Raw genomic sequence first — 144,179 nt, 5'->3', positions numbered from 1 at the left:
ATTTAAAATAAAATTATTTCCTACAGTTTTCTTTATTTTCATTTGAAATACTCACATTTCCATAAATTTAGTATGTTTCCACATTATCCACGCTGTTTTGAAAAATTAAAGAAATGTAGTACAAAGATAAAATATATTTTAATTTTCTTACACGCGTAGTTTATATGTTTAATAGTGTTATATTCGCCTCCAAAACATTGCCGATTATCTTTCGGTAGTTTCCCAAGCAGGAACAGCAGTAAGCAGTTCTCTTATACAACAAAAACGAACAACATTTCCTCGTTACACTCCTCTCCTTAATTACGATATATTGTTCTCGATATTTCTGGTTTCAAGAATTACCTTGTCTTACGCTCAAGAAAAGGAAAAATTAGAGACGAATGCGAATATAAGTGCGAACTGGGGCTCTAAATACGGAATTACGTAATAAATTTTATTTTGTCGTGAATTGTAACCAGATTAAATGCTTTTTGTTGTGATAGTTTCAAACAGTCTAATTTTCTACATATAAATACCTACAAAGATATTCATTTTCCGATACAATATCTGTAATTCTGTAATTTGGAAAGAATAGAAATACCAACGCACTGGTATGCAATTGTACTAACAGTGAGGGATGCTGCGTCAACTATGGGATGGGAGAAAGATATTTCACAACAAAGATAAATGATACGTATGGAATGTAGATCAAAGGTATGGGACCTGAAACCTACCAAGGAAGGTCATACATGTAACAGTTCAGCTTCATTCTTCTCTTATTACTTTAATGGTTGTACATACCAGCAAATTAAGTTATACAAACTATATGAGATTTGGTGCCATTCAAATTTATTTGCACACAATAATTTACGTTTTGTATGTGTTTCCCCTGTCTTCTTACAGTACCTCCTTGAATTTCAGATGCAGTAGTGCGGACTGCTATGATTACCTTCAGTGTATGTGATTATTAAGGACACTTCAACTTTATCTTCTGTTGAGAAGGAAGGTATGAAAAAAATTATTCATGCAGTAGAGATAAATTACCGTCAATACTCAGGGCGAATCATTTAAATCCTGTAATATTTTTATTTTACAAAAATGTTGCTAATTGTTTACTTCTGAAATTCATGTCTAATTTCAAAAATTGATGATCTTTGTAATTAGACTTGTGAAAGATAAATACATTGCTGCAAAGTATAGTTATCAAGTGAGTTGTCAGAGGTACGGTCTCTTGCTGAAAGCATTGATATTGTTACAGTAACAAATTCCATGAGAAGTTATTTTAATTGTCAGTATGAACTATGTTTCAGTATTTGTTGCCTTACTGTCCATAACATGACATAGGTAAAGCTATTTCTGATTATTTTTGTCACTCTATCTAAGAAGTTGGTAATATAACGTTGACAATGTTATCAATAATTCATTGCTTTTCAGGGGCACACAGCTGAAAATATCTAGCAGTGTTCTGAAAAAAAAATTACAAAAGAATCCTCCACTGATAAAAAAAGTAAATATTTGCACTGACAATGGTAGGAACATGGTAGCTGTTGTAAAGCTATTATTGGGGGAGAATAAAGGAATTCCCTGTGTTGCTCATCTCATTAATTTGATCAGTGATGGTGTTATGTAAAATAATTCAACTTTTTCAAATCTGGTTGACCAATTAAAAATAACTTTGTTTTATTTTAAGTACCAGGCCAAGCAGACACATGCAATTGTTTTTACTATCTGCATACATAGTTAAGTTTGTATGGAACTCTCATAGTATGACACTCCTCTCATTTGTCCCGTTTTTTAACTTGAAAAGTTTCTTTTCTAAGAAAACAAATTTTATTATCAGCAAATGACACAGAGGAACTTACATTGCCCTTCGTCTGCTGCTGTGGAAAGGCGTACGTGCTCTTCAAGGACACCAGCTGCGTAACTTCACAATTCTCCACCTCAAGTTGGTGATGTGAAGAATAAGTGACTAAGGGAGAAAACTGTTTTATCTGTGTAGCTCATGATGCTGTTACATAATGGTGTTACACATTGACTCTATACAAACTACCCTACGCTCTTCTGCAAAAATATCAAATTAAAAATTGTGTCCTCGTTGAATGAGGACAGTGAGAATTGGCACTAAAATCTTGAAGAGGCGCTCGGCTTTGTCGACTACGATCAAACAACGGATAAGTGACTCCCTTAAAAGCAATTACGCGACCGCGGGCCGCCGAACGGAGGCCGTAAATAAGTGCCATCAGGGTTTATTCTCGGTAATAATATCAGCCGTATTACACTTTATGGCCTCCAGTGGGCTTCCTGGAGACAGGTCGGCCGCCGGGCTTGGTGGAGGTGGCGCGGGGTCGGGGGGCCGCTCGCAATATCCGCAGGCAGAGAGCGTTTTTTAACGGCCGGCGCCGGCGCAGCAGTTTTTATACCCGGGACCGCGGCGCGACCCAGATTTCCGTCCTGCCTACCCCCGGGCGCAGGGCTCCGCCTTAACGGCGTTCGCTGGCTCAATCGTCGCAACTCGATAGGCTGCGCCGGTAGCCGCAAGCTATCTGGGCGGCGGGACTTCTGGTCGCCCGAAGTTCACGCTGTCAGGCCGCGTCGCCCTCGGGAAGTAGCCAGTACTCAGAGTCGGCACCGAGCTGCAGTAGTTCTGGCACTTGCTGTCGCGCGTCCATCGTGTTTTCACATTTTTCACGGTTGTGCTGTACCAAAGCATACGACAGCCTTTGCAGCAATTTTCGTAAGTAGCGGAGTGTACACAAATATTTATGACGTCATGATTTTATTACCGGCGCATGGAGACAATATTGTTACACGTACGATATTGCAGCGTCTGTGTCATTCGGAATTATGACATAATGCGGGAGGAACATTGCATCGTAATTGTGAATAACACAGGCACTACAGTATCGTATTTATTAGCCGACAACGGGCAAGTGACTTTCAAATCAAATGTCTCCCCTTTAAAGAATATACATAAAGGATGTACCAGTACTGGTTACGGGCACATGGTTCACGACGTATGGGGTTCGGGTCTGACCGAGAGTAGTGCTTGGACAGCCAAGTAGTTAGTGGACCGCTCGCGATAAGCTGGAAATTAAGGCTCGAGTTGCCGTGCGGCAAAAATTTTCATTGTCATCTTTCCGTTATGCAGCTAATGGAAGCCCATATTTGAAAACATGATGTGGTGTAGGTATGTGGATATACAGGGTGTTTCAAAAAGGACTTCACGACTATAAAGCTTCATATAACTTAACTCATAGTACCTACAAAGGTGATTATAGTGTAGATTTTTATGGAAATGCATCAAATTTTGTCCTTAATAGTTCGCTAATGCTGAATCGCTCGGTAAGGTGCACTAGTGGCAGTTTCGTTAAAGATGGCTGCCTTCAATGGACCCGAGCGTTTAGCTACGTCTCCTGATTTGAAGAAGCGAAGTCGGTGACAATAGTTCAGCATAATTTCGATACCAAGAGCACTATAGATCGTACTACTAGGCCTACAATTTACGAGTGAGATAAATGTTTTGTAGAAACAGGGTATTCCGTACGACATGGGACATCATCAGGTCGTTGAGGCACATCTGACGAGCAAATTCCACATACGACTGCTTTGTGTGTGTTGAGAAACCGTTTGCACGTGAAACCCGAAGCCATACAGATTGACGATCTTTCAAGCAATAAAAGACACTGATGAAATACCTAGCAAGAACTTCTGTGCGGGTATGTTGAATTGGTTACATGAGGATAAATATTTTCTTGGACAGAGTCATCTTTTCTAACGAGTCGACTTTTCACTTCAGTGGCAAGGTTAACACACATAACTGTAGGTTTTGGGGCAGTGAAAATCCACATCAAACATAGCTACATGTTCTTGATAGCCCTAACTGAACGTTTTTTGTGGACTGGGCAAGAACAAAGTGTGCAGCCCTTTCTTTCTGCGAGAGAATTATCAACTGGATAAAGCCGGCTGTATATCTTCTTTCAATAAGTTAATATGAATTTTTGAGGTTGTAAAGTCCGTTTTGAAACACCCTCTCCTATTACTGTATAAAGTCTCCAAGGAGAAAATCTGTTATTTCGGTGCGGAGTTGAATACCCAGCTGACCATACCAAATACCGGGGGGGGGGGGGGGGCAGTTGTTTACGTTATTTGGAACTAAATATTTCCGTCCAAGGGAATTCGATATTTTCAGAGAATCATACACCCTCTAGCATATAAGATGGCGGCTTTCCGATTTGTGCTGCATACATACATCCCACAGTGAGGCTTTTTCGGTAGGCTCTATCAGATTATCCATCACGATGCACTTATAAATGATTACAACAAGAACTTCGGAAATAACATTAATAAGGGTGTATTACGGAAAAAAGCGAGGTTTGACGAGTGGCGGGGATCTGGAAGTGATAATATTACGTTACAGAAGATGGAGGAAAGGAAAAAAAGAAAAATTAGAATGTGAGATTGGTAGTCAAAGAAGACAGGATTCGGTGACGATTGTGGACGGGACCGTAATTAGTTATTATTGGTTCTCTTTTGCAATTACACACATTTATTTTAAACAGAAATTCCAGACTCAGCAATAAGATATAGCAGGTTATTAATGAAGGAATAAACAACAGTGTAATTAATAGTGCTTTTAGTGCGGTACAATTTCCCAAATGAACATAAAATAAAGACACAGCAAATAATGTTTTAAAAAACAAGCCAATGTGATCCTAATTAGAATTTTAAGGCAAGTAAGAACAGTCATGGCTGAAGGCCTTTAACGCAAGAATGACAATTACTGAAGATTTAACAAACATACTGTGAAACAACAATGCAATAGCAAAGGTTAATTTAAAAAGACAGGTATGTGATCATCAAACGAGTGAGACAAAATAATGATAAACTTGGTAGCACAACCATTTAAACCTGCTGTAACGCCAAGAATGGAAATTATATAAAAAATTTAGAAACATACAATAAAACAGCAAATACAATAATAAAACACAAGGGCCAGTCACAGACGGCGCACCAGGAATCGGCCTCTGAGTAGGTCCGGCAAACATCACTTTCGCGAGCGATGAGCTAGGCAGCCAAGAGTTGCATTCACTTCACAAGATGGTAACTCAGGCTAGTGCAGTCTAACGAATGACTAATGATAATCTTGCTGAGGCTACGTGAAGTCCAACAAATCAAATGCAAAGATGTAAAAATATGCCAAAGCCGGAACCGGTGGTCTAGACTCCACCCGCAGAATACAGTGTTTAGAGCGCCCGGAACGAGGAAGGAGTCGATACCAACAGAGTAGCAGAACCGCCAACCAACCTACAATCAAGAAAGCTGTCAAAAGTACACACCTCACCAGACAGCAGCGGCAAGGTGAGGAAACGCACACTGCCATTAGATACACTTGGGGGGAGGGGGGGGGCACCCGGGACGAGAAAGGACTCACTACCACCAGAGTAGAGGAACCGCCAACCAACCTAGAAGCAACAAAGCTGTCAAAACTACACGCCTCAGCAGACAGCAACGGCAAGGCGAGGCGAGGAAACGTACACTGCCGTTACATACACTAACCCCCAGAGCAAGTAACTGGGGCATGAAAACAACTGCTGGTTGAACTTCACAAATTGTAACAAACTGAACGCAATAACTAGTAATTAGTAGTCCAGGAAAGCTAATGAGTCCGCCTTCCCTAAGCATACCACTCGCTGTTCTTCGCCTCGGCAACACTACGAGCAGTACCACGAGTCCAAGTCACTAGAGAATCTCAAGATCTCGCAGTGGTGGGGGTTTCTCTACTTGAATCCAAATGCACTCAACTTAAAGCTTGCAGGATCCGGCTTACGACGAGGTCGTGCACCCTCGTGACCATAGGCCTTCGATCCGGCAGTCCATGTGTGCCGCCAGCGGTCACAGCGTGTACTGGCACTGCGCGGATCTGGCTCCTCCTGGGTCTCCAACGGAACTGCACACTGACACGACCCAGAAGAACAACGAAGTCACCCCAAAGATAGGGCCATAGTTGCTACATATCGATAACAGCCGCTGCTGCCACTAGCGGACAGGCAACGCTTGTGAAACCAAGCGGCGCCAGTCAACACGAGAAAAATACAAACAACCGCAACCATGTCAGCTAAACGATACGGTCTGGCCTCCAACAAAGGACGGAAACCTACAAACAGCACCAAAGCGAGCTGCAGCACGACTCACAGTGGTTATAACGGTGTTCCGCGTTGTGGTAGAGGACTTTCCGCTTTCATCTCTGGGAAGTTGGATGAAAGAGTTAGCCATAGAGAGGAGGCTTGTCAGAAATACTGCGCCACAAGTCTGTACAACATCTGTTGGGATGATTGCCCTGCACAATATGTGGATTATAATGATCGTGGTTTCGATATAAGGCTTAGAGAACATTTTAATTTAATCATTTGTAGGTCCTTATGAAGTGCTCATTTACGTGATCAAGGCTATTTAGCCGGATTGCACAATACCTTAAAAATTTTGCTTTTGGAAGGGAAGGGACAAAACCTCAGCTTGTTAGAAGAAGTGGAATTTAAGTGCAGTATGAAGTTTTATCCGAAGAACACACTTAATAGTCAGATTAACTTGTAACATCGTAGTATTGTGTCTAATTTTGATGTTCTTTCAAGTGCTTGATTCCATTAGCACCGTGCTCCTCATACACTTTTGTTTTGTTCCGCCCGTTTCATGCATGTTGGAAATATGTTTAGATTACCTACAGTGATAAAGGGCAGAGAGGGTGGAGAATGTATATTTCCCTGGGCTAGCTTCTGTGCTCCTGCGTCCTGTATGCTTGTGTGATACGTAATGTCTTGTGCTGTAGTTGTATTAACCGTTACTGCTTGGTTGTAACAGAGGACCCCCAGCCTTATCGAACTGCGTATAAGCACTCGGGATGTATGTAATCTAGTGCTCCTGCCACCTCACGATGGCCATCTCAACGAGCAACCGCTATGCTCTGAGTACGAATGCTTTGTTGCGCGCTGAGTGTAGGTCAGTGTTGTTGCTGTTCGCGGGACTGCCACGAGTATGCGCTGTATAATCTGCAGGTATTCGCACTGCTGGTTGGGCACGGGCTGTTGTATGGGGTCGTTCTTTCGTATATTCTTTATGTTATTGATTGTAGGTTCTTCCTTCCTCTTATGGAAGATGGTCGACACACCATTTGGTCGCTTTTCTGACTGTCTGGATACGGTTGATACTGCCAATTTACCAATGAAGATTGTTGCTTCAAATAGCTCTGAGCACTATGGGACTCAACTGCTGTGGTCATCAGTCCCCTAGAACTTAGAACTACTTAAACCTAACTAACGTAAGGACATCACACACACCCATGCCCGAGGCAGGATTCGAACCTGCGACCGTAGCAGCAGCGCGGTTCCGGACTGGAGCGCCTAGAACCGCACGACCACCGCGGCCGGCTATGAAGATTGTTTCCCTTCATTCGTACTTCTTTGTTTTTAATTACTTGAAGTATAGTGAGTATGTTCAGTGATTGTCGTTATTAGTGTTTGTGTCTGTAATGTTATGATGTGGGTCAGATGGACCACTGGATCGTCATTCAGATTTTTTGTTCAGATATACACCTAAGGATGGCGCTATAGGGGAAGAAACCGCTAATGTCTCATCGAAGACAATCACAGAGATGTACGCAGTGTTCTTTTTCAAGATGTACAGATGGAACTGTAATTTTGTTACAAGCCGAGTGATAAAATGTGCTTATTTTGCACAAGCCTCGTAAAAATATAAGCTACTTTCATGTTAAAATTATTATAGTTCTCCAACATCAACAGTGACTAATGTGATGCACAAGATATTATATATATTCACAACATCCTATGGAACAGTAAGCTGAAATTCCAAGAGATCAACTGGTTTATCGAAAATCAGTTACAGAGAGAAGGCAGAGGCATTGGACTAAAATTCAGGGTGAAAGAATACCAGTGATATTCTGGCGATATCACTAACATTTATGAATTCTGTGAAAACTTTTGAATGCAATGAGCGCGCTAGTATGAATACGAGGGAACTTAGAAAAAATAAGTTACACATCATTATGGCAGGCCAAGTAACTTTTACTGAATGCTGCGCTAAACCTGAAACTGCTTCGTATACAAGAACTAATTTTCAACATAACCAACAAGACTTTGTAAAGAACGGTCTGAAAGTTTTAACAATAGTCCAGTTCCTCGAAGATAAAAATTTACTGCTTGCTCATGAAGCCATCCATCTGTTGTCACTGTTTTGTTACGGCTGGTCGTGACATTGCGTTCGGTCGATACATCGCCAGAGTGTCACAGTGGAATTGACTGTAATTAATCCACCATTTGCCCACAAACATCGAACTGTCCAGCATACTTCAACTTTGGGGTACGTTTCCAGTTCTCCCGCGATATCAGTACCGCACTGTGATGAAACGTTTAGCCGTAGTACTTCAGCAGAGCTGTGTCTGCAGGAAACTCAAACAAGTCTCCCTGTAACGATGAACCAGTTCTTGCGCAACGATAGTAGCGTGAGACGTGATGTGTAGCTTTTTGAAGTCCACTCGTAGTATATTGATTGAGACTAAACTAGAACAAGACAACTACCAAGGAACACCACAAATGAATAAGTGATAATCTAAAAATGGAAACTGATGGCTGTGTATTCGCCTAATTTAAGCAGTTCTGCCTACTTGGAGGGAACAAACACAAGACGGACGAAACAAGCGTTACATAAGAAGAAGTAATTTGCAAAGAGACCAATTCGTGTCAACTAAAGTCTGCTAGTATAGAACAAGAGATAGGACAATCAGTATTACAATCAGAATTTAAAGGGGTTTGAAGGACTTAAGATCAAATAAGGCAGAAGCGATAGTTAAAATTTCATCAGAATTTCTAAAATCATTCGGGGAATTTGCAACAAAACGACGATTCACGTTGGTGTGTAGAACGTATGTGTCTGGTCATATACCATCTGACTTTCGGAAAAATATGATTCACACAATTCCGAAGACTGCAAGAGCTGCCAGGTGCGAGAATTATCGCACAATCAGCTTCACGGCTCATGTATCCAAATTACTGAAAAGAGTAATATACAGGATAATGGAAAAGAAACTTGGGTATGTGTTAAATGACGATCAGTTTAGCTTTAGAAAAGATAAAGGCACCAGAGAGGCATTTAGGACTTAGCAGTTGATAATGGAAGTAAGACTAAAGACAAATCAAGACAATTTTAATTGATTTGTCAACCTGGAAGAAGCGTTCGACAATGTAATATGGTGCAAGATGTTCGAAATTCTGAGAAAAATAAGGGTAAGTCATAAGGAGAGACGGATGACATATAATATGTACAAGAACCAAGAGGGAATAATAATAGTGGACGACCAAGAACGAACTGCTGGGATAAAAAGGGCATAAAACATGGATGCAGTCGTTCGCCCCTATTGATCAATCTGTACACCGAAGATGGAATGATGGAAATAAAAGAAAGGTTCAGCAGTGGAACTAAAATTGAAGGTGAAAGGTTATCAACGATACGATTCACTGATGACATTGCTATCCTGAGTGAAAGTGACGAAGAATTATGTCATCTGCTCAGTGGAATGAGCACAGAATAACGATTAAGAGCAAATCGAAGAAAGACAAAATAATGAGTTTTAGCAGAAACGAGAACCAGCAGAAAATTAGCGTTACGACTGATGGTTACAAAGTTGAGGAATTATACTACCTAGGCAACAAAACAAACAATGACAGACAGAGCGAGGACATCAAAATAGGACTAGCAATGGCAAAAAGGGCATTTTTGACCACGAGGAGTGTACTAGTATCAAACATAGTCCATCTGAGGAAGAAATTTCTTATAATGTACGTTTGGAACACAGCAGTGACACATGGACTGTAGGAAAACCGGAACAGAAGAGAATCGAAGCATTTGAGATGTGATGCCATAGATGAATGTTGAAAATCCTGTGTACTGATAAGGTAAGAAATGAGGAGGTTCTGTGCATCATCGGAGTGGAAAGGAAAATGTGGAAAACACTAGCAAGAAGAAGGGGCAGAATCATAGGACATCCGCTAAGATATCAAGGAATAATTTCCGTGGTACTAGAGGGAGGACGTAGGTTGCAAGTGCTACGCTGAGATGAAGAGGTTGGCACAGGAGAGGAATTCATGGCGGGCCGCATCAGAGCAGTCAGCAGACAGATGACTTAAAAATAATATAAAGCATTAGCCTTCACTTCAGAAAGAAATTTATGGGAATACGTCCGAAACATTGACTTGTATCCAAGTGAATCATGGACTGTGAAGAAAAGGAATTACAGAAGGATACTGAGAAAGAATTGAACTGATAAAGGCGAGCTTCTGTACAGATTCGGCAAGGTGAAGAATATATGGAAAACACCAATTACAAGATGGGCTTCAATGGTAGAAAATTTATTAACGGATCAGGAAACAATTTGAATGGTACTAGAGGTCTCCACGGACGGTAGAAATTATGACTGCAGAGAGATGTTTGAGTGTATACTACAAATAATTAAAGGTGTTGGGTGTAAGTGCTAGTCTGAGGTGAAGAGAAGGCAGCAACAAAGCAAAAATATGACGACCTGAGAAAAGAAAGGTTGCTCAATGCCAAATGAATTCCGCACCTATATCCGTCTACAAGGACCACCGATGAGCTCCCAGATGGCAGTCTTGTTGCAATGGATAGCGTCTGAACGGCCTCATCCTCGGTACGGCAGCCACTGTGCGTCATGTATTCAGTTGCGTAGGCATTAGACTCTGGAGAGACATTCTGTGGTGCGACACACGCAAGATTACTGGCAGCCATGACCACTTTTAATTTACGTTTGGTATCAAATTTCCTGGATTACCCATCACAACATTTTCAGACCTTCTGTAGCGAACACACTGTAGCTGCAAATCATCGTGTTCCGCAGATCGAGAAGTCTTTAACTTATGGACGTGGGTCTGCTTCTGAAGTGACCGTAAGTTATTTGCCATACTAGTCTACTAGGTGATCGTGAAATTTTGCGCAGTTAATTAATTTCAATAAATTTCGCAAATTAATCATTTTAGACAGTCTCTAAAAGGGCTCGTATCAAAATTCGAATGCACTAAGTTAGAAATAACACGACTTGCTTTACCACCAGCAACCATCACCAGGTTGATTAACTAAAAGCTTGAGTTACTGTTTTTACTTTCGCTGCAGTCGTACATTTTTTATTATTCATTTACTTCAAGCTATCGTGATTTTGGCTTTATATCCATTATCAAGTGCAATGTGAGGAAAAAAATCATTAAATATCCGACAGGTCTGAGTGTCACTCAGATCTTATAGTGCGACGATAGGTATATATGAAGACATGTGTGTTGTAAGTGCGAATAGTGCGAAATAAATGACGAATAAAAAACTTAGTCAACTGGTCGCAGTTCCATTCAAACTGGCTTCAGTGTATACTTGCACTCATATTCTAACAAAGTACTGTTCAGCTTAAACAAACAGCATAGTGTATTAAAGTAAACGGAGAATGGATTTTATGTTGCAATATCTACATTTTCAAACAACAGTAGGTATTGAGAAATGTGAGAGCGAGTGAAGCAGAGCTAAAACTTTAATATGGAAACCACTATTCCGTGTGTTACCAACACTATATTACTGGTATGGAACACTCAATAAATACGGTATAGATCACGAGGGATCTAAAAGCGAGAGCCCCTAGGAAAATGTTGAAAAAGAATTTAACTTACAACCAGATTTCGGAGCATTCTGGAAGCGGCAGACCATATATTTCAATGGTACTTTAAACACGTAAATCTAGCCAATTTAAGCCTGGATTAAAACGTATTTTGCGATTATCGAGTACAAGTGTAACGCACCAAGACCTCTACACTTTCAAATACTTTTTAGTTGAATTATTGAAACAAGTTTAAGAAAGTGAAAATAATCCGCCAACAGAAACGATGTATTTCGTAGTTGAAAGTACAGACCAGTGCTTTTAAAAGGTAGAAAACACTGGAAACCTGTTACTTCACAACGATCCCCTCAAAAATGTCACATTACATAGTATGCTTTTACTTATTAAAGCGGGCGAATCTGTGACGGGTAAATTTCTGGATTATTATAAACTTTTTGTAGGGATGAATGAAGGAAAAGTATTATATATAGACCATAATAGGCTATTTTCTATACTTATATCAGTTTAAGGAAAGTTGATAAATTCCTGTGAGACTGGTGTTCTACTACAATTAATAGTAAATTTGAGTAAACTGGAATAATTTTGACATAAATATGTGCGTACAGGTACCACTATTACTTTTCCTTCTAAAAAGAAGACAATACTAATGATATTCCTTGACTTATCTTCACACATGCACTGACTAAAACTTCCTTACCAACTTTATTTTTAATACCGGATTGTAACAGTCTGTCACATGACGTTTGATTGTTAGCCGTCTGTTCCTTGGCTACATCTCCTTCAAACCTACTGATAATTAAGGCAGTTTCCTCCTTATACACCCATCCTGTCATCACTCGTGGTTATACCAATACAACTCAATACAGATTGGAATATTCTCTTCTAAGCCAGTAAAATAAATGGATCTGATTTACTGGCGCCTTAGCAAATTCTGTAAACCACTAATTCCTACCGCACAAGAGCTTTTAGTTTCTGTAATTAGTTAAGCTTGGATATATTCCTTCAGCGGCGTCATTTTTCGACAACTATGACTAAAAAAATTAAAACTGCTTTTCAAGAAATATTGGACGAAGTGGAAGGGGGGAGGGGCATGGTACGTCCCCACCCCATTGGTTGTGACGGCTATGAACACAAGCACGAAACAGTATTCCTTCTAAACAAAAGCTCATGTGGGTACAGAAGTCTTAATTAAAAACTACTATATTTCTTAATTTTATTCAGTCACAATCTGGGTTTCTTTGAATCGATTTTAAAGGTGGAAGTAGCACGCCAATTTTGACAACCGAATAAACATTAGAATCATGGTGAGCGCTTAGAACAAAATCGGGAACACTAACAGTGAGTCGTTGCAGAGTTTCGGGTTGCTTGTAGCTGACTCTTCAGGCGTAAGTACCACGACGACAGATTTCAGTGCACTACAGGATGTAAACCGTAACTGTTTACAACGTACCACAGTCGCGTAGCGCATTCGAGACGAACAGTTTGATGCAAGACATTGCAGGTTTATCAAGCCAGTAAGCAACCTCCGATTGCCTACAAAAACCGCTTAAGCTACGGCGTACATGCGCTGAGTGATATTTTGAATATGTTGTCACCTTCTTATGCAATCGGGTTTCGTTAATATTAGTAAGTTAATATTTCCTATAAGGGTAATGAAAGACAAAGACTTCTGAACGAGTTATGCAAAATCCAAATCACGTTTCAAGTTCGATCTGAATCCTCACAAACACCATTGTCTTGTAGTAAGAAAGCCAGAGAAACAAAACGATGTTATTGATAATTTTATGCTTTTAAAATTCACAAAACATTCTGATAAAATTTACGTAAACGTCAGTTTTACATTTAGTTCCTGCAACAAAAATGGGTTTTTAAAATTCTGGTACAGTTTTAGCCAAAATGTCGCTGTAGCTTAAACGGCTCCCTTAGACCAATTTTATTCAGTTTTTTCGGCTCGAGAGACCACAACAGCTATGTCGACTTGTTCGTCTCGGCTCCCGCTATACCACAGTAGTACGTTATAAGCGACTGTCGTATATACTCCGTATAGGCTAAATGACCTGGATCCTCATTGCCGCTCGTTTGAAAGCCTGCAACCTAACTGTAGGGTCTTATGTCGCTAGTGTTACGTCAATTAATTTTCGAGTAATACGTTGGCGAGAGATCAGAATGAAATCGGAATACGATTCTGAATAATCTGACCCATGGCGAGTGTGAAGTGAACGAGTGCGTCATGATATTTGCCGTGAATTCACAATATCGGATTTTTATTTTTTATGAAATGGCCACGGTGAGATCAGACTACGCTTTTGAATGAATTATTGCAGCAAATCCACGAGATTTCTTTTCCCCCTATATCACGTTGACCTTACTTTAAGATCTCCCATGATAAAACAGAGAGGGGCTACAGCTTTGAAACAGTACAGCAGGTTTATGGAATTGTCTAAAACTTACGTTCCAAAAAACCAATCCGGGACGATCGCTCGTTACATATCCCCAAAAATTGTTTTTCAGTCTCATAGCTCACTGAGTTAAATAGCGTTCACAAACATCCATACAGACCAGTTTCCGAGTCGTCACATAACCAAGCTTTTATCTTATTATTACACAGCCACATGATGGCAGTGTTTGTGCCTCTCTAAACATGTCGCTCGGCAGTTCTCCAGTTATGTACCTTCTGCACATTAGCGTGACATCGAGAAATAATCCATGTCGTACTATCATTGCATCAGCGTTGCAACGAAACACCAGTAGTAATTAGCATGGCCATCTATTAGTTTGAACAGAACGCTTTGTTCACAGTCCCTGTCAGTTAATTTATCAGGTGTTCCCAAGTAATGAATGGGTTTAGACCTTCTTTCACGCTTACATTTCATAACGGTATCGCTAAAATTAATCCAGGATGCATACAGTTATGTCTCCCACTCCGTCTCTCAGAGCATGATCCCCTTCATACATTAATTCATACTGTTCGCCTGTTATATTCACCAATTGTGCCTGCTCGTAGATATTTTGGAATAAAGAAAATCGCACACAGCGCATTCTGCTGCTTTCCCTGAGTGCTCTGATCAAGCGATGTACGCGTTTGAAATCTGTAATACAACTGAATGGATCGAGCAGTTTGAAATATGAGCGTACGGGATGCCAAATAGTGTTAAAGCTGCGACGACAAATACATGAAGTTGCTAAACAGTAAAATTGTGACATGTACAAAACATAAATCGTGGACTGTAGTTAAACACACATTTCTGAAACAGATCCAACATGTGTCCAAAATCCAACCGAATAATTGTTTCAGAAATAAAATAGAATTCTGTAACGAGATATTAGTGAGAATAAACATTGTTTTCGTTAATTGATTAAGGAATGAACTTGTATTTGTAAGGTCCAAATATTTAGTTAGTTCTTTCGAAATTATTTTACTGAAATATAAAATATAAGTGAGGCAATACACTTACAACTTTCAGTAAAAAAAATTAATGCAAAAAAACCAAGAACAACTCTTGTAAAAGAAATTTACATAATGAATTGAACAGAACTGTTTCAGAAAATAGTGACCTGTTTGGTACGTGAGTCATAGTATTTTCGACAGATGAAGTTCTCTCTACAGCTCTGTATTTTATTAATTTTGTTTTGGAGTCATCATTGTCAGGTGCTGCTCTGTACAGTTCAGATCTACGTGAGAACTCCTGCCATGTAGCCCCAAAACTGTAAAACTTTTTCTGCAGAGTTCGGAGAGGGCACATCCGAATAATTGTTTCAATTAAGGATATTAAATTCTTGAATCACAGGATGTTGCAATGATTAATTTGTGACCGAAAAGTGGAAAATATTATATGCGGAACACTAAAAAAAGTTAAATTTTTGTTTACTGTAATGAAATCCTCTTTCTTTTTTCTTTTTTTTTTTTTTTTCAAGTTTTGGACCTTTCGCGATAGTGAACAAGGTGAACAATAGTCAACTGTCTTTTTCTCAGAGTGACTTCGAATAAAACTCCTTTATTAGTAATGACGCACCTGTTTCATTCAGTTTCAACATTAATTTAAAGAATACTGCTGAAGAAATCCTATCAGTTGTGACGTATTTGGTATATGAGAAAAGTAATGAACCCAATTTTTTATCAACCAAAGTTTTAGTTTTTTCAGACATCAATATTGTCTCTTAAAAGTAGTTAACAACAGCAGCCACAAGTCGGCGGAAGCGTTATTCAGAGTCTTAGGTTGCAGCGCTGAAAAGCTTCAACTGATAGGCCCTTTAACATGCCGGTCGCATTATTTTGATTTTCTCCATAGTCCCGAAATAACATCCATTTAAGACTTCCCGGTTTCTGGAGAAGAAAAAAGGTTCCTTGATAGAAGCAGCCGTGTGACAAGGAGCGTTTTAATGATGCAGCCCCTCCCGCTGGAGGTTCGAGTCCTCCCTTGGGCGTGGGTGTGTGTGTGTTTTTTAGCATAGTTCAGTTTAAGTTAGTTTAAGTAGTGTGTAAGTCTAGGGACCGATGACCTATGCAGTTTGGTCCATTAGTAATTCACACACATTTGAACATTTGATGATGCTCAAATTGGTTCAAATGGCTCTGAGAACTGTGGGACTTAACATCTGAGGTAATTAGTCCTCTAGACTTAGCACGACTTAAACCTAACTAACCTAAGGGCGTCACACACATCCATGCCCGCGGCAGGAATCGAACCTGCGGCCGTAGCAGTCGCGCGGTTCCGAACTGAGCGCCTAGAACCGCTCAACCACCGCGGCCGGCTTTGATGATGCAGCATCCACTTGGCTGCACTGTCCGGTCTTACTCGATTCAACATTTTCCTGAGCCTTTTAAGGTCATCTTTGTAAAATACTTAGTTGACAGTTTGTTCTGTGGGAACAAATTCTTTATGCACGATACCTCTACTGTCCAAAAAGCAAATCGCATTGTTTTGATCTTTGATTTCCACACTACATCTCTTTTCGGCCAAGGAGATGTCATAGGGTACCACTTCTCACTTTGTCAGTTTTCTCAGGATCGTATTCAAAAACCCATGGCTCTTTACGTGTGATCAAACGAGTGAAATATTCGTGACCTTTGGCAGTCATCTCAAGGACATCAAACCATACGTTTATCCGACTGTCCTTCTTCTCAGATGTGAGGTTTCTCTGCACGATTTTGGCAGAAATCTTCCGCATGTGCAAATCTTCGGTAAAAATTTGATGTATGATCAAAGTGTTTAACAGGTCACCATCATCCTTATTGTCAAACGTTGGTCTGATCTCATGAAAGCATGCACGCGTTCGACGATTTTGTCGGGATTTGAAGTTGAAGGTCTCGCTGAACGTGGATTCATCCTCAAAGTGTTCTCAGCCCTCCTAAAATGATTTGTACTAGAGCAAAACTTATGTTCTCGATAAGGGATGTTCCCATCGGCATGTTCAAGTTTTCATAACTGACACTGACGGATTCCGCATGTTTAACACAAAATGATATAGCGTTGGTCTAAATTTCGTTGTTCCATTTTCGTAACGCACAACAAAAACACACCTTCACTAATGGCACTATAGGAAATCACGCAAACCTGTACGGAGCTGAAACTCGAAATGAGGATATGGAATGAGTGAACACACCAGTCTACAAAAGAAGAAAAACACAGCATAGCTAGATCGCTCGCTGAGTCGTATTTCTGCTAGTGCTCCGCTCTTTTTGTCGATTGAATAATGAAGACGAATGCAATCATTCTATCTATACCTAATCGATACCTCCGAAAAGAATATTTTGTGTTCACATAGCCTAAATCGTTGTGAAAATGACACGAAATTATCCGTTTTCTTTTTCATGTCTATCTTATTACTTACATACACTTTATTAGCTGTCATCGAGTGATTCAAGTTCCCGTAGTTGATTTCCTTTTTGTGAGTTGTCCACCACGTTACCAACATTTATTTGATGATAGACCTACCTCTTATTGGCAGCGATTTAGCAGGTATTGTGAGTGATACCTTTCATGAACTTATCACACGAAGCCCGATTCTGCTCAGCTTCATTTTGTACACTTTCTTTAAAAGGCATTATGAAGAAAAACAGGTAACTTGTTTTAACTATAGAAAATTGTTTTGGCTAATATTAATTAATTAGGAAACTAATAAAAATACAGCAGTAAATTTCGAAATACTTTGCCATGTCAAACTGCGGTTGCAGTTTTGTACTCAGTAACCAAATTCAATCATTCGTTGTAGATATTAACCACATTCTGCTTATTTTTACTTTGGCATTTCAATTATCGTATACATGTAGCTCTGTCCTCTTCATGTCATTCAATAAAAACAGGATTTCGAAGCCAACAGAACCAACAGTCTGAATGTCCATATTTTGAGCCACTGATTTTCACTGACAGTTGGCTGAGCTTTGGTAAGTGCATAAAAGATCATTTGATTCAATAGGTATGACATAATACTGACATATTCCTTTGATGACGCATTAAGAATGACCTCAGGAGCCACAGTTACAGAAGCAGCCGCCGGCCGGGGTGGCCGAGCGGTTCTAGGCGCTACAGTCTGGAACCGCGCGACCGCTACGGTCGCAGGTTCGAATCCTGCCTCGGGCATGGATGTGTGTGATGTCCTTAGGTTAGTTAAGTTTAAGCAGTTCTAAGTTCTAGGGGACTGATGACCTCAGAAGTTAAGTCCCATAGTGCTCAGAGCCATTTGAAACATTTTTTTAACAGAAGCAGCGGCCAAATCTGAGGGTGCCAGCATATTCAGTAACGTACGGCAGATAACAGCAGAATGACGGGAAAAACGGGTGACGGTTTGTATGGGCCGACAGCTGCAGATTTTACTCTGCATATTCGTTTGTGTGTAAAAGTGTTACTTTATGAATGTGACTCTTACTTTATGGGCATAACTATAATTTGTCATAATGCCATAGGATTAAAAAAGTAAAATTTCTGCTGAGTAATCAGGAAAAATATTAGGTATTTTGAGCCTCCAAATATGTGCTTCTAATAAACAAATACTAAATAAAAATCGAAAATTCTTAAAATCACTCTTAAAATGACCTAAGCTTCAGGAAAACGATGCTAAATATAGATTCGAAATAGCCCACAATCACTGAGGCACAGAAAATTCCAAACAAAAAAAATGTTCAAATGCGTGTGAAATCTTATGGGACCTAACTGCTAAGGTCATCATTCCATAAGCTTATACACTACTTAACCTAAATTACCCTAAGTACAAACACACACACCCATACTCTAGGGAGGACTCGAACCTGAGCCGGGACTAACCGAACAGTCCATAACTGCAGCGCCTAAGACCGTTCGGCTTATCCCACGCGGCGTTCCAAAACAACTAAATAACAATAGAACCCCGTGAGGAGACTTCATTACCACTGAGACCTGAAAACACAAAGCCCATACGCAATGACAAATATCACGAGTAAGTTTCATAAGATTCAGACACAAATATAGAAAACTCCACAGTCGTTCACCCACTGCACAAAACTGGCAACAAAACATGTCCTAACACAAGGTTCAGTCGCATTAATGTGAGAACCAGCTACGTTCGCCTTCAACGTTCAATAACCGCTCACAGACGGTGGGTAGCAGCAGAGGGCGTATAAAACACGTAACGGTGGTCCGCAGTCTTTGTCGTTATGTGGAAATAGAACGATGTATCTGACATTTAAAAGTGCATTATCGTTGGCTTTAGGGCCAATGATGGAAGCTTTTCTGAAACGACGATGTTTGTGAATTTCTTGATGCAATAATTTACCAACAGCCGTATGATTTGTAAAGTTTATTTTATTTTATGAACTCCTATGTGCTACCAGTTTCGGCATTACACTGATGCCATTTTCAGGCCCCACTCGTCATAGTCGCAAAATCGCTATACACGGAAGGAGCCATATAACTGGATCCGTGAATCAATCGTCCTGCAATAGCTATTGGTGGCCAGGTGACACAGACTCATAGTTTGTAAACTGTTCGCATGTTGCCATGGTTAAAGTAAGCTGCGCATGGCAAAATGGAGCTATCCAAAACCGGCGCAGAGGCAACTGTGGGGTACCATAGGCTGCGGAGAGGTGTACGGGAGCTTACACGTGCCACTGTTGATCGACTGACTGCCCAGATGAACCACGGGGCTGCCAACTGAGTCTCCTGAACGACGGTTCAGTGAACGTTGCAACGTATGGGCCTCTGCAACAGGCGCCTGGTTTATGCACCCATGGCGGGCGCTGTTCATCGGCGACGAAGACTGATATTGTCATTCTGGAACGCCCAACGGTTCAAGACAAGTCAGCATCTATCCTTGAGGACCATGTCCGCTTTTAGAAGCAAGATTTGAAGCAGAAGAAATTTTTTTAACCAAGATTGCAAATAAAACACTGTATTGTGGATAACCGGTTTCGGTAAACCATGTTACCATCATCAGATCTTCGTACAGATTATTATAGACATCTTGTGTCATATGAACACTAAATCTTTTCACTAAATCTCCAGATGCACAACATATGACATGAATGATATCTACATCTACATCTACATACTCCGCAATCCACCATACGGTGCGTGGCGGAGGGTACCTCGTACCACAACTAGCATCTTCTCTCCCTATTGCACTCCCACACAGAACGAGGGAAAAATGACTGCCTATATGCCTCTGTACGAGCCCTCATCTCTCTTATCTTATCTTTGTGGTCTTTCCGCGAAATATAAGTTGGCGGCAGTAAAATTGTACTGCAGTCAGCCTCAAATGCTGGTTCTCTAAATTTCCTCAGTAGCGATTCACGAAAAGAACGCCTCCTTTCCTCTAGAGCCTCCCACCCGAAACATTACGGGTTTCTTTTTCCTATCCATCTGCATGAATTTACATTTATCTATTTTAGAGTAAGCTGCCATTCTTTACACCAATCACAAATCCTGTCCACGTCATCCTGTATCCTCCTACAGTCACTCAACGACGACACCTTCCCGTACACCACAGCATCATCAGCAAACAGCCGAACATTGCTATTCACCCTATCCTAAAGATCATTGATGTAGATAGAAAATAGTAGCGGACCTACCACACTTCCCTGTGGCGCTCCAGATGATACTCTCACCTCCGATGAACATTCACCATCAGAGGACAACGTACTGGTTTCTATTACTTAAGAAGTCTTCGAGCCACTCACATATTTGGGAACCAATCCCATATGCTCGTGCCTTAGTTAGGAGTCTGCAGTGGGGCACCGAGTCAAACGCTTTCCGGAAGTCAAGGAATACCCTTCATCCATGGTTCGCATGTGAAAAAAGGGCGAGTTGCGTTTCGCAGGAGCGATGCTTTCTAAAGCCGTGCTGATGCATGGACAGAAACTTACCTGTCTCAAGGAAATTCATTATATTCGAACTGAGAATATGTTCGAGAATCCTTCAACAAACCGATGTTAAGGATATCGGTCTGTAATTTTGAGGATCCGTCCTTCTGCCCTTCTTATATACAGGCGTCAAGTGCGCTTTTTTCCAGTCGCTCGGGACTTTACGTAGGGCAAGAGATTCGCGATAAATTCAAGCTAAGTAAGGAGCCAATGCAGTAGAGTACTCTCTGTAAAACCGAATTGGAATCCCATCAGAACCTGGTGATTTATTTATTTTCATCCCATTCAGCTGCTTCACAACCCCAGGGATGTCTATCACTATGTCCTCCATACGGGAATCTGTACGAGACTCAAACGGCGGTATGTTTGTACGATCCTCCTGCGTGAAAGATTTCTCAAACGCTAAATTTAATATTTCAGCTTTCGTTTTGGTGTCTTCCGTTGCCAGGCCAGACTGATCAGTGAGTGACTGGATGGAAGCCTTCGACCCGCTTACCGATTTTACATAAGACCAGAATTTTCTTGGGTTTTCAGCAAGATCTTTTGCTAAGGTATGATGGTCGTAGTGGTTGTATGCTTCGCACATCACTGTTGTTACAGCAGCACGAATCTCTATTAACTTTTGCCTGTCCTCATTCTCCCGATCTTTCATGTACCACGAGTCCAACTGAGTTTGCTTCCTGAGCATTCTCCGAATTGCTCTGTTAAACCACGGTGGATCTTTTCCGTCCGTAACCCACTTTTTCGTCCCATAATTGTCCAATGTGTAATTTGCAATGTGTTTAAAATTTGCCCATAGTTCTTCCACGTCCATCGTACCGGAAGTAAATGAAGTCGATTCATTTACTACGTGGGATGCTAACAACTGCTTATCTGCTCTAATCCCTGTCTCAACACTGACACCGTCGATGAGGTCTCGTCTGTTCGTGGCTACCAGATCTAAAATATTTCCATTACGCGTTGGCTGTCGATTTAGCTGCTCAAGACAGTTTTCGGATAATGTGTTCAAAAGTAATTCACACGACAGCTTGTACAATATTTTTGTCAACTGCAAGCAAGACGCCACCTCCTACGGTTTCTAGTCTGTCTTTCCGATACACGTTCCAACCCTCACTAAATATTGTATGTTGGCTCGTCAAAAATAAAAGTTAAAATAACTACGTACACAATTACTATGTTCAGCTTTACCTTTTGACTTGCCAACACATCATTTATGTCGGATGTTGTGCATCTGGAGATTTAATGAAAAGATTTTATGTGCGTTTGCCGCAAGATGTTTATATAAACCAGTACGAAGATCTGATGATGATAACACATTGACCGAAACCGGTTATCCACAATACAGTGTTTTATTGCCTTCTTGGTTAAAAAGTTCTTCTTCTGCTAAAAAACTTGCACATAAAAGCGGACATGGTACTCGACGATAGATGCTGACGTCTTAATGTGACTTTGGGTTAATAAAAATACTTTTCCTAAGAGAGTAAATACAGATCTCCCTTTCATACTCAGTAAGAGTAAACTAACGCAGGTTTTCTTTTCCTTTTTCGGCATGATGGATCCTCAACAGTGAAACGTAGCTCAGCTTGTCATGGCACTGCGGTCGGTGAAGGACGGTCTTGTGCCACATTTAGTCGTCTGAAGTAACAGCACTGTCAGCCTGAGCTGCCACTGTTGTAACTGACTTATTCACTGCTGGCCACCGTAAATGCAACACCAAGAAAGACAAGAGGTAGCACAACAAAATTTATTTTGTAGATAACATGTTGACCAAGTATCAAATGATTACGTTTACAGACGTCTGTGACATGTGGTTCCTGCCAGAATCAGTAGCCAGAGTAGCCGCCATTGTTGGAGATCACCGCTGCCACACGTCTCGGCATTGAGTCAAAGAGACGTTGGATGTGTTCCTGGGGTACAGCAGCCCAAGCAGCTTCCACACGTTGCCAAAGATCATCCGGTGTGGCAGCTGGGGATGTAATCTGGGTCACTCGTTGAGCAACCATGGACCACATGTTTTCTATCGGCGAAAGATCCGGAGAGCGAGCCGGCCAGGGAAGCAATTTAATCTGGTTATTGACGGAGAACCTTTGGACAATGCGTGCCACGTGTGGTCGCGCATTATCCTATTGAAATATGACTGTGGCCGAGCCCTGAAGGTAAGGAAGGACAACTGGCTCCAGCACCTCGGATATGTAGCGCCGGCTATTTAAAGTACCGGCAATGCGTACTAGAGGCGTGCGAGAGTAATATCCAATACCGCTCCATACCATAATACCCGGTGCAAGACCAGTGTGGCGGTGCATAATGCAGCTGTCCAGCATCCTCTCTCCACGGTGTCTCCACACTCGAATCCGACCATCGTGGTGCTGCAGACAGAAGCGTGCCTCGTCAGTGAAGACAACGTCATTCCATTCTGCCGTCCACATCCGTCTGTCATCACACCATTGGCGACGGAGACGTCTGTGGTTCTGCGTCAATGGTAAACGAAGCAATGGTCGTCTTGCGGACAGACCACTCTGCTGTAAACGGCGTCGAATGGTACGCGCAGACACTGGATGATGCGTTACAGACGCAATGTGCTGTGCTATGGTTCGGGATGTCACTGAGCGATCCGTCACTGCCATGCTCACAATTTGCCTATCAGCACGTGCAGTGGTGCACCGAGGTGAATGCGATCGACCACGTCGGTCCATCGTACCCTCCAATGGTCACATATCCGCATTGCAGTTGTTTGGTTTCGTCCAACACGACTAGCGATTTCTCTGTATGAAAATCCACAATCTCGGTAAGCCACTATCCTTCCTCTGTCGGATACTTGATCAAACGATGTTCGCTGTTGTCTACGAGGCATAACTGATCGTCTTGTGAAACAACCACAAGGTAAACACACGTGCCGAACGTACACTCGTCGAAATCGCCAAGCCTTAAATGGCGCTATGAAGTGGCGCCACAGGCGTGCGTGATGTGCGTCTGCGCTGAAATTCTAATCAGTTGCATATCTCATCGCTGCAAACTCGTGGTGTAAATTTCACTTGATTCGGATGCTTCCTTCAGGGTGTTGCATTTACGGTGGCCAGCAGTGTACATCAGCCATGTAAGGTCACTGTGTGACCAGTGCTGTGGCACACAACCAGCCACAACTTCGTTTCTCGTGGATTATATGATGCACAGCTCCATTGGTTATCGGCAGTTCGCCAGAAATGTTACTTCTGGAGATCCCACGATTCGTTCGCTTGTGCTCCTCCATACCCGAAATCGTGACAGTGGTGGTGCCAAAGTGCGCCCGCTGAGGGCGTAGCATGTCTTTTATGTTTACACGTCGCGCCTCATAGCACTAACTCCACCAGAAAATGTCGCACCATGCGAGACGCGGCTCTCCATACACCTCTTTCATTCTGCGATAAATCAGTGAAGCATGTTCCCCTTCTGCGGCGATAAATTGAACAACTGCTCTTTGTGCTGATTGGGAGGAATCCACCATGCAACGAACTGTGGAAAATACTCTCCAGAAATGAGGAAATTGCTGTGAAACAACTTCAGTTCGTTACTTTATTTCCTTTCTGTATAATTGTTATTACATACTAACGTTCAGAGAACACATTGGGTGCAAAATATCTACATTTGTGAAAGAAGTGATTGTTTTCAGATATTATACACGGTTTGTTTACAGTTCACAGTCCAGATATATATTACTAGGCTGATGCATTCTGGTTTTATAAGGTATTTGGAGAAAGGGTGGATGTATGCATTAGTTTGCATGAAGCTATTGAATCTTTACGTTGGTAGCCGTGATCTGCTTCACAGTCTAAAACTCATCATCTGCAAACAGCAAACATAATTTTTATTTTTGTTTATTATGTATTTCCAAAACGGAAATGCTTATGTATCGCGTTATTTGCGTGTTTGTTACGGCTTTGATGTTGTGGTGTTTGTCACAATACGTAATGGCGGCGAAAACACTATACCAGTTCGAAAAATCGCATAAAATGCCTGTTAAACTACAAATGTGGTAGACTCAGCGTGTTACCACACCACAAGCAAAGGAGACAAACACCACACCATAAAAGCCATAATGAACAGGCAAAATAAGACGATATACACTGATTTTCGTTCGGATATACATAATAAACAAAATTAAAAAGCTATGTTTTTCTGTTTGCAGACGACGAGTTGTAGACTGTGTAGCACACTCACAGCTGCCGGCCGCGGTGGTCTAGCGGTTCTGGCGCTGCAGTCTGGAACCGCGGGACTGCTACGGTCACAGGTTCGAATCCTGCCTCGGGCGTGGGTGTGTGTGATGTCCTTAGGTTAGTTAGGTTTAAGTAGTTCTAAGTTCTAGGGCACTTATGACCTAAGATGTTGAGTCCCATAGTGCTCAGAGCCATTTGAACCACACTCACAGCTACCAACATAAACATTCAATAGTTTCGTTAAAGGTATGTAAATGTCGTGTGACTAGGGCCTCCGCCGGCCGGTGTGGCCGTGCGGTTCTAGGCGCTTCAGTCTGGAACCGCGTGAGCGCTACGGTCGCAGGTTCGAATCCTGCCTCGGGCATGGATGTGTGTGATGTCCTTAGGTTAGTTAGGTTTAAGTAGCTCTAAGTTCTAGGGGACTGATGACCACAGATGTTGTCCCATAGTGCTCATAGCCATTTGAACGATTTGAACTAGGGCCTCCCGTCGGGTAGACCGTTCGCGCGGGTGCAACTCTCTCGAGTTGACGCCACTGCGGCGACGTGCCCGTCGATTGGGATGAAATGATGATTATTAGAACAACACAACATCCAGTCCCTGAGTGGAGAAAATCTCCGACACAGCCGGGAATCGAACCCGGGCCCTTACGATTGACGTTCTGTCGAGCTGGCCACTCACCTCCCGAGGGCGGACATGTAAGGTATATAAACTAATGCATACATACATCCTTTTTCTAAATATGTTATAAAACCAGAACTGCAGACATATCGTAATAAGCAAGGTACAATGCATCAGCCTAGTAACACATACATCAACTGCGAACTGTAAACAAACCGTTTATAATATTTGACAACAATCACTTCATTCGCAAATATAAATACTTTATAATAAATATTTGCTCTACACGTTAACATGTAATAACAGTTTTACAGAAAGGAAATAAATACACCACTGAAGATAGCGCAAAAAGTGCTGAAACATTGCTCGGTAAAATAAAAGTCCAAAGGCGGAATTACTCATCCAATAAGAATAGCATTTCAGATGGTAGCAGTATATACATTCAGAGTTTATCTGATCGTAACAAGCATTTATGCTATATGCTTCACAATCGGACACACATCAGCTTCTTTTTTATTGTTATTTCAGAACCCAAATAAATGTTGGGCTAACAGTAGGTAAAATCGCTCTTGAGCCAAAGGTTCAAAACCTTTAGCAACAGTTTTGAAATAAATAAAAACCAACACCTTCTCCTAGTCATCAACCAGTGGGAAAAATTTTGTCAAATGCTGAGCATGTAGAAAATGACTAACGTCAGGTTTCATGATCGTCGAGTAATTTTTTCGATGTGATAAATGGAACTTCGTGACTAAGCCTCTGGAGGACAAAAGATCATTCACCTCTGCGGGCGATACGATGTAGAAGTACTCTGCTCCTTGCTCACGTTTCCAAACGGCAAGACAAAGGTTCCATCTTAGGGAGGGTCGTCTTCACAAAAAACGTAAAAGAAGCACCATGGAATACGTGCAGAACCAAATGAAACACGGCGGACGTTTCAACGTCCTGAGGGTTCTTGTAGTAGCTCGACTCGCTCTGCTGTATCCTTTAATTTAGTACAGACTTATTCGAGGACATATGCCGTCCCACGAAAGGAATAAATTGCAGTGTCTCGACAAGTCTCCCCTTGTCCCCCGTTTTTCTCAATTGCTTTTTTTTCCTCTCTTCCGCAGACAGCAGCAACATGGGTCCTGTTAGCAGCTAAAGAGGCAAAGGAACACCTGTACCGCGGTAGTCGGGACACGGCGGATTCTGCGTGCCCAGAAAGCGTGTCCGGCGGCGTCTGCGACACGGGTTAAGAATCCCCAGCAGGTCGGCGCGACGCGGTCTGGGGCCCGGCCAGCCAGCGTGCCGCGTTCGTTCCCTGTTGGGTCGGGCCGCTCTGGCCCGGTGGTCTGCCGATGTTTTATTCATGCGCTCGCGGCAGTCAGACTCTTGTTAAGGACCGAGAATGCCGGCAGCCGACACGCACCGATTACGGACTGCCACGGCAGGTGTCCCCCCGCCTCGGCCACAAGGCCTAACCGGCGTCCAGAGCCGGAATGCAGGTGCCCAGGATTCGCCACTGCCGGGGCGCTGTAATCGTCAAGGACTAAAGCTAGGTATACAAGTGAGAACATTTCACTCGCAGCGCCCTTCTGCGAGTAACACGTCTATGCAGCGCCTTGAGTAGGCCAGCCGGCAGTGTCCGAGAGTGGGGCAAAATCCCAGACAGTCACGCTCTGCGGGTAGACAGGAAGGTTCCTGTCTACCCGAGAGCTGCTCGCCGTAGTTCTCAGACATATATATATATATATATATATATATATATATATATATATATATATATATATATATATATATATAGGGTGGTCCATTGATAGTAACCGGGCCAAATATATCACGAAATAAGCATAAAACGAAAAAACTTCAAAGAACGAAACTCGTCTAGCCTGAAGGGGGAAACGAGATGGCGCTATGGTTGGAAACCAGATGGCGCTATGGTTGGCCCGCTAGATGGCGCTACCATAGGTCAAACGGATATAAACTGCGTTATTTTAAATAGGAATCCCCATTTTTTATCACACATTCGTGTAGTACGTAAGGAAATATGAATGTTTTAGTTGGACCACTTTTTTCGCTTTGTGGCAGATAGCGCTGTAATAGTCACAAACGTATAAGTACGTGGCATCACGTGACATTCTGGCAGTGCGGACGGTATTTGCTTCGTGATACATTACCCATGTTAAAATGGACCGTTTACCAATTGTGGAAAAGGTCGATATCGTGTTGATGTATGGCTATTGTGCTATGTATGCTGCTCGGTATCCTGGACGATATCATCCAAATGTCCGGACCCTTCGCCGGATAGTTACGTTATTTAAGGAAGCAGGAAGTGTTCAGCCACATGTGAAACGTCGACCACGACCTGCAACAAATGATGCCCAAGTAGGTCCTTTAGCTGCTGAGAATGCTACATCAACAGCGATTGCACCCGTATCGTATTTCTATTCACCAGGAGTTGCAGTTCTGCCACGGGGCAAAAGAGAAATTACGGGACGATGACAGGTTTTTTGTACGCGTCGTATTTAGCGACGAAGCGTCATTCACCAACAGCGGTAACGTAAACCAGCATAATATGGACTATTTTGCAATCCGCGATGGATGATTTAATATCAGCGACCTTGGCGGGCTAATGTATGGTGCGGCTTTATGGGAGGAAGGATAATTGGCCCCCATTTTATCGATGGCAGTCTAAATGGTACAGTGTATGCTGATATCCCACGTAATGTTCTACCAATGTTACTAAAAGATGTTTCACTGCATGACAGAATAGCGATGTACTTCCAACATGATGAGTGTCCGGCACATAGCTCGCGAGCGGTTGAAGCGGAATTGAATAGCATATTTCGTGACAGGTGGATTGGTCGTCGAAGCACCATACCATGGCCCGCACGTTCACCAGATCTGACGTCCCCGGATTTCTTTCTCTGGGGAAATTTGAAGGATATTTGCTATCGTGATCCACTGACAACGCCTGACAACATACCGTCAGCGCATTGTCAATGCATGTGCGAACATTACGGAAGGCGAACTACTCGCTGTTGAGTGAAATGTCGTTACACGTATTGCCAAATGCATTGAGGTTGACGGACATCATTTTGAGGATTTATTGCATTAATGTGGTATTTACAGGTAATCACGCTGTAACAGCATGCGTTCTCAGAAGTGATAATTTCACAAAGGTACATGTATCACATTGAAACAACCAAAATAAAATGTTCAAACGTAGTTATGTTCTGTATTTAAATTTAAAAAACCTCCCTGTTACCAACTGTTCGCCTAAAATTGTGAGCCAAATGTTTGTGACTATTACAGCGCTGTCTATCACAAAGCGAAAAAAGTGGTCCAACTAGAACATTGATATTTCTTTACGTACTATACGAATATGTAATAAAAATGGGGGTTCCTATTTAAAAAAAACGCAGTTGATATTCTTTTGCCCTATTGCATCGCCATCTAGCGGGCCAGCCATAGCGCCATCTGGTTTCCCCCTTCAAGCTAGACAAGTTTCTTCCTTTGTAGTTCTTTGGTATGACGCTTATTTTGAGAGATATTTGGCCCAATCACGATCAATGGACCGCGCTATATACCGGTATTTTCGGAAGAGCTAAGAGTACTCCGAGAGTGGTGAGCGGCAGCATTCCGCCCATGATTTGTGCCGTGTCTCATAGTCTGGACACTAACATATCCTGGTAATGCATTTTGCGAAACTCTTGTATACATTAAATACTTACTAAACTACGTGTTTTGAGCCGTAATATATGGCGGCAGCGTATTTCTGCGTGAATAAATCGCCGTCCTAGACGAACAGCACGAGCAGTTAGTCTATTTAGAAGGATCTAGACTAAAAAAATACTTTACAGCAAATAACAATTAAAAACATCATAGGTCTATTATGTAGAATTAACAAACCAAATTAAGTATTTGGCGCTGAGGAGACCCTATCCAACGTTAGGATAAGAATACAGATGAAATGTTTCCGCGTAACCCTCGATGCCACATAAATATTGCAACGAAAGTAAATGCCCTATAAATCTATACCGGCGTTGTTGTCTTCACTGTTGAGACTACTGTCGTGATGGATAAGCACTGTCAGTGAACTTTAGCGTTGTGTCAAAAAGAAAAAAAAATTCAGGAAGCGGGACAGGATGAAGATGTGCATTTAACTATGATGTATGAGAAAGAAGTAGCGTTGTGGAATTTAGTTACCAGCCTATAGGGGCTCAGACATGAAGCAAATGATGTTGGCTGAATTGGCTATGGTTTTCAACACATTCACATACGAAATTTACCACGATATCCATAATAAAAGTAGTTTTATAACATGGATTAATTGACATAGAGAAACAATGTGCGCGTTAAAAAGTTCAGACAAGAAGAGCATAGAAATTTTGAAACGTGATGTTACAGAAGACTGCTGAAAATTGGATGGTAGATCATATGATTACTGAGGAGGTACTGAATATGCGGTATTACATAGCGATACCATTCCACGGGCGTTGTAGCAAAGGAATTGCAAAATTCTATCTAACGCCGATAGCTGTCGCTCGGATTCTAGCGGACCCACTGACGCATGCCTCCAGCGGTTGTGACTATGAACGTCCTCTGCCACTGCAACATAGATCGGCCGGTGGCGGACACTTGGGAGTCTCGTCGCTACGACACCATCATTCATGCTTACTACAGTGACCCTCATTCTAGATGATCGTCTAATAGCTTGTCTTTAATTCTCCCTGCAGTATTTGTAATGAGTCTTCCTTCTTATGGAGAAATATAAGTCAAGTAAGTCTTCTGTTGTTCTGTCAGTTTGTTTGCTAATCATTTTTGCTCCTAACACCTTTATTTGCATGGTCATTTTCCGCAGGAGCTGTTAACATCTGTTATTATATGCTATCTGTCTTGAGATGACTGCAATGTAATTAAAAACAATTACATCAGACGCGTTTGGCTATTATTTACAGAGAATCTTCTGTGGTATTCTGTAAATTGGATAGTTTCTGTTTTGTGTACTTGTTTGTGTGTGATTTGGTCCTTATGATGGTGACAGTTGGCTGTTTGTTCTTTTCTGTTTCTTGATTTTCTTAACCTAAAGGAATCAAAAAATAAATGTACAAACGTGTGTATCCAGTTTACAGAATACCACAGAAGATGTTTTGTAAATAGAAGCAAAACGTGTCTAGTATAATTGTTTTTAATTACATTGCAGTCAGCTCAAGACAGTTAACCTATAATGACAGATGTAAACTGCTGCAGCGGAAGATGGCCACACAAATAAACGTGTTAAGGACGCCTTCTCAGGCATCTCCAAGTGGCCTCTACATGAAGTACAGAAGGATACATCTCAACCTGCATAATACTATCCAACATATAAAGTTTAACAATAGTTGCAGATCAAATAATATTATACCTAAATATATTAACGTACGAGTTAAAAACATTTCTGCCAGTGCACTAAAAAGGAATCAAATAGCTCAAAAAATTCGGTTAAACAACGAAATCAAGTCTCTGTATGCCAAAAAGCAAACCCTGAATTGGGAACTATGTGAAGCACATCTCAATCTTACCAGTGTTCTGAATAATACCACTGTTTTCTACCATCTTGTTAGCACGGTTGAAAATGGTACACATGTAGTGATAGAAAAAATTAAAAACACACAAAAGAAAGATTGGAAATTTAAAAGCTAAACAAACGCCCAACAGTGCCACAAATGACACCCAGTCTAATGAAAAACACAAGTTCTATCCCAGACTGATCAACCTCACTGACACTATTTTGTATTCAGAAGAAATAAAACTACTCGAAAAAGGTCTGAAACACAATGTCAGCACACAGATAAACGAAAAGTATATAGAAAACCTCATTGTTGCATAAGAAAGTATTCTCATACAGGAAGACAGAAACGAAACAAGTGAAGTAAACATTTGTCTGACGAGAGAGCTAGTCAGTAATGAAATCAAAACCATAATAACACAGATGAAAGAAAACAGAAGAAACCGGAGCACTATATATCTTATAACACTGACAACGGAAGAAACTACAGGAAATCATCATCATCACAAAGCAGATTAAGGAAACACAGTGGTTCTCGTGGATAAAGAACAATACATCAGTAAGATACAAGAGTTCATCAGAAAAAAATAAAATTATAAAAATAACATCTCAGAAAAAAATAAAATTATAAAAATATCAGATCTAAAACAGATTCCAAGCGAAACTGAGAAACACTCTAAAAGAAATTGAACATACAATAGAAAACAATGAAAAAGGAAAACTGATACATAAAAATCCCAGTGCAGCTTCCCTCTGATAAAAACCAAGGCTACACAAGAAAAATCACCCCATCAGAGCTATTGTGAATAATAGAAACGCTCCCACTTGTCCACTTGCAAGATACATGTTGAAAATCTTATCAGAAAACTAAAAATTACAGGAAGAAACTACCGTAAAAAACACCTCACAATTGATTCAGTACATAAAAGATGTACAAGTTCCAGACATAGCCACCCTCCTGTCATTTGATGTAAAGAATATGTATTTCATCACACACAAAAAAAAGTTAATTCCCCCCGAACAGGCCATCAGGCCATGAAGGCCCAACTGTACTGACCGGCAACCGTGTCATCCTCAGCGCATAGGCGTCACTGGATGTAGATATTCAGGGGCATATGGTCAGCACACCGCAGTGCCGGCCGTAGTCCGTTTCCCAGACTGGAGCCGCTACTTCTCATTCAAGTAGCTCCTCAGTTTGCCTCACAAGGGCTGAGTACACCATGCTTGCCAACAGCGCACGGTAGACCGGATAGTCAGCCATCCAAGTGCTAGCCCTGCCAGACTGCGCTTAACTTCGGTGATCTGACGGGAACCGGTGTTACCACGGCTCCAGTATACCATTAACTGAAACAATAAGACACACAGTACACTTCCACAAGAGTACATCAAAGAAACAGTCAAGCTTCTAGAGCTAATAACAGAACACAATTATCTACAGTACAATAATGAATTCTATTTACAAAGTGAGTGATCACTAATGTGATCTCCAATGTCGGGCACCATGGCAATCATATTTATGAATGATGAGAACAACTTATATTTTACAAAATTGTAACGAACTAGTACAACATACTATATTGGATTAGATATATGGATGATATCTTGGCCGGCCGAAGTGGCCGTGCGGTTAAGGGCGCTGCAGCCTGGAACCGCAAGACCGCTACGGTCGCAGGTTCGAATCCTGCCTCGGGCATGGATGTTTGTGATGTCCTTAGGTTAGTTAGGTTTAACTAGTTCTAAGTTCTAGGGGACTAATGACCTCAGCAGTTGCGTCCCATAGTGCTCAGAGCCATTTGAACCATTTTTGATGATATCTTGTGCATGATAGATGAACCAAACAATAAAATTGACCAGTTATACACAGACGTTAATTCTGTTCATGAGAAGATATTTTTTATAACAGAGAAAAAGCAAAATAGACAGTTAAATATCTTGGACATCACTATAAAGATTCAAGACAACTAACACACATTTACCATAACGAAAAGCGACAATCACAGACACAATTATACATCACACATCACAACACTCCAGTTCTCAAAAGCAGGCAGTACTTAGATGCTCCGCAGACTAAGCACATTAGGCACACACAGTTATAAAAAAGAAATGAATAAAGTAATACAAACAGCCACGATAGCTACAAAGAGAAGTCAGTAGCAAAGCTGAACAAGAAAATCAAGAAACAGAAAAGAACAAACACACAACTGTCACCAACACAAGGACAAAATCACACACAAACAAATACACGAAAGACACGAATAGAAACAGCACAAAGTGTGAAAGAAAGAGAAAGTAAAACATGGTACCACAAATACAAACGCAGAATATCGGATATTTTCAAAAAAAAACAAGACAAAGAAATAGCACACCAAACCAACAACTCAATTCAGAAATATTCCCCAAAAACAATAGGAAAAACTGATCTGTATCAGAAGTCAGGAATATACCAGCTGTTCTAGGTGCTAAAGTCTGGAACCGCGCAACCACTACGGTCGCAGGTTCTTATCCTGCCTCGGGCATGGATGTGTGTGATGTCCTTAGGTTAGTTAGGTTTAAGTAGTTCTAAGTTCTAGGGGACTGATGACCTCAGAAGATAAGTCCCATAGTGCTCAGAGCCATTTGAACCATTTTGAATACACCAGCTGAAATGTAATCGATGTGATGGAAGATATATAGGTCAAATCATAAGAACATTTGACACCAGATACAAAGAACATGTAAGAGAATGGAAATATAGGACAAATTATTCTACTTATGCAGAACCATTACACCAACACCAACATAAAGTTACAACCAGAGACACAGACATGAAAAGCCGGCCGAAGTGGCCGTGCGGTTAAAGGCGCTGCAGTCTGGAACCGCAAGACCGCTACGGTCGCAGGTTCGAATCCTGCCTCGGGCATGGATGTTTGTGACGTCCTTAGGTTAGTTAGGTTTAACTAGATCTAAGTTCTAGGGGACTAATGACCTCAGCAGATGAGTCCCATAGTGCTCAGAGCCATTTTTTGAACAGACATGAAAATCATAAGGATAAACAACAACAAAAGGCACCTCCTCATCTTATAAGAAAACTACCACATTCAGAAAAGCATAACAGAAAATAAACCACTCATCAATGCTCAGATCATCTTGTCAAACCACACACTCTGTAAACCGACTAACTATTTAATGTAACATTAAAAGTACACATATAGCCACTGGCTCAATTTACCACTACCATTTCTTCCCATATCTGTCCCATAATCACTGTCCAGGTCATTCGTGTCGTTCCTTCCTCCCCCCCCCCCCATTGAAAAACGAAAAGGAGCACCACTCCTCTACCACGTCTCTACCTACATGCAAGATAGTTTCATTAACTCTCTCTCTCTCTCTCCCTCTCTTTCTCTCTCTCTCTCTCTCTATGTCTCTCTATGTCTCTCTCTCTCTCTCTCTCTCTCTCTCTCTCTCTCTCTCTCTCACTCTCACACACACACACACACACACACACACACACACATACACAAACAAAATCGTTTCATAGTTTGGCAACGCTCAGTACGTGCACGAAAACAAACGAACAGGTATAAACACTGTGACAATGATGAATGAAAAAAGTGATGAAAATGAATTATAAGTAGACTAGCGCAAGAAATAACACGCAATGCCAAAAAATGCAGACGTGAAATGAAGTTTGTCGACACCAACCACTGCTAACAAGAGGACAAACAGCAGATTATATAAAGAAACACTGTAAGTAGCTTGTAGACCAACTTTATAAAGTATACGCTGTTTTTAACCCAAAAGAATCAAAAAATAAATGTGCAAACGTGTGTATCCAGTTAACAGAATACCACAAAAGATACTTGGCAAACAAAATCGAAACGCCTCTGGTGGAGCTTTTTTAATTACATTGCAGTCAGCTCAAGACAAGAACCCATAATAACAGATTGCTGCTCCCGTCCAGCTTTCCCACAACGACAGTTGCCGCACCACTCTGCAGCCAATCTCTCCTGAAGCCGCACACGACAGTACAGAATTGGGAAGAAAAGAAATGTGTATAATTAAGAATAAATTAAATAAAAGAAGTGATCGATTGATAGCACACATTATGAGTCATTAAGGGTTCACCAATGTCGTACCGCAGGGAAGTGAAGGGGTACAAAAAATTTTAGAGGCAGACCATGATAAGAATACAGTAAGCAGGTTCGAAAGGTTGTAGGTTGGCCTATCAAACCAGTCTTGAGAGTGAAGACCACAACATCTAAATATCTGTCCAAAGAAGGGCATTTTGGTTTGTATTTTCGCAAGAAAGGGGAGATAGTGTTATGGAAACGATAAGCGAGTTAGGGTGGCAGTAACTAAAACAAAGGCGTTTCTCGTCGCGAATAGGTGTTTTCATGAAATTTCAGTCATTTACTTCCTCCTTTGAATGCAAAAATATTTTTCTGTCTCCAACTTAAACGGGTTGAAATGATCATCGTAATACTCATTAACTCATCAATGTGACCAACTGTCAAAAGGCTCAATAACTATATTTTCTAGCGTGGACGAACAGGAAGAGGTTCAATGAATTTCTGGAAGGTACCGACAGGAATGAGGAGCAATGCCGAGTCTAGTACTGTGGCCAGCTGCGTTAGGTTACTCGGTTGAGGATCCATGGCGCTTGCTGCTCTGTGGAGGTAGTTCCACAAATACGCGATGGGGTTCAAACCCAGGATGTTTGGTGGCCCGGGGGAGTGCGGTAAACTCATCCTGATACCTTTCAAACTAAGCACGTAGACTTCGGGCTGCAGTGTGGCAGGTTACATTGTTCTGCTGGTATAATTTTGAAATGTGTGTGAAGTCTTATGGGATTTAACTGCTAAGGTCATCAGTCCCTAAGATTACACACTACTTAACCTAAATTATCCTAAGGACAAACACATCCACGCCCGAAGGAGGACTCGAACCTCCGCCGGGACCAACCGCATAGTCCATGACTGCAGGGCCCTAGACCGCTCGGCTAATCCCGCGGGACCCTGCTGGTATATGCCATCGTGCCGAGGAGAAAATAAAAAGCATTATGGGTGCACATGGTCCCCGGAGCTAGATGCATACTTTTGTTGAGCTACTATGCCTTCAAGTGTGACGAGGTCATCCCAGGAATGCCATGAACATATTGCCCAACCTATAAGCATCTACAGTGTTGCTTTCAGAGGCTTCTGTCCGATGGAGCATCGGAAATGCCGCTACTCAGTGGACGTCCCAATACGGTGCTGGCATGCAGCCCTAGTCGCCGACGAACAGCAGGTATTACGGCTGCAGGAACCAGGCGCCCGCTGCGGAGCCCCATAAGCAGCAACTTTCATTGGTCGGTCGTTGAGGAGACATTTTTGGTAGATCCTTGGTTCACATGGGTGGCCAGCTGCTCAACAGTTCCACGTCTAATGGCCTGTACACATCTCCGCAGCCCTCTACCAACAAACTTAAAATAGTTCAAATGGCTCTGAGCACTATGGGAGTTAACATATGAGGTCATCAGTCCCCTGGACTTAGAACTACTTAAACATAACTGACCTGAAGATATCACACACACCTATGCCCGAGGAAGGATTCGAACCTGCGAACGTAGCAGCAGCGCGGTTCCGGACCGAAGCGCCTAGAACTGCTCGGCCACAACGGCCGGTCTCAACCAGCTTAGCCGTATCGGAAATGCTTCACCCTTGGCCCGAAAGCCAATGGTCATTCCATTTTGATCGTCATATAAGTCGCTCCGTTTCCGCATTACGACTACGATTGCACCGTTTTCCATGTTGCCCTGACGCGATTTATACACTCTCCACTATCAGTGCTGCCACCTGTCGTCAGAGAGTGGTTATTGCGCTTTGACATCGAACATAGGTGGTGGTCACGTTGCTATGACTCGACGGTGTAAACTAAGAGAAGTCAGAGCTCACACGGAGAGATTTGAGTGTTCATTTTCCCCACGTGCTGTTAGAGAGTGGAACGATAGAGACATAGTCTGTATACTGTTTTAAGAACCCCGTGGCAGGTACTTAAGTGTGATTTTCATAGTAGTCAACCTGCGTTATGTATATGTAGTTGAAAAGCCACCAGCTTCGCCAGTTTCCAAACGCTCTTCCGATGAGGCTTGTCATCACAGTATGCCCTCTGTCACAGTTGCTTATGACAACGTGTTTCCATATTTTCGCCCGTGTCGTCGCTGGAATGATTCCCCGTTTACCTGTACTCCAATTATACACTTTTCTCACCGCGTCATTTACCCGCAACCGTACCAGGTGTTATTTAATCTCACGATGTGCAGTAGTCACAACGTGTTCCCTCATTAGAGTGTCCTCGGCTACTGATCCCAGATTTCATGTTTCTAGGGTCGAGTCTGGATGACCCACTTTGAATATTTCTAATGAAGCTCACTCGCTTGAGGCCAACTGACAAGGGAATGGTCCAGTCCGATATGTCGGAACCTACATTGAAATTCTTCAAATGGTTCAAATGGCTCTGAGCACTATGGGACTTTTCTGAGGTCATCAGTCCCCTAGAACTTAGAACTACTTAAACCTGACTAACCTAAGGACATCACGCATATCCATGCCCGAGGCAGGATTCGAACTGTCGACCGTAGCGGTCGCGCGGTTCCAGACTGCAGCGCCTAGAACCGCTCGGTCACTACGGCCGGCAGAAATTCGTCGCTCAGGAAGAATCCTCCAGAAGAAAAGCATTGTCAAGGCGCACTGCAAGTATTTTTAAAAAAGATGTTCAACTTACTTGTTTTTGAAACATGAAGAACAGTTTATAACAGCGATTTGTACAGCCCTATCTGTCTAGCGCGCCTTCGCCGAAAAAGCAGACGCGCCAATGACATGAGAACGTAATGTCACGTAGCGCGAAGTCTAACGTGCTCACATGCGAATTTTAATCACTTAAACCTTACCGATAATGTCTCTGATCATTATGTTTCGGAAACTTGCAGTTCATATCAATAGTTAAGTTGCTGAAAACCTTATTGTTATACAAGTGACTAACAGAGGTGAGAAAATCAAGGCAGTGCTCGATATTATATTACAGACGACGTTCATCAATCGGGACATTGATTTGTTGACATGAGGTATTTTATAACAATTGTTCTAGTACGTTTATTATGACAATTTTTACATAATTTATGTTTTACTTTAGTTATTCCTAGTAGTCACAAAAATATGAAGCGTCTATCGGATGATGAAAACTAACATTGTCCTTACATCGGGCACACCTCTTAATAGAAAAGTTGATGCATTCATTCGGGCACTTCACAGTAATTACTAGTTTTATTTAGACAAAATGTGGGATGGGACAAGAAATAGTTGCGGCGATCGTTCTGCAAATTGTGCGACGTAACAGGCTCACTTGATCAAATTTGTAAAAAGCGGTGATACAAACAGACACAACACAATTGACAAAAGTTTGGTTCCGATGTTATACGAATTATATTAACAATCTTCTCACCATACTCCTAAAGACAGAGGTTTCGTTATGTCCAGACCAAGAGTTCAACAAAAACAATGAATTATTTTCATCATCTGGTAAGAAGACCTTTCGAATGTAGTTGGTTGGTTGGTTGGTTTTGGGAAAGGAGGCCAGACAGCGAGGTCATCGGTCTCATCGGATTAGGGAAGGATGGGGAAGGAAGTCGGCCGTGCCCTTTCAAAAGAACTATCCCGGCATTTGCCTGGAACGATTTAGGGAAATCACGGAAAACCTAAATCAGGATGGGCGGACGCGGGATTAAACCGTCGTCCTCCCGAATGCGAGTCCAGTGTCTAACCACTGCGCCACCTCGCTCGGTTCGAATGTAGTATTGGAAATTATTCTATTACGTTCTTCCAAATTATGTTCTGTTTATTACAAGATCGTTGCAACTAAACACTTCTTATTTTAAACTTTTGGTCCTAGTGTGCCCTTATGTTGCTGAAGATAGGTTCACAGCTCGCTTATGCTTCAAGCTTAAGCTGCAAATTTCACTCGACGTAGTAAGGTGTTGTTTACTTCACTCCAAATGGGAAGGTGTGGTTTCCACGCAGTTAGTGTACGAAACCTGACTGACTGGCTGTATACACAGCATCTTAGCGAATAACAAGAACCTTCGTTTTCGCAAATTTCTCTACAGTATTACCTATTAATGACAAGCCCCGTACACGTAGATAGCGTTGTACATTTCTCGCGCTGCCTGACAAGCTACGAATTTGGCAATGTTCAACTTTTTTTTTAAGTATTTGCAGTTTTCCTCTTCAGCTAAAATTTTGACATTGTGTTCTTTCGGAGTTTTCTTCATGTACAAAAAATTTCAGGTCAGGTTTCGAAATATCGGATTGAACGGTTCTCTTGTGAGAAGGTGATCCATCATCAGCAAATTGACATGTTGATGTGGTGTGTAATCGAAGGGCTTGGCAGCAACACAACCCTTTCTTTTTCTTTGTCTTGGTAGGTCTTAGAAAGACCTGTAAAACTGAGTCATAGATTTCGTACTGTAAATGGCAACTAAACACAGGCACAGTGTCTTTCTTTCCGATGCGACGTTAAACCGGCAGCAGGTGGAATAAAGCATGCGACCATCGTACAGATGACGTAGAAATCCTCGTTACGGGCCGGCAGCGTTTGTGCCGCCGCCTTCAAATGTGACGCCATCTGCAGCGGGGCGTGCCTATCTGTTTCACTTAGCGGCGGAACGAGATTAGTTTCGCGTCCGGGCGTGCGGCTGCGTGCCTAATGGGACGATCTGCGCGTAATGAACGGCCCCATAACTTGCGCGTGATTGCATCAGAATGCATGAATGGCGCGCCCCGCCCGACTGGCCAGACGCAATCTCTTCTACCGCTGCAAGAAATGGGGGCGGCCCGCTGTTCCGCGTCCCGCACAGAGCGACTGACGGAATGTAGGACAGGGTAGTTTGGAGTAAGAGAGTTGGCGCGTTCTGCAGAGCTACAAGGATGGGACTGGACAGCTAAGAAGCTGAATGGGTGGTGAGTGCCACTGCTTCGACAGAAGGTCATCGATGAAGACCTTTCAAACCAATGAATAATCAGAAAATTCTTAAGATTGACCCTTCTGTTACTTATTTACATTTAATAGAAAGCCATCATGACTTTCAAAATTGTAAGTATGGACTGGTTAGGAAGAGTGGACCGGAGATTAGGGTTTAACATTGTTTCGACTAAGAGTCCACTAGAGATGGAGTAAAAGGTCGGTTTGGGGGTGCAGAAGGAAGGAAACTGGCCTGTCCAATTCAAAGAAGCTTTTCGAACATTTTGAGTGATTGACTTGTGAAACTAAATGGAAACCTGTATCTGAGTAGCTGGACGAGTTAGAACTGGTGCTCACTTACAATTTGGCGAAATACGTAACATGTTTCTTTCAGCCAGTTGTTGGGAATGCGAACACTGTATTACTGATTCAGGAGACTGAATAAAATAATTGTCGCTGGGTCCTTCGGATTTATAGTGAGTTTTGGTGTAGGCTGGTTATCGGGGCTTAATACCAAGCAGAATCCATCAATGTAGACAGTTCTACTGCAGTCATTGAAATTGCAGGCCGAAATTGTGTCTGGAGACGCCCGAAACAAATGTGATATACAACCCTAACTACTGCTTGCGATAGGGCCTGATAATGAGGAGTGATAGTCGCGGATATCATTTATTTTCATAGCGCCATTGGTTGTTATACACGGCAACCTTACGTCACAGCTGTGCCTTGACGATATTCGACATCCATTTTTGTTGACCTTCATGGCAAACCGTCCTGGGGTTGCATTTCAGCAAGACAGTGCCCGCCTGCACGTGGCTAAAGTTTCAACTGCTTGTTTTCGAGCTTGCCAAACCATACCTTGAGCAGTAAGGTCCTCTCCCTAAATGATAACGTTTGGAGCATTATGGCCAGGGCCCTCCAAAAATCTCGGATTTTGACGATATAACTCGTCAATCGGACCAAATTTGACATGTTAACAATCAGGAGGACATCCGATAACTCTAGCCATCAGTGCCAAACCAAATTTGTGAAGCTCTTTCTCTTGACTAAATCATCTGATTTTTCTGTAATCGTATTCACTATAGCTACAGTAAAATATCTATATTACTTTTGTTTGTGTGATAGACTTGTGATACGTAAGCTGAAAACGATAATGGCGTCTAATAGCAGTGCTTTATGTATTGGTCTTGAAAATGAAGCAAATAATGACCAATCAAGGAGGAAAGGAATTGAAATGGGCGCAGAATACAAGAGAGCTGTGATAAAACGTGGTAAAATTAAGGGTTTGCAGCACATGAATCATCTGGAAAAGTTGGTTTCACCTACACAAACAGGACCTGCTTGCCCGTAAGCAGTTTGGATTTAGTTTGGGTTCAAATGGTACAAACGGCTCCGAGCACTATGGGACTTAACTTCTGAGGTCATCAGTCCCATAGAACTTAGAACTACTTAAACCTAACTAACCTATGAACATCACACACACCCATTCCTGAGGCAGGATTAGAACCTGCGACCGTAGCGGTCGCGCGGTTCCAGACTGTAGCGCCTAGAACCGCACGGCCACACCGGCCGGCGATTTAGTTGTGTTTCACAATATTGTTGCACACAATGTTCTTGTACACATCACTGCAGCTTACTGAGACTGGTAATGACAATACAAAAGCATACTCTTGTTAACAAAACATTGCCCTAAATTTCAGAAACAATGTTCCAACTTGATTTCCGAAAATGCGTTGTTAGAAGCAGCTAATCATATGAAACATTTTGAAACTGAGAACGAACAAGGTGTGTTCTTACAGGGACAAATGAAAAGCACTGCCATAAAAAGGCGAAGAACAAGGAAAGATGAGCCTGGTATTAGACCAGCTTCGTTCTAAAATTATGTTAAAGATTCATACAAGCGGACAGAGGTATGCAAGAAATTTTTGTTGTGTTACGGAATCGAGGATGAACAGATTGTGTAAGTTGCTGATTATTGGCAAGTCTCCAAAACACCAGCGTGGAAAACACAAACCAGGGAACGCAGAAGAGTCTGGTATACTTGCTTCTTTTCATGCTCATATTGCGTCATTTCCAACTAAAGAAACCCACTATGGAAACACAGATATTTTCTACTTAAAGCGTGAACTAACTCTAAAAACAGTGCATCAAATTTGCTTGTCAAATATCTTGATTGTAATGTGTCTTGCCTCCATTTTCACAGATATTTCAATAACCATTTCCGATTGAGATTTGGTACGCCCAATGTAGATACTTCCATTAAGTGTGAAGAACTGAATGTTAAAGTGAAAAACAGTGGACTTATTGATTTGCTAAACGTGTAGCTGCAGCAGAACTCCTAGTTCACAAACGCAGCAGCGAAACACTGGAAGGTGCAACCAAGTTATGCTCTGAGAGAGAGAGCATTTTCTTGCTTTAACATTTGACTACATGAAAAACTAGTTTAGGACGTGCATTTTTATCGTCAATTGACTCTTCTCCTTTTCTCCGTGCGTAACACGAAAACTAAATCAGTGTCCTCCTACACCTACCATTACGGGCATATAAGACAGTCCAAATGAGGTACATTGTTTTCTCCTCCATTGTTTCAATACGTGTGTCTCATCTAGTATTAAAGAACTCTAGGTGTTTTCTGATGGCTGTCCAGACCAGAAGAAGAACAATACTCTCATCAATGTTTTAGTGGGTATAAGAGCTCAGAGGAGTTTTTGAACATCATATTTCTTTCCCCTATCAGAGAACTCTCCTTTCTGCCAAATGATAGGGACTTCGCAGTAGTGAAAAGACGACTGGGGCGTGTGGACAGGCTCTACACAATAAATGACTTATGTGAACACATAGTGAGCTCTAGTGCTACAGGAAATTTTACAGTTACTATTGTTGAAAGTGAGGATGTTTACGATTGCAAGAACTGGTGTCCAGATTATTACAAAAGAAATCCCAAATCCCTCGGGGCGTCTGTTATGGACGTTCCTACAGATAAAAAGGCATCTTTCACTGTTTCAACTATTATGGAATTCAGATTTTCTGCAGAACAGATCGGCATAGTTATGGGAAAACTATTCACAGGAGGAATAATTAAACATGTTCCCATATTTCAGAACTACCACACAGACATGCTTAGCCAAATGTATGTATGTCCAGTCACTCAAAATACAATTAAAGATATATGCAAAATGCTCAAGTACATTCCCGACTATGATGAATCCAAATCATTTTATGAGAAGGCCGGCCGGAGTGGCTGAGCGGTTCTAGGCGCTTCAGTCTGGAACCGCGCGACCGCTACAGTCGCAGGTTCGAATCCTGCCTCGGGCATGGATGTGTGTGATGTCCTTAGGTTAGTTAGGCTTAAGTAGTTAAGTTCTAGGGGAATTATGACCTCTGATGTTAAGTCCCATAGTGCTCAGAGCCATTTGAACCATTTTATGAGAAAATTGTAGCTTGGGAAACAAAAACAAATGATAGAATCGGAGAACCCTGGTATAGTGACAATGTAAGGGGAAAGTAAGTTGGAGATTTGAATTAGTTTGTGTGGGGGAGGGCACTAGCCTTGAGTAGTATGTGCAGCTCAGTTGATGATCGTGCTGTGGTGGTGTATGGTCAGCATATCTGCTTAATAAACAAGAAGACCTGGGCACGAGTCTCGCCCCCAGCACAGATTTTAATTCATTTCTTCAGCTTCCAACATTATCGTAAAAACAAATAAGTAAAATGTAATGTCGTTTTGAGAAATTTGTTATGTACGTTTATTTCCCTGGATAATTTACTGTTCTACGTATTATGTACGTGTTTTTCAATAAAGAAAACACATTCTTCTGTGTTTATACGTCGGAATTTTATTACACAATAAGCGCAAAGGAAGTTAATTTGAAAAACGACTTGTCCTCCTTTTTTAATACAAGGCCATGCTTTTGTTGTAGTCGTTTTATGTAACTTCGATGTATATAACATATCATGCAATAATTTGTAGCAATATTCGCTTCAGTAACATTATAGACAGTTTTTTGTTGTTTCTGGGTACGTACCTCTAGGGACTTCAGTTGGACTTCAGTTGTTCTAAAAATTCACGATTCACACACACACACACACACACACACACACACACACACACACACACACACACCACATGCGATGATTAAATATTTATGATGATACCTAGGTGCTTACCCAAATCTTTGCCCAAAGAATAGTGGCAGTTGTTTATGAAAGCTAATTTTTGGTTCAGAAATGAATTAATGGAGTGTGGAGAGTAATCAAAAATTTTGACTAATTATGTAAGTGGACGGATGTAAAATGAAATGCAATGGTAAAACAGATCCCTGGTTTCAGTAACAGTAATTCATTTTTATAAATTGTCAAATGATGCAGTAAAAGCCTTGCTCCATATGTAACAAACACTAATAATATTCTAAGGAGAACAAATTAGGAATTACTTTCGTTAGAAAATTTTAGAAAAGGTAAGTATGTGGTGGCAAGTTCAGCTCCCTGGTACAGTAAAGGTTAACTGACCAGAATATGCAACTCGATGATAGTGATTGCCTATCATCCACGGGAGGAAAATGAAATTGTTGTGCTTTCCTGCCAGTCTCTGTGGCCAAGTTGAACCTAGCCGTATACTTATGGAAAGTGACCAAATTCTGCGTGACCCATCCTGCCAGTGCTGCCCCTAAATCTCATCGTCACTGAAGTGTGAATATGTTGGCTGTAGGTGGTACCGATGGTCCACTACATACGCTTATGCCAACTCCTGCTTCATCGTTCTCACACGAGGACTGAACCATAAGTTTGCTGAGCGAAGTCTCAACTTGAAACGTCCTGACCGAAGTGTGTGCCAGCTGAAAGCTGAATCCGTTTAAAATAGTCCTCTGTTATTTTTCTTGCATTCACCGAATGAAGGAAGTGCGACCTGTCTGGTACAGTTAGTAACTGGTATGTATGGTTCTGCCGTGCGGGATTAGCCGAGCGGTCTGGCGCTGCAGTCATGGTCTGTGCGGCCTATCCCGGCGGAGTTTCGAGTCCTCCCTCGGGCATGGGTGTGTATGTTTGTCCTTAAGACAATTTAGGTTAAGTAGTGTGTAAGGTTAGGGACTGATGACCCTACTAGTTTAGTCCCATAAGATTTCACATACATTTGAACATTTTTTTTTTTTTGGTATGGCTCTATACGTAATACCCACATTAACAAGGCGTCGCATTCATTACTAAAGGTTGCAGGCCCTATCTTTATTGGTGTCAAAAACTCTAAAGCGGAAAATTGACTGACTTCGTAAAAACTGTGCACCAGCTAGAAAATTTGGAAAGTTTTGGTAAGTTCTATGGGACCATCGATCCGTAGTCTCACACACTACTTAATCTAACTTAAACTGACCTACGCTAAAAACAACACACACACACACTCATGCCCGAGGGAGGACTCAAACCTCCGACGGGGGGGGGGGGGGGGGCTGGTGAACCATGGCAGGGTGCCCTGGACCGCACGGCTACCCCGCTTGGCGCAACAGATTGAATTTTAGTGCATAATCTACTGCAGTTTACATCAGTGTCTCGTTTGTTTTTATTTATTCACCCTGATCTGATTAGGATAAAAGGCCCTGTCTTAGATCGAACCATGGTTTCACACATACAATATCTATTACATTATAGTAGCATAGTCATCATTTTATGATGACCAGTACTGGAATGATTAGAGGGTGTGAACCGGCAGTGTTACTAAATTGTAATGACTATGAGTTAACTTCTATTGCTGCGGCTGCAGATACGAGGTGCATTCAAGTTCTAAGGCCTTCGATTTTTTTTTTCTCCGGACTGGAAAAAGATACAAACATGCGCATTGTTTTAAAATGAGGCCGCGTTCATTGTCAATACGTCCCAGAGATGGCAGCACAGTACGGCAGATGGAATTTTACGGCCAGCAGCGAGAATGAGAACTGTTTTAAATACTTAAAATGGCGACGTTTTCCTTACTTGAACAGCGTGCAGTCATTCGTTTTCTGAATTTGTGTGGTGTGAAACCAATTGAAATTCATTGACAGTTGAAGGAGACATGTGGTGATGGAGTTATGGATGTGTCGAAAGTGCGTTCGTGGGTGCGATAGTTTAATGAAGACAGAACATAGTGTGACAACAAACCGAAAACCTTGGGCTCGCACAAGCCAGTCTGACGACATGATCAAGAAAGTGGAGAGAATTGTTTTGGGGGATCGCCGAATGACTGTTGAACAGATCTCCTCCAGATTTTCTGTGAGTTCTGTGCACACAATCCTGCATGACGACCTGAAAATGCGAAAAGTGTCATCCAGGTGGGTGCCATGAATGCTGACGGATGACCACATGGCTGCCCGTGTGGCAGGTTGCCAAGCAATGTTGACGCGCAATGACAGCATGAATGGGACTTTCTTTTCGTCGGTTGTGACAATGGATGAGAGGTGGATGCCATTTTTCAATCCAGAAACAAAGCGCCAGTCAGCTCAATGGAAGCACATAGATTCACCGCCACCAAAAATATTTCGGGTAACCGCCAGTGCTGAAAAAATGATGGTGTCCATGTTCTGGGACAGCGAGAGCGTAATCCTCACCCATCGCGCTCAAAGGGCACTACGATAACAGGTGCATCCTACGAAAATGTTCTGAAGAACAAATTCCTTCCTGCACTGCAACAAAAACGTCCGGGAAGGGCTGCGTGTGTGCTGTTTCACCAAGTCAACGCAACCGCACATGGAGCTAACGTTACGCAACAGTTTCTTCGTGATAACAACTTTGAAGTGATTCCTCATGCTCCCTACTCACCTGACCTGGCTCCTAGTAACTTTTGGCTCTTTCCAACAATGAAAGACACCCTCCGTGGCCGCACATTCACCAGCCGTGCTGCTATTGCCTCAGCGATTTTCCAGTGGTCAAAACAGACTCCTAAAGAAGCCTTCGCCGCTGCCATGGAATCATGGCGTCAGCGTTGTGAAGAAATGTGTACGTCTGCAGGGCGATTACGTCGAGAAGTGACGCCAGTTTCATCGATTTCGGGCGAGTAGTTAATTAGAAATGAAATCGGAGGCCTTAGAACTTGAATGCACCTCGTACTATCAGTGTTATTATTGATAATAATAATTGTTATTATTGTGACATTAATAACAAAAAGATGATGGGAGTTATAAGAGGTATTTATAGCTCTACAAACTAGATGTATTCTGATACAACGAGCTCTGGGAAATTGAAATTCAAGGAAACTACATAGGCATGGAATATTGGGAAATGAGGAAGATCAGGCTGGAAAGAGGGATGTACAAGAGTAACTAGTGCGTACAGGGTCAATGGTGGTTTTATTGTTGGTTTAGTAGGTGTATCATTACCTGTCTTCTGAAGCTGGAGATATTTAGTTCTCCAATATAGTGGGGGAGGTTGTTGTAGAGTCGGGTTCCTGCAACTGAGAAGGACTTCGAGAAGGTGGCTGTAAGACGGAGTGGGACAGAAACGATTTTGCTCTGATGACAACGGGTGATCCTGCGTGTTTTGAAGACAATACTGTTAAGGTCGAGGAGGTATATGATGGAGCGTGTTTATTGTTAAGACCATAGAGAAGACAAGAATATGAAAATCTCTGCGTCTGTCTGCATGCCGCCAGAACAGTTGTGCATACGATGGCGAAATGTGACCAGAGCAGAACATCACAGACATAACGCACTCAGGCATTTATAAGTATTCCCAGGTGCAGTGAGCCTTCTTGAGAAAGGCTTTCCAGGATAACATCGCTGTAAACAGTGGCTGGAAATATAAGTGTTTATACAAGTTTCTTCTTCAGATGAAGGGGAAAGAACTTTTTATATTTTTGTAGAACATGGAGAGGTGCTGATACCTTCTTGCACACAACAATTACGTGCTTAGTCCACGTTATCTTTTCAAGTATTATAACTCCTGGCCTCTTTGCTGAAGGTGAGAATTTCATATTTGCCTCATTTAGTGTTAAAGATAGTATGGATTCCCAATGTTTCGGGCTAATACGCCTAGAATGACCAACCAGTACCTCTTAAGTTTTAGATGAGTTGAACTTTAATCCTATATCCTGTTTCCCTTTTGATAGCGCACGCAGGTCGGTACTGAGATACTCGATAGCTGTCTTCATGTTTATAAGTTTTGCACTTAGGTGCAGCTGGAGGTCACTAGCGTACACGTGGTATTTGCAAAAGGTCAAGACTGATGGCCAGTTTCGTATAATGAAAAGATTACAGAAGCTATTACAGAACCCCGGGGAACGCCTGATACTACCTGCCTCCAATGTACCTTCATGGTGGCGGTCATGACGTATTGCTGGCGAGACGTCATGTATGTGAGAAACCACTGCAATGCACTTAACGAGAAATTTGGGCTGCTACCTTCGACAAGCAAAATGTCATAGCAAACCGTGATGAAGTCTTGAACACATCATAGTTGCCCATTGTGCATCCATGGGGATCTTCACGAAATCTGTTACCTTTATTAAAGCAGACGTTGTCACGCGATGATTACGGAAGCCTGATTGGTATTAGTCTAGCAGGTTGTTTGTATGTAGGTAGTTTCTTAGATGGTAATGAACTACATTTTCTAATGCCTTGGAAGTGCAGGAAGAATCAAAAGAGATCAGTAATCAGAGGATGTTCTGTCATCGTCCTTTTTTGGTAAGGCTTAGCTAGTCGCTGTTTCCAGGCCTCACGCAAAACGCTTGTGGTTAAGGAGACCTTGAAGATATCTGTTATGCTTCGTCATTGGAACTGTGATGCCATCGTGTCCAGTAGATGCTGATATGATACACATGATGGCTTCTTTCACAATGCTGCAAATAATATGCTTTAGACAGAATTCCTCGTGGCTACAGCCTTTTACCCTATGAAGTAATGAACGAGTCTCTGTCTCGTATACGGTTCAATTGTCGTTGTAGGTAATGTGAAGTAATCGGCTATGGCAATGGAACCAGTTACAGTTTTCACTTACCTATACCAAGACCACACAAGTTTTTCCGTAGGACAGTTCTTCTGTTCTTGTTGTCAGTTGATGTATGGGCATTCCTGAGTAGCCCATTTCTCACAGACTGACTGACTCTGTTTTGCTTCTACTTGTAAGTAATGGATTTTTATTCGTGGAGGATTGTTTGTACCCCCGATTTGCAGTGTCTCTCAGATTCATGAACGGTTTATTCCTTCAATTAGCCAAGGTGCCGGTTTCCTTCTTAATTTTGCGGTCTGTATGGGGACATATTTGTCAGATAGTTCAGTATGTTTGTTAGTAAACCAATGAAGTATGTGGTTCACGTCCAAGAGAGTAATAGAAGACGCCCACCAAGCTATTTCATGCGCATCACTAGCAAGTTCAGACGAAATAATAGTTTGAAGTCTCGGTTCGTAATCAATTGCGGTTGCTGTCTGGGACGTCATCAAAATTATGTCACATGTGAACATGCCAGGTGCAGATATTTAAGAAGCACAAATAACTCCTGGGATTTCCTTCCAAATATGTCTATGAGACTGTGACTGCTGTTTGTATAATGCGTAGGAGCAAGCTGAAGTAGCGACACGTTTGAAGGAGATAGCAACCATTTAAATTTTACACTGGAGGGGCTATTACGCAGAAATCTATCACCAGTTATATTTACATTCTCGAATGTCGATTCGAGACTTTAAAGAGCAGCAAAAGAGGAGCATTCCCTTTGTAACCCAGTACCATGAGGGCTGGAGCAATTGAATTACATACTCAGCCAGGGTTTTGACTACTTTTTACCTCGCCTTGAAATGAGAAATGTCCTGCCCACTATCCTTCCCACCCCTTCCACATTGGTATTCTGATATCCACTGAATTTGCACAATATACTCCTCCACCCTTAAACAATCCCTGCTTCCAACCCTTTAATTCATGGTTCATACTCCTGTAATAGACCTAGATGTAAGACTTGTCCCATACATCCTCCCACCACCACCTACTCCAGTCCAGTCATGAACATCCCATCAAAGGCAGGGCTAACTGTGAAAGCAGACATGTGAGCTACAAGCTAAGCTTCAACTACTGCGCTGGATTCTATGTGGCCATGACAACCAACAAGTTGTCTGTTCAGATGAATGTCCACCGACAAACGTTGGTCAAGAAACAAGTGGACCACCCTGTTGCTGGACATGCTGCCAAACATGGCATGCTTCATTCCAGTTACTGTTTCACAGCCTGTGCCATATGGTTCCTTCCCACCAACCCCAACTTTTCTCAGTAGCACAGGCAGGAACTCTCCATGCAATACAGGCTACAATCCCATAACCGTCCTGGACTTACCTGTTCTATTCACACAGTACAGTACACAGCCATCATTCCACCATCACATTTAGTCTCTTTACTTCTCTGCTTTCCCACTACTTCCCACCCCCCTCCCTACCTCTCCCCTGCTCTATGTCTAACCTGTAGCACTTCACTGTCCGCCACCCCCACATGCACTGGTCCCGCTGTTCACAGTGCGGTGTCAGTTTCCTGAGGCTGCCTTCATGTGTGCAAGTTGCGTTTGCGTGCGCGTTCACGCGTTTGTGTGTGTATGTGTGTGTGTGTGGGCCTACATCTATTTCTGACCAAGGCCTTAGTGGCCGAAATCTTTATTTATTTGTGACAGCCTTTTTGTTATGCCTATATGTGACTAAGCTGCTCCACTATATGGTGAGTTGCACTAAATAATATTGTAGACAAAAAGCGTGAACTAAACTGCACCAGGATTTTGCATTGTAATTCTATCTGATCCACTGTTTTTATAAAATGAGTAACTTTCTACTTTAGAATTTTGAAGATACAATCTACAAACTTTTGTAGTGAGTCCGTTACCTTGTTTATCTAGTATCTGTACATAAATGCATACATATCACATACTAACTATAGTGAACAGAACACGCAATTGAGTCGTCATATTTTGTTGGTTCGGAAAATATAAGGAAAACAGCAATAGCCTACTATAATATACTCGTGTTTGAGGACCTTTTAAGTCTGCTTGTGTCAATGTCATGTATGCTCATACTGGTTTAGTTTCCTTTTCGTCCAACAGAATTGAGAATAAAACCTGAATGGAAAGCAAGTAAGTGGAAACGAATTCAAGATTCACTTGAAGCGCCGAGGAACAGCAATGGTGGGGCAGAACCATTGTTTTCAGTATAGCCTACTTGTATCAGGCAATGAGAATAGAAGGCTCGTAGCGTGAGGTAACGATCATATCAGCGTTCATACGTAGATTGTTTGTGCTGTTAACGGACGCCTCAATCACTAATCACATTGCTTGATACGATTATTTGCATTCATAGTAGAATTAATAAGTGATTATAGTACATAAGTGTGTTTCAGGAGATATTCACTGATCCTGATATTTTTTTGAATTTTATTGAATGGTACAAACCGGTACCCAATTGGCCGAGAAGGAAGTAAGGGCAAGTGATAAGGAAGCACCCGATACTGTGGAGGAAGTGCCTCTACAATTAATCGTAATGCCTGTAAATCCATTAGCAATAATATTTAGAAAACAATATACCGTGTTAGATAGGGTGAAGGACTGTAATTCTAAACAGTACGCTATGTCTGCTAAACAAAGAATTAAAGCTACTTATTCATCGGACTCAGCTATAAATCATTTATCACTTATCTAAAAGTAATGACACTATGTTTATTGCGTTTGCTAAGTTATTCACTAGGCAGGCTGATTTGGTAATTTCAGTCAGTGAACTATCCAATAAGAAAATTTATGAGCATAAACTCAGACTTCATGGAAATAAATACCTAACTAATATAGATCTCTGAGATTCATAGTGTCAGCTATCATTAGACAGTGAATCTAGAAAATATACAGCTTTCATTTTCTGGATAAAGCTTCAAATTTAAAGTTCTACCCTTTGTCTTGAATGGAAGTGCCGGAGTCTTTATTGCAGCCTTGGACACAGTATCAGGTCCACAGTTATTAGGTCAGGTCTCCCTGCAATTGATGATATTCTGGTAGCCACTTAGACATGGGAAGAGGGTGTGGAATTGATTGACTTGTTACAAAAATTTCTAGAAAAATGTGAAAAAGTAAACTTACAGAAATCAAAATTCGTATATAAGGAGTTAAAGTTTGTGGGATATATCATCACACCTTAATGCATATTACTGGATGAAAAGGAGATTTGTACAATAAAGAATTTTCCATCACCAAAAAAGTGAAGAAAGAGTTTAAAGAATTGCAGGCGTTAGCCTCGTTGTACTGGTGCCCTCAAATTAAAGCAGCCCGGCAGATGCGCAGTCGCCAAACATTTTCTTGGACGGTTTTCTAAAACGTAACGAGAGAGCCATACGAATATAGGACATGGTACGGTAGAAAGGATCAAACTGCTGTTAGAGGGTCGTGAGTTATTATCTATCCTACGAAAACTGCTGAAGCTAACAGTGTCAGACAGGCCGTTTGAATTTGCTCTCACAATAGCATGGCTGGCTGACTTCAGTGCAAGTTTACTCAGGAACGGCGCAACGAATCGAATTTTTCCTTGACAACTATTTCCCAGCATATCCTACCCTGAAATAACCGTACAATCTATCCACACTGTTACTGACCAGTCTGTATAACACGAAACTTCGCATTGTGTGAAATGGAATGGAAATGAAGTCCCATGCTCCTTGATAGAGCGTAGGGGAACGATGCCGGAGACAAGCACCGCTGTACTAGGCAAGACCTAATGGAGGTGATTTGCAGTTGTCTTCCTCCGACCACAATGAAGATGAATGATGATGATGATGATGAAGGCGACACAACACCGGAGCAGGTAAAGGTCCCGGACTCCGCCGAGCATCGAACCCGAGGCCCTGTGCGCGTGAAGCGAGAACGCTACCGCGAGCCCACAAACAGCGAACATTGTGTGAAAGGATGACAAAATCAAACTGTAACTTGGTTAATACGAAACCATCTATGTAAAAAGAACAGTTTTAACGAAAACGTTTGTTTTAGAAAGGAATCAAAGCTATTAATTATTCGACGTACTCTATGTAAAAAAGAGAACATTTTCCAGGAGAAATTTTGTATCGAAAGCAAGTGAAAATGGTGAACTTCCATTGCAGTCTATGTAAAGTACACTTTAAAAGTAAATTTTGAATTGCAGTCGAAAGAAAACTGTCAGTTTATGACGAAATCCCAAATTTTATGTGCTGTTAAGGAACATTATTGCGGGAAACACACAAAATACGTATTGCACCCAAATGAAATGTTTCGATCACACACTGTAATCGCTTGAAAGTAATTCAGTTTCTATTGACAATAGGCGGTGATCGCTGTCTCAAGTAGAAATCTAGCGTCTTTGAATGCTGGCCACTATTTTGATAGGAACCTACACGTCGGTCAGAGGGCCTGAATGTGACGAAACATATCGCCGAAACTGGTAGCCCAATAAAATAACGGTTTGGAAATTTAGACGGCTGAAAGGTATTTGATTTGACATTCTGTACTGAACAGCCGAGGTACAGCAACCACGTCTAAAAAGATAGACATACTGAGTATTGAAAATAATGTCTAACCGATAACTTGTTTGAGAGGAAGAAGCGATTCTTGAATGGTTACAGGTGGCTCTGACGGGATCTGCACCTGTAGTATATACTCGTATTATTACATATACCTCACCATAGGGGGTGTATGTAATAGAAAATATATGAATAACTGAAATATAATTAATTACCGAGTACCATGTGAGGAAGCGACTGCATTACGCTTGGAGCTACTAACTGAAGGTAGCTATGTTGCCCAAATTTCCAAGTTTAAATGTGAGCACTTCTGGCAAATCGCTTGTTACACGAAATCTTAAAACGAAGTAACTTCTATTGTTCTTTATTTTTTACTTTTTTTTTACGGAATTTCGATACTGTGAATTCTGCATACTCTGTTCTGATGTCTGATGTACTTCACGATTTGTGGATGAATGAATGATATGGTGCATCTATGAAATAAATGTGTTGCCTTTATATCTCTTGTAAATCAAAGGTCCTTGGAAGTATCAGTAATTGACCATAATAATAATGTCTTAAGAATGAAATAATGTTTCAGACTAAAGTCAGGTCTTATAATATGCGAGGATCAAAACTAAAAGTTTTGAACAGTGCGATATCAAAATTTGGCCGTCAAAACCTGTGGAGAAATACTGGCTGAATAGTGATGAAGACCAGAAAATGAAAAGTATCAGTCTGCAATGCAGATGAAACCGAATGCCTGTGCCTTAGGAGCTAACGACAAGTATACTCTTGTCGCCTCGCGTTTGTGTTTTTATTTTTGTTTCTTTATTTTGCAAAGGACCATTTAATTTTTGTAACACTTTTTTGAAAATAGTTCCTGCTACTATCATCTGTTTATTTTGGTCTACTTTTAGCACTAGTTATAAATTTTCTGTACAGCTCTCACACTTCCAGTATTAACATAATATGTTATTTTCACTATTATTTCAAGATTCTCACAGGCCACTGATTCAGACGGTTTATTTATCATCTTACGTCCATTTTTAGCAGTGTATTATCGAATTAATGTTGTCACTCATAATTAGAATCTATAATAGTAAGCCCTGTTTATATTCCGTTTATCTTCCTTACAATACAGTTAAGCACAAATTATTCTAGCTCTGTTTAGCGAATTTATTCTCCCGTCTCCATTTGGTTGTTCAACGACCGCCTCACCTCAGCCATGATTCCTCCCGCCTGCCTGAAGACACCTGCATCTCTCAACTTCCAGAAACACCACTCTCGTACCTTTCCCACCTCACCAGAACACTATTCCAGAATGATCTGTTCCCCTCTCCGAGTGGTCCAGCGTTGCAAATGTTAACCAATGGCATCCTTGTGAACTTTGCACACTGACGGACTAAGCTACATACACTACACACAAATACACTACTGGTCATTAAAATTGCTAAATGAAGATGACAAACGGGAATTCACTGAACAAATATATTATAATAGAACTGACATGTGATTACATTTTCACACAGTTTGGGTCCATAGATCCTGAGAAGTCAGTACCCAACAACCACCTTGATTCGCCCGGGCATTGAGTCAAACAGAGCTTGGATGGCGTGCACAGGTACAGCTGCCCATGCAGCTTCAACACGATACCAAAGTTCAAGAGTAGTGACTGGCGTATTGTGACGAGCCAATTGCCGGCCACCATTGACCAGACGTTTCCAATTAGTGAGAAATCTGGAGAATGTGCTGGCCAGGGCAGCAATCGAACATTTTCTGGTACTCGACCAACGCGAGCAGCAATGTCGCGATACGATAAACCGCAATCGTGATAGGCTACAATCCGACCTTTATCAAAGTCGGAAACGTGATCGTACGCATTTATTTTCCTTACACGAGGCATCACAACAACGTTTCACCAGGCAACGCCGGTCAACTGCTGTTTGTGTGTGAGAAATCTGTTGGAAACTTTCCTCATGTCAGCATGTTGTAGGTCTAGGCACCGGCGTCAACCTTGTGTGAGTGCTCTGAAAAGCTAAGCGTTAGCATATCACAGCAGCTTCTTTCTGTTCGGTTAAATTTTTGCGTCTGTAGCACGTTATCTTCGTGGTGTAAATTTAGACGGCAACATCCTTCTAAGACAAGAAATTTTTAACTCACGTACTGGTGGAGTAGCAGCTTACATACCCTCTGATTTATCCTCTACAGTGCTACACAAATCTAAAGGAAATGATGGTTGTTGTTGTTGTTGTGGTCTTCAGTCCTGAGACTGGTTTGATGCAGCTCTCCATGCTACTCTATCCTGTGCAAGATTCTTCATCTCCCAGTACCTACTACAACCTACATCCTTCTGAATCTGCTTAGTGTATTCATCTCTTGGTCTCCTACGATTTTTACCCTCCACGGTGCCCTCCAATGCTAAATTTGTGATCCCTTGATGCCTCAAAACATGTCCTACCAACCGATCCCTTCTTCTAGTCAAGTTGTGCCACAAACTTCTCTTCTCCCCAATCCTATTGAATACCTCCTCATTAGTTACGTGATCTACCCACCTTATCTTCAGCATTCTTCTGTAGCACCACATTTCGAAAGCTTCTATTCTCTTCTTGTCCAAACTAGTTATCGTCCATGTTTCACTTCCATACATGGCTACACTCCATACAAATACCAGTAAAGCAGCATGTCCTCGGGAAAAATTACGGCTGTAGTTTCCCCTTGCTTTCAGCCGTTCGCAGTACCAGCGCAGCAAGGCCGTTTTGGTTAATGTTACAAGGCCAGATCAGTCAATCATCCAGACTGTGCCCCTGCAACTACAAGGCTGCTGCCCCTCTTCAGGAACCACATGTTTGTCTGGCCTCTCAACAGATACCCCTCCGTTGTGGTTGCACCTACGGTACGGCCATCTGTATCGCTGAGGCACGCAAGCCTCCCCACCAACGGCAAGGTCCATGGTTCGTGGGGGGGAAATGATGGTAAAGAAGTAAAATATTTGTTCACAGAGATGAACAGAAAGGGCCTGATATGTGTTTCCTACAAATCTCCTAATGTAGCACTACTGGAACTTTCGGAAGTGGTGGGAGACTGGAAAGATAATGCACAGGAGATTTCATTCTGTACAAGGTTGGGAGGATAATTACACTCTGTGAAGGCTTCAATGAGACCTTCGGTATATTTAATGAGGGACCGCTCGTCACTGTAGATGCGACTAACAAGGGTGGCTAGGCTGTATGTAACAAAGTTATTTCCTTCAGAAGCCCTAGCCCCACAGAAATATCTGTCCTTTCCAGAGGCCTCCCTTTTGGACCAGTTCCAGATTCAGTCATGCGGATCTTATGAAAGATCTTCTCTCCTTCTCCTGGTCCCTACAGTGGAAACACGTTTTGCCCCTTAACCTTATTAATCAGACTCAACCAAAGACCAATACTGAACGCTGACCAACCCAGTTCACTCCTCCATCCAACTGTGATCTACCCCCACTGCCCCAAATCAACCACCGTTAACTTTCCAGAATTTCTTAACCTCGAACCTTGCCTCACCATCATTACCCAATTCCTTGAACATGCACACTAACCTTACATCCACAGAAAAATCTGCAGTCCAGCATCTGAAACTTGATCCACACCTTATAATTCTACCTGTGGACAAAGTCTCCACCAGTGTTGTTTTGAACTGCAACGATTACCTGGCAGTAGGACTCTGCAAGTTATCAGATAATTGCACCTACATACATTGCCACAGTGACCCCATTCCAGAAATCCAGCAGCATCACCAGTCGCTACAATCTTAGATCTTAGGCCCATCCCAGAACCTCTCCCTAGAGTCCATCTCTCTACTCATCCCTAACGCTCCCACTCTCCTGCCTTCTCCATGCTTCCTAAAGGCCATAAACATAACCACCCGGAACTCCCCATTGTGGCCAGTTACTGTGCCCCCCACTGAGAGAATGTCTGCTCTCATCATCCAACGCCTACAGCCGATTACCCAGAACGTACCCTCCCCTATAAAAGATAGCAACCATTTCCTCCACTGTCTCCCCACAGTTCCTGTCCCTTTATCTCATGGTGACCTGCTTGTCACTGTCGATGACACCCTCCTTTACACTAACATTTGTAATGTCCATGACTTTACCGCTATTGAACAATACCTTTGCCAACAGCTGGCGGATTACAACAGAAAAACCTTCATCTTAGTTTCCATGACCATCTATATCCTCACCCACACCTACTTCTCCTTTGAAGGCATTACCTACAAACAAATCCACAGTATGGCTATGGGTACTCACATGGCAACATCCTACGCCAAGCTGTTCATGGTCCATCTAGAGGAATCCTTCCAAAAAACCCAGAATTCTAAGCCCCTCATTTGGTTCAGATTCTTTGATGACATGTTTGCGATTTGGATCGTTGGTGAGGATATCATATCCACATTCCTGCAGAACCTCAACATCTTCTCTTCCATGTACTTCACCTGGTCCTACTCAACCCAACAAGCCACTTTCTTGGATGTTGACCTCTACCTCAAAGATGGCTACATCAGTATCTCCATCCACATCAGACCTACTATCAGCAATACCTCCACTTCTACTGCTGCCACCCATTCCATACCAAGAAGTTCCTTCCCTACAGCGTATCCATCTGAGGTAGTTGCACAATATACTCGTCGATCCTTACACATCCCCTGTTCCCAATCACTTGCCTCATAGTTCATACCCCTGTAATAGACAAAGATGCAAGACCTGTCCCATACATCCTCCCATCACCACCTACTCCAGTCTGGTTGTGAACATCACATATCCCACAAGGGGAGGGCTACCTGTGAAACTAGTCATGTGAGCTACAAGCTAAGCTGGAACCATTATGCCATATTCTATGTGGGCGTGACAACCAACAAGCTGTCAGTATGAATGGTCACTGACAAACTGTGGCCAAGAAACAAGAGGACCATCTTGTTGTTGAACATGCTGCTAAACATGAAATCCTTCATTTCATCGACTCTTCACAGTCTGTGCCTTATGAATCCTTCTCACCAACACCACCTTTTCTGAATTGCACAGTATGATCTCTCTTGTAATATGTCTTACATTCCCATAATCCTCCTGGCCTCAACCTTCGTTAGTCACTGTCCTCACCCATCCAGCCCTTCCCTGTTCCCATTCCAGCACTACTCAGCCATCATTACACAATCACAGTCTTATTACTTCTCTCCTTTTCTATTACTTCCCCCTGCCCCTCCCAAGCCACCTCTCCCCTATGTGTAACCTGCAGCACTTTAATGTCCACCACACCCGCCATTCTGTTCCTCAACCCCCCTCCCGCCCCAGCCTCCTCCTTACCCCCACCCAGTCAGCACTCCCATCATGCTCTAGTGCTGCTGCTCGCAGTGTGGTTTCAGTTGCCTGAGGCTGCAGTTATGTGTGTGACTTGTATTTGCGTGTGTGTGTGTGTGTGTGTGTGTGTGTGTGTGTGTGTGTGTGTGCATGTGTGTGACTATGACTACTGTTGACAAAGGCTTTAATGGCCGGATGTTACAGCCTTTTCCTCATGCCTATCTGCAACTCAGCATCTCCACTATATTGTGAGTAGCAACTATCCTTTTCATAATGTTGTTACTTTCAAACTGAGATTTTAGATTGTTCAATATTATTTAGTGCTGAATATGTATCAATTATGATCAATTACTGATGCTTTCATGGACATTAGCCAAAGGTTAAGTTCTTTATAAATGATTTTCGGGAGACATAAAGTCAACACATTTATTTCATAGAAGTACCATATAATTCCTATAGCGACAAACAGTTAAGTATATCAGGCATCAGAATAGAGCGTAGAGAATCTAGAATGTCGAAATGTCGAAAAGGAAGAGGAAGAACAACGTTTGTTTTTTAATATTTCGTGTAACCAAGCAGTGGTCAGAAGTGTTCACACAGTATCTTGCACGATTTGCTCAATATAACTCCCTTGACATTGCAGGTCCAAAAGTAACACAATTGTTCATGCACATGTAATTAATTAGATCTTGGTTATTCATATACGTTCTACTATACTTTCTGGCAACATTCTTCACCCTCAAGGTATTAACTGACAACCAGAAAAGTTACAGATAAGGTCCCCACCATGTACTCTTACCAACGTGGGGAGAATAGGTCAGTCCCATTCAAGTGTAGTGATGTCCATTTCCAGAAACTTGCGTCTAAAAAAAATTACGGTAGGATACTCCCATCATTCTGAAAGTCTTATTTTGGTCAGCCTGTGGCGCGCTGTTTAAAGCGCGGGAACACATAAAAAAATAAGTAGAAAATGTAGGACTGGTAATCGAAACGTCCGCGACACAGGATTCGAACCCCGCATATGTTTAAATTATGAAAAAAATATAATCAGTAATGGTGGCCAAAGTCTTTCGGGGTAAGAAGTCACCCTTATTCAGCCAACGGCCTTGTCAGAGAGGGCGGTGGAGCTGACTGGACACTCTTGCCCTTGGGGTGGGAAACTGCCTCTAAGCGTAGAAGAATCAACAACAATGATCAGCGGCGTGATAATGCAGAACCACTGCATTAAAGGCACACAATGTTTATCCATATATGGCATGTAGTTGAAGAAGTGTCATGATAATGTCTCTGTTGTCAAAATATTGCGGAATAGTCCCCCATTCAGATCTAGGGGAGGTAACAGTCAATAGGGAGGTGTCCATGAGAAAAAGAGTGAATAACCAACGAAAGGATAACGTTCTAGGAGCTGGGGCGTGGAACATCAGAAGCTTGAACGTGGTAGGGAAGTTAGCAACTCCGAATAGGGAAACGCTAAGGCTCAGACTTGATATAGTGGAATGTGAAATAGAAAGAAGACAAGGATATCTGGTCGTATGAATATAGGGTAACACCAACAGCAGCAAAAAATGTTATAACGGGGTAGGATTCGTTATGAATAAGAAGATAGGGCAGAGAGAGGGTTGCTGTGAACTGTTCTGTTATAGGGATCTTCTCATCAGAATCAACATCAAACCAAAACCGACAACGGAAGTTTAGGTTGTTATAACTTGCTTTTGTGGTCTCTAGAGGATACAGCAGTGAGAAACAGATGCCAATCATGAACAGAAAATTCAGATATTAATTTATTCTATATCTAATATCAAATAGTAAAAAAAAATACATTACATTGTTCTGTAGGTGCAGCGTCAGTAGCTCTGAATGTTGAAACATGTACAGGTACCGCAGATCTACAAATCGGTCAGTCTTCAATAGACCAACTACTCAGTAGATCACGAGAGCTGGTCACTAGATAAGTCTGTAAATTTAATTGAGTGGCCAACACAGAAAAACGCGCTCAGTGCCTGAATGTTCGAACTTACGTACACAGGCCGCTGGAGCTCCAGAGAAGGTACACTTGCACCTCATTGGCAGCGTCGTTGTGCCGCGGTGCTGAGAAAACACAGCGGCGTAACAGGCTGTGTGCGTGCGTGAAAGGACAACAGACTGGATACCGGCCGACACCCCTCAGGTAAACATGTAGAACTCGCAAGCGGAACATGAAGAGAGAGAGAGAGAGAGAAAGGATATGAGAATACTGAACACGTAATACAGTTCGCAAAGGGAGATGACAACGAATAGTCGTGGGGGTTTGGAGTGCAGTTGTAGGGAAAGGAGTAGAAAAAATGGTTACTGGAAATATGGGCTTGGCACTGGGAATGATAGATGACAAGGTAGTAACAGAGAACACTGTTTAAGAATCGCATGACGAGGAGGCATACTTGCAAAAGATCTGGAGATACAGGATGATTTTTATTAGATTACATCACGGTGAGGTTGTTGTTGTTGTGGTCTTCAGTCCTGAGACTGGTTAGATGCAGCTCTCCACGCTACTCTATCCTGTGCAAGCTTCTTCATCTCCCAGTACCTACTGCAACCTACATCCTTCTGAATCTGCTTAGTGTATTCATCTCTTGGTCTCCCCCTACCATTTTTACCCTCCACACTGCCCTCCAATACTAAATTGGTGATCCCTTGATGCCTCAGAACACGTCCTACCAACCGATCCCTTCTACTGGTCAAGTTGTGCCACAAGCTTCTCTTCTCCCCAATCCTATTCAGTACTTCCTCATTAGTTATGTGATCTACCCATCTAATCTTCAGCATTCTTCTGTAGCACCACATTTCGAAAGCTTCTATTCTCTTCTTGTCCAAACTGTTTACCGTCCATGTTTCACTTCCATACATGGCTATACTCCATACAAATACTTTCAGAAATGACTTCCTGACACTTAAATCTATACTCGAAGTTAACAAATTTCTCTTCTTCAGAAACGCTTTCCTTGCCATTGCCAGTCTACATTTTATATCCTCTCTACTCACCATCATCAGTTATTTTGCTCCCCAAATAGCAAAACTCCTTTACTATTTTAAGTGTCTCATTTCCTAATCTAATACCCTTAACATCACCCGACTTAATTCGACTACATTCCATTATCCTCGTTTTGCTTTTGTTGATGTTCATCTTATATCCTCCCTTCAAGACACTCTCCATTCCGTTCAACTGCTCTTCCAAGTCCTTTTCTGTCTCTGACAGAATTACAATGGCATCGGCGAACCTCAAAGTTTTTATTTCTTCTCCATGGATTTTAATACCTACTCCGAATTTTTCTTTTGTTTCCTTTACTGCTTGCTCAATATACAGATTGAATAACACCGGGGAGAGGCTACAACCCTGTCTTACTCCCTTCCCAACCACTGCTTCCCTTTCATGTCCCTCGACTCTTATAACTGCCATCTGGTTTCTGTACAAATTGTAAATAGCCTTTCGCTCCCTGTATTTTACCCCTGCCACCTTTAGAATTTGAAAGAGAGTATTCCAATCAACATTGTCAAAAGCTTTCTCTAAGTCTACAAATGCTAGAACCGTAGGTTTACCTTTCCTTAATCTTTCTTCTAAGATAAGTCGTAAGGTCAGTATTGCCTCACGTGTTCCAGTATTTCTACGGAATCCAAACTGATCTTTCCCGAGGTCGGCTTCTACTAGTTTTTCCATTCGTCTGTAAAGAATTCGTGTTAGTATTTTGCAGCTGTGGCTTATTAAACTGATTGTTCGGTAATTTTCACATCTGTCAACACCTGCTTTCTTTGGGATTGGTATTATTATATTCTTCTTGAAGTCTGAGGGTATTTCGCCCGTTTCATACATCTTGCTCACCAGATGGTAGAGTTTCGTCAGGACTGGCTCTCCCAAGACTGTCAGTAGTTCTAATGGAATGTTGTCTACTCCCGGGGCCTTGTTTCGACTCAGGTCTTTCAGTGCTCTGTCAAACTCTTCACGCAGTATCGTATCTCCCATTTCATCTTCATTTACATCCTCTTTCATTTCCATAATATTGTCCTCAAGTACATCGCCCTTGTATAGACGCTCTATATACTCCTTCCACCTTTCTGCTTTCCCTTCTTTACTTAGAACTGGATTTCCATCTGAACTCTTGATGTTCATACAAGTGGTTCTCTTATCTCCAAAGGTCTCTTTAATTTTCCTGCAGGCAGTATCTATCTTACCCCGAGTGAGATAAGCCTCTACATCCTTACATTTGTCCCACGGTGAGGTATAGATTTCGAAATCAGATACTGTATTCTGTGGCATACCCAGGACCAGATAAAAATTCAGATCACAATTTCGTAGTGATGAAGAACAGGCTGAAGGTCAAGAGACTAGTCAGGAAGAATCAAGGCAGTACTAAGTAATGAAAAGATACGCTTGAAGTCCCCAAGCCTATAAATACTGCAGTACGCGGTTCGTCTCTGAAAAGGACAATCGCAAAATTTGGAAAGAAAAACATAAGTTCAAAGAAAGTAACTGCGAAGAAAGCGTAGATAACATACTACAGTTCATCGATGCATGAAAAATGTTTGGAAATCTAAAAAGAAGTGATTGTCGGAAGGAGTGGCTCAGCTTGTAGAAAAACCAGAATAATCTTCTGTGAAAGTGGAAGCAAGGGTGGAAATACGAGGGTCACTCCAAAGGAATTGCACACTATTTTTTTTTAAATCGGTCTTTTATTCTACACCTTTGGAAGTTTTACAGTGTGTAGATACATCCTTTAGGAACTATATTTTCATTTCTCCACATAATTTCCATCCCTCTCAACCGTCTTACGCCAGTTTGGAACCAGCGTCTGTATACCCGCATGGTAAAATTCTGGACCAACCTGTTGGAGCTACTGTTAGGCAGCGTGACCAAGGGAGTCATCATCTTCAAACCTTGTTCCACGAAGAGAGCCTTTCAGTTTCCCAAAGAGATGATAGTCACATGGAGCCAGATCGGGACTGTAAGGCGGGTGTTTCGGTGTTGTCCATCCGAGTTTTGTGATCGCTTCCATGGATTTTTGACTGACGTGTGGCCTTGCATTGTCGTGAAACAGCAAAACATCCTGCTTTTGCCGAAGTGGTCGAACACGACTCAGTCGAGCTTGAAGTTTCTTCAGTGTCGTCACATATGCATCAGAATTTATGGTGGTTCCACTTGGCATCATGTCCACAAGCAAGAGTCCTTCGGAATCTAAAAACACCGTAGCCATAAATTTCCCAGCAGAAGGTGTGGTTTTGAAATTTTTGTTCTTGGGTGTATCTGCACGATGGCACTCCGTTGATTGCCTCTACGTCTCTGGTGAAAACTGATGGAGCCATGTTTCTTCACCTGTCGCAATTTTTCAAGAAATTCTTCTCCACCATTCTCGTACTGTTCCAAAAGTTCGCTGCATAACGTTTTTCTCGTTTCTTTGTGAGCCACTATCAACATCCTGGAAACCCACCTGGCACAAACCTTTTATAACGCCACCACTTTCAGTATTCTGCAAACACTTCCTTCCCCTATCCCAACGTTGCGTGACAATTCGTCCACTGTGATACTTCTGTCAGCAATGACCAATTCGTTAACTCTCTGCGCGTCGTTTGGAGTGTATGCAGTACGAGGCCTGCTGCTGTGAGGACAATCCTCAATATTTCCGTGCCCACTTTCATCACGTAACTGCTTGCCCACCGACTAATTGTACTGTGACCGACAGCAGCATCTCCATACACCATTTTCAACCACTTGTGGATGTTTCCCACTGTCTCGTTTCCACAGCACAGGAATTCTATTACAGCATGTTGCTTCTGGCAAACGTCAAGTGTAGCAGCCACCTTGAAGACATGCTGTGACGGCAACACTCACGGGAACAGATTGAACTAAGTTTGAAAACAAGCGGGAAGGGTGTATCTACACAATGTAAAAGTTTCACAAATTCAGAATGAAAACTGTATTTTTACGAAAATAGTGTGCATTTCCTTTGGAGTGACCCTCGTATTATGAGCACAATGCAAATTGCACTGTTAAATGCAGAGGAGAGAGTGGATAGGTGGAAAGAGTACGCTGAAGTCGTCTTTGAGGAGGAGAACTTGTCTGGTGACGTGATAGGAGAAGAAACAGGAGTAAATCTAGAAGACCTAGGGTATCCAGTATTAGATTCAGAATTTAAAAGAGCTTTGGAAGACTTAAGGTCATTTAAGATAGAAGGGATAAATAACATTAAAACTAAATTTCTAAAATTATTGGAGGAAGTGGCAGCAGAATGGCTCTGTCGATACACCATCCGACTTTCGGAAAAAAAAATCATCCACACACTTCCGACGGTTGCTAGAGCTGACAAATGCAATAATTATCGCACGATCAACTTAATTGCCCTCACATGCAAGTTGCTGGCAAAAATAATTTACAGAACTATGGAAAAGAAAATTGAAGATCAAATGCTCAGTTTCGCTATCAGAAAGGGTAAACGCACCAGCAAGGTAGCTCTGACGATACGACTGGTAATAGGAGCTAGACTACAGAAAAATTCAGACACATTCAGAGAACTTGTAGACCTGGAAAAGGTGTTCAACAGTGTGAAATGGTGCAAGGTTTTCGACATTCTGAGAAAAATATGGGTAAGCTATACGGGAAGACGGGTAATATACAATATGTACAAAAGGCAAGAGGGAAAAACAAGTGTGGAAGACCAAGATCGAAGTGCTCGTATTACACTCCTGGAAATGGAAAAAAGAACACATTGACACCGGTGTGTCAGACCCACCATACTTGCTCCGGACACTGCGAGAGGGCTGTACAAGCAATGATCACACGCACGGCACAGCGGACACACCAGGAACCGCGGTGTTGGCCGTCGAATGGCGCTAGCTGCGCAGCATTTGTGCACCGCCGCCGTCAGTGTCAGCCAGTTTGCCGTGGCATACGGAGCTCCATCGCAGTCTTTAACACTGGTAGCATGCCGCGACAGCGTGGACGTGAACCGTATGTGCAGTTGACGGACTTTGAGCGAGGGCGTATAGTGGGCATGCGGGAGGCCGGGTGGACGTACCGCCGAACTGCTCAACACGTGCGGCGTGAGGTCTCCACAGTACATCGATGTTGTCGCCAGTGGTCGGCGGAAGGTGCACGTGCCCGTCGACCTGGGACCGGACCGCAGCGACGCACGGATGCACGCCAAGACCGTAGGATCCTACGCAGTGCCGTAGGGGACCGCACCGCCACTTCCCAGCAAATTAGGGACACTGTTGCTCCTGGGGTATCGGCGAGGACCATTCGCAACCGTCTCCATGAAGCTGGGCTACGGTCCCGCACACCGTTAGGCCGTCTTCCGCTCACGCCCCAACATCGTGCAGCCCGCCTCCAGTGGTGTCGCGACAGGCGTGAATGGAGGGACGAATGGAGACGTGTCGTCTTCAGCGATGAGAGTCGCTTCCGCCTTGGTGCCAATGATGGTCGTATGCGTGTTTGGCGCCGTGCAGGTGAGCGCCACAATCAGGACTGCATACGACCGAGGCACACAGGGCCAACACCCGGCATCATGGTGTGGGGAGCGATCTCCTACACTGGCCGTACACCACTGGTGATCGTCGAGGGGACACTGAATAGGGCACGGTACATCCAAACCGTCATCGAACCCATCGTTCTACCATTCCTAGACCGACAAGGGAACTTGCTGTTCCAACAGGACAATGCACGTCCGCATGTATCCCGTGCCACCCAACGTGCTCTAGAAGGTGTAAGTCAACTACCCTGGCCAGCAAGATCTCCGGATCTGTCCCCCATTGAGCATGTTTGGGACTGGATGAAGCGTCGTCTCACGCGGTCTGCACGTCCAGCACGAACGCTGGTCCAACTGAGGCGCCAGGTGGAAATGGCATGGCAAGCCGTTCCACAGGACTACATCCAGCATCTCTACGATCGTCTCCATGGGAGAATAGCAGCCTGCATTGCTGCGGAAGGTGGATATACACTGTACTAGTGCCGACATTGTGCATGCTCTGTTGCCTGTGCCTATGTGCCTGTGGTTCTGTCAGTGTGATCATGTGATGTATCTGACCCCAGGAATGTGTCAATAAAGTTTCCCCTTCCTGGGCCAATGAATTCACAGTGTTCTTATTTCAATTTCCAGGAGTGTATATAGAGTGTAAGACATGGATGTAGTCTTTCGGCCCTACTGTTCAATCTGTAGATGGAAGAAGCAATGACGAAAATTAAAGAAAGGTTCAAGAGTGGAATCAAAATTCAAGGTGAAAGGATACCAGTGATAAGACTCGCTGATGACATTGCTATCCTCAATGAAAGTAAAGAAGAATTACAAGATCTGCTAAGAGGTATGAACAGTCTTATGGGTACAGAATATGGACTCAGAGTAAGTCGAAGAATGATGTAAGTAATGTGAAGTAGCGGAAATGAGAACAGCGAGAAACTGAAAACCAGGATTTGTGATCACGAAGTATATGAAGCTATGGAATTCTGCTACCTAGGAGCAAAATAACCCAAACGGACGGAGGACATTAAAAGGAGATTAGCTCTGGCAAAGAGGGCATTCCTTGCCCAGAAAAGTCTACTAGTATCAACCGCAGGTCTTAATATGAGGTAGAAATTTCTGAGAATGTACGTATGGTAGTGAAACATCGACTGTGGGAAAACCGGAACGGAACAGTACTGTAGTTTTTGAAATGTGATACTAAAGAAGAATGTTGGCAATCAGGGGGCCTGAGAAAATAAGAAATGAGGAAGTATTCTGAAGAATCGTTGAGGAAAGGAATGTATAACAAACACAGACAAGAAGGAGGGACTGGAGGACATCTGTTAAGACAAATGGTTCAAATGGCTCTGAGCACTATGCGACTTAACTTCTGAGGTCATCAGTCGCCTAGAACTTAGAACTAATTAAACCTAACTAAGGACATCACACACATCAATGCCCGAGGCAGGATTCGAACCAGCGACCGTAGCGGTCGCTCGGCTCCAGACTGTAGCGCCTAGAACCGCACGGCCACTCAGGTCGACTCTGTTAAGACATCACCGAGTGACTTGCATGGTACTCGAGAGGCACTGTGGAGGGAAATAACTGTTGAGGAAGACAGAGGTTGGAATACTCACAGCAAATAATGGACGACGTAGACTGCAAGTGGTAGTTTGAGATGAAGAGACTGAGGCAAGAGAGGAATTTGTCGTGGGCTACATCAAACCTGTCAGAAGAGTGATGACGCAAAATAAATAAATAATAAAAAGAGAGTGAGAAAGTCTGCCCCAGTATTTTAGAAAGTTTTAGATATCGGTAACTATTCCTCTTAGGAATGGCTTGACAATCAGGCCGCGTCGTTTCGGAATCCTTCTTCCACCAGAGAAATGATCTGTGTATGTCCATAGCAGTAAAACTTTTAGCTACGGTGCACCGACCGACAGCATCTCTCCAGGAAGGGATTGGGACACCATCGGTGACACTGTGCCTATCTGCATTGTATCGTACCTGCGAAATGGTGCTTTCTTCTGCTCCTAAGTTCAGTGGGGGGAGAGGGAGGCAGGTTTTGGACGTTCCCACTGTTGGAGTGTCCTACATACACAGGGACAGATACAACTCACCTATATGGTCTTCTTAAATCGTACCCAGTACACTTAAGCGCAGGAAGAAGCTAGCTATCCAATCACTGTTGTTCTATTGCAATTGTAGGTAAACATTCATTTCCACAGTTTTCGCAGCTTTGATGGGATTAATTTGAAATCTAAGTAATTTGGATGTTAAACTGCCTGTAATTTTAGCTAAGATGAATATTAACGTATCGCGGTATGAAAAGAGATGAGGCATACTGCTTGAACGCTTTTCAGTCTTAAAAATTATGAACTGGGAAGAGTGACATTGACACAATACTGTAATATAAATACAACTGCTACTTCCAGAACCGTAAAACTCCGTTACGTGATAAGAAAGAGACATATACTATCTATGGAATGCAAACTTTTAATTTTGATCATTTAGTATTTTTCACGCGGTTTTAAATGACATAAGAGTTTGCTTTACATCGATATACGGGAAAATCAAAGACAAATGATTATTAATCTCATCATGGGGTTGCTAGTGTAACTCAGAACTCTCGTGTGCATGGGGCACGGAGAAAGCAAGTGAGGCAAGGGAATTGGACGTGCATTCTCTCTAAAAACTGTGCCACCGGACTCGTATAATCGGAACGAACCAAAAGCAATTGAGTGGATTGTCATGTTGCGCCCACGTGAAGGTTAATCAATCGTCAAATGGTAACTAACCCCACCCATCGGCACTTGCATGAGTATTTCTTGAGAAATAAGCACTGGAATACGCAGCTAATCCGTGATCCACTCGTGAACTAAGAATAAGAAATATAATGGGGTTACGACTAAAAATCTCATGCCTCAGAATGAACACTGTCTAATCCAGTGGTTCGCAAACTGGGGGTAATTTCCCCCTGAGGTGTAAAATAGAATTTTCTAAGAGGTAAAAACCAGGCGATTCGATTCTCTTTCAAAAAAGAATATGTTGTGACTGACAATTCGCAATTTTTCACAAACACAACTTTTATTGATGAAAGTTGACAAGGTTGATGACTGAACATACAAACGAAAGGTAAAAATATCGAAAAAAGTCTCGTAATTGAGGCGAATAAAAGTTCACTCCTAATTATTCTACAAATGTTCGTGGTAACACTCTCACACACTAGTAACAGTCCAATTCCGAGACGAAGGCGTAACCTTCAACGGTCGCAGTGCACGAGGTCGGCATCCGGCGTGAACTGAACTTCGGGCCTGGTTCTAGCCCCCCAATAGATGTCTCCAGCCAATCAGGTTTTGGCTTACTGATACTTCCTGTAGGCCGTTGCTCGAGCTCCCCCTGCAGGAAGTAGTGCTCGGAATGTTTCCATTACCTTGCATGTAAATAGCCGGTGTCTACCACGGTGCTTTTGGGTACGCCTTGGGCATAGACAACCTCCTCCTCGGTGGTGTTCTATGGGTTGCCGGCCTCAGGGGCTACCTTGGCTCTGGTATAACGGAATACATTGCTAATTGTAGCCCGTATTGTGGTTTATTAAAACAGTGCTATTTGCTGATTTCGGCAGTGAGACACACACACAATGAGCACGGTATGTAATACATGACATAGCAAATGTCCTAGATAATGGTTCACGGCTGAAGTTAGGTAATGATAAGATTTTAATAAAGCACAATAGAGCCTGCAACGGACAATATATTCCTTTATTAAACACTTAGAGGCTGTGAATCCCCACGGAAGCAAAGAGACACTGCTTCAGTCACGAAACTTAACTTTTTTCGAAAGAGCATTACTAATACCAAAATTTTTTTAAGACTCTAACATTGGTTAGATAATATTTCAATAATTACTTTGTCAATCAGTAGCATTAATGCGATGGAGGTTACAGGTACTGTAACCACTGTACACATATGTTGTGCTTTGTCCCGTACATCGCTGCTCGCGAAAGTGAGACATATAAGTAACAAAAGCTAAATATCTCACGAAAATATCTTTTCCTAATTGTAAATAGCAACTGCTGTAGTCCAGAAATTTTTTCGTTACTCGCTTCTAAACAGATAAATGAATTAATTGACAGCACGACACAGCAGTAACTGCATAAGTACTATTATATTGCTGTAATTATTACTATTATTGTTATTATTATTATTACTATTAGTTGCTGTCGTCATATACGAAGCATTAATAGCCCGAAGACTTCCGATTTCTGCGGGTTAAAAAGTAAGGAATGGAGCTATCAAGTGATTTATGAACAGCAATTAGAGTGCATACATTCCAACTTTGTTGATTTTAAATGGGGTTGCAGTGTGCAGATCAAGCAAGTGCCGCAATGGAGAGGATTAACGCAGGGGAAGTGTGTTTTCTATCAAGTGTCTACCCTCACTGTGAGTAGTTAGTTGTGGGTAGCACTTGCGAAGCAGCACGAATTCTTTCGTCATTCATTCTCTCTCTCTTTCTCTCTCTCTCTCTCTCTCTATCTCTCTCTCTCTCTCTCTCTCTCTCTCTCTCTCTTCCTCTCTCTCTCTCCCTTTATTTCACTCTCTTTCACAAACACACACACACACACACACACACACACACACACACACACACTAAACTAAATATCATTCATTTTTCGTCATTTTAAAAATAAAAGGGCTGCAAAAAAATCCTTTCATTCTACACTTTACTTAGGTGCTAATGTTGGTGATAATGTGGAGGAGGAGGGATAAGAGGCGGCACGGGGCGGAGGGGGACTTGGGTACTAGATAATGTCTAATTGCACTCAGGGATAATGGTCCAACAAAGATTCGGAACCAGTGCTCTAATCGAATACAACACACAACTCGCAGAGCAGCGCTTACCACATAACCGTCTCTGGAAACAACGCTGTCACCCATCAGCAGCTGATTTCCTCCAACGGCGGTGGTCGCAATGCAGCTTCCGTTAGAAACCAGCACTCGAGAGTATTCTACTTGAGAATTTAAAGCCTGAATGAGTCCTGCTACTTCCTTTCTAAGCTCCACTCAGACTTTGCGTAAGCAAGCACTTAAGCTACGTCTCGAATGCTTCTATGTACTTCTCCTACCCTTACCCCAAAATCCGTGATTCACTTCCATTCAAAGCAGTGCTGCAGAAATTTATTCTTCAAATACTTCTTTTGACTACAAAGGCAATCTTTGCCCGGGCTAGTCTGTTTGTTTGTGTCCTCCTTGTATTGTCTGTTATACGTTACTTTGCTTCCAAGGTAGCAGAGCTCCTTCATTTTTGTCCACTTTGTGGTCCCTGATTCCAATCTAACTTGTATCACCAATGCCATTTTTTCTACCCGTCATCACTTTCGTCTTTGGTCGGTTTACTCTCCAACTATGTTCTGTGCCTTGTAGGTCCTTGAATTAGTTAAGTATGTCCTGTAATTCTTTCTTCCTCCCTCTGAGCATAGCGAATCTTATCCTTAATATTCTTTCACCCCGATTACTATCACACTCCTGGACCTTTGTTTTGTTTCAGTCACTGCTTATTCGATGAACGGGCTGAACATTAGCAGAGAAATGTTTGATCCTTGGGTTACATAATTTTTTAATCCAAGACTTCTTTTCGGTCTTCAATTCTTACCGATCTTTCCTGTTTCTTATACTAATTGTAAATTACTATTCGTCTTAGCTTATACATTTTTTTGGTGATTTCAAACATGTTGCACCATTATACAGGGTGATTCAAAAAGAATACCACAACTTTAAAAATGTGTATTTAATGAAAGAAACATAATATAACCTTCTGTTATACATCATTACAAAGAGTATTTAAAAAGGTTTTTTTTCACTCAAAAGCAAGTTCAGAGATGTTCAATATGGCTCCCTCCAGACACACGAGCAATATCAACCCGATACTCCAACTCGTTCCAAACTCTCTGTAGCATATCAGGCGTAACAGTTTTGATAGCTGCTGTTATTTCTCGTTTCAAATCATCAATGGTAGCTGGGAGAGGTGGCCGAAACACCATATCCTTAACATACCCCCATAAGAAAAAATCGCAGGGGATAGGATCAGGGCTTCTTGGAGGCCAGTGATGAAGTGCTATGTCACGGGCTGCCTGGCGGCCGATCCATCGCCTCGGGTAGTTGACGTCCAGGTAGTTACGGACAGATAAGTGCCAACGTGGTGGCGCTCCATCCTGCTGAAATATGAATTGTTGTGCTTCTTGTTCGAGCTGAGGGAACAGCCAATTCTCTAACATCTCCAGATACTGTAGTCCAGTTACAGCAGCACCTTCGAAGAAAAAGGGACCAAAAACTTTATTGGCTGAAATGGCACAGAAAACGTTCACCTTAGGCGAGTCACGTTCATACTGAGTTGTTTCCCGCGGATTCTCAATGCCCCATATACAGACATTGTGACGGTTGACTTTCCCGTTAGTGTGGAAGGTTGCTTCATCACTAAACACAATCTTTGAAACGAAAGATTCATCTGTTTCCATTTTAGCAAGTCAACGGCGCCTCAAGCGAACAAATGTACAACTAAATGAAACTTTATAGCTCCCTTAATTCGCCGACAGATAGTGCTTAGCTCTGCCTTTTGTCGTTGCAGAGTTTTAAATTCCTAAAGTTGTGGTATTCTTTTTGAATCACCCTGTATACTGTCATACGCTCTTTTTATTTCCAGAAATATTACACTACTGGGTATTAAAATTGCTACACCAAGAAGAAATGCAGATGATAAATGGGTATTCATTGGACAAATATATTACACTAGAACTGACATGTGATTACATTTTCACGCAATTTGGGTGCATAGATCCTGAGAAATCAGTACCCAGAACAACCACCTCTGGCCGTAATAACGGCCTTCATACTCCTGCGCATTGAGACTAACAGAGGTTGGATGGCGTGTACAGGTAAAGCAGCCCATGCAGCTTCAACACGATACCACAGTTCATCAAGGATAGTGACTGGCGTATGGTGACGTGCCAGTTGCTCGACCACCATTAACCAGACGATTTCAGTAGGTGAGAGATCTGGAGAATGTGCTGGCCAGGGCAGCAGTCGAACATTTTCTGTATCCAGAAAGGCCCGTACAGGACCTGCAACATGCGGTCGTGGATTATCCTGCTGAAATGTAGGGATTCGCAAGAATCGAATGAAGGGTACAGCCACGGGTCGTAACACATATGAAATGTAACGTCCACTGTTCAAAGTGCCTTAAATGCGAACAAGAAGTGACCAAGACGTGTAACCAATGGCACCCCATACGATCACGTCTGGTGACAACGCCAGTATGGCAAAGACGAATACACGCTTCCAATGTGCGTTCACTGTGATGTTGCCCAACACGGATGCGACCATCATGATGCTGTAAACAGAACCTGGATTCATCCGAAAAAATGACGTTTCGCCATTCGTGCACCCAGGTTCGTCACGGGTAACCGCAGCCATGGTCTCCGAGCTGACAGTCCATGGCGCTGCAAACGTCGTCGAACTGTTCGTGCAGATGGTTGTTGTCTTGCAAACGTCCCCATCTGTTGACTCAGGGATCGAGACGTGAAGCTGCACGATCCGTTACATCCGTGCGGATAAGATGCCTGTCATCTCGACTGCTAGTGATACGAGGCCGTTGGAGCCACCACGGCGATCCTATTACCCTCCTGCACCCACCGGTTCCATATTCTGCTAACAGTCATTGTATCTCGACCAACGCGAGCAGCAATGTCGCGATACGATAAACCGCAATCGCAATAGGCTACAATCCGACCTTTATCTAAGTCGGTAACACGATGGCAAGCATTTCTCCTCCTTACACGAATCATCACAACAACGTTTCATCAGGCAACGCCGGTCAACTGCTGTTTGTGTATGAGAAATCGGTTGGGAACTTTCCTCATGTCAGCACGTTGTAGGTGTCCCCAGCGGCACCAATCTTGTGTGAATGCTCTGGAAAGCAAATCATTTGCATATCACAGCATGTTCTTGCTCTCGGGTAAATTTCGCGTCCGTAGCACGTCATCTTCGTGATGTAGCAATTTTAATGGCCAGTAGTGTATGAACATGTCAATTTTTCTCTCATCTAGCTTCAATTATCAAATGGAACATCAGAATTGCCTCTCTACTGCTTTACCTTTCCTAAAGCCAACTAATAGTCATGTAATAGATGCTTCACCTTCTCTTCCATTCTTCTCTAAGTTATATTTGTCAACACCTTTGATTCACGGGCTGTGAACCTGATTATACAATATGTTTCGCACTTATTTGTACATGTTATCTTCAGGACTATGTGGATGATGTTTTTCCGAAAGTCTGACGATTTGTCTCCAGTCACTTATATCTCCCACCACTGAATTCCGGAATTTCCGGGGGAATGATACCTGTACGTTCCGCCTTATATGGACGTAAGCCTTCTAAAGTCCAGTCAAATTCTTCCATATCGACTCTCAATTCTTCATCTGTCATGCCATGAAACAGTTGCTACCCTTGTAGTGGTCTTCAGTGTGCTCTTTTGACCTATTTGCTCCAAAATGTTCAAATGTGTGTGAAATCTTATGGGACTTAGCTGCTAAGGTCATCAGCCCCTAAGCTAACCTAAATTATCACAAGCACAAACACACACACCCATGCCCGAGGGAGGACTCGAACCTACGCCGGGATCAGCCGCTCAGTCCATGAGTGCAGCGCCTCAGACCGCTCGGCGAATACAGAGCGGCCAATTCGCTTCCTCCTCTACGTTTAATAGTAGACTTTTATTGCACTCTTAGTATTCATGTCTTTGGTTTTAATTTCACCGAAAGTTGTTTGCTTTTCCCGTATGCTGAATCAGTCATTTCTACGGTTATTTCTCTTTCTGTTTATTCACCTTTATCCCACAGCCATTTCGTCTTACCCGTGCTTTGTCGATAAGTGGCTTACATTGCTGTATTCCTATGTTTCGATGACCGTTTTTGTTCTTTCTTATTTAGTCGAGCATTTCAAGCATTGTTTCTGTTACATGAATTTTCTTCCTAGTTACCTTCCAGGTATCTATTCTCGCATTTTAGTGAGTGCCATTTGTAGAAAGGTCTACTCCTTTTCAAATGAGATGCATTCTGTTGTACTAATTATAACAATATCTATAACCTTACGGAAATTCAAACGCGCCTTACCATTTCTCAGTACTTAGTATCCCACTTTCTTCCACGTTGATTCTTCGTGATCTTTTTATTAAACTTCAGTCTACTTTTAATCATTACTAAATTTTGGTTTGAGTCCATATCGGTGCCAGAGTACGCCTTACAATCAAGTCTCTGGTATCGGTATCAATGTCTGGCCACGATCTAATCCAACTACAATCTCCCCGTGTATACTCCCTTATGTGATCTCTGAACAGCGTAATCGCTATCACGACACGAAGCTTACTGCAGAACTCTTTCATTTCTGTTACATAGTCCATATTCTTCCGCAACCCTGTCTTCTATTTATTCCCCTCCTACCACATACCGGTCACCTAAGATTATTAGATTTTTAGCTCTCTTTACGTACTGAATTATTGTAACAATATCCTCATGTATTTTCCTTCTATGATAATCTCCTGTTTGTAACGTCCAGATGTACGCCGAACTGTTGTTGTTCCTTTGGTTTGAGGTCGATTCCGCTACGAATAATTGTATCACTGTCTCTCTCAAAACTCTACACCATCACACGTGACCGTGCCTTACAATTTCCGACATGGCCTTCTCGAACGCTCTAACCATCTGCAGAAGATGGCGTCACAAACACGAGACTTTCTCAAGCCTTCGACGTAGAGGAACTAGAGCAAATCTTGCGACAGGTTCCTGCTTAAAAGGCACATGGAGCAGACGATACACCTACGAGCATTTGTAAAGAATTTTATTACTCTGCTGGGAGTACAATTCCTGTAGATCTTTAACGAAATTTTAAATAATGTACCATTACTAGAGAATTTATTGAGGGTTACGCCGTCCTGATAGCCAGACAGGACACACCGTGAATGTTACAGCACTATCGACCCATCACGTGCATTAACGCAGACTTCAGACTGTATACCCGGGAATCGGTCAGGTAATGCGCAAATGCGTACGGTTAAGCTCCCCACCCTCCTAACCCAACCTGCCCCCACTCCTGGGGATTATCAGACTAGTGCGGTACCAGGTAGATAAATGACACAGGGACGATGTTTTCCCAACAGAAAAGGATAGTAACGAAGGTGGGGGAGTCAATGAACTTTAAGCAAAATCAATTAAGTACAATTTTCAAAACTTTAAAAGCACACAAAAATTGTAAAAGCATGGGAGCAGCTAAAATAAACTTCGAAATAAGTCAATACAACATTACCAATTTACAACCAAGAGCTTCAGGTCAAGGGACAACAACAATTGTAATAATAATAATAATAATAACAATAATATATTTGAAACACAATTTTAATCTACCAGGAAGCTTCATTTCAGCGTATACTCCACTGCAGAGTCTTATATGTCATTGTGGAATAATAAACCTGAACACCTAAATTAAGCCCAATCAGGTTATAAGAGAATAGTCTACTAGACTACAAGAAGGTAAACCTAAAATATGTCTATGACGTTAATTTTTTTAACACAATAAAGGTTCCTGATCCACGGAAAGTCAAATGTTTGTAATAAGTGAAGCCTCTAAAGATGTTACGCATATACAGCGAACTGAACTTACGCATACGTGAGGCCTATGCGAACGTGAAAATTGTTTTAAAATTTAAAAAATGCCCTGCCACCGGCAAATGCTGCAGTATTCCAGCTGCCACATATCGATAGCACTATCATATATTTTCAGAAATAGCTTTAGCAAAGGTATTTATCATCGACGGCCATTAATTGTTAGGCTTAATATCAGTCATACAGGTTATTATACCGAAGACCCAACGAAACTGGTACACCTTCCTAATATCGTATAGTGCCCCGCGAGAGCGGAGAAGCGCCGCAACACGATGTGGGATAGACTCGACTAACGCCCGAAGTAGTACTGGAGTGGACAAACACCATAAATCTGTATCAGTACGAGAGGATGAAGACCTCTTCTGAAGAGCACGTTGTAAGGCATCCCAGACATGTTCAATAACGTTCATGTCTGGGGAGTTTGGTGGCCAGCTGAAGTGTTTAATCTTAGGAGAGTGTTCCACTCTGTAGCAGTTCTGGATGTGTGAGGTGTCGCATTGTCCTGCTGGAATTGCCCAAGTCCGTCGGAATGCACAATGGGCATGAATGGATGCAGGTGATCAAACAGGATGCTTACGTACGTGTCACCTCTCAGAGTCGTATCTAGACGTATTAGGGGTCACACATCACTCCAGATGCACACGCCCCATACCATTACGGAGCCTTCACCAGCTTCAACAGTCCGCTGATGACATGTAGAGTTCATGGATTCATCAGGTTGTCTCCTTACCCGTACGCATAGATCACCTCGACACAATTTGAAACGTCTCGTCCGAGCAGGCAACCCTTCTGCAGTCAACAACAGTTCATTGACGGTGTTGATGGGCCCAAGTGAGGCGTAAAACTTCGTGTCGTGCAGTCGTCAAGGGTACACGGGTGGGCATTTTGCCTCGTAATCCCATATCGATGATGTTTCGTTGAATTGTTCGCACGCTGACACTTGATGATGGCCCAGCATTGAAAACTGCAGCAATTAGCGGAAAGGTTGCACGTCTGTCACGTTGAATGATTCTCTTCAGTCATCGTTGGTTCCGTTCTTGCAGGATATTTGCCCGGCCGCAGCGATATCTGAGATTTGATGTTTTACCAGATTCCAGATATTCACGGTACGCTCATGAAACGGTCGCATTCGAAAACCTCCACTTCATCGCTACCTCGAAGATGCTGCATCCCATCGCTCGTGAGCCAAATACAACACCATATTCAAACTCACTTAAATGTTGATAACTTGCCATCGTAACAACAGTAACCTGTCTTACGACTGCGCCAGACACTTATAGGCGTTGCCGAATGCAGCGGCGTATTCCGCCTGTTTATATATCTGTGTATTGGAATACGCATGCCAATACCACTTTCTTTGGCGCTTCGGTGTAGTAAAATGTACACGTGAATTTAGATGGCCAGCTGTTTTATAATGACACAAGGTACCATTGTCTAATGATGCACGAGGGATTAAAGAGAACCCCGATGAACCTCTTGTTCTCTTTTCTTTTGTTTCCTTTTTAATTAGCTATGAACTTTGTTCCATAGCTGCTGTCGAGATAAGAGAGCGGCTCTGATACGGAACGCCCGGGGCTCAGGCATGGCATGTGAATACTTCTTCGCTCTTCCTGTCTTTCGACTTTTAAGTTTCCTGTATACCCATCGTGTGTATTGCTACCTAAGACGGTGCCTACTGACTTAAGGCATCGAGCCCCATTTCGTTAGGACTATAACGGGATGAAACTAGCACACCGAAAACAAAATTAAGATTAGTAGCCTTATAAAAACCACGTGAGTTTCATCCTTTTTGGTGAAGCAGACCTTTACCAAACGCAAAACTCGTACAGAAATACGAGGAGCTTAGTGGCACCATCCTCAACAGGCAGAAGTCTGCCATTCTATAGTGGGTTGAGAACAAGCAATACACCAATCGCACTGGCTCCCAAATGTCGCGCTCTTTATGCAATGGGACAATAAAATCAGCCATCTCCAAAGATACGTTACACGAAAAGTGGATGAACAGACTGGCAGTCATTTTGGATAACCCTACGAGTGCACCGGATACAGCATTTTGATGGCTGGAAATTGCCCACTGAGCGAGGTGGCGCAGTGGTTAGCAAACTGGACTCGGATTCGGGAGGACGACGGTTCAAACTCGCGTCCGGCAATCCTGACCTAGGTTTTCCGTGATATCCCTAATTCGCTTCAAGAGAATGATGGGATCGTTCCTTTGAAAAGACAATGACGCCTTCCTTCTCATCCTTCCCTAATTAGATTGGACCGATGACCTTAATGTTTGGTCCTCTTCCCCAAATCAGACAATCAACCAAATGGGCAATTTATTCAACACTTATCCTTTAACTAAGCTCCACCACGTTGCATCTTTACCTAATCCCGGTCGACATGGCGAAATAAATTCTGGTAGTCAATGCTTGATCAATTTTGGCTTCTAAGTTACCCGTTCTAACGACAGTTACACCCGTATCTGAAGCCGATTTGGATATCCGAATTCCTCTAGTGGATTTCAACTATTTCCACGATCACTATTTTCGGCTTATTACCAGCTAGTAGAAATTCTGTGACTAGAACCTTGTTCAACTCTTCAGTGACAATTGACATATCTATCGACTCACAACTTTATTTTTTTTTCCAAAAGCATTTTAGCACCCTTTGCAGGATTTACCCATCGACAGACAGGAGCAAGGTTAGATCAAATGTTTATCATACATTTCTACCGTTCAATCTCAGATCCAATAGGTTGGGTGTCGTCTGTGGGAAAATTACCAGTAGAGAGAAATTACACAACATCTGTCAACACCAAATCCTTTCTGCAGAGAGTATCGATTACAGGATGCCCTCGCACACAGATTCATTTGATGTGACCAACATGCAGTTTGCTCATGATCTAGGGAGAAATTTGCTTTAATTAACGGAACGAGAGTGCCCACTGTAGAATTGAACGTAATTTTCCAGCAGTACCGGCTCTTGCTCCCAGAAGCCAAACATCGGTCGCATACTCTAAACGTGGCTTATTTTACTCACTAATGGATAACTGCCACCACTCTGTACATATTGGACTTTCAGTCTCATCCGAGGCAGCGACTTTATATCAGCGACAAATACGCGGCAGAAGAGCGGTTTCAAAAATCTTTAACAACCTTTCTTGCATTGAATAGGAATACAAGTTGAAAGTTCAACGAGGAATGACGACGAACTTCAAATGTTAATAGGCCTTACTGGTTCATAAAGTATCCCGAAGAGTTCCAGTATTTTTTTCTGTTTTAAGGACGAAGAATTTTAATTTCAAGAATGAAGATAAGATGAGAAAAAAGACATTAAAGACTGTTGCTTTAGAAGCTAGCCATAAAAGGCATTCTCGAACAGAGAGAGATAGAGAGAGAGAGAGAGAGAGAGAGAGAGAGAGAGGACTGGGTGTAAAGGGGAGAATGGAGGGGGGGGGGGGGGGTATAAACACCACTCAATCAGTCAGTCAGTTACCTCAGCAAGTAGTTGACATGTTTTTTATGCGTGTTTCAATGTTGTCATACATATACACGACGAAACATATACATAAACGTATGCATTGACGTTTGGAACGTTTTAAATGTTGTGGCATCCATGTCAAGATATATGCAAAGAGGATAACAGACTCTATAATGACTCTTTCGAACGACTTCGAGACTAAATGAGGAAATAAATTTTCATAATGAAAATACATTCTGTTACTGATAAACAGCTGTCTGCTCCAGTGTATGTGCCAATGCTTCAATATTCCTCGCAAGCGGCTGGGTGCAAAGCTCACGCACATGTTTCTGAATTCAAGAATGTGATTCAAGCTGCATTTGATTTTGAGCTCAAGAACGTGATTCTGAATACTGTCCAGATATTACTTTCGCCAGTTGTCACTTAGCATGTTGTTTCATGGATTTTGTTGGGGAACCTCATGTACATTATTGAAATCCGATAGTGAGCGAACTAAGAGGAACACAGTCGAATGCCTTCACCATCCTAATCACAGATGTGCGTAAAGCTTCTAAATTCAACTGGAAAATCGAATTCCTGTTCGAGCCGAGAGACTTCCGTTGTGAGCCACTGCTGGAATGCTGTTTATCCTTCGTGTTTGATAAAATTAATATCGAAATAGACTAATCTGGAAGCGTTTTATCGATTGCGCACATAAAATTCCGATTCCAAAAATTATTTTGTTTGTAGTGGGAAACTAACCGTCGGTCTCTACTGACGCTGGGCGTCGCATGAAAGACGTTATGACCAGTGACTGTTTGGACTGACTCCAGCTCCATGATGCAGAAACGCAATTGCAAGTATTTGCCGAAACACCAGAGAAAGTACGCCTGATGACTATTAGGAGAGACATACGTTATAAGCGGTATAAGAAAACAAGTTGTAGGTGTTTCGTATTGAGTTAGTGTTGCTGAACAGTTAAATCAGCAGTGCCAATAGTGTCTGCAGGGGTTGGTCAGAGGGACTGGCCCCAGGAAACTTGAACCGTAACAGCAGATGGGGAGTAAGTAGTGCATTATACTGCTAATCATTTCAATGCAGCCCCACAATTTCCAAGAAACGAAATATCAAGAAATATCCACTTGCTGTGAGATAAGGAAGCCCACAACCCACCCTTATAATTTTGCTAAATGCGGTTCACTGTACAGTTCACAGTGAAAACAGATCAGCGTGCTTTGAAGAATACCATTCCTGGATGTACAGATTTCTCTACTGACAGGTTGTAATGTCATGGTATATGTAAGTGCCAGGATCCAGATGCGATGAATTCGTATGAACGTCTAGCGGAAATGACAAACATGATATCGTAACATCACACAACTACAGCACAACGATACGAACGCCGACCGAACCACAACCGCCCTTCTTTCACCTATGCGGCGACACTGCACGTCCAGCCCTCACAAGACGCAGATCATGAGCATCTCTCAGGACCGATAAACCCGAAGGCGTCCCAGCACCTTGACACCGGCAAAGTCGCCCGTGAACATGACCTACAGCCGGACACACCCACGCCAGAAGGTCACAAGGATGCCAGCGAGAGTGTCATGGAGACTGAAGACCGCATCATAGTACCCACAGCTTTTGTACCGGAACGACGTGAATATCTACCTTCCTCAGACACGGAAACAAATTGCTGGAATCAAAATTCGCCTAAACGACGAAAAAAAAACCCGCAAACATCAGAATCGACCACTGAGCCACTCTGCAGGACTACAAGATGGAACATAAATTCTGAGGAATACACGATAACTCGTTTTTCTCTGCCACGGCCGTCATCCACAAGACGGTGAGCCGTCCAACAGAGATCGTGAGCCATCCCCGCGCCCAGAAGCCATGGAACATAGCACGCCCATCGTCACCGAGCAATTGAGCCGACTCGGCCAGCGCTGCCACCTCTCGCCAATGTTGAATGTAACGGACATTTTTCATTTGCTGATGACACGAATTTATCACTTCCACCCGATGCGGGAGTGAAATCTGTTCCCCCATTAGATCAACACTAAAGTGAGCGATGTTTCTACTACGATTCCTGTGACTGGTATGGACTTCCAGAATCCACCACGACAATCTGCACAAGCTACGAACCTATCGACAGCACGGTTCCCCATTCCAGCATATCGAATAGGTACTAACAACACCAGCAATATCGGCTCCCACGTTAAACTTCAACTGCTCTGCTACACGCTAAGAGCAGCGCCCTGTTACAAGAACTGAGGACAGCAACTTGGTCCGGGTGTTATGGATACGAGACGTACGCCGCCCCAGTGGCTATGGAACGCACAGGGGTAACCATCCTCCTCTAAGAAGGGATTCCCATTTCCCATGTCGTATGTCTACCAACGGCGCGAGGGGTGGCCATACAGCTGAAGGAATCAAAATCATGAATCTCCACGCCACATGGGGCACTGATAAACGGAGGGATCGCTACCAGTTCTACGCTGAAGATATGACGTCTTTATTCCTCGGAGATACGATCATCTCATTGGAGATTTCAACGATGTTCTCGAGCTTGCAGACCAATACCCTCATTTCACCACATGTCCAGAACTTCGCTTCCTCGTCCGCCGCCTTTGTGTCCTCGACACTTGGAGAGTGGTACACGCGACCGTCCGGTGCATACACACATCCTGATTTAGGTTTCCCGTGATTTCCTTAAATTAGGCAAATGCCGGGATGGTTCCTACGAAAGGGCACGGCCGACTTCCTTTCCCATACTTCCCTATTCCGATGAGACCGACGACCTCGCTGTTTGGTCTCTTCCCCCAAACAGTTCAATCCAATACACACATCACGAGCCACTCCGCCAGCCGACTCGATAGAATATATATCCCTGACGCTCTAAAACCCGTTCTCCTCGACGCTGAACGTTGGCCATCTGCCTTTTCGGTTCATGACATCTACATCTGTACCATGAACTTACGCCGGCAATCTATATGGCTCAGTGGAGGATCCTTTAAACTCAACGTCACGTTACTGCGGGTCCCTGAATGTCGACAACAGGTCACCGACAAGGGGCACGCTCGTGTTCAACGCATCATGCGTTACGAGACCACACTGTAGTAGTGGTTACAGTGCGCTGTGCACCAAACCAGCCAACCCACGCACCTTGACACGCTTGGCAGAGCCATAGCCAGGGGGAATCACCGCTCTACTCGAGCTCATGGATCATCCTCCATCCCCGGATTGTCTAAAAGAAGCTCAACGCATCAAGGCAAAGATTTATCTTTGACCAGGTGCCGTCTAGAAGGAGCCATTGTTCCAGCACGCAGCCAAGACAGGATTAACGGTGAAGAACCTTCTTTGCGTCATATTGTTCAAAATGTTCGTCTACGCCGACAGCTCTTAATGACAACTTTATACCTACCTGATGGACGACTGCTGACTTCGCAAGCTACGATTGCTGATGCCTTCACGACGCACTACAGACTTCTCCATCAAGAAGTACCTGCCGATGCAAAGGCCATTGCTGAGGTTGCCCAGGAGATACAGTCTACACTAACAGCCGCGGCTGCAACCCACCTGACTGCGGAAGTGACCACCAACGACGTCCATGGCCCTGTGCCCGAAGGATCACTGAATCGGTTTCCCGGCCCGGATGGTTTACCGCTCGAATTTTACAGAACCTTCCAAGATTTGATGTTGACTCAAACGTGTGTTACGAGACATTGTTTCCCACGAACAAACATCCTTGGGCGGCGATTGTAATATACAGACAGCCCTCAGTGAATATCGAGATGTGATCGCTGTGGCTACACACGTGCGACTGCCAGGCGCTTTAATCTCCGTCGACTTCAAACAAGCTTTTGACCGCGTCAATCATGCATTCTCCAACGCAGTGATGGACCGGATGGTGATTCCTCCGACGCTCACGCAAGTGATTACTCGGCTCCTTCGTGGGGAAACGTCCAGGCTTCTCGTCAACGCCAGACTTACAGAATCTATACGGATGGAACGGTCAGTACCACAGGGTTGCCTACTGTCGACGGCGCTTTATGCCATAGCGATGGAACCACTCATTTGCAGATTACGGCGACGCTTAACAGGTATTCCATTCCGGGATCATATGTTCCGCCGCCGAGCCTATACGGACGACTCGGCCCTAGTCGTATGTTCAGCAGCCGACGTACAAGCTGCGATGCAGTGGAATACCCTTTACAGTGCAGGGCAGGAGCAGGGATCGCTATGTACGTACGTCGTAAAATCATGCACCATGAAGGTCGGCCGCGGCCTTCCCACAGACTGGTGGACACCCTTCGTTGTCTCGGACTGGTTTACACGCGATACATTCGCCGCACCTCTACGATCACTTTTCGGGCGATACTGCAACGCATCCGCGCATACACACAAAATCACCCACTATGCCGGCTAAATAAGTGCCAGAGAGTCACCTCCGTCAGAACCCATCTGGCACCCAGGATACCCCACATCACTCAGATTCTGCCCACCACTGCGACAATGACAGCCATACTACAGGCCGCTTTCGGGTATTTTATATGTTCTGGACGCATCTTCAGAGTCCAATATGGTGCTCTCACCTTACCGAAGCGAGATGGTGGCCTCAACATGAGAGCCAGGACTACGGCACTTTACACCATTACTATGCTCCAGTTGTGGAAAAGCAAAAATGATAGTTTTACTGGAACGTTGACCACGGAGCTCGCACCTGTTTCGAGACGCCTGCCTACGTCTTTGGCACACACTCTACCTCCGATTCCGCACATCGGCCACTTCTTTTTGGAACACAGCTACATATGCACCGAGGTCCCCAGGACCAGGAAGACGACTACCAGCGACATCTACTGTCTTCTGCGAAGGTACCCACCCCGAAACCCCGTCGAAGTACGTTACCCCCAGGTTTCAATGCCTATAATTTGGAAAACGATCCACCAACCATACCACACCATTGACACCACCGCGACGTGGTAGCTTCTCGTCAGCGGCAAATATACTACAAGACAGAAACTGCATCGCATAGCGCTGATGGATTCACCCCTGTGCCTCAAGTGCAATTTCGACGGACGAGAAGTGCATCCGCTTCTACAGAGTGCGGGCTGTACTTGCCCAGGAGCGCTGAATGAAATAATCGATGACGGGGCCACCGAGGGAAACCAGTACGTTGGCGACGGCGTGCTGAACCTGGCAGCTCGGGAGTGCCCTTGGCCAATGGACGAGGCCGGTGGGCGAGCTGCATCTGCCCCCTCCCCCTCTCCATCCACGCCAGAGGAGCCGATCCGGGGTAAGAGACCTTTTCTGTCACTCGTTAATTCATGATGGCTGAAACAGAAACGAGTGCTGTGAGTGTGCCTTCAGGGGCATCCCTCCCCATAGGACGAGCTGGGACAGGAGACTGATGAGAATGTTACACAGAAACATGCTAGAATCACGCTGCTCTTGGAGCAGAATAATAAAAATAGCAAAATCAGTCAACCTCTCTTAACTATTAAAAACGAGTTGACTGCATGGGCTACTGCCAATGCCAAACTCTAACGCCTCGTTGAAGAACTGCAGAAAGAGAACGAGAGACTGAGGAAACAACCGACAAAGACCTGGGCGAGAGTGGTCGCGCAAGCGCAATCCAAGCCAAGGTGCAAGAACTTTTTACAATTGTTAATCCTTTTAAAGATAAAATTAATATTAAATAGGTGAAACCCGTAAAAATGTTGTAAATGCAAATGGAGCTACTCAGGAGGATAAAGAAAAACTTCTAAATAATCAAAAGTTAAGGAAGGTGGTCGAATGCGGGCTACCTAAGAAAAGAAATCCCTTAGTTATCCTGTATGATGACTTACAATAATGAAAGACGAGGAATTGTATGAGACAATAAAGAGACTACATTTTGAAGAGATGGAAGATGAAGAGTTTAAAAGGAGTTCCAAGTCAAAATTCAAAACGGGGCCACGGGAGCGTGCTGTTGTCGTCCATCACGTTGTTGAGGTCACCGGAGCAATGTGGAAAAAAGAAATAGCAGTGGGCATGCTATATGCTGGATTGCACGCTGTCAACATCAGGCATTGTCTCGTGATAACTCGTTGCCATAACTGTGGTGACCTGGGCCACATTCTAAAACACTGTACCAGGGGGTCGGCTTGCTCCAAGTGCGGTGAGGAGAGTCACACACGCAAATATTGCAAGACAGCAGGGGTATGTATCCCACGAAAGGAGCGAGGGAAAAGATCATGTAGAGCCACTGGTCGGAATTGCCCTACTTACAGGATGCTTGAGTAAAGGCTTATTTCGAGAATAGATTATGGTTCCAATTGGAAAAGGAACAGGATACCAAAACGAAAATCTCCGAGTAAAAGGAGGAGAGACGATTAGAGGACAAATAAAGGCAAGGAATTCTTGATGTCGCTATCGGGCACCCATTAACTTGAAATGATTGACGTTGGGATACAAACGGAGCTTCCCATCAAGGTTGTAGCTCCTTCCTCCAAAAGTCGGGGAATTAGGCCGATAAAAGGCCTAGAGCGGCAAGGGTACCCTGTGGTAGTGGCCCCACCTGTGGCCGTGCAGAAAAATGTACTGCGCAGAGTGGAATACCAAAGAAAATGGCTCTGAGCACTATGGGACTTAGCTTCTGAGGTCATCAGTCCCCTACAACTTAGAACTTCTTAAACCTAACTAACCTAAGGACATCACACACATCCATGCCAGAGGCAGGATTCGAACCTGCGACCGTAGCGGTCGCGCGGTTCCAGACTGTAGTGCCTAGAACCGCTCGGCCACCAGGCCGGCCCGTGGAACAACATCCAGTCCACAAAAATATAGTAAAAAGTGTGCTTCCAGCTACAAACGACACTACTCTGCTGAGGATACCGCCTGCTGACCCTGCTAGAGGGTATCGAAATATAGAACACGCCATGCATTTGACAAGGTTGGAGAAGCTGGCTACCCTACCACTGCTTTGCGACATGTGGACTGCGTGGGGCATAAATATGGTAGAAAGGTCACCTTCTCGCTGATGGAGGCTGTGGACAGAATAGAGCTCACGTCGATTAATCTCCCCACCCGCTTCGGAGCCCTACAGGATCTGTTAAAAATTTTTTTGAAAGATGAGGCGAAAAATTCGATCTTGATGACATCTATACACAGTCTTAGCAAATGGTCGCATTGCTTTTGATTGGAGAAAGAACTGGCCAGATGATCTATTTCCCGTAATGACTAAAATATCTATTGGCCAACTAAACACTCACAACGGCAGACTTGTGAGGCAGGAGCTGCGCAAGTTGGTGGAGGAGAAGACAGTACACGTGCTCTGCCTGCAGGAGCCGTACTCCCAAGCTGGAAAAATAGCTTCCGCAGACGCAACTTGGCAGATTGTCACCAATGAGGACGACTCGAGAGCGGGAATAATAATTACAAACAAATTATTGCGGGTAACAACTCTCTCGCAGCTCACTAATAGTTAGTGCAACGCCGTGGAAATGCAGTCTCCCGCGGGAGTAATAACTCTCGTAAATATTTACTTCCAGTACGGAGATAATATCGAGCAACACTTGGACCACCTTACAAGAAAGTATGACGAAAAGTGACTGTAACTGGAGATATTAATGCAAAATCCCACCTATCGTACAGTGGCAAAATAGACGCAAATGGAGGAAAAGCTGAAGAGTCGGTAATGGTCTTGCAACTTGCAATGGCCAACATGCCTGGCAACCCTCCCACCTACACAGCGGGAGGCGGACAAGGCACAAATATTGACGTGACGCTAACCACACCAGAAGACACCTTTCACATTATAAAAAATTCGAATGTTGAAGACAATGCCACCACAAGTGATCACAACTTTCACTTTAGGCGACAGAGAGTGCCACTGGACCATGGGGAGGGAGGTTCAGATGAACTACAATAGAGCAGATTGGGAGTGCTTAGCGAAGGAGTGCGACATTCCAGCATTATCAGAAGGTGACCCACACCATGAGATAGACGTGAACAGGTATACCGAAGTGCTGATGAGTACGATAACCATAGCGGTGATGGCAGCCGTACCATCTAAGAGGAAGGATAGAGGATATGCGGTAGTCTGTCAGAAGGCTGAGGCGGCACTACCAGCGCAGTGTCGTCTGCTAGGAAAGGGAAAGATGGTTGCAGCTATACCGGGAGGCAAAGGAGAGATTCCAATATGAACTTCATGCGGTAAGCCTTCGGAGCTGAGAAAGCTACGTAGTAAATCAAGTATCTATAGACCCATGGGGAGTAACCTACAAGTTAGTAAGAGAAAAGATCCGCTCTCCAATGACGATGTCAACAGTCAGGCATGGGGGACAGGATGACGGAATCCTGGCAGGAAACTGCTGAGTTCCTCCTCCGGCCCCTAATGCCTGACGACGGTGCGGACGGGAAAACCGAAAACCAGCGCCAATTGAGAAATGACGATCTTGTTAGATACATCAATGATAGGGCAGTTTACCCCTTTTTTTTTTTTTTTTTTTTTTTTAAGAGGAGTGGCTGTCCACATAAAATCACTAAAGAGAGGGAACCCCTGGGCCAGACGGCATTGTGGCAGTGGTGGTGCAATTCTTAGCCCCTCAGCTGGTGATACCACTCACCAAACTATTCAATGAGTGCCTTAGGCAGCAAAAATTCCCGAAAATCTGGAAAGTTGCAAACGTAATTATAGAGATAGGACCTGGCAAAGACCCGGTTGAAACTAAATCGCACAGACCGATTTGTTTCTGGAACTTGTTTGAGAACTTACTAGAGAAACTGTTGGCTGACTGGCTGCACACCGTGTGCTGTGCGGGATAAGTAGCAGGCAGTTCGGCTTTAGGCCGGGGCGGTCAGCAACTGACGCGATTGCCATGGCGGCCGAGGTCTGTGGCTAGTCCCGTACAAGCACATAGTCGGCATCACGGTCGACATCAGTGGCGCCTTCTACCACCTGTGGTAGCCTACGCTCTTCTCCTGCCTACGGGAGAAAGTGTGTCCAGGGCCGCTATACGGTTGTCTGAGGAGCTGTTGCGAGGGTCAGGAGGTCTGGCTATCATCCCCCAGCTGGAGAATTGGAAAAACGATAACAAAGGGATGCTCCCAGGGTTCTGTGTTAGTCACTACTGGATCATTTGAAACAAAGCGAAGAGGTGCTAGAGGTGATAGCCTACGCAGATGAACTCCTCATGTTGGTTGGCGGCCATAGGCCCGAAGATATAGAGCCGAAGACAGAAAGGGCCATGGGAAAACTACAACTATGGTGCCGGAATACAAAAATGGCAATTTCACCGAATAAGTCAACGTATCTTCTGCTAAAAGAACAAAGAAATTACACAGTGAGAATCGAGGGCTCGCCAATTCTTCTGTGACGCGAGGCGCGCTACTTGGGAGTCATCGTTGATGGAAGGTGGGACTTTGGAAAGCACATTGAAACGGTAACCCAAAGAGAGCTACAAGTACTCAATAATCTTATCTCTATTGGTCATAAAAGATGCCATCTACCCCCTCACCTGATAAAATTATGTCATAACAGCATATTAATATCAATAGTGGGTTATGGCACCGGCCGTTGTGGCCGAGCGGTTCTAAGCGCTTCAGTACGGAGCCGCGCGACTGCTAAGGTCACAGGTTCGAATCCTGCCTCGGGCATGGATGTGTGTGATGTCCTTAGGCTTGTTAAGTTTAAGTAGTTCTAAGTTCTAGGCGACTCATGACCTCTGATACTAAGTCCTATAGCGCTCAGAGCCATTTGAAACATTTGGGTTATGGCTCGGTAGTCTGGGCGCACAGGCTCACGAGGGTGGTACCGGCCATGTCAGTGAGAAAGGTCCACAGAAACATTATATTAAGGTCAGTGGGGGCCCACAGGACATCTCCAGGTGGGGTCCTGTTAGTGATAATGGGGCTCTGTCCTCTTGGCATTAAAATTACAGAGCAAGCAGCATGGTTCTGGGCCCAGAAATGGTACATTGGGAAAATAGGGGACATTCTGGGATTCCAGGTTGGGGGCCGGTGTGGTTAACAGAAGAGGCGAGTAGTTATGGCAGGAACCGTGAGGGGCTGATGATACTGGCCGAAGAACATTTCAATTCTTGCCAGACGCGAAAGAACTGTTGGGATTGAAGTACTTTGAGTGAACTCGGGGATTGTTCCACTTTCTCACTACCATGGGCCCGATCAGACATATCTATGTCTGTTTGGGAGGAGGGGCTACACCTTGTTGTGGCTGTGGCGCATCGGAGGGAACTCCCGATCATGTGGTTTACGAGTGCCCCCGTTTCAATGATGCAGCAGCCGTGTTACGACATGAACTATCAAACGATTACACGTACTTCCAACTGAGACGTGAGGATACATTTCGAACTTTAAACAATCTAGCAAAAAAGGTATCACGGAAAGTTCTATCATAATATATGAGGGATAATACTGAACAGTAAAAAATAACCAAATGTGTTCCAGTACCCTGATCCTGTACCACCTGTGAGTGGATAGGTCGGCCTAAAACACAACAGGAATCTGCCAAGTGCAGTTCAAGGGGCTGTGGGGTACAACAAACCGAGACATGCACCGGACTTGATGTAGGATAGAATTTTAGTTAGTAGGGCTCAGAAATAGGAAACAAGAATAGGAGCCTGCAGTGATTCCAGTCATCTTTGGCAAGCCTAGTGTCAGGGCCACGCTCATCGGGGTTAGCTCGGTGGGCAAGACCATGTAGTGGGTTTATACACTTCACTGAGACACCTGTCAACCTGCAGACTGTAGAGGTTTAGCCTTAAGCAGCCATTAGAATAAGTAGAACACTACAATAGAAAATGAATTTCCCATTGTAACACACTGTACTGTCCTGTACTATAGCTCACCTCTAAACACTGTAATTAGCTGCTAATATTAATGATATTGTAACAATTAAGGACCCACTGATCATTTGAGGTGGTGGGTTGTATGTATATAATAAATAAAGATCAAGTGTAATGTCGAAGATACAGATTTACATCGTTTTGAGTGTGGGCCAGCAGCAGCTGTCTGGACCCTCGTACAGAAGAATGTAGCATTCTACCTCCGAGTAACCCCACATCACGTTTCTCCTATTATGATGATATATCCCGAAACGACCTGCTTTCCACGCCATCACATGGATAAGTGGTGTGGCTATCAACTACCTCTTCCGGAACGAGAGCGTCGATCCGGTGGACTTTTGGTCACGCCTCCTAGTACAACACCACACCTTTCGCCGACATCGACACTACCGGGCCACTTTCATGAACTATTTACAGAGTATTTTCGCGAACCCGACTCGGAGCTGCAATCTCAACGAAACGTGCCGGGGAACACTGGACGATCCCACGTTCGTCTTCAAAAGGTCAATGATAGGATGGACGTGGTTCTGATGGCCCTCCAAAGTGGAGCATGACGCAGCAAGTTTTCCTATTATATTTCACTTCTCTTTTCTCCTTATCTTCTGAGGTTTTTTTTCCTTACACGAGTTTATCCAGTTGAGGCATAGCTCTGTATCTGCAGCCTATTTGTTTTCTTTCTTATGTGCTCCCCTATAAAAAAAAATCAAAAAAATCTTGGGTTCCTGCTGATGTTGGGTCTGTATACTCATTTGCGTTTACAAGAAAAGAAAAGGTGTTGAGAATAAATTTCATTTTATGAAGAACGTAGTCTTTTATTTTCAAACATTGGAGGTTTTTATTTGTTTATCTGCTACTTTTTGATAAAAAAAGTCGTTAGTGCACTTATAAAAAGTTGAGTGGAGCACTTGCCCGCCAAAGACAAAGGTTCCGAGTTGTAATGTACTAGCCAGTGAAAAAAAAAAATTGGTCCTCAGTTCGAGTCTCGGTCGAGCACATATCTTTAATCTGTCAGGAAGTCTTATTGATGAAAAGTGTGTTGATAAAGAATTTTATGCAACCGCACCTTTTGCTCCTGCCACACAACTACTGACATTCAAAATTTTTCCAGTGCTGGTACTCAAATTAGCTACCTCCATGCAAAGCATCCAGCAAGTGTTGTTCGTCAAGCGCAGGTATGCTGCACTGTACTGAAGTGTAGCAGTTTTATATAATATTAGCTTTCCTAGGAGGATGAGGGGAAACTGGCGTCTGTATGCAAAGTTTGCTAATTTGCAGCCTATCAAATTAATTTATGTAATTCCTTTAATTAATAGCAATAGTGTTTTCTACCTTAAAACGGTTTACTGCGGTCTGTCACCGAGAGAAGTGTCGAAGTGGTTGTCACTCTGGAGTCGCATTCTGGAGGACGACGTTTCAAACCCGCATCTGGTTACTCAGATTCAGGTTCTCCGTGGTTTCCTTAAATCCTTCCAGCTTAGTATCGGGATGGTTCCTTTGAAAGGAAATGGCCGATCTTCTACCCAATCCTTCACAAAATCCGAGCCTGTGCTCCGTCTCTGATGATCTCTTTCTTTATTTTTGAATGTCCTCTCAATATGTGGCTCTGAGCACTATGGGACTTAACGTCTGAGGTCATCAGTCCCCTAGAACTTAGAACTACTTAAACCTAACTAGCCTAAGGACATCACACACATCCATGCCCGAGGCAAGATTCGAACCTCCTCTCAATATACTATTCGGCACTATTTTAGATGTTTGTTAGTGTCGAACGGATACCAGAGCCTCTGTTTAGCCTAATAGTGGTTGAGAAGATGTAAGAAAGAACTATGTCGTTGCGAGTGCACTGTGGCGAAAAGGAATGTCCGAAATTCTTGTACTACTGGACCTGTCATTATTGATCGTTACTCAGAGAAATTATAAAATACATCAATATGATGTCCTGCTTTAAAATTGCGATTGTCTTGAAATATTAGCCGCCAAATCATGTGACTCACGCAAACTGTCTGTTACATGTGTAGCATTATGTGAGAGGAAATACTGTATTATATGGAGGAAGCTACTATACGTGGATCAGTTTCAGCCGTAACATGAAGTGGCTCTGGTGTTTTGGATGTTGAACGTAATGCCAATGAAATCATTTTCGTTTGCCAGTCAGCTGTAAGAATTATATATTTATTTGACCGGTTTCGGTTGTTTCAACAATCATTAACAGGAGGAAGAAAGTACATATTTTGGTTTAGAAATGCATATTAATCACAGAAGACACTTTCAAATGCCAAGTATAGTGTTGGAAAAACGTGAAGTGCAACATAATCAGATTTTGACAAATTCCTACATTTCGCCAATATTACGTTTGGATATTCATTTGTAAATTAACAGATGTTATAACTATTTCCCTCCAGTTGATGATGGTTGAAAAAAGCTAAACCGGTTGTAAAAAATAATTTATACAGTTAATCGGCAAGTATAAATGTTTCTCTATAAATATCTCGTGACTGTAGCCAGATACCTACATAAACTCTCAATTCAAGAAAGCTCCACAAACAAGTAAGAGGCTGACAGCACAACTGTACCCGGGACAATTTAAGAACGTGGAACAACATGGTCTGGGCAACAAATTGTCTTTTAACCCCGTTAAACACTGGGAAGATGTGTAACTTTTATTGATGGTGAAAGTACAAACTGTGTTTTCGTTCTACTAATACCATGCTGTTGTACAAGAAGAGACGGAAGAACCAGTAAATACGTAGTAAAATTTAAGTGCCAAGGTTATTCTTAAAATTATTCTGTAACAACTGCTACTCTCTAAGATATTGCAGTAGATGTTGTAACAAGACGAGCGCCTTACGTGAAAAGTAACTGGGATATTCTTTTAGGAGGGTTAGTAATCACGCCGGATGGGCAAATTGCAGTGTCGTTTGTTATGCGATGTTAATTGTGCTATTCGTGTCAGAATTCAACGACAATAAGGCAGTCATTTTTTCAAATGTGGTGAAAGTGTAGCAGAGTACCTATTATGAAATGGAACATTCAATGTTCTTGAGTTTGATCTCAGTTTCAAATGCTAAGGTATAACTGATGAAAATAGTATTGATAAGACTAAATTCAATAGCTGAAATAATAAATTTTCAAGTATTAGATGTATACGTATCACTAAATAAGCGTAAAACACGTATTGGTCGCCATGCACCTTTACACACGTTGTTGGGTTTAAGTGATCGGAGCATCATTAATTAGAATAAGCCGCAAGACAAATAGTAACTGTTAGAGTACTAATATTTTCTTTGGTAGTGTTATTTATAACATTCCTTAGTTCATTCAAGATGAAATCCCACTTCGGAATCTCAAGAGTCAGTCTTCAGATTTCGGATGAAGCACGTATTATAGGCTGGTCATCTTTCATCAAATACGTGATGGGAGAGGCTGAACAGTGCAGTGTCAATATACATGCTTGGTGAGACCGAACAATGCAGTCGCAGTATAGCACAGGATGGAAAGGCCGAAATATACAATGTCTCTACATGTGGTGGTGTAAGAAGTCCAAAAACGCTGTGTCAGTATACCGAAAGCGCGGGGTGTGAGAGGACGAACAGCGCAATATGTTTACACCCTGCGACTGCAGTGAAAAAAGTTGAATACCGTAGTATTCAGATTCTGTAGGTGTGTGATGGGAGAAGCTGTGGTGGGAGAAGCTGTACAGTACAGTATGTGTACTCTAGGCGTGTGATAAGAGAGGCCGAAAACAGCAGTGTCTTTATACCCTATGTGTATAGCAGAAAAGCCGTACAATGGAACATCAGTGAAGGTGCGTGGTGGGAGAGGCCGAAAAACGATCCTTATACCTCAGATTTGTGTTGGGAGACGCAGAATAACCCACTATCTTTATACCCGAGGTGCTTGGTGGAAGAGGGCCAACAATTCAGTATCCATATAACCTAGGTGTGTGGTGGAAGAGACCCAACAAAACAGTATCAATGTATCAGTCACCGCTAAGTCTGTAGGAACCTACGTGCTGCGGAAGGGCTGAACAACTTTGGTGAACGATAATAGATTCGTATGAGTCTGTCGTAATGCAGAATTTTGTCAAGAAGCTCAAGTTCATTGTCTTATTACATGAAGTATCAATATTATTTCATGACGTGATTCTGGAACTTTCAGCGAAACAATCTCATTGACATATAGAAGGGGTGAGATCTCGCTAGTTTACTTTTCCCGGTAGAAGAATTGTGTGAATGCTTGGATCAGAGCGGAATTTCTGATTTGGGATGTTTTATAAGTTCAAAAGAATGAATTGTAGGATAAAATATAACAGCTCTCACTTAATGAAAAAAAACGAAAAATATGAAAATGCAGATAACCCAAATGACTTACTGTACGAAAATGTTTGGCTTACTAATGGGAGTTTCATGATAAACTTCATGAAAAGTAAGAGGTGAGCAAACTTCATAGCTGGAGAAAGCTCGATTAGTGAGCAAATACCAAAATCAATTTTTACAACGGAAGTAATACTGCTACTGTCTTTCCTCAATAGCCAATATGAAATTTAATTTATGTGACATTAAGAATTGTTGGTAGTAGTTGGTTATTTATTTTTATTGACAAACGCACAATTATTTAAGCGGTCGTTCACTTGCATAATCGATGATTCGCCTTGATCAGTACCATAAAAAGGCTTCAATGCGAAAGTACTTCCTCTGAATATCGGAGATGTCTGTAAACATAGGAGTTTTTCTTCGGTAATTGCTATGCATAATTAATATAACAGCCTAAAACTCGAAACCACTAAGGAAGAAGTTAATTGTTTTGAGATATACTGTATATCATTCCATTACCAAATATCACACTCACACCGATAACCTGGTTCTGAGCAATATCAATGTTAGCATTATATTTGACAAAGGAATTTTCGTGTAATAACGCTTGTAAGTACCACAAGGACCACCCACAAATGTTCAGATAAGCATTATTGCGCAGTGATTCCTTTATAACACACAGAGCTAATATTAATTGTGTCTTCTCGAAAACGCAATTTGTGTGGGATTTGATAATAAAATATTATATCTCACAACTTGTGATGTTTTGATGGTTTTCAGCTGTGGCTATTGCATAAATAATTCACACCAACTTCTAAATTAAATCGTGATGAATAGGATCTTACATTTTAACTGTATTACTTTGGAGCTTGTTTGAGGAACAGAGAGGTGTATTAAGAATCAATGACACTACCAAAGAGATAACATCAAAAGTGAATAAAAATAACAATTCGGTAAGAAATAATGCCATACTTCTCTCCACAGCAATTTAATTTTGTTTCTCTTTGCGTTGCTGAGCACGTTTATGGAAATAATTTCAACTTGGAGAAGGTTGCAATAATAAAATCCAGAAAGAGCGAAAAAGCGGGCTGTAACCAAGAGCTACAGAAATTCAAGTTAATCCGATGTTACCTTAAGCAGCTTTCAAAATTAAACAAGCCGTCTTATGTAAACACTGCGACGGGAATTACGAGAAATACTGGGGAAAAACTTTTGAAACAGGTAAACGGTTTATTAAAAGAGCCCTGACAGAATAAATGTGAGCAGCAGATGTAAGCGTTTTAGAAATGAAAGGTGGGATTCGATTTAAAATAGGACAGCTCCATTCGCTACAGGCAGATTGCAGTCCGATAGTAATGTATACAAGCAGATTCATCGAAACCCTATTGTTAATCTTTAAATTACTTTTCCTAAGACAGGCTCTGCAGAGTAAAGTAATTATTTGCGGGGAAACATTTCACAACGTATCTTCATCAAAAGTGTTGTTGCACCTTGGCTGATACCCGTAGATTTGTTAAAAGTATTTACTGAACGTTCGACTTAAAAAGTTTGTCAATCAATGTATTTCGTAAATTAGAACTTGTTACTGATAAACGGTTTAGGCATATACGTCGTAGATGAGACTCAAATATTTACTTTTGGTTGGGCGATTCTTTCATGGATGTTATCAATTTGTCCTCCCTTTATATTACTGTGTTTGGGTAGTGGTGGTAATGATGAATGCTTGTAATTTCAACTGCCCTCTCCTAACGAAACACCAGAGCGACTTTAGGGTTTTCCGTTTGGACACTGCACTGTCATATGATGATCAAAAATCATGTGTCACCACAATCCGGCTGGTAACCCAAATTGCTAGGAATCGAAAAGAAGTTCTTCCTTGCCGAATGTTACCTTACTGCTGAACATTAGCTACACCGCTAGGAAGCTGGTTTCGCGGTACATACGAATCTTCGAAGGTAATAAGGCTAAAATAACAGCGGGGAATTAGTGCGAACAAGTGTTTGTCAATGGAATTCACAACTATTTTCGGTGATAATGTTACAGCGAAAAATATGGACAAAGACAAATGTGTGCTCAGAAATATTTTATTTGTTGCCATGTTAGCACGACTGCTGGCCAGTTACGTCAGATGCTCAATACGCCGACACTAATTTCAAAAGCAGCATAAATCTTTCGCGTTTTAAAACTTCATGAGAGATTAAAACTGTGTGCCAAACTGGGACTAGACCACGGAACATTGCCTTTTCCGGTCAATGGTTTTATCGCCTGTGCTAAAAAGTAACGTTTCACGACTCTCCCTCCAAGATTTAATTCTGCTAGAATCACTTTCCTACTTTCCTAACACCAGAAAAGCTCTCCGGTATGAAATTCTGGAGCAGAATTCACGAAAGGAACAATGTTGCGAAGAAATGGCTTAGTTCCAGCACAGGTATTGTTTTCGGAAGGGACGTTTCAGTACGTGCTGTTTTAAAATAATACTCGAAAGAGCAGTTTACATAGATTACATGCAGACAGTTGCTTTCTGAATTTGGTAAAATCTTCGTAACTGAATTTGGTTGTCGCACATAAACTTCATGTTGCATTTTTTTATATTAACAGAATCTTCCGTCGGTTCTTCGTATAACAACATTATAATAAATGAAAAGCACCGGTTTGCTTTTGTTCTACAATAAAAGTAATATTGTAGAACAAAAGCAAACTGGTGCTTTTAATTTATTATTGCATTTTTTTCTTTATCTCGGCCCGTGGCTTCCCCACATTCGTTAAGATGTGTGAAAGTTACAAAATAAAATTTTTAAATACAGTTAGCAATCCTGTGAAACGTTAGATATGTATCTATGACAGAAAAGTATCTGTGGCAAAGGGCATGCTATGGTTTATAGTCTATGAGGAAAAACTACTGTCGCTACGTAATGAGTTACATTCCTAGTAAAACTGAAATATATTCATCATTTAAAAGACTGGAAGTTGGAGAGAAATTATACAGTATAAGTACACTTATTCTTACCTAACGTATACTGAAAATGTGCCCTTCTGTTTTGTTTTTACGCATACTTATTAGTCACCCGCTGACTGAAGTCTGCAACCTACATCATGAGAGTTCATTCAGTGGAAGTTTTCCCAATACTCACAGTCCAGCTTAAGACTGATTTTATTCTTTTCACTGTTCGGAAGCATCTTTCTGTTCCGACTGACACATGAGAATCTTGAGAATAAGCCTCAGCAGTGCAGAGCACCCAGTGAATGCCTTCCCTAAGTTGATGGTTATTACAAACTCCCCAAGACAAACAGCACCAGACAATGACCTCAGTCCTTGTGCTAGGCAAATAGAAGTTGGTTCGTGAAGTAGTTTCAGCTTATACAAAACGCACACTCTGAATCCACTTCCGTTTATTATATTTTCACTAAACTTACAACAGTGCAAGTGGAACTTTGCTGGAAGCAATGACGATGAAGCTACACGATGACTTGAGAAATTAAAACAATCTACACTCCTGGAAATTGAAATAAGAACACCGTGAATTCATTGTCCCAGGAAGGGGAAACTCTATTGACACATTCCTGGGGTCAGATACATCACATGATCACACTGACAGAACCACAGGCACATAGACACAGGCAACAGAGCATTCACAATGTCGGCACTAGTACAGTGTATATCCACCTTTCGCAGCAATGCAGGCTGCTATTCTCCCATGGAGACGATCGTAGAGATGCTGGATGTAGTCCTGTGGAACGGCTTGCCATGCCATTTCCACCTGGCGCGTCAGTTGGACCAGCGTTCGTGCTGGACGTGCAGACCGCGTGAGACGACGCTTCATCCAGTCCCAAACATGCTCAATGGGGGACAGATCCGGAGATCTTGCTGGCCAGGGTAGTTGACTTACACCTTTTAGAGCACGTTGGGTGGCACGGGATACATGCGGACGTGCATTGTCCTGTGGGAACAGCAAGTTCCCTTGCCGGTCTAGGAATGGTAGAACGATGGGTTCGATGACGGTTTGGATGTACCGTGCACTATTCAGTGTCCCCTCGACGATCACCAGTGGTGTACGGCCAGTGTAGGAGATCGCTCCCCACACCATGATGCCGGGTGTTGGCCCTGTGTGCCTCGGTCGTATGCAGTCCTGATTGTGGCGCTCACCTGCACGGCGCCAAACACGCATACGACCATCATTGGCACCAAGGCAGAAGCGACTCTCATCGCTGAAGACGACACGTCTCCATTCGTCCCTCCATTCACGCCTGTCGCGACACCACTGGAGGCGGGCTGCACGATGTTGGGGCGTGAGCGGAAGACGGCCTAACGGTGTGCGGGACCGTAGCCCAGCTTCATGGAGACGGTTGCGAATGGTCCTCGCCGATACCCCAGGAGCAACAGTGTCCCTAATTTTCTGGGAAGTGGCGGTGCGGTCCCCTACGGCACTGCGTAGGATCCTACGGTCTTGGCGTGCATCCGTGCGTCACTGCGGTCCGGTCCCAGGTCGACGGGCACGTGCACCTTCCGCCGACCACTGGCGACAACATCGATGTACTGTGGAGACCTCACGCCCCACGTGTTGAGCAATTCGGCGGTACGTCCACCCGGCCTCCCGCATGCCCACTATACGCCCTCGCTCAAAGTCCGTCAACTGCACATACGGTTCACGTCCACGCTGTCGCGGCATGCTACCAGTGTTAAAGACTGCATGGAGCTCCGTATGCCACGGCAAACTGGCTGACACTGACGGCGGTGGTGCACAAATGCTGCGCAGCTAGCGCCATTCGACGGCCAACACCGCGGTTCCTGGTGTGTCCGCTGCGCCGTGCGTGTGATCATTGCTTGTACAGCCCTCTCGCAGTGTCCGGAGCAAGTAAGGTGGGTCTGACACACCGGTGTCAATGTGTTCTTTTTTCCATTTCCAGGAGTGTATTTTCCATTCAATCTTGTTCAGCTTGCTTTTGTACATTGAGCAGTCACTATCTTTAGTACCACTGGTGATGTAAATTTCTTCCCAGGTCTTGATGAAATTTATTTCAAGTTCGGAAATCGCTTTGTGGGCAGAGCTCGCGTTATTTCCTCCATGTTGTAGCTGACCGAGGAGCCCATCAGCTAATGGCATGAACTTACCGAAGATTCCACCCAGAATGGAAAGTACAACTGAAAGTGTGGTATCGATAGCTACGATGCCACAGCTTAGGTGCTAGGTAGTAGGTTGGCACTACGAGAGCGGACAATCCACGCCGACCACAGCGACCTCTGGGCGACGCTGTGGAGCTCAACGAGCGCCGCTCTACTTTCTCCCCAGTTCATCAAGAGCAGACGGCCGAGAAACTTCGCTTTAGCTTAGTTTGCCATTGAAACTGTGTACCAGTTACTACGGGTCTACGACGTCACATCTACGTGCTCACCACATAAAGTTATGTCATATGTTTGCGTATCTTTATACAGTAGTAAAGGTGCTTTAAATGTATTTGCAGTACCGAATTGCATTACCTCACCACTCCTACTCGGTTCTTTCATTCGATTTACGTTACACATAACAGGAACAGACCCCCGCGCCGCCTTCCATGCGGGATACAAGAGAACGAACTTTTTTATGACCAAGCGCCTGGCAAATTTCAGTTCACTCATTATAGAGTCACCTTCCAAAACATGAGTCAAACACTCGATAATGCGTTTCGTACAGTCATGAACTGTATTTATGGGTCGAGATTGAAAATTCTACGTAATACGATAAGAGCGAAGCAAAGACTTTCTCACCACCTTATCAACGACCACGGTTCGCTATGGGCTGTTTCGTAAGAATGTAATGCCACGTTGCTCAGTATTCAGTATTACAACAGAATTTTTTTTCATTATCTTGCATGTACCCCACCGGAGAAACAAGCCATAAGTGCTGCCACGTCGTAGGTCTGTTCAATTAATTTTCAGAGTGTCTCATTTAGTTTTTCCTAGCAAACTCGCAGCGAACGTCTGTGTGTCACGGTTGGAAGGCGATATTTCTATTGGTTTACTTCTCGATACGTAACGGTATGCAACAGCCATATGAATTACATTTTACATATCACTAGTCTCATCTGCTGTAAGAGCTACAAAATCAGATTCCGTTACTTACTTTAAAATTTCTTCTTGCCATACCTCCAAAATAATTAGCAAAATTTCATTCTGAATTCTTTTAGACGTTCCATCTAAAAAGTTACCTTAGTCAAATGATCTCTCAGTACTCAATCCAATGCAGCTCTAAAATTAGTCATCTGAAAACGCCAGTGTTTGCTAACGATTCAGTTTCGTCATGACCCGTTAAGGCCATAAAATTTTCTCTATATTTAACAAATACCTATTATGCTTAAATTCTTTGTTATACAACTCAATTTTCCTTCTGTATCCACTGTGCAACTGTTCAGTTACCTTCACAGTTCCAAAAGTGCCAGTCTTATTCAGTTTTGTGTGCCAACAGCTGAAGACTCATGCCTCTTCAGTCTGGTACTCTGATGTTTAGTCCACGTAGATACCACACGAAACAACAGGCGTGGGAAGCAGAAGAATGCATGTTTAACTTCACAGCCACATAGCCAATCTCTGTTTTTGTAATACCCATTTCAGACTTGAGCTGTCAGTTTATAATATGAATATTTCACAGAATATTTAGAACTGGTAGTGTAGTCCTAGTCTCTTTACAGCAAGCTTTCCCTCATCAGAAAAACGGGAAAAGTCTGTACCTTCTAAATTATTTATGCTATTCATTTTCACTCGCACTCCACAACCTAGAAACGTTGTCAGGAGCTAATTCTCACTGTCCACAACTTATCAGCTACAGAAAATCACTAAAAACTGTGGTATCAAGAGCAAAAGCACTCAGTCACCTCGAAACGCCACAACACCTATACACTAGTTTCCTAGAAACAATATTCATACGCGAGATAAACATTAACATAACACCTTAACGCCTGCAATAACACCAGCAACCACAATACTCTAGCCGCTTTACAAAATATCACAATATTATCGTTAAATCCAAGCTCTATTTACGATTGAAAAAAAATGCAGTTACGCTGATGAAGGCACATGTTCTACTAATTTCTACCCTCGAAACAAATTTGTGAATGAAACAAATTTATTGTGATTGCTGCTGAATTATCGTTATTTCCTGCTGAATTACTGTTATTGGTAATACTGTGGTTGGCGGCATGGCATACCCTGACGGCGCGGATAACAAATTAACGCTGTGGACGAGAGAAAGCTGGGAGAATAACTTTCAGTTCTTCTAATAAGGGTTTCAGCCGCCACTGTACTAAATATTTCAAAAATGATTGTTGAGAATTTTTTTTAATTAAAATGTATGTGTTTTCTGTGCAACCATCAGTAACTGATTAGACACTGTCCACACCTTTCTGTTGGAATATTTTCAGGAAAGGGTGAAGAGCCGGACAGCACCACGTCTTCAGAAACACACCCAAGGCCGAAGGAAACACTAGAGCCAAGATAGACCCCACAAAACATATGAAAAGTACAATTGAAGAGGCTGTCAAACTACACGCCATGTCGGACAGCATCAACACGAGAAGGAAAGTTACATCGCGGGAAAGGTATGCTAACCTCCAGGGCAGGATACTGGGGCGTTAGTGGCGACAATGCAGAAAAACACCGCTGGTTGCACTTCACTAATCAGAATAGTACTAACATCAAGTTGTGGAAGGCGTCTAATAGCTTTCACCAACATGATAGACTCCACTTGTTGCAGTTGGTCTCATCGACCCTGGGAGCAGCAACACACAAACAACAGCGAGATCTCAAACAATATAGATATCAGTACTGGACACGGTTCACTCAACTTCAGACGTCCTGGGTTAAATGGTCGGCTACAGACTCTCGGTCCGACAGTGACTGTACGCTGGCAGTGGTCCCGGCCTGCCCCCGCACTGTGGACCTCCTCGCTGCTCCGTCCAAAGCCAAACTGACTGACACACACGACGACCCGGAATACTATCCGTAGCACAAAAGCTAGTACCACAGTACTGGCTATCGATAACCGCTGCAGCTGCCACTCACGGACAAACAATACTATCATCTCAGTGGCACCATTAATACAAGAAGGAATCGAAACGCCACTGCCGCTGTTACACGACGTCAAGTTATGAACGGCAAGAACGCAAGCTGCACACGGCTCAGGACAGTCCTTGACTCGTTCCTGCTCAAAGTACAACTTGCCGCTCTGTCCGCCAGCGAGTTGCCATAGGAGTGCAAACTGCGGGGATGCTTGGAGCCCAACAGCGTTTTTGGTTCCCGTCGAGAGGTAATACGAAATTGGACAAGCAGAGGTAGTTGAATGTAACATATTTCACAGCAAACATTGACTTACTAAATAAAAATAAAAAGAGGACATTCGAAGTGTTAAATTTTTAGGGGTTGTGCAATCCTGCAACAATACCACGCACCGCCGCTGTTGTTAACTACATTGCGCAATGCCATTAAAAGTTCACTTTATCAACAAGCCATAACTGGGTTCGATTCCCGGCGGGGTCAGGGATTTTCTCTGCCTCGTGATGACTGGGTGTTGTGTGATGTCCTTAGGTTAGTTCGGTTTAAGTAGTTCTGAGTTCTAGGGGACTGATGACCATAGATGTTAAGTCCCATAGTGCTCAGAGCCATTTGAACCAATTCTGTCCAACAGTGCCGTGGACGTGTCATACGATGAGAAGGTTGCCACGTTTCTTCTTATATTTTATCCTTTCATTTGATGCCTCTGCAATGGAGGTCAGAACAGCGACGACCAACATTGAAATTACATTTTCTTACGGGTTGGCGAGGAAAACATCTTAGGCACACCGCTGCTCAGAATCGACAAGAAATGGACTTACGGGGTGGCATTAAGGGCGGAAATGAAACCGCGCCTTCCCTTGGGGCGTTGATTCCCACACATTTCGTAGTCGAAAACGATAGTTCGTCGTGTGACGAAAAAGAGGGCGATGTTCTTGAGAAACTTTGACACAGCTGACAACCATCGGGCGATTCAACCCTTCTCTAGGGACATGGTGGGTCAGTAACTCCGCTGAACGTGACTCCACCTCTTTGTAGTGCAGCACGACCGCAGTTTCTGCTTATGGTGTACAGGGTGGAACCGTCAGAAACCGTTCGACGAATTCTGAACGCAATCCGACGCAGCAAAGCCGCCTGTTTAGCGCCCATCTGTGACTTGATCACAGATGGAGGAGACATTGACACATGCGTGAATAAAGCAGCAAACGCTCCATCTAAGTTTCACGTATTCGGCAACAACCTCGGTGCCACACATCTGTCCTTGTTGAGCGTCTTAAAAATGTACCAACCACGGGGTTTCGATAAGGTGAACATTTAAATGCGTTGCAAAGTGTAGTTTTCGAAACACTGCCAGTCTATCATCAAAGGGATGCTTTACTGGAAATGTATTTCCGTCCTTAGACATTGGGGTCGAGATGTCCATGACAAATTACTTCTGTTTTAGCCAGATTACACACACACACACACACACACACACAGTAAGCAAACAATTTTTGTTTTAGCGTTTAGTGTTTTTTTACCATGAAATTAAGTACACCTAGTGTGTGTGTAGTCTGTATGAAATGTACGTTATCAGAATTAATTTGTCATGGATATCACGAGGCAGAACATTCACCACGACGCCAACGTCTAACTGCACAGGGTGCAGAGGAACATGTTCCCATAAGACTCCTCCGTTGGTTCGAAAAGTAGTGAATGGTACAATAAACCGTATCAAATTTAAAAAGCAATTGGTTGCATATAACCTACATAAACGACCGTTTTAAATCACAGTCGTAGTTCATCTATATTATATATAATGAAGGCAACCGAATCTTGTACTTGAAGACTAGTGCTCTCACAGAGTGAGTTAATGAGGCATGAGTAATAACCCACATTCGCAGTTCCAGTTACTGACCACTCATCCCTTTCTCATGCGTTATTGGGTCATTTCATCTATTTTATGGTCATTATTTAGCATTTATTTGTGGTACATAACAGCTGCCCATCTCTGCACCAAGAGGTGATAGTTACAAGCTGGACGAAAACCATCGTTTCCACTCTGACGCAGTGTTTACAGATGAAGCTAATCCACTTTTAAATGCAGTGGTAAATAGAAATACAGACTCTGGTCAGCTGTCAGCCTCGCCGGACGGATCTATCGAAGGTAGATGTCGCATCGAAAGTGATGGTTTGCTGTGGACTAAGTCATTCTCGTTTGATCAGACTCATCTTCATTCAGGGTACACAAACAGCGCCCCGCTGTCTGTAGCTGTTGGATACTCTACCAGTACTAAGGTTGGCAAGGGAAGGGGGTAGGGGTGAATTAAACCTACGCAGTCATATGCGAGGGTATGAACTTAAATAGTGGCAACTATTTATTCACAACCGATACAAAAGTGTTGCATATTTGCACCTGTTACTGTCCCTCAAAGTAGTCATCAGCGTTATGCAGAACCCGTTGCCAGCGATGTGGAAAGCGTAATATACCGTTAGCAGAGCCTGTTCTGTTGATGGTGAGAATGGATAGGTCTAAAGTTATGGAGATTCTCGTCTACGACTGTGACGGTGTTACCTTAACGCAGTACGTTCCTCCACGGCAGACCGTCAATGCACAGTATTACTGTTCGTTTTTGGAGCATCACCTGCGACCAGATTTTCGAAAGAACCGGAGACGCTTTCTACGCAACCCATCCATCATTTTGCACGACAATGTGCGGACATATGCAGTGCAAGCTATGGCTGCTGTGTTCCATCGATGGGACTAGGAACTACTGTACCATCCACTATACTCCCCGGAATTAAGTCCTTGTGACTTTGATTTGATTCCGAAGATGAAGGAATCACTTCGTGGCATTCGCTTCAGAACCGTTCCAGAGATTCGACAGGCAGTAGATCGCTCCATTCGCACCATCAACAGAACAGGCTCTGCTAACGGTATACTACGCCTTCCACATCGCTGGCAACGGGTTCTACACAACTCCGGTAACTACTTTGAAGGACAGTAACAGGTGCAAACATGTAACTCTTTTGTACCGGTTGTGAATAAATAGTTGCACTATTTAAGTTCCAACCTTCGTATTAGGTCCAGATGTCCGGGTATACAGTTTGAAGTTAGTGTTAATGCACGTGATGAGTCTATGATGCTGTAACACTCTCGGTTTGGCGTGTTTGGCTAATGGTATACCATTTAAATTTTCGTTAAAGATCTTCAGGTGTTGTGATCCCAGTAAGTGACAAAACGGTTTTTGATTGGCCTCAGGAGTGCGGTGCCAAATATGACATAACTCTGGAATGAATAAAGCTACGCTCAAATGAACAACACTACAGTTTTAACTTATAATTATCTATGTGTTTCAATGTGACTACGTAGGCTTTCCCGGCGTAATAAGTCTTGAAAGTCTTTTCGGGTTTGCTGCCGGATCCTAAAATCAACTTGTCTCGATATTTCGGCGATCCAACTGTTCGCCATCTTCAGGAAATGCTGCTTCTGCTGATGAGTCCCACTGAGAACTGTGTTTCAATGTCAGAGGACCTCTCTTTTTACCTGTGAACTACGAGTTGGATCCAAGATTGTGGATTCCAAATTGGGTGCCAAAGTGGTAACATAGCCTTAAAGATTGGCCCCCCTCCACAGCCTCAAACCACTTGACATTTATTTTGTGTTTATCCCTCTGTTTTTGTTTTGTAAGGGTGGTTGCACGCTTATGAGTCCGAGGTAGATGTCGCTGTGTCCATGGATGGTAGATTAGCGAACAAGCTTTGAATTTGTTCCAGAAACCCAGAGAACGTTTAGTCTACCCGTTGCTAGAGAAATTAGCAGCAATGTGTACACGGAAATCCAAGGTGAATACTGTAAAAGGGGCAAAATGGTTGGTGAGCACATGAATTTTATTTTACATTTTGTTCTCATTGATATAACGGTGACAGATATACAGTGTGTATGATTACACGAAGTCTTGAATCACTTTCAATTATTTGTTGCACAAGAACCAAATTTTGTACAGATGTCATACATATATCATTTTGAAGAGAGCCCCTGAAAGTTTTTATTCATGTATACCGCCACAGCGTAGTTATATAATTTGCCGATAGAGCTAGTCGCAAAGATGGCGATGTATCGGCCGTGCTACAGAAGGGGACAGCTGTTTCATGAAATGGCCTTCCCGATCACCAGATCTCACTCCGTGTGAATTTTCTCTGTGGGGACACATTAAAGATCTGGTGTATGTACCGCCTCTATCACGTGACGTAGCAGAGCTCCGGTAGAGAATACGGGAAGCGACTGCCACAGTCGACGTTGCCGAGCTGGGACGGGTGTGGCAAGAATTCGATCACAGTACTAATGCCTGCCGAGTCACTCATGGTTCGCATATCGACTGTTTGTAAAAACATGCAATATGTATGACATGTGTGCAATGTTTAGTTCTTCTGCAATAAATAATTAATTACTGATTCATAAACAAGGAAAGAATAAGAACGAAATACTCTCTCGTTGAGGAATTCTTTCCTAGCTAGAATATTATATTAACATTTTGAGCCAAGGTCGTTTCGGCCTGCAACCACCATTTATTCATTTTAGTTTGAAGTAACAGTGCTTTTTGCATGAAAGCACCGATCTACTGCAAGACGGTGACATCTAATGGTACAATGAGGTACTTCTACGAATGTAAGGCGTTGTGGCATTCACCTATAGATTTCAAAGCAACGGTCGGCACGGACATTCTGCAACGCGATTGTGGGAGATTATGACATGTTGTTTTTCATAGTGAACATACTAGGAAGATAACTGACAGTGTAAGTGTGTTTGTAGTTCTTGTAACGATAAACTGAGTTTACATTACTGCGTTAAAGAGTGTCCGAAATGAAACTACTTGGACTGTTTGAAATTTTGATGTGAATTTATAAAATTTTAAGTCTACCTTTGCATGTTATTTAGGACTATAATTTGATTCATAGATTATGAGTTCGTGAAAGTTTCGAGGTTGCTTTCACGTATACACTCCTGGAAATTGAAATAAGAACACCGTGAATTCATTGTCCCAGGAAGGGGAAACTTTATTGACACATTCCTGGGGTCAGATACATCACATGATCACACTGACAGAACCACAGGCACATAGACACAGGCAACAGAGCATGCACAATGTCGGCACTAGTACAGTGTATATCCACCTTTCGCAGCAATGCAGGCTGCTATTCTCCCATGGAGACGATCGTAGAGATGCTGGATGTAGTCCTGTGGAACGGCTTGCCATGCCATTTCCACCTGGCGTCTCAGTTGGACCAGCGTTCGTGCTGGACGTGCAGACCGCGTGAGACGACCCTTCATCCAGTCCCAAACATGCTCAATGGGGGACAGATCCGGAGATCTTGCTGGCCAGGGTAGTTGACTTACACCTTCTAGAGCACGTTGGGTGGCACGGGATACATGCGGACGTGCATTGTCCTGTTGGAACAGCAAGTTCCCTTGCCGGTCTAGCAATGGTAGAACGATGGGTTCGATGACGGTTTGGATGCACCGTGCACTATTCAGTGTCCCCTCGACGATCACCAGTGGTGTACGGCCAGTGTAGGAGATCGCTCCCCACACCATGGTGCCGGGTGTTGGCCCTGTGTGCCTCGGTCGTATGCAGTCCTGATTGTGGCGCTCACCTGCACGGCGCCAGACACGCATACGACCATCATTGGCACCAAGGCAGAAGCGACTCTCATCGCTGAAGACGACACGTCTCCATTTGTCCCTCCATTCACGCCTGTCGCGACACCACTGGAGGCGGGTTGCACGATGTTTTGGCGTGAGCGGAAGACGGCCTAACGGTGTGCGGGACCGCAGCCCAGCTTCATGGAGACGGTTGCGAATGGTCCTCGCCGATACCCCAGGAGCAACAGTGTCCCTAATTTGCTGGGAAGTGGCGGTGCGGTCCCCTACGGCACTGCGTAGGATCCCACGGTCTTGGCGTGCATCCGTGCGTCGCTGCGGTCCGGTCCCAGGTCGACGGGCACGTGCACCTTCCGCCGACCACTGGCGACAACATCGATGTACTGTGGAGACCTCACGCCTCACGTGTTGAGCAATTCGGCGGTACGTCCACCCGGCCTCCCGCATGCCCACTATACGCCCTCGCTCAAAGTCCGTCAACTGCACATGCGGTTCACGTCCACGCTATCGCGGCATGCTGACACTGACGGCGGCAGTGCACAAATGCTGCGCAGCTAGCGCCATTCGACGGCCAACACCGCGGTTCCTGGTGTGTCCGCTGTGCCGTGCGTGTGATCATTGCTTGTACAGCCCCCTCGCAGTGTCCGGAGCAAGTATGGTGGGTCTGACACACCGGTGTCAATGTGTTCTTTTTTCCATTTCCAGTAGTGTATTACACGAAATGTTGGGGGTTTGAAAAACTGATGTTGAAGTGGATCCAAAGTGAAACCACGACCCTTACAAAAATTGCCAATTTCTACTTGTATTCGTCTTCTAGCATGACAATAATATTACTTTTTTAGAATAAAGTTAAACAACATTCTGAAAACAATTGTTTACTTTTTGGCGATTTCTTATTGTATTCTTTACGTACTACTATAACTAAGATTAATTTTGCGCAAAAAATTAAATTTCATGTGTTTTCCTGTTGTTGGGACACAAAGAGTTAAAGGAAATACAAGACCAAAGTGCTCCAAGCGGGTAGGGTGGGAGAGGGGGGGAGGGGTGGGGTGGGGGGGAGGGATTTTTTATGGAAGAGACCAAACAGCAAGGTCATCGGTCCAATAGGATTAGGGAAGGATAGGCAAGGAAGTCAGCTTTGCCCTTTGAAAGGAACCATACCGGAATTTGCCTGTAGCGATTTAGGGAAATCACGGAAAACCTAAATCAGAATGGCCGAACGTGAGGGTGGCGGGGAAGGGGGGCGGGCAGGGGGGCGGGATGGGGGGGGGGCTGTATGGAAGCTTTTGCTGGGACCACGCCGACGTCGCATATTTCTCAGGCTAACCAGTTTAATGGCCAACAACATGTAAGTCATCGCAATATGGGGTTTCACACTGTTATGAAAGAAATAAAGATAGTAAAAATGCAATGTTACGGCACAGTTTTCCTATTAAGCAGGTACGTATTTCTCATTTTATTTACTCAGACATCCAACATGTAAACATCTTTTATCAGCTTTCGCTTTTTCGATTTTATGGTTTTTTTTCCTTTTATAAGAACATCAATACTAAATGCAGTCGTTCGTGTGATTTGTAGACGTTGGAGGAAGTTCATGGTACAATCTAACGCTTTTTCACAGACTTTTAGTGCTCGCCATTGTTAGTAACACTTCTTCACAGACTTACGTCTTTATATTCTCTGTCGTACTACAAGTCACTTAACTTCGAACATCAGATCAGCGCGAATATCATTAATATTAACTGAATATGAAGATGAAAATCACTCTCAAGAACGTCACATCCTTAAATCAGAGCTGAAATTCTTTCTTATGTTTACGTATAATGGCTGGATAGTGTTATATATGCATTTTAATACCAGCGAAATGCTGTAACTAGTAAGGAGCTGGCAGCGGTAAAATGCCAGATTAAAAAAGTTGAAGGAGAAAAGGCAATTTTATTACGAAAAACGAACCGCAGATAATTATGTATTTCCTTCGCACATCTTAGTCATTTTGAGAAACTTCAGTACATCAAAACATGCACACAATGAGCAGTACAAATTTTGAATTGGAGATTGAACAATTTCATTGAAGATAATACGCTTTTAAGATTCGCTAAAAGCAAACGAATGAACAATGTAATTTTATAATTAGAAATCGGGCAATTTAGTTAAAGATAGCAAACTATGAACCCCCATATCACTGTAGTGGTTCTGTTCCAACATAAATTAACAAGCAACGTATTAACTACAACAAAGAGAAAAAATTTTCAGTAGCAGATGTTCCATATCAATAAAGTAACATGAATGAAAATGTAGTTATCAGCTCATATCAGGCGATAATCCACTGTTAATGGACACTATTAAACAATTAAGAATTATAAAAGATGTAAAAATAAATTTAAGAAACAACATCCAGCTGGCAACAAGTAACAGTAATTTGCTTATCCCTGCTTTTCTAGCCAGCCCAAATAGTACTCCTAAATTACAAATCGGACTCCAAGCCAATGCACAAGGATATTTGTAACACAAACAGACCGAATTCCTCAGCGATGTACATAGCTTGATCATATAAAATTGCAGAAATACAATTTGAAGGAAAAGCCTACATGGCTTCACTTAAGACAGTGAAAACTGAACTCTCCTATATACTGAGTACGCATCAAAAGTACAATTCATAATATCCACGAATTATCCATAGAGTACGAAAGCAACAGAAAGCAATGAGCGTGAAGCTAAGAAAAATTTACGAATATAATCACTGCTAAAGGACTCTTAACAACACTGGGGTCAATTGAAACGTAGAACACACAGTATAAGACCGCTCACGGAACAGCGGAGAACTCCAACGAACTTCTACATTCCATACATTAAGGAAGTCCATATGCCTCAGCCATTCCGCTTTGTCTTTAGTTCCCACAGATACCAAACAGCAGAAGTATGAGGCGTGTTTTTTAAGTAAGCACCGTTTTGAAATTAAAAATGACGTGCTAAGGTATTTCAATAATTATGTTTTTACATAAAAGCCTGTACCTTAATCTACTGTTCTACATAATTTCCGTCAATATTGAGGCACTTGTCATAACGTTGTACCAGTTTTTGAATACCCTTCTCGTAGAAGTCTGCCGCCTGACTTCTTAACCACTGCATCACCACCGTTTTGACGTCGTCATCGTCTTGAAGACGCTGACCGCCGGATGTTTCTTCAAGTGCAGGAACAGATGGTAGTCAGTGGGCGCAAGATCGGGGCTGTACGAAGGATGATCTAGAGTTTCCCATCGAAAGGATGTGATGAGATCTTTGGTCTGATTGGTCACATGCGGACGGGCATTGTCTTGCAACAAAACGATGCCCTTGCTCAACTTTCATGGACTGTTGCTTTGATTCTGGTGTGACGTAGGCGACCCATGTTTTATCGCCCCTAACAATTTGGCTCAAGAAATCATCACCGTCGTTGTGGTACCGCTCAAGGAAAGTCAATGCACTGTCTAAACGCTTGGTTTTGTGCACATCCGTCAACATTTTCGGCACCCAACGTGCGCACAATTTTCGGTAATTCAAGTGCTCGGTCACAATGCCATACAGAACACTACGAGAAACATTAGGAAAGTCATCCCGCAAGGAGTAAATCATAAAGCGTCTGTTTTCTCTCACCTTATTTTCCACTTCCTGCGCGAAACTTTCATTAACGACCAAAGGATGCCCACTCCATTGTTCATCATGCACATTTGTGCGGCCATCTTTAAATGCTCTCACCCTCTTTCTTACCATTCCATCACTCATAATGTTTTCTCCGTAAACTACATAGATCTCACGACGAATAGCGATCGCTTTTAGGCCTTTAGCACTAAGAAATCTTATAACAGCCCGTACTTCACAGTCCCCGGTGGGACTCACGATTATCGGAGGCAACTTAAACACTCAGTACACAACGTAATGAAGCAAGAATCAGAATGTAATGCCGTCAGTGCGTAGATTAAGGTACAGGTTTTCATGTAAAAATAAAATTATTGAGATATCTTAGCACGTCTTTTTTAAATTTCTAAAAGGTAGTTACTTAAAAAATGCGCCTTGTAATTCCAAAACCGTCTTTAAAGGACAGTCGAGCGTCGTGTTTCCCAGGCATGTAAATTGACAGTTTGACAATGCCGACATTTGTACAAAGTGCTGTTCAGTTACAGCAGTTCCTTGTTGCGTCCATGTACCACATAACCACCACCAACTACCGCTGGGAACCATCTTCCTGTTATTGGTGACTAACAAATGGGCTAGAGCTGATCCGGTGCGGGCTTAGGTCGACGGCGCGGACGGCGTGCTTGCCTCCTGGGAGGACGCCAGTCAGACCGTTGCTTAGCTACGGGCAGAGAGACTTTCGATTAGATATCGGCAGTGCGCCCGGTTAAGGTTTTAATATGATATTAGCAAATTCTAACGCCGTACTAGTGACAGCGCAAATCTGAGATGAAATAATTTGCACTGGAAAGCAAATTGTGGTAGGATGTATGAGACTGCTCAAGAAAGAAATAAAATCAGTCATCAGCACACTCAAAAAATCAACTAAACTTTTCGTTTTTCAAAATCTTTGTAACACTTTATAATTTTGCACTTTAATGAGGAAGGTGTTTTTAACCTCGACTGATGACCTCCTGTGCTATTTGTCAGGATATGTGGACACTGGATCCGTGAGGTACAGAAATACGCGAACACCAAGTAAGTGACCTTCAACGCATTATTACTTAAAAACAATTACAATAACGCACACGCTACAATGACCCATTATAACAATACGTGTTACCTTATCAGCGGATCAATACGAACTTATCGAGACTCCAATGTGAACCAAGAAAGGTAGTTACAGCGCGTACGAGCCACTCTAGTTAAAGCAACTATGCCGCATGGAGGCAGCCAGCAACTCTCGACTGTGAATGAGTCTTCGCCAGATTTTTGACGCTCCAGTTCTCATTTCTGTAAAACACTGTGCTCCAAGTGATGCAGCTTAGAACTTACTTACATTCCGTGCCTGAGCGAGAGCGTCTAAACTCCCTTCTTCCGAAACTCTGCAGGTTCAGTAGCCTTGTCATTGCGCAAATATAGATGTTTCACTGTGCCAAGAAACTCCATCCGTGGCCACGTGAGCAAATATTCAGCATTCACACTGCTCACTTTCATAGTAGCCCCACTTCACCACGTTTACTTTGCATTTTGCTACTACTGATGTTTATCTATTACATGCTCTCCTTGTCCTACACTGTGGCTTCTGCTCTCGTGTGACTCTCCTTTTGGGGTACAGGTTTTTGTTCTGCAGAGTCCAACCGTAAAGATAGACGGTGGGCCTCAGATCTGCTTTCTAAGGGTAGTGTCTTTTAGGTATCTCTACTCGTTGACTTAAGGCGAGTTAGAAATATTTGGTGGTTATACATTAAGTGACCTAGCATCGGATATTTGCTGATGCTGTGGACGGAAGGAGATATTTTTTGCGGGCAGATGCAGCCTTGAGGCATCCGGTGAGAACCCTGACAGTCTTATTCAAGGTGACGACTTCTTGTCTGGAGTGGATAAAGGCATAAAGGCCTCTCATGCTGGAGCCGCATATTCACCAGCTGCAGAACACCGACCCAATGCTGGTGATCGAAGGATTTTGGATTGCACTCCCCATGTCGAACCAGTCACTTTACATATTAATAAGTTTCTTGAACATATTTCTTCTTTTAGATCAGCAGTTTTTTTTCAATAACAGTGAACGGTCTAGCTGAATCTCAAGCATTTCTTTTTTTTTTTTTGGCAAAGTGTTGTCATATATCCCCTCTCCATTCTATTTTCAACTGTCTCTATTACGCAGGTGTAATGCGCATACTTGCGCTTTTACTGGGTAAGGTCCCAGGTGATTTTTTCCGCTTTAGTTCGCCATGGTATGCAATGCCTTTTCCAGTTTTCACTCAACGTCTTCCAATCTTTCAACTTTTTCAGTATTGACAGTATTGTCTGCAAATATGAATGTCTTTACTTTCTACTACGGGGAGAAAACGGGGAAGAACACTTCCTCGTGGTAATCCATTTCTTTCGTTTCTCCATCTACATATCTTCCTTGGAGGGTTATATAGAATCTTCGATTTTGCGTCGTGCCTCTTAACATGTAAGTCAGTCAAATGTCCTTTGCCGGCCTGTGTGGCCGTGCGGTTCTAGGCGCTTCAGTTTGGAACCGCGTGACCGCTATGGTCGCAGGTTCGAATCCTGCCTCGGGCATGGATGTGTGTGATGGCCTTAGGTTAGTTAGGTTTAAGTAGTTCTAAGTTCTAGGGGACTGATGACCACAGATGTTAAGTCCCATAGTGCTCAGAGCCATTTGAACCATCAGCCAAATGTCCTTTGTTATTTCAAAGGCTTTCGTTAGGAGCCGTCGGGATTATACTGTATCATATGCAGTAGAAACGTCAACAAAGACAGCAGCAATTATTAATTTCCTTCCAACGCCGTCCTCAATGTATTAAGTTAGATTTTGTATTTGAATGCAACATGATTTTCGTGCTCTGAATCTAACTTGTTCACGGGTAAGTTTTGCATCTATTTTGGTTGCTATTCTTGGCATAAACATTCCTTCAAATAACTTATATGGATAGCAGATTAAGAAAATGGGACGGAAATTTTTTGGCTAATTCGGCTATTCGTCAGGCTTTAGTAATCGCACTTCATTCCACAATATGGGACTACGAAGTGTTTCCAAACATCTGTTCATCATTCTCATTAGCCATTCATTAGTTCTTGAACCAAATGCCTTTATTTGTTCAGTTCGTATGTCATCAGGACCTGCCATTTAATTTTTTTCCATTTCTGACACTATTCTTCCCAGTTCTTCAGGCAAAAGTGGAGCTTCTAGAAATTCGTTTCTTATCCCGTGTTTCGCTTCAGATTCAACTCAGCCGCATTCTGTCTTTTCTTGCCATTCAGTAGCAGTTGCTGCACAGTCTGGATCGGGGTGACGTTAGTCCTTAACAGCGGTCTCGAAAAGATGGTTGCAATATTTTTTATCAGCTTTCTTGTTCTTCGACTGTTCTATTTGATGTCCAGATCGGATAGTAATTCATGCCGTTTCTCCCTTCTTTACTCAGATATGTTACAGAGTAGTTCTTCGCCAGCAGTTGTACTTGTTGAGAAAGGATCTGCGTTGTACTTACAGTTTTGAATACAGTGCAAGCATAATTACTGAATATCATCATAACATGAAAATCACCGGAACGTATGGTAAATATCGGACTCGTGCTTCATTATGTAATTCATCCCCTTTCTGTCAGTGCCTCAGTTTTTGTATTTCCTCATAGGTTACTTCTGTTTAGTAAACACCGCTTTGTATTTTGGGTAGGTAACCTTGCACAGTGGTGGCTGGCGCTGCCGTTGTTTCGGTCCTCAGAAGAAGAATTCATTTGGTGAAAGTAACTCACTCTCTTGTCTAGCTTCAAAACGATGCTGAAATCTGTTACACTATTCACTGAAGCAGTTGTTATCAGCCTTCATTATCCAACCAGAAATGTCCGTCTGATTTTCATTGCACTTCAGTCACCCCAACATTTTATTTATTTAGATAGGTGTGAGCACAAGGGGCGATCAGAAAGGTGCCGCTCGAAGGCCGTACAGTCTAGATTCGATATGCCAATTAGGCAAAATCGCCGTGAGTACTGAGGCAATCGTCTTACCGATGCACCAGATTGAAGATACTCGTTTGGTAAAACACCGTGTCCTGCTGCGTGAAGTGGTCCGTAAGTACGCACTGCACATCACTGTCCGACAGGAATCGACAGCACTCAACGCCTTTTTTGAAGGACCGAATGTGATAATCGCATGGCGAGAGATGAGGTCTGCAAAATGGGTGCTCGAGTACCTCCCACTTGAGGTGACGTAATGGTGAGACTGACCTACCTAATCGACCAGCGTTTTGTGTCGAATCGCGGAACTTGGAGCATCATTTCATGACGGTCGTTTTTGCCAGATATACTGCCCCATACTCGCCGTCGAAACTAGCTAATCGCTCGATATGAAAAAAGATCGTCTGCATTACAGCCTACTAGGGACCATGCTTTCTTTTATTAAACGTTTGGACGCTGTGAATCCCCACAAAGACAATATTTTAAGCATTCTTCATTGTTGCGCGCAGCTTGTGGTCTAGTGGCTAGCGTTGCTGCCTCTTGATCACGGAGTCCCGGGTTCAATTCCCGGCAGGGTTCGGGATTTTATCTTTCCGGGGAATGGGTGTTTGTGTTGTCCTCATTATTTCATTATCATCATCATCATTCGTGGCCGTGGCTTTACTGGACTGTTTAAAAAACTGGACTGTGAAAAAATCGGGACTTTGTACTGGCGCTGAAGACCGTGCATTTGAGCGCCCCACAAACCAAACATCATCATCATCATAATCATCATTCTTCATTGTATGTGAATGTATTACGATCTTTGTCCTTTGGAGAGGATAAAAGTGTAACAGCACCGTTGGTCCTGTTTGGAAGCATTTGGTAATAATGTCGCCAGAGTCCACCGCATGCGCATCAGTAGGACACCAATGTCACATTAGTCCTTTGCCTATAGGTCGGTGCTTATATACCAGCATCGAAGTCACGCCACTTTCCGTGTGCACAGGATCAACGCTATAAAACGGAAACTTTTTCATCAGCCCTTACGTATCACGTTGTAGAGCGGTTCAGGTACACAGACAAGGAAAGAATATGTTTTGAAGGACAGAGATTTAGTGTAAGGAATGTTGATATTTTTTTTTAATTTCGTGTTTTTTTGTCTATGAAATGCTTTGTGAAATATAGATTGGACAATCATATGTTGCTTCTTGAAGTGAGAGGAGAAGGAGACTAGTTACAGCACGGCATCCATGTGGAGCACATGTTGGTCTCACCGCGGACTTCTAGTACTGAGTCACACACAATTTATTTTATCAAGGTGTACGGGCCTGAAGACGGCGTTAATGCAACGTCGAAACTAGTAGCCAAGTAAGTATAAAATCTTAAGTACAGAAGGAGGAGTTTCATTTTGAATAAAAAAATATACCAGATGTGTCCCACCTTCATCCAATTTAAATATGGATGTACGAAAATTGAGGTAGCTGCGTTCACTGAAATGTTGAAGACCAAAAGTTGAGACGAAGTTGAAAAATCACTAGATACTGTGGTAGAGATGTTTTGCGTACAATTCTCCTTCGGATTTACTTACTTTGAAACTAGCATCCGGCATTTAAAATGGCTGTAGAGGCTCTGTGAACTCTGGTTTAATTCGCGCGCCAATTCCGTCCACACTCAGGTCTGAACTTGACACTTTAATTGTACTCTCGCGGAGCTATAGCACACCACAACCTTTTCGAAATAAATTATGTTATTTTATACACGCAATTATGAAAATACGTCGAAATTCCTAGCCTCCCGCTGACTGGCTTAACACGGCGACATCGACTTCGCCGCGGTTGCGGAGGTGCAGCTTTAATTTAGTTCCTCAAACGGTGCGATGAATGGCTCGCCGGGATAAAAGAGACTTTAGAACAAATGGGCTTAACTTGTGAACGCGGGCGCTCGGGGAAAGGCGAAAAGACCGCGGGAAAGGCGGGCTTGTCCCGGGGAAATTAATCGACGCCTCCTTGCAGAAGAATTTGCAAGAGGGCGGCGCCTCGTCCCGCTCCGCGCTCGGTAAGCTTTGCAGCTCTGTGCGCGGCATATTGTTTTATGGCGGCTAATATCGTGAGTTACGACCCCCCGTCCGCCTTCCGCTGTGCAAAGCGCGATTAAAACAGCGAAAAATATGCTCGTTACCGACCTCCGCGTCCGTGGTGGAGAAAACAATGCACAACAACGCTAACTCGTGCCACAACTGCTGGGCACCGCAGCGACTAGTTCTTCTGTTTATGAACTGGTACTGCCCTTATTATGATGTAGTGACAATGAAAAGGTGTGTCGTGAATGAAATATAAAATTCATAAGCAATGTAGGCGGTCGAGTCACATTGATGTGACCACCGACTATGTTCGATGTAAGAGCACATTAGCTGTTCACAGAAGCCAGATGGCAGCACTGTCAGTGGAGAGTATACAAAACACGTCGAGCCAGTGCAGTCGTTGTCGTAATGTGGAATTGGAGCGATTTATCTGATGTCCAAAAAGTGTAAACAATTTAGAAACTGCTGAGTTTGTAAATTGTCTGCACGCCGCCGTGTTTAAAGCATAACGTGCATGGCAAAATGACGCTGTCCAATACCGGTGCTGAGGCAACTGTGGCTCAGCAGGGGCCATAGATGAGAGAGGTGAGCCATGGATGGCTGCGGAGATGTGTATGGGCGAACAGAGTTGCAACTGTTGAGCAACTGACCTCCCAGATGAACCATGAGGCTATCAACAATGCCTCCTCAACGACTGTTCACGAACGTTGCTGCATATAGGCCTCTTCAGCAGGCACCTGATTCATTCCAGTATCTCATTTGGGCTTTTCATACGAATTATGTTTTATGCTCCATCAGGCCGAAAGGAAACATACTGCAACAATCTTCTGAAGGGCTCAGGCCGGAGGAAGAGGCGTTATGATCTGGGGAATGTTTTTGGGGCATTCACTGGGTGATCACATCATTCTGGAAAGCACAATCGATCAAACAAGTATTCACCTATTCTTTGGGACCATGTCCTTCACTTTATGCAGTTGCATCGCGTCACACAGCTCGCTGTCTACGTTCGTGGTTCAACGACCACAAGGATGAAATTACTGTACTCCGTTGGCCGCCAGACTCACCGGATTTAAACCTACCCGGGAATCAGAGGGACTACCTCGATCAGGCTGTTCACGCCGTGGATCTGCAGTCGAGAAACCTACAGCAACTTACCATGACACTGGAGTCAGCATGGCTCCGTATCCCTGTCGGTTCTTTCCAGAACGTCATTGGAACCTCGTTGGCTTTTTTTCCTGCACGCGGTCTGCGCCGAAGAATTTGGTTGTTCAGGGTTCTGACAGGTGGTCACACCGGACAGTGTATTCGTAAAAAGAATAGCCAATTAAAAAGAAATTAAAATTTAATATAGAATTCTTGTCTACAGCTACATCTAAATCGGCATCCACACTTTCCAAACCATGCTAAGTCGACCAGTTATTAGGTCTTATTCCCGTTCATTCACGAATGGAGCGCTGGAAGAATGGCTGCTTCAACGCGTCTGTGCACACTGTCATTTGTCTAATGTTGTCCTCACGATCGTTACCTGAGTGATACCCAGGGGTTTGTAGTGTATACCACCATTCATCATCTAAAGCTGGTTCTTGACAGTTTGTAAGTACACTTTCTTAGGAAAGTTCGTGTCTATCTTCGGACGTCCGTCAGTTAAAATATTCCTGGCAGATCTAAACTGCGTGCCGGACCGAGCTTCGAACCTGCGATCTTCGCGTTTCGCAGGTAAATGCCCTCTCATCTGAGGCGCCCCCTCAAAGCTCTACTTCTACCAGTACAACACCAAACTTTACAAAAATTCGTCTAGAACCTTGCGGAACTAGTACTCCCGGCAAAAAGTTGTTGCGAAGACATGGCTGTGTTACCAAAATCAGCAGTGCACGCTCCGTTGCAGATCGAAGATCAGTTCCGGTCTCTCAGTCCCGTTTCTTCAGCATCTCATGACACTCTCCTATTGGTCTAACAATCTTATGATCATTCGCGCTGCTCTTCTCGGTGGACATCCAGTATCTCTTGTCTGGTACTGGTCCCACACACTTGAGCGATGTTCTCCGATGGGACCCAGGAGTGTTTTGTGAGCAGCGTCCCTTAAAGAATGACTATACTTGCTTGATATTCTACCGATGAACCGAAGTCTGCTACCTGATGCATCTATTGCCCTCACGCCCTTCCACTACTGATCACTTGACATACATCCCAACACTCATTATATTTTTTAATGTAAATGTGTGTTGTGGGGTCCTGCTCACTCATCTCTTATAGGGTGCCTAAAGGATGCTTTTTTTCGGACAGCTACACAACATCGTCAGTGATGGCGTACTACAGCAAGGAACCAATAAATGGCAGTTTGATTCGCAGTACGACAAAGAACCAGTAGATGGCGCTGTTTGGTTTTTGTACCTCATCGACAGAAGTATTTACACCAGTGACAGACAGAACCCCTGCAATCTTTACGAATACAAATTAACATGTAATCTGTTTAGTATGACATACGGATTTACTGATTTCCCTCTGTGTATTTATATTTGACTTCTCGGCTAGTAAAATCGAAATTATTGAGAAAATGGTCGCATAAGGTTTTTTTTCGATTGATGTACGGAAACATAGAAACTGACCATATGTTAAGGCCCTTCCTTAATTTCCATTGCGAAGCAAGGGTACACAGCTACTTCATCGTATCACAACCCGACAAGAACAGTGATACAACTCAAAAATCGAATTTAAGCATTCTATACATGTTGTATTGAAATAGTGATGGTTTCCGTTTTATTTCAAGGAAGAATTTTTGGCAGTGAATTCTATTACATTCTATACAATTGCAATACAGACATGTAGTTCTCTTCTAGTAGTCCATTGTTTTGAAGTATTGGATTTGAATTGCTCATTGTGGAAACGTGAGTCAACTTTTTTATATAGACGGGTTATATATTACACCTCATACCCCAGACAAATTAGTGAGAAAATCAGCAAATGGGGGAACAACATATAAGTTTAGAAACTGTGGGCGAATACTGACATATTGTGTAGTAATAAGAAACAGAAAAGTTCCCCTTTGTAGAGGGGGCGCGTCCCCCTTTTATCCCCTCCAAACGTCAATTTGTAACATATTTTAAATTTATACGCAAAAGGCTCAATTTTCGAACAGAGCTCTTATTAGTAAATATACTCCTCACAAAATTGTAGATGAATAAGATCTTGTGCATCTTTTCATTTACATCAATAGCATTTGAGGTATAAGAATTGGAACACAATTCTGTTTACGTAATAATTTGCAGTTTTTGTTGCTTAGCAAAGTATGTAAATGCAAAGCATAATTAAGTGTACGGAAATATTTCATAGCCTATACATTCTACTTTATGATATTTCTTTTGCGATCAGATTGTTGAAATCAGGAGTACGTGCCAACAATGAAAACGTCAAGTTCCCCTTCCCATTCACAGTGTCCAGTTCAGTTGAGTTATTGTTGTGAACTGTCGAAGTAGTGGCAAAGAGTTCTCCTTTTGTGACAGTTTTAATCAGTTTGTGGTGTTCAGAAGTGTTTCTTCTAATTCCCATTTATTTTGTCTGGACTGAGAAAATAATAATGCTGGACTGCACTACCTGTTGTATTTGTGCCAAATCTGTTTAGGAAGGAGAGACATTAGTAGTGATGAAGGGCTTGGAACGGAGGGATGGGGCTCATAATCTTCTACAGAAAGGTGGCCTGATTGAAGTGCGGAAGGTATGTCGACGAGAATATATTTTGGAACGTAATATAAGAAAACTAATTAATCAGAATATTGCACAAGCAAATGGTGAAAGTTTGGGATCCTCTTCCTCTTTTCTGCTCAGTTTCAAAAACGACTGTTTAATATGTGTTGGAAAGTGTGACATAGAGGCGGAAACAAAAAAAAAACAAAAAGAAAAACACTCCACAAACGCCATGGTGTGTCTGAAGTTTGCTCTTTAACTGTGAAACATACGCTACTTGAGAAACGCGATGATGCAAATGGAAATGATCGTACGGCGTCAGTGGCTGGGAGTTCCCAGGCTGGAAGTTTGGCTGCCAAGTGCAAGTCTTATTGAGTGCCACGCCACATAGGGCGACTTGCGCGTCGACAATGTGGATGAAATGATGATGAGGACAGCACAACACCCAGTCCAGGAGGGGAGAAAATCGCCCAACCCAGCCAGGAATCGAACCCAGGCCCCCGTGCGAGGCAGTCCAACACTCTGACCGTTCAGCTATTGGGATGAACAATGCGATGACGATTTCGGTAGAAATTTTGCCGAAAGCATCAAAAGTGTTTTGCGGTTAGTAGCTGCAGAAGCCCGTTATCATCCAGATTGAAACGCTAAATCAGTGTCCAATCCCTCCTCTATGGTCCCCCCAAAGGGTTTGACCTCAATTTTTTCCAAATTTTCCTGAAGAGCGAGCAAACTGGGGAAGGGCGCCTTACATGGTGCTTCGTGTCTATCATGCACTGCGACCTTCAGCATTCATTGTCAATGTGGCTTTGCAGTTCCACTCATTCTCCAGCACTTGGGCGAGGGTACCTTCCTGGGTGCGTTTTAATCCATCCACCATGCAGTGTTGTTTTCTACACCAAAGATGACCATGGACTTCTTTGTCCAGAATGGTAACCAGTCCATTGTGGTGGAGCCGCCATGTACCCTGTTGGTTGTAGCCCCCTGACTGCACGGGGTCACTCTGCCGATGCCTGCGCCATTAACTCCCCAGGTATGCCAAGGGATAGATGCCTGTCAACCTGGGGCATCAGGATTCCTGGCAATGGCCATCCTAGTCGAGGTCTAACTTTAATGCAAAGAAGTATGACTGAACATTATTCCTTTCCCTGGGCACACCATGGGAGGAACACCAGGCTAAGGATCGGCAGCGAATCTCATTCGCCCCAGTACCTCACATGTACGAGAGCTGATGGGGCATCCTTCACATTGATGAAGCCTCGGTTTATTGTGGAGCATTTTGGGGACAAGTTTGGGGAGGTGAAGCTGATGTCAAAAATGCGATCTGGGTTAGTCCTGATAATCCCATAAAAGCTTAAATATGGTCCAAGATATTACATTTCACAGGGATCTTCTTTTGCAATCTGCACGCCAACAAGGAGTGACGAGGTGTTCATTTCGTCTGACGTCTACATAGGGGTCCGAAGGATAATCCGGCAGCCACCAGTGCCTTCATCTTGGCTTTTGAGGGTGATGAATTACCTGAGAAGGTAAAGGTGATGGTATAATGGTGTGATTTCCAGGCATATATTCCTCCTGTGATGCTGTGCTTTAAGTGTTGGAAGTTTGGACATGTCTTCCCACTGTACTTCCATCAACATATGTCACGACTGTGGATGTCCATCATCCATTCCAACACTTCATGTGCCCCACTGCCCATCTGTGTCCACTGCAGCAAGCAACATTCCCCTTGCTCACTGGACTGCAGGATTCTCGAGAAAGAATGGAAAATCATGGAATACAAGATCCTGGACCTAAACTGAGGATAAGAGGAAATATGAAAGTCTCCATCCTCCACGCATAACATCGCCTTATGCTGGCGCTACACCTACTGTTCCAGCCCCATCTGTTCCGCCATTGACAGCTGTCCCTCAGGGCCGCAAGACTGCACCCGCTGCATTGATGGTTGGGGCACTCCCATACCCATTGTTCCTGCACCACCTACTCCAGGAGCAATGCCCTCCCAACCATCAGGGACATCAGTCCCCACTTCCCAGCCTGAGAAGCTTAAGTTTTCATCGGCTCCTCTCGCTAGGAAGAGGTCCCTTGGGTACCTCCCTTCCTAGGTTTCTACTAGAGGGAAGAAGGGCATCCGCCAGCGGCTGAAATGCCCAAAAACAGCTGGTCATAAGGCTTCCTCCTCAGTCCTGGAGACTGTAACAGTGAAGCCCTCAGAGCCAGAGAAACCCAAGGACCAGCGAGAGAAATCCAAAAAGAAGACTCCCAAGAACAAGGAAATTGCGATGTCACCCATACCACTGGCACCTACAAGTTCTGTGTCTGAGGATGAGGTGGAGATAGTGGTGCCCGCTGAGGACCTAGATCTCGCCTGACCCTTAGAAACATGGACATAGACTGCTCAGGCACTATGTTGGTGGCAGCAGGGGACTTTGAGGCATAAACTGTCTCCTTTCTCCATTCATTCTTTCCCAGCCCCACGATGACGTCATCTTCCAGTGTAAATGTGTCGGATTTTTCCACCACTCGGCTGAGCTATGACAACTATTAAACTTTACACCTGCTTTCTGCATTGCCCTCCAGGAAACCTGGTTTACAGCAATGTGGTACCCTGCGCTTCGTGGCTTTAGGGGATATTTCAAGAACCGTAGTGCATGTAATAGAGTGTCAGATGGGGTTTGCGTCTGTCCTGAACTCGGTATGTAGTGAACCTGTGCCCCTTCAAACTCCTCTTGAAGTTGTGGCTGTCAGGATAAGGATACACGAAATAATCAGCTGCAACGTATATCTTCCTCCAGAAGGTGCAACATCACTGAACGTTTTGCCTGCACTGATACATCAACTCCCTAACCCTTTCCTACTTTTTGGAGGCTTTAACGCCCATAACCCCTTGTGGGGTGGCACCGCGCTTACTGACCGATTTAGAGATGTCGAAAATTTACTGCCTCACCTCGACCTCTGCCTCCTAAATACTGGGGCCGCCGCACGTTTTAGTGTGGCTCATGGTACTTACTCAGCCATTGATTTATCACTTGGCAGCCCAGGACTTCTCACATCTGTCCACCAGAGACCTCACGATGACATGTGTGGTCACTTCCCCATCTTCCTGTCACTCCCCCAGCGTCATGCCCACGGACGTCTACCCAGATCAGGTGGTCTCTAAACAAAGCAGACTCTGAAACTTTTATCTCTGCCGTCACCGTTGAATCTCCCCCACATGGTAACATCGATGTGTTGGTTGAGCGAGTCACCAGGACGATCGTTTCTGCGGCGGAAAACGCGATCCTTGTTCCTTAGGGTGCTCCCAGCAAAAGTCAGTACGTTGCTGTTCGCCAGAAATTGCTGAAGACATTAAAGAGCATAGGCGGGCTCTAAAGCAACATATGCGGCACCCTTCCCTGGAGCACCTAATAGCTCTGTGACCGCATTTATAAGCTTATAAAAAGACAGACACCGGAGTGTTGGGAGAGGTACGTTTCGGCCATTGAGTATCATACGCCACTTTCCCAAGTCTAGACGAAGATCAGAATTGTTTTTGGGTACCAGAACCCAACAGGTATTCCTGGCGTCAACATCCAGGACGTGTTATCTACCGACACAAACGCTATTGCCGAACACTTTACTGAGCACTATGCTCGAGCCTCTGTGTCAGAGAATTATCCCCCAACCCATCGCACGCTCAAACTGCGGAAAGAAGGGAAATTCCTCTTGTTCACTGAAGGTCACAGTGAACCCTATAACGCCCCATTTAGTGAGTGGAAGCTCCTTAGCGCCCTTGCACATTGCCCTGTCACAGCTCCTGGACCAGATTGGATCCACAGATGATTAAAAAACTCTTGACCGACTAAAAGCGACATATCCTCGTCATCTTCAACCGGACCTGGTGCGATGGCGCCTTTCCATCGTAATGGCGGGAGAGCACCATCATTTCACTGCCCAAAACCAGTAGAAACCCACTTGACGTGGATAGCTATCGGCCTATCAGCCTCACCAACTTTCTTTGTAAGCTGCTAGAATGTATAGTGAGTTGGTGGTTGTATTGGGTCCTGGAGTCACGTGTCCTAGTGGCTCCATGCTAGGATGCTTTGCGCCAGGGTCCTCTACCACTGATAATCTTGTGTTCCTTGAGTTTTCCATCCGAACAGCCGTTTCCTGACGCCAGCACCTGGTTGCCGTCTTTTCTGATTTACGAAAAGTTTAGGACACGACCTGGCGACATGATATGAGTGACGTCTCCAGGGCCAACTCCTTATTTTTATCCAAAATTTCATGTCGCTCCGCACTTTCCAAGTCAAAGTTGGTGCCTCCCATAGTTCTCCCCATATCCAGAAGAATGGGGCTCTACAGGGCCCCGTATTGAATGTGTCTCTATTTTTATCGGCCATTAACTGTCTACCAGCTGCTGTGGGATCATCTGTCTCATCTTTTCTGTATGCAGACTACTTCTGCATTTTGTACTGCTCCTCCAGTCTGGTGTGGCTGAGCGTCGCCTACAGGGTGCCATCTAAAAAGTGCAGTCATGGGGTCTAACACACGGCTTCCAGTTTTCAACAGCAAAGTCGTGTGTCATACACTTCTGTCGGTGTCGTACCATTCATCTGGAACCAGAAGTTTACCTTAATGATAATCCGCTCACGGTAGTGGAGGCGTATCGATTCTTAGCACTGGTTATCGACACTCGATTGACTTGGATTCCTCATCTTCGTCAGCTGCAGTGAAAGTGGCAGTACGTCAGTGCCTTCCTCTGCGTGAGCAATACCAACTGGAGCGCAGATTGCTCTACGCTGCTGCAGCTCTACAGAGCCCTTGTTAAATCCCTCCTTGAGTATGGGAGTCTGGTTTATGATTCGGCGGCGCCTTCTACGTTGCGTTTACTCGACCCAGTGCACCACTGTGGCGTTAGACTAACGATTGGAGCTGTTAGGACGAGTCTGTTGACAAGCGTCCTGGTGGAGGCCGGTGTCCATCCATTGAAGGTTGGGCGTGCAAAACTGTCAATTACATTGCATGTCATAGAGGAGGAGAAGCAACATATTAAATGCTGTATTCCTGATACGAATGTAAACGTGTATATTTGGCGATTTGGAAAAAGATCAAGTGATGGAAACGATGCAAAATAAATTTGTCAACACAATGAATGATATTCAGTAAAGAGAGACAACTTTCTAGTTATGTGTACAATACATTTAGCTTGTCATATGCGTATTGCATTTCATCCCAGCAGGGTGTATGGGAAATTGGGAGCTCCATATAGAATGTGTGACAGCTATGCCCAAATATTCCAAGCAACTGGACTCTTTCCTAATGGTAAGGTCATTTGTACCTCCAGGCCATGGAAAAACTGAAAGGAACCATGAAACCCGCGGAGTTCAATAATTTCACCAAGGACAGCATCTTCACGGTTCGACGGGCTGATAAGTATTGGTGTGGAGTACGGACCGACGTGACGATAGAACAGACGCTTATGAAGAACCATAAGAGTGTTGCAGGTGTTCCACCCTGACGAGGTTTCATCGATAGTGTGTGGAATCAATGGATTTGCGGTATACCAATAGCGCATCACATGTGTGAAGCTATGGAACAGTACTGCGGTTTACATTCGATTTAGAGTGATCAACACGTTGAACTGAGGAGTTGGAGGATGGAAATGGACGAGAAAATTCGCAGAAGATTTCAGCTATGTTTGCGACAACACATTCAATTTTTATTTAATTATTTTTTTTGGGTCGTCAGTCTTCTTACTGGTTTGATGCGGCCCACCACGAATTCCTCCCTGTGCTAACCTCTTCATCTCAAATAGCACTTGCCACATACGTAGTCTATTATTTGATGGATGTGATCCAATCACTATCTTCTACAGTATTTGCCTTCTAGAGCTCCCTCTAGTGCCATGGAAGTCATTCCCTCACGTCTTAACAGATGTCCGATCATCCTGTCCCTTCTCCTTATCAGTGTTTACCACATATTCCTTTCCTCTCCGATTCTGCGTAGAACCTCCTCATTCATTACCTCATCAGTCTACCTAATTTTCAACATTAGTCTGTAACACCACATCTCAAACGCTTCGATTCTCTTCAGTGCCGGTTTTCCCACCGTCCATGTTTCACTACCACACTATGCTGTACTCCAGACGTACATTCTCAGAAATTTCTTTTTCAAATTAAGGCCGATATTTGATATTACTAGACTTCTCCTCGCGAGGAATGCCCTTTTCGCCATTGCTAGTCTGCTTTTGATGTCCACCTTGCTCCGTCCGTCACTCGGTACTTTACTGCCTAGGTAGCAGAATTCCTTAACTTCATCTACTTCGTGACCATCGATCCTGATGTTAAGTTTCTTGCAGTTCTCGTTTCTACTACTGCTCAATACCTTTGTCTTTCTTCGATTTACTCTCAAACCATACTCTGTACTCATTAGACTGTTCATTCCGTTCAGCAGATCATTTAATTCTGCTTCACTTTCACTCAAGATACAATGTCACCAGCGAATCGTATCATTGATATCCTTTCATCTTGAATTATAATTTTACACCTGAACCTTTATTTCCATCATTGCTTCCTCGATGTACAGACTGAAAACTAGGGTCGAAAGACTACATCCTTGTCTTACACCCTTTCAAATCTGAGCACTTCGTTCTTGGTCGACCACTCTTTTTGTTTCCTATTGGCGGTTGTACATATTCTATATGACCCCTCTCTCTCTACGGTTTACCCGTATTTTTCTCAGAATTTCGAACGTCTTGAACCATTTTACATTGTCGAATGCTTTTTTCATGTCAATAAATCCTACGAACGAGTCTTGGTTTTCCTTTAGTCTTGTTTCCATTATTAACCCCAATGTCCGAATTGCCTCTTTTGTGTCTCTATCTTTATTAATGCCAAACTGATCTAGCGCATCCTCAATTTTCTTTTCCATTCTTCGGTATATTTTCTTGTCAGCAACTTGGATGCACGAGCTGGTAAGCTGTCAACTCTTGCTGTCTTCGAAATTGTGTGGATGATGTTTTTCCAAGAGTCAGATGCTACGTTGCCAGACTCATACATTCTACACATCAATGTGAACAGTCTATTTGTTGCTACTTCCCACAACGATTTTAGAAATTCTGATGGAATGTTATGTATCTCTTCTGCCTTATTTGATCCTAAGTCCTCGAAAGCTCTTTCCAGTTTTGATTCCAATACCGGGTCCCCTATCTCTTCTAAATCTAAATCTTCCTCTCTGTGTGTGAAATCTTATGGGACTTAACTGCTAAGGTCATCAGTCCCTAAGTTTACACACTACTTAACCTAAATTATCCTAAGGACAAACACACACACACACACACACACACACACACACACATGCCCGAGGGTGGACTCGAACCTCCGCCGGGACGAGCCGCACGGTCCATGACTGCAGCACCTAAGACCACTCGGCTAATCCCGCGCGGCTAAATATTCTTCTATCACATGAGACCAATCTTCCTCCTCATTGATGCTTTCAATGTATTCTTTCCACCTATCCGTTCTCTCGGCTGCATCTAACAGTGGAATTCCAGCTACACTTTCAATGTTGTCACCCCTGCTTTTAATGTGACCGAAGGTTGTTTTGACTTTCCTGTATGTTGAGTCGGTCCTACCGACAATCATTTCTTTTTCGATTTCTTCGCATTTTTCATGCAACCATTTCGTCCTAGCTTCCCTGCACTTCCTATTTATATCATTCCTCAGCGACTCGTATTTCTGTGCTCCTGAGTGTCCTGGAAAATTTTTGTGCTTCCTCCTTTCATCGATCAGTCGAAGTATTTCTTGTGTTACCCATGGTTTCTTCGCAGTTACCTTCTTTGTACCTACGTTTTCCTTCCCAGCTTCTGTTATCGCCCTTTTTAGGCGTATGCATTCCTTTTCAACTGTATTGCCTTCTGAGCTGTTCCTTATTGCAGTATCTATAGCCTTAGAAAACTTCAACTCTATTTCGTCATTCCTTAGTACTTTCGTATCCCAATTCTTTGATTATTGCTTGTTCCTGACTAATGTCTTAAAATTTAGCCTCCATCACTACTGTGTTCTGATCTGAGTCAGTATCTGCTCCTGGGTACGCCTTGCAATCCAGTATCTGATTTCGGAATCTCTGTTTGACAATGATGTAATTAATTGGAATCTTCCCGTATCACCCAGCCAAGTAAACCTCCTCCTCTTGTGATTCCTGAACAGAGTATTTGCTTCTACTAGCTGAATTTTATTACAGAACTTAAATAATCTTTCTTCTCTCTCATTCGATGTCCCAGCTCATATTTTCCTATAACCTTTTCTTCAACTCCTTCCTCTACAACTACATAACTATTAGATTTTCATCTCCCGTTACATAATGTATTACCCCTCCAATATCCTCATACACTTTCTCTATCTCTTGTGCAATTTGAACAAAATAATTATTCGGGAGAAGTTGTAGTTTGAATAATGCATTATACATGTTCATAATATTGCCAGTATCATTTACAAAATCAAATCAATGCAAATGCTAAAAAAAAACAGAATGAATTGAAACCGAAAAATACCATAGAGTATCGTATCATCCATATTCAGCGCATTTGTCGATATTGATGATACACAAAAACCGCCACAAAATGATGAGGAAAACAAAGAATTCGTCACTGTACAATTTTTTCAATCAAGTACCTGAAAGGAATATTGACAATATTGAATCTAAGTTCTTTGTTATAGATGGAGGTTTTCTCATCCATCACGTCGTGTGGCCCGAGAACGGAACTTCTGGTGGCATTTATAAAACTTAATAGTCTATATTCAGAGACATTATAAAGATGATGTTGTTGTTGTATATGAGGGATTTTCATAAAGCTCTCTGGATATAAAAACTATTGAACGCCGAAGGTGAACGATGAAGTGGACCTCAGGAGAAATTTTCCTTAATGACGTTGAATCACAGTCTGTCTTTCTTATTAACCTCAGCGATAAACAAATGTTTATTACACAGCTTGTGCAAAAACTAGATGGTTTTGGGATTAAAAACCAAGATTGCGGATGACGATGCAGATGTTTAAATTGTTGTAAAGGCAATACACGCCAAAAATTTTTATCAGCAAGTGAATATAGTTGGTCGAGGTTTAGATTTCCTTGTGTTACTTATTGCTCGTGCTCCAGACGACACAGACATAATACTGATGAAGGGAGATAAAGGTAGCATCAGAACAAGGTGCGACAGTTTTAAAGATATACGTAACTCCTCACTCGTAGATGAATGCAAGAATTCAGTAATGTTTCTTCATTCAGTAAGTGGTTGCGTCAGCGCTTCAGCCTTGTCTGGGAGGTTTCCAACTATTCAGGCGGTATAAAGAACTACATAATATTCCACAGATATCCAACGATCGTGTTTCCTCTCCTGATACCATTGCAAAAGCAGGAGAGAAATTTGTACCCTCTCTATACAAAAAGATGCCAGATGATAACTTCAATGCTGTTCGATTTAAAAGTTTTAATATACTTGTGGGTCAGGCAAACAGTGCTGTCATACTCTCTCGTTTGCCACCCACTACTGATGCTGGACGCCTCCAATCTTACCGAGTTTACCTACAAGTCCAGCTATGGGTGGGGAACAGCTTGGATCCCAGAAACTGGGGCTGGAGGGAATCAAACTCATCCCTCTCCCCGATTCAAATGAAACGACCACCTGCTCCCTAGAAAATACTGCTACTTATTTCATGAGGCGACACTCAAGGCTGCGTAAGAAAGTGTCGATGTGCGAATGCTGACCTACATTGCACAACAATGTGCAACAACTAGTGGAGAAAGCTGCACTAATGTGTATTGCAGAGAATTGACAGAAGATTTGGATGAAGATTTTATGAAAAAAAAATATATACAGGAATTTATTTGTTTGATAAACATTGTGGTATTTTCATTGTCTGTATACTGTACATATGATTGTAAATATATTACAACAAAAGTAATTGTTGATTAGTTTTACGGTTATTCTTAATTTTCAAGAAAATGGTTTTAACTAAACAAACACTGTGTTAGCCATGTTTCACATGTGTTTGTTTAGTTAATTTACAATGTTTTACCAAGAACTCACAGTTGATTTAATTAAAAATGATTTTCATTCCAGTAATTTAAGTTGCACAAATCTTAAGTAGATGACTGTAAAGCAAAATAAAAGTATATTTCAAAAGAAATTTCAGTTTCTTTGCCTACAAATTTTAGCACTCATAAGCCAGTTACCTTTCTTAACATGCATTTGATGTTCTCTGAGTAGAATTCCACCAGAAATATTTTCTGCCATATTAATAACTTCGTCAAATGAACCTTTTTCGTAATGTTTGGATAAAGGAAAATAAATAACATTATGGCTAGGGTGAGGGGAAAGCTGCCCCAGTAGGGGAGGGAACTTTTCTGTTTTTTACTTCTTCACCCCCTAAGAGTGTTTTCCCAAAATTTCAAAACTTTATAAATTGTGTCCCCAATTTTTCCTAATTTGCCTGGGCTATCAGTCATTGCGGGACAGCGATCGGTGTACGTTTTTACATAAATGTGTTAGATATTGGAACGAGGTGGGGAAGGATAGCCGCATTAATACGTACAAGAAGGGCAGAAATCAACCATAATATGGCGTCACTATCGGAGTTCGAAGTTTTCGCACCTTGTAGAAAAGTCATGTCATTCAATCGTGCTCTTTCCGAAATGACTACATGAAAGTGTTTGTAATTGAATGCAAAATACATTGATGGACTATTGTTCATTTCAGTTTTACTTTCTATTATTAAGTTTGATTAACTGTTCAATTCGGTTAGCGATTTGCTGAGTTTAAGTAAAATTAATGAAATTTCTGAACGAATGTACTGAATTGGAAAACAATGTCGGTGGACTGAGGTTTGACTACATGTAAAATTTACCTTTACCAAATATTCCTGTTTATGATATCCTTTACTTGATAGACTTACAGGTCAATGCTTTTAACATAAATAATTTGAAAAATAAGGCCTCATACTTTTATGGGTACTGTGAAGGCGAAGCGAAGAAAGATGGGAAAGAAGCTTGCTTATTTCTACACCATTACATGCAGAAACATATATTCCAAAATAAGTGAACGAGCTTCACCTGTTCTCCAACGGGGGCGTCAGTACAAAGATAACGTAATGACTCCCTTTTGTTTAACACTTTTACCAAACGGAAGAATTAAGAAGATGAAACGTAACGGCCTTAGGCAGAGGCGTTGCTTCCTCCCAAATGATAGAGAAGCGCTACGGAGATGTTGCGGAGCCATCATGACAGTACGTATACGGAGTTTTACAAAAAGGTACGGCCAAACTTTCAGGAAACATTCCTCACACACAAAGATAGAAAATATGTTGTGTGGACATGTGTCCGGAAACGCTTACTTTCCATGTTAGAGCTCATTTTATTACTTCCCTTCAAATCACATTAATCATGGAATGGAAACACACAGCAACAGAATGTACCAGCGAGACTTCAAACACTTTGTTACAGGAAATGTTCAAAATTTCCTCCGTTAGCGAGGATACGTGCATCCACCGCCCGTCGCATGGAATCCCTGATGCGCTGCTGCAGCCCTGGAGAACGGCGTATTGTATCACAGCCGTCCACAATACGAGCACGAAGAGTCTCTATATTTGGTACCGGGGTTGCGTAGACAAGAGCTTTCAAATGCCCCCATAAATGAAAGTCAAGAGGGTTGAGGTCAGGAGAACGTGGAGGCCATGGAATTGGTCCGCCTCTACCAATCCATCGGTCAACGAATCTGTTCTTGAGAAGCGTACGAACACTTCGACTGAAACGTGCAGGAGCTCCATCGTGCATGAACCACATGTTGTGTCGCACTTGTAAAGGCACATGTTCTAGCAGCACAGGTAGAATATCCCGTATGAAATCATGATAACGTGCTCCATTGAGCGTAGGTGGACGAAACTAAAATGAGCTCTAACATGGAAACTAAGCGTTTCCGGACACATGTCCACATAACATCTTTTCGTTATTTGTGTGTGAGGAATGTTTCCTGAAAGTTTGGCCATACCTTTTTGTAACACCCTGTATACTCGAAGAGTCTGCCACAATGATCAAAAAGGCATCAAGTAAATTCTCAGTGGAGACTGTTGACGATGTTGCTATATTAGAATTTGAAAATGGATGGCCTATCTGTTTTAAAAAGTCTTGCCTCTCTGAATCAAGTGTGGCACTACCTGTTGTTGTGGTCCTCATTCCTGAGACTGGTTTGATGCAGCTCTCCATGCTCCTCTATCCTGTGCAAGCTTCTTCATCTCCCAGTACCTACTGCAGCCTACTTTCTTCTGAATCTGCTTAGTGTATTCATCTCTTCGTCTCCCTATACGATTTTTACCCTCCGCGTTGCCCTCCAATACTAAATTGGTGATCCCTTGATGCCTCACAACATGTCCTTCCAACCGATCCCTTCTTCTGGTCAAGTTGTGCCACAAACTTCTCTTCTCCCCAATCCTATTCAATACTTCCTCATTAGTTATGTGATCTACCCATCTAATCTTCAGCGTTCTTCTGTAGCACCACATTTCGAAAGCTTCTATTCTCTTCTTGTCTAAACTATTTATCGTCCATGTTTCACTTCCATACATGGCTACACTCCATACAAGTACTTTCAGAAGCGACTTCCTGACACTTAAATCTATACTCGATGTTAACAAATTTCTCTTCTTCAGAAACGCTTTCCTTGCCATTGCCAGTCTACATTTTATATCCTCTCTACTTCGACCATCATCAGTTATTTTGCTCCCCAAATAGCAAAACTCCTTTACTACTTTAAGTGTCTCATTTCCTAATCTAAATCCCTCAGCATCACCCGACTTAATTCGGCTACATTCCATTATCCTCGTTTTGCTTTTGTTGATGTTCATCTTATATACTCCTCTCAAGACACTGTCCATTCCATTCAACTGCTCTTCCAAGTCCTTTGCTGTCTGACAGAATTACAATGTCATCGGCGAACCTCAAAGTTTTTAATTCTTCTCCATGGATTTTAATACCTACTCCGAATTTTTCTTTTGTTTCCTTTACTGCTTGCTCAATATACAGATTAAATAACATCGGGGAGAGGCTACAACCCTATCTTACTCCCTTCCCAACCACTGCAGTACCTGCCCGGTTTAAAACGTCTTACCTCTCTGCATTGAGCACGGAAAAATTTCCTAAGGAGCACAATTTTTTTCTCTTTCTAAATGGGTGAGCTATAAGTATGACGCACATAATTCTTTGCATGTGAAAACAGAGCAGTTCATCGACGGTGCCATCAAGTAGGTATTTCGGCTTCTACACAGGTTCACTTCGGATCCTATAATTCCCAGTGCACTAGCATATCCTGAAAAATTCCCGACCATCAATCTCAAAAACCATACAGGACATAGTGAAAGTCAAAAGATATATTCAGCCTGAGAGTGTGGAATTCTATGAGCAACTGCAAGAATAACCAACAGAGGAGGAAACAAACAACTAAGTTGATGATCAAGAAGATTAACTTAAGTTATTGAGTGCTACTTCGGCATCGTTGTAAGAAACACAGATGCAACTCAAAATGTGAATAAATTGGTAAGAGTCTCGTTGAGTTTGTGGTCCACCACAGTTACTGTTTTTGTAATAAAAGCAACACGTTTTTCCATAAATAAAGATCACGAGCAAGGAATTTTTAAATTTACTTTTGAAGTTAAACTATAAATCAGAAAACAAAAATACACAGAGCTGCACAGTCATCGAAAACTCAGTAGCCACTGATATCGAAATAATCGTAATTATACACATGGTTAATGCTGTAGGAAGTTTTTGCTTCTCCTGTAAGATTTTAATTTTGCAGCTCGTGAGCTTCTTGAAATGACTAATTCATTTTTGTATTGCGTCACGGTTTTGCCGGGGGTGCGACGTAAATACCTTACCTTGAAACATATGAGTATAGCTTATTGCTGCGTGTGTAATGCTTTGTGAACTCGCGAGCCGAGACCTTAGTTTAAGTTTCTTGCCATGTTCTCTTATGTGAGTTCAAATGTCGTTGTTTTGGCAGCATAACGAACATACACTGAAACAAGAAAAAAAAGTTAGTTAATATGACGTCTGAAATGCATACCTTAAGAACTAATAGCATTTCTTCAGTAGAAGAAATGTGCTTCTCAGTAGAGAGAATATATAAATACCTCGTAGATCTTAAGGTATGCATTTTAGAGCCCATTTATTCTTGGTTTAGTTCATACTACCAACTCTGAAAGTTTGTCTGTAGGGTTCTGGTTCATCTACTTCGGGATTAGGAATCTGCTATGCTAAAGTATGTGGTTTGTTCATAAGAATTTGGAGTATGAGTCCCCTGTCCTATTAGGTTGTCATGAGCCCAGGAGCACTGAGTTTGTTGCGAAAGAGGGGTATTATATCATACTGTGTAGGAATACGTAGTTGTTAGAATCAGTCTTACTATGACTCTGTTTGATGAACTGTAGGGAAGTGAAACTTGGATTTAGTGTTTGGAGATTCGTTTCCTTTTTTACAGAATACCTGTATGTTATATCTCATATAATGTCTTTTGTTATTCATTTACTCGCTGAATACTTCTTTTACATGAAGTCAGAATTCATAAAATCTGTTTTAAGCATGAGATTACCCTTCCTTCGAAGGTTTTTGTCCTGACACGCACTTTAAGCGACGTGTGATAATCATGTGCGCATTTAGCTAAAAGCAGTTCGCTTCTAAATTTTGAGCGCGACAATAATGTTCTCGTATTTTCCATTTCCTTGTTCTTGTTAATCTTAATCGAAATAAATATATTCCGCAATTGCTCATCACATGCCGTCGACATCCATTGCTTCAGTCTTTTGTCTTAAAACGAACATTCCCTCTCATAATGGAGACATTATTTTGGCGATATTAACAGAAAGAAAGGATGCAAAATCTTAGGAACCGCTTGGTCAGGTTCCAGGCAGTGAACTGCACAATCTCGTGTTACAAGATATAGCAGAGCATCACTTCTCTTTCATCTATCTGTTCTTGTTTAAAACAGACAACGAACAAGATTAGGGGTAGGTTTAAAATTATTCTTTAACCGAACATGCTGTTAGGATCTTCCAGATGTGGTTAGGTACAGAATATTAGAACGGATAGTACCAGTTGCCTATGTATAGGCTGAATCGTTTCTTTTACGCTTTTGGTTAAAGAATAGTAAATAAATACTGTTGTTACTCATGATTTTATCCTTTATAGAATTTTAGTGAGGCGCTTAAATTTCCAGTTCTTCGCAGCTGCAATAAAATTAAGACTCATATTTGCTTCAATGTACAGTGTTAATCAGTTCCATGTATTGAAAATAACTGCAATGTATTCTGGCGAAAGTTTTCAAGAAACTTTCATTGACTGTTAGGCAAATGCCAGAAGCCAAAGAAGCCTCTCAAAAATTTGCAGAGGAACTCCTCTGTCTTCCGCCAATACGCGGGGACTTGTCTGCAAACAAAGTAACGTTCAGCAACAACGCACACTGACTGCTCTCTGAGTTAGGGAATGATATGTATGAAAGAGGATAGTTAGATATACTCAAAAATATTGATACCAGTAACAAATTTAACAAAGTTACAGGAAGTGGCAAAATTTTCATGTCATTTCAAAAGAAGTCAACATGAAATCATAAAATTATTACACAGCAGGTGACAAACTGCCTTAGAAGTCTTAGATGAAGTGCGTTCTTATTAATGCGAAGTTGTTACATTGTTGATATGTATCTGATGAAATGTGTAGTGAATAATGTTGGCTCCACATTGTGAAGACATATCATGAAGTCTAGGCTTTTGGTCAGCTATCTACCTTCCAGGGGTAATTCACTTTAACTGCGTGTGTCAGTTACCGATAAACCACTTGAGTGTGATAATTTGCTATAAGAGAAACTAATTAAAGTAATGCACTTAAGAGCAGTATCTGTTATCAGTAACATGGGAAGATAGCATCTGCTGTTGTATCAGAGACCATTGGGAACGTTTGCGTGCAGAAGCAATTATATCACGTGTGCCTATGGCCAGGTTACGACTGACCCCACGAGTAACCCAAGCATGACAGTCTAATGTTGTGAAAGAGAATTGAATGGCACTTTATTATCTTCAGTGCTGAGAGTAGGTCCCACCTACAGGCGAATGATGGACGTAAGAGTCTATACTTGGTGAGCTCCCTATTCCAGAGTGCATTCCTGAACAGCACAGAGGTCCCATCCCAGGCCTTAATGGTGTACAGTGTCATCAGTTGTAACTCGCTTTCACATTTGGTGTCTGCAGAGCGACATAACCAGTACCTGCTACAGTGCACAAACTTTTCCCCGTGCTACTGCCATTTCTTCGACAGAAAGCTGACGTGCTTTTTCAGCTCGAAATCGCACGTCCATATAAGGCTGCGATGACGCCAAATGCTCTTCGTGGCGTACGCTAACTACTCTGACAAGCAACATCATCAGGCGCTAATTGAAAACATATGGGAAACGATCAAATGGGAACTTACCCGTTATCCAGGGTCTCCAATAAATGTCGTAAGATGCTTGGGACAACCTATCGCAGCAAGCTCTTTGATCGATTAGGTCCGAGAGTATATGTCTGCACTAGCGCCACTGGGTGAACATTGTGTTTTTGTATGACTGTTTGTGCAATCTTAAATGTAACGCCTCTGTTTCATTTGGTCTGTATTTCTCATCATATACGCCTACAATGCAGAATAGTCTGTGAACTCACTTGTCAATAAAATGATCTTGTCCCTGAGGGTATTGAATTCCTTTAACAACAGTGTATTTTGAATCACAGCTGTTTATACAAAACAATAACTTAAATGTTAAACCAAGACCACTAACCAACTACTGGCACCTATTAAAATTAACAAGAATCATTCCGTTCTGTTAATTACTCTACTGGCCATTAAAATAGCTACACCAAGAAGAAATTGGGCAAATATATTATACCAGAACTGACATGTGATTACATTTTCATGCAATTTGGGTGCATAGATCCTGAGAAATCAGTACCCTGAACAACCACCTCTGGCCGTAATAACGGCCTTGAAACGCCTGGGCATTGAGTCAAACAGAGTTTGGATGTCGTGTACAGGTGCAGCTACACCTGCAGCTTCAACACGATACCACAGTTCATCAAGAGTAGTGAGTGGCGTATTGTGACGAGCCAGTTGCTCGGCCACCATTGACCAGACCTTTTCAATTGGTGAGAGATATGCAGATTGTGCTGGCCAGGACAGCAGTCGAACATTTTCTGTATGCAGAAAGGCCCGCGCAGGACCTGGAACATGCGGCCGTGCATTATCCTATTGAAATGTAGGTTTTCGCATGGATCGAATGAAGGGTAGAGCCACGGGTCGTAACACGTCTGAAATGTAACGTCCACTTTTCAAAGAGCCGACAATGCGAACAAGAGGCGACCGAGACGTGTAACCAATGGCACCCCATACCATTACACCGGGTGATACGCCAGTATGGCGATGACGAATACAGGCTTCCAATGTCCGTTCACTGCGATGTCACCAAACATGGATGCGACCATCATGACGCTGTAAACAGATTCTGGATTCATCAGGAAAAAATGACGTTTTGCCATTCGTGCACCCAGGTTCGTCGTTGAGTATAGCATCGCAGGCGTTCCTGTCTGTGATGCAGCGTCAAGGGTAACCGCAGCTACGGTCTCCGTGCTGATAGTTCATGCTGCTGTAAACGTCGTCAAACTATTCGTGCAGATGATTGTGGTCCTCCAAACGTCCCAATCTGTTGACTTATGGGATCGAGACGTGGCTGCACGATCCGTTACAGCCATGCGGATAAGATGCCTGTCATCTAGACTACTAGTGATACGTGGCCGTTGGGATCCAGCACGGCGTTCCGTGTTACCCTCCTGAACCCACCGATTCCATATTCTGTTAACAGTCGCTGGATCTCGACCAACGCGAGCTGCAATGTCACGATACGGTAAACCGCAATCACGATAGGCCACAATCCGACCTTTATCAAAGTCGCAAACGCGATGGTCCGCATTTCTCCTCCTTACATGAGGCACCACAACAACGTTTTACCAGGCAACGCCGGTCAACTGCTGTTTGTGTACGAGAAATCGGTTGGAAACTTTCCTCATGTCAGCACGTTGTAGGTGTCGCCTCCGGCGCCAACCTTGTGTGAATGCTTTGAAAAAAAAAATGGTTCAAATGGCTCTGGGCACTATGGGACTTAACAACTGTGGTCATCAGTTCCCTAAAACTTGGAACTACTTAAACCTAACTAACTTAAGGACATCACACACATCCATTCCCGAGGCAGGATTCGAAGCTGCGACCGCAGCGGTCACGCGGTTCTAGACTGAAGCGCCTAGAACCGCAAGGCCACACCGACCGGCTGCTTTGAAAAGCTAATCATTTGCATATCATAGCATCTTCTTCCCGTCGGTTAAATTTCGCGTTCTGTAGCACGTCATCTTCGTGGTGTAGCAGTTTTAAGGGCCAGTAGTGTTTAATCCCAGTGTCACTCTGTTGACGTGAATTATTAGTTTGAGACAATTAGAACTTTGAACTGCAGACTGTTACCTAGAGCATTATCACAGTTCGTTACCAGTTATTATACGCCCATTTTTTTTTTCTGAACGAAGCTGACTTGAAATTGACGTGTCCTTGTGAGATAGCGTCTGTACTCTGCACTAGTACTAGGAGTGTAATTCATGCACCTACACCTGACCACGATGGTGAACGATTGAAATGCTTAGTGTTAAAATAAACAACTGGCTGACTGAGTAACCTGTTCTATTTGTGAAGAGCTGCACGGCAAAGTCACTCTCAGATGAAGTAGATCAAGTATTGTGCTGGAAGTAGACAGAGCCCCGCTTTTGGCTCGGTGTGGGCGAGGCAGATCCGCTTTAAAGCCGGTGAAAGCTGGCCCGTGCCGCCTTTCGCTGACAGGACGAAGACTTGTATAATTACTGCGAGCGGCAGCTGGCTGTGCCGATGAGTGAGGCGGGCATTAGCGGACCCGCGCCGCATCGCGCCTCCCCTCCCCCTGCCGTGTTCACCTAGCCACCGCTCGACGGCCTCCACTGCTGGTCTCTGCTGCTACACGGCCTTTCCGCCCATTACTTAATTACCGAGACGCACTTAACCTGACGTCCTAAAGCTTCGCGTCACAAGATGCATTCATAAACAACAACAGCAGCCACGTCCTAGATTCAGGTCTGCAACTTACAATGAGATAAACCGAAACCTTGAAACTATATTTATTTACTTTGTAACGCCGGAAATGCATATCCTCCTATTTCCATCTATTGTACTATAAATTTTTTTCCTTATTTTGTTACCTGAAGGTATGACATTTCTGTGTCTTTATATATTGTAATTGTTCTACTGATTGTACACTCCTGGAAATTGAAATAAGAACACCGTGAATTCATTGTCCCAGGAAGGGGAAACTTTATTGACACATTCCTGGGGTCAGATACATCACATGATCACACTGACAGAACCACAGGCACATAGACACAGGCAACAGAGCATGCACAATGTCGGCACTAGTACAGTGTATATCCACCTTTCGCAGCAATGCAGGCTGCTATTCTCCCATGGAGACGATCGTAGAGAAGCTGGATGTGGTCCTGTGGAACGGCTTGCCACGCCATTTCCACCTGGCGCCTCAGTTGGATCAGCATTCGTGCTGGACGTGCAGACTGCGTGAGACGACGCTTCATCCAGTCCCAAACATGCTCAATGGGGGACAGATCCGGAGATCTTGCTGGCCAGGGTAGTTGACTTACACCTTCTAGAGCACGTTGGGTGGCACGGGATACATGCGGACGTGCATTGTCCTGTTGCAACAGCAAGTTCCCTTGCCGGTCTAGGAATGGTAGAACGATGGATTCGAACACGGTTTGGATGTACCGTGCACTATTCAGTGTCCCCTGCACGATCACCAGTGGTGTACGGCCAGTGTAGGAGATCGCTCCCCACACCATGATGCCGGGTGTTGGCCCTGTGTGCCTCGGTCGTATGCAGTCCTGATTGTGGCGCTCACCTGCACGGCGCCAAACACGCATACGACCATCATTGGCACCAAGGCAGAAGCGACTCTCATCGCTGAAGACTACACGTCTCCATTCGTCCCTCCATTCACGCCTGTCGCGACGCCACTGGAGGCGGGCTGCACGATGTTGGGGCGTGAGCGGAAGACGGCCTAACGGTGTGCGGGACCGTAGCCCAGCTTCATGGAGACTGTTGCGAATGGTCCTCGCCGATACCCCAGGAGCAACAGTGTCCCTAATTCGCTGGGAAGTGGCGGTGCGGTCCCCTACGGCACTGCGTAGGATCCTACGGTCTTGGCGTGCATCCGTGCGTCGCTGCGGTCCGGTCCCAGGTCGACGGGCACGTGCACCTTCCGCCGGCCACTGGCGACAACATCGATGTACTGTGGAGACCTCACGCCCCACGTGTTGAGCAATTCGGCGGTACGTCCACCCGGCCTCCCGCATGCCCACTATACGCCCTCGCTCAAAGTCCGTCAACTGCACATATGGTTCACGTCCACGCTGTCGCGGCATGCTACCAGTGTTAAAGACTGCGATGGAGCTCCGTATGCCACGGCAAACTGGCTGACACTGACGGCGGCGGTGCACAAATGCTGCGCAGCTAGCGCCATTCGACGGCCAACACCGCGGTTCTTGGTGTGTCCGCTGTGCCGTGCGTGTGATCATTGCTTGTACAGCCCTCTCGCAGTGTCCGGAGCAAGTATGGTGGGTCTGACACACCGGTGTCAATGTGTTCTTTTTTCCATTTCCAGGAGTGTATATACAGGGTGAGTCACCTAACGTTACCGCTGGATATATTTCGTAAGCCACATCAAATACTGACGAACCGATTCCACAGACCGAACGTGAGGAGCGGGGCTAGTATAATTGGTTAATACAAACCATAAATAAATGCACGGAAGTATGTTTTTTAACACAAACCTACGTTTTTTAAATGGAACCCCGTTAGTTTTGTTAGCACATCTGAACATATAAACAAATACGTAATCAGTGCCGTTTGTTGGATTGTAAAATGTTAATTACATCCGGAGATATTGTAACCTAAAGTTGACGCTTGAGTACCAGTCCTCCATTGTTCGATCGTGTGTATCGGAGAGCACCGAATTACGTAGGGATCCAAAGGGAACGGTGATGGACCTTAGGTACAGAAGAGACTGGAACAGCACATTACGTCCACATGCTAACACCTTTTTATTGGTCTTTTTCACTGACGCACATGTACATTACCATGAGGGGTGAGGTATACGTACACACGTGGTTTCCGTTTTCA

Source organism: Schistocerca serialis, chromosome 2 (assembly GCF_023864345.2).
Source record: "Schistocerca serialis cubense isolate TAMUIC-IGC-003099 chromosome 2, iqSchSeri2.2, whole genome shotgun sequence".
Taxonomy (NCBI): Eukaryota; Metazoa; Arthropoda; class Insecta; order Orthoptera; family Acrididae; genus Schistocerca; species Schistocerca serialis.
Note: the sequence above shows the minus strand (reverse complement) of the source record.